Genomic DNA, 144,179 nt, shown 5'->3' with positions numbered 1-144,179 from the left:
TTTTGAATCTCCTGCAGCCCAGATGATCCCCCATGGTTCGGGTGCACTTGGCTTCCTTTTAGCTCTAGGAAGGCCCACCCAGCTTCTGAAGTTTTGGTTCCACCCATAAAGGAAGAGACACGACAGCGCTAAGGGGATGCATTTGCAGGCACATGGTTCTCAGGTCTCTCTGCTCCACCTCAGTGCACCCTTGGGACCGCAGGCTGCTCAGGCTGCGGGGATGTGACACCAGCGCATATCACCGAGGCCGGAGGTGAAAAGCGTGCCCATTTCTGGCCTTTTGTATTCATTTTTAGTTTAATTCTTATGCTATGTTGCATTAGGGGTAATTTACAGTGTGGTGATTGCTGTAGGTGTACTGCAGTCTGATTCATTTAAACATATAATACATCTAGTGTTTTTTGGATTCCTTTTCCATATAGGTTATTGCAGAACGTTGAGTAGAGGTCCTGGTGTTGTACAGTAGTCCTTGTCGAGTGCGTGTTTTATGCATATGTTTATAGGTATTTTACTGTGTGTGTGTTCATGGGAAACGCCTAACTTACATCTCCTCGCCACCTCTGTTTTTTGGTAACCCTAGGCTTATTTTGAAAGTCGGTGATTCTGTTTCTGTTTTGTGAACTAGTTCAGTTGTATGTATGTTTCCATTCCTCCTATAAGTGATATTATATGCTATGGGTCCTCCTCTGTCTGACTGTGTTCACTCAGTGTTTGGGCATCCCAGGTCCATCCATGTTCTTTCCAATGGCATTATTTCCTTCTTTTTCCTGGCTGAGTAACAGCCCCTTCTATACACGTAGGGCCTCCCCTGTCTCTATTCATCACTCGCTGGACTATTTGTTTTTGTGTCTTGGCGATTCTAAATAGTGCCACAAATGAAAGTTGGGGTGCTTGTGTCTTTTTGAATTATGGATTTTCCCGAGTAATGCCCAGGAGTGGGCCTGCAGTAGTATAGGGTCGCTCTCTCCTTAGTTTTCTAGGAACTGGGATACAGTGCTTTCTAGTGGTGGTTACCAATGTACATTTCGACTCACCGAGTGGGAAGGTGCCTTTTACTCCACACTCGTTCCCCATCGAATGTTTGCACACGTTTTGATGCTGGCCATACTGTCTGCTGCGGGGTGATGCCTCTTTATACTTCTGATTTGTATTTCTAGAATAATCAACGATTTTCCACTTCCAGTCGTTGTCGGGGTTTTTTTTTTTTAAACAGTGTGAGTAAACTTTCCCTTTTGAAATTTGGCTTTTTGAATGTCTGAGTGTTCCGAATTTTTTTTCAGTTACCTAACCCAGGTCATTTCTGAGGACACGTGTTTTTAGAAGCCCCACAGGCTTTGTGAACATGAGGTGGCCTGCAGCACCGGTTGTAAGGTTGTTGTTACGGGACAAGTCCACAAGGCGGCAGCATTTCTAAGTGCCCACAACTGGTTCCTCGGCAACCAAAAGCTTTAGGAAGAGTCATCTTACTGGGCTGTGAATTAGAGGGGAAGGTGCCAGAGGGAACACCCAAGGGCGTGTGTGTCACTACCTCTTCCCTGTTAAGCTTCACGCCCCGGAAAATTCCGAACCCTGGCTAAACCACCCTGCTGGGGGTGCTGCGGTGCGTCGGTGGGGTGACTCCTGGCAAGGAGGATGGATATGGGAATCCCATCACCAGCAGCCGTGGAGTCTCGGTCGCTTTTTGAACCTCCTGCGGCCCAGACAGGCCACCAGGGTTTGGGAGCACGTGGCTTCCTTTTAGCTTTAGGAAGGCCCACCTAGATTCTGAAATTTTCGTTGCACCTAGAAAGGAAGGGACACGACAGCGCTAAGGGGATGCATTTGCAGGCACACCCTCCTCAGGTGTCTCCGCTCCACCTCAGTGCACCCTTGGGACCCCAGGCTGCTGAGGCTGCGGGGATGTGACACCAGCGCACATCACCGAGGCCGGAGGTGAAAAGTGTACCCATTTCTGGCCTTTTGTATTCATTTTTAGTTTAATTCTTGTGCTATGTTGCATTAGGGGTAATTTACAGTGTGGTGATTGCTGTAGGTGTACTGCAATCTGATTCATTTAAACATATAATACATCTAGTGTTTTTTGGATTCCTTTTCCATATAGGTTATTGCAGAACGTTGAGTAGAGGTCCTGGTGTTGTACAGTAGTCCTTGTCGAGTGTGTGTTTTATATATATGTTTATAGGTATTTTACTGTGTATGTGTTCATGGGAAACGCCTAACTTATATCTCCTCGCCACCTATGTTTTTTAGTAACACTAGGTTTATTTTGAAAGTCGGTGAGTCTGTTTCTGTTTTGTAAACTAGTTCAGTTGTATGTATGTTTCCCTTCCTCCTATAAGTGTTATATATGCTACGGGTCCTCCTCTGTCTGACTGTGTTCACTCAGTGTTTTGGAATCCCAGGTCCATCCATGTTCTTTCCAGTGGCATTATTTCTTTCTTTTTCCTGGCTGAGTAACAGTCCCTTGTATACACGTAGGACCTCCCCTTTCTCTATTCATCACCCGCTGGACTATTTGTTTTTGTGTCTTGGCGATTGTAAATAGTGCCGCAATGAAAGTTGGGGTGCTTGTGTCTTTTTGAATTATGGATTTTCCCGAGTAACGCCCGGAATTGGGACTGCAGAAGGATAGGTTCACTCTCTCTTTAGTTTTCTAGGAACTCGGATACAGTGCTTTCTAGGGGCGGTTAACAATGTACATTTCCACTCAACGAGTGGGAAGGTTCCCTTTTCTCCAGACTCACTCCTCCATCGATTGTTTGGAGACTTTTTCGTGCTGGCCATTTTGCATGCCGTGAGGCGATGCCGCCCTATACGTTGGGTTTGCATTTCTCCAATACGGAGCGATGTTCTGCATCGTGTCGTGGTGTGAATTTTTTTTTTAAACAGTGTTAGTAAACTTTCCCTCTTGCAATTTGGCTTCTTGATAGTCTGTGTTTTTGGAATTATTTTTCGGTTACCTATCTCGGATCACTTTTGAGAACACGTGTCATTAAAAGCCCCACAGGCTTTGTGAATATGAGGTGCCCTGAAGCACCGGGTGTAAAGTTGTTGTTACGTTAAACGTCCACAAGGCGGCAGCATTTCTTCGTGCCCAACTCTTTCCTGGAAACCAAAATTGAGTGGGAAGGTGCCTTTTACTCCACACTCATTCCCCATCGATTGTTTGTACACGATTTGATGCTGGCCATACTGTCTGCTGCGGAGTGATGCCTCTTTATACTTGTGATTTGTATTTCTAGAATAATCAGCGATTTTCAACTTCCAGTCGTTGTCGGGGTTTTTTTTTAAACAGTGTGAGTAAACTTTCCCTTTTGAAATTTGGCTTTTTGAATGTCTGAGTGTTCCGAATTTTTTTTCAGTTACCTAACCCAGGTCATTTATGAGGACATGTGTTTTTAAAAGCCCCACAGGCTTTGTGAATATTAGGTGGCCTGCAGCACCAGTTGTAAGGTTGTTGTTACGGGACAAGTCCACAAGGAGGCAGCATTTCTTCGTGCCCAACTCTTTTTCCTGGGCAACGAAAAGCTTTAGGTAGAGTCATCTTACTGGGTGTGAATTAGAGGGAAAGGTGCCAGGGGGAACACCCAAGGGCTTGTGTGTCACTACTTCTTCCCCGTTAAGATTCTCGCCCCGGAAAATTCCGAACCCTGGCTAAGCAACCCTGCTGGGGGTGCTGCGGTGTGTAGGTGGGGTGACTCCTGGCAAGGAGGCTGGATGCGGGAACCTCACCACCAGCAGCCGTGGAGGCTCGGTACCTTTTTGAATCTCCTGCAACCCAGATGATCCCCCATGGTTTGGGTGCACTCTGCTTCTTTTTATCTGTATGAAGGTGCACCTAGATTCTGAAATTTTGGTTCCACCCAGAAAGGAAGGGACACGACAGCTTTAAGGGGCTGCATTTGCAGGCACACCCTCCTCAGGTGTCTCCGCTCCACCTCAGTGCACCCTTGGGACCCCAGGCTGCTGAGGCTGCGGGGATGTGACACCAGGGCATATCACCGAGGCAGGAGGCGAAAAGTGTACTCACTTCTGCCCTTCGGCGTTCATTTTTAGTTTAATTCTTATGGTATGTTGCGTTAGGGGTAAATTACAGTGTGGTGTTTGGTGTAGGTGTACAGCAAGCTGATTCAGTTACACATGTAATATAGCTGCTCTTTTCCAGATTCCTTTTCCGTATAGGTTATTGCAGAACGTTGAGTAGAGGTCCTGGTGTTGTACAGTAGTCCTTGTCGAGTGCGTGTTTTATGTATATGTTTATAGGAATTTTACTGTGTATGTGTTCATGTGAACCGCCTAACTTATATCTCCTACCCCACTTTCTTTTTGGTAACCCTAGGTTTATTTTGAAAGTCGGTGAGTCTGTTTCTCTTTTGTAAACTAGTTCAGTTGTATGTACATTTCCATTCCTCCTATAAGTGATATTATATACTATGGGTCCTCCTCTATCTGGCTGGCTTCACTCAGTGTTTGGGCATCCCAGGTCAACCCATGTCCCTTCTAATGGCATTATTTCATTCTTTTTCCTGGCCGAGTAACAGTCCCTTGTATACACGTAGGACCTCCTGTTTACGTATTCATCACTCGCTGGACTATTTTGTAGTTTTTGTGCCTTTGCGGTTGCAAATACTGCGGCAATGAACGTTGGGGTGCATGTATCTTGTTGAATTCAGGATTTTCCCGGGTAACGCACAGGAGTGGGACAGCAGAAATATATGGTTGTATTCTCCTTTGTTTTCTAGCAACTGGTATACAGTGCTTTCTAGTGGCGGTTATCAATGTACATTTCCACTCAACGAGTGGGAAGGTTCCCTTTTCTCCACACTCACTCCCCCATCGCTTGTTTGGAGACTTTTTCGTGCTGGCCATTTTGCATGCCGCGAGGCGATGCCTCGCTATACGGTGGGTTTGCATTTCTTCAATATTGAGCGATGTTCTGCATCGTGTCGTGGTGTGAATTTTTTTTTAAACAGTGTGAGTAAACTTTCCCTCTTGAAATTTGGCTTCCTGAAAGTCTGTGTTTTTGGAATTATTTTTCGGTTACCTAAATCAGCTCACTTTTGAGAACACGTGTCATTAAAAGCCCCACAGGCTTTGTGAATATGAGGTGCCCTGAAGCACCGGGTGTAAAGTTGTTGTTACGGAAAACGTCCACAAGGCGGCAGCATTTCCTCGTGCCCAACTCTTTCCTGGGCAACCAAGAGCTTCAGGTAGAGTAAACTTCCTGCGTGTGAATTAGAGGGGAAGGTGCCAGAGGGAACACCCAAGGACGTGTGTGTCACTACCTCTTCCCCCGTTGAGCTTCACGCCCCGGAAAATTCCGAAGCCTGGCTATAGCACCCTGCTGGGGCTGCTGCGCTGTGTAGGTGGGGTGACTCCTGGCAAGGAGGCTGGATGTGGGAACCCCACCACCAGCAGCCTTGGAGGCTCGGTCACTTTTTGAATCTCCTGCAGCCCAGATGATCCCCCATGGTTCGGGTGCACTTGGCTTCCTTTTAGCTCTAGGAAGGCCCACCCAGCTTCTGAAGTTTTGGTTCCACCCATAAAGGAAGAGACACGACAGCGCTAAGGGGATGCATTTGCAGGCACATGGTTCTCAGGTCTCTCTGCTCCACCTCAGTGCACCCTTGGGACCGCAGGCTGCTCAGGCTGCGGGGATGTGACACCAGCGCATATCACCGAGGCCGGAGGTGAAAAGCGTGCCCATTTCTGGCCTTTTGTATTCATTTTTAGTTTAATTCTTATGCTATGTTGCATTAGGGGTAATTTACAGTGTGGTGATTGCTGTAGGTGTACTGCAATCTGATTCATTTAAACATATAATACATCTAGTGTTTTTTGGATTCCTTTTCCATATAGGTTATTGCAGAACGTTGAGTAGAGGTCCTGGTGTTGTACAGTAGTCCTTGTCGAGTGCGTGTTTTATGCATATGTTTATAGGTATTTTACTGTGTGTGTGTTCATGTGAACCGCCTAACTTACATCTCCTCGCCACCTCTGTTTTTTGGTAACCCTAGGCTTATTTTGAAAGTCGGTGATTCTGTTTCTGTTTTGTGAACTAGTTCAGTTGTATGTATGTTTCCCTTCCTCCTATAAGTGATATTATATGCTATGGGTCCTCCTCTGTCTGACTGTGTTCACTCAGTGTTTGGGCATCCCAGGTCCATCCATGTTCTTTCCAATGGCATTATTTCCTTCTTTTTCCTGGCTGAGTAACAGTCCCTTGTATACACGTAGGGCCTCCCCTGTCTCTATTCATCACTCGCTGGACTATTTGTTTTTGTGTCTTGGCGATTCTAAATAGTGCCACAAATGAAAGTTGGGGTGCTTGTGTCTTTTTGAATTATGGATTTTCCCGAGTAATGCCCAGGAGTGGGCCTGCAGTAGTATAGGGTCGCTCTCTCCTTAGTTTTCTAGGAACTGGGATACAGTGCTTTCTAGTGGTGGTTACCAATGTACATTTCGACTCACCGAGTGGGAAGGTGCCTTTTACTCCACACTCGTTCCCCATCGAATGTTTGCACACGTTTTGATGCTGGCCATACTGTCTGCTGCGGGGTGATGCCTCTTTATACTTCTGATTTGTATTTCTAGAATAATCAACGATTTTCCACTTCCAGTCGTTGTCGGGGTTTTTTTTTTTTAAACAGTGTGAGTAAACTTTCCCTTTTGAAATTTGGCTTTTTGAATGTCTGAGTGTTCCGAATTTTTTTTCAGTTACCTAACCCAGGTCATTTCTGAGGACACGTGTTTTTAGAAGCCCCACAGGCTTTGTGAACATGAGGTGGCCTGCAGCACCGGTTGTAAGGTTGTTGTTACGGGACAAGTCCACAAGGCGGCAGCATTTCTAAGTGCCCACAACTGGTTCCTCGGCAACCAAAAGCTTTAGGAAGAGTCATCTTACTGGGCTGTGAATTAGAGGGGAAGGTGCCAGAGGGAACACCCAAGGGCGTGTGTGTCACTACCTCTTCCCTGTTAAGCTTCACGCCCCGGAAAATTCCGAACCCTGGCTAAACCACCCTGCTGGGGGTGCTGCGGTGCGTCGGTGGGGTGACTCCTGGCAAGGAGGATGGATATGGGAATCCCATCACCAGCAGCCGTGGAGTCTCGGTCGCTTTTTGAACCTCCTGCGGCCCAGACAGGCCACCAGGGTTTGGGAGCACGTGGCTTCCTTTTAGCTTTAGGAAGGCCCACCTAGATTCTGAAATTTTCGTTGCACCTAGAAAGGAAGGGACACGACAGCGCTAAGGGGCTGCATTTGCAGGCACATCCTCCTCAGGTGTCTCCGCTCCACCTCAGTGCACCCTTGGGACCCCAGGCTGCTGAGGCTGCGGGGATGTGACACCAGCGCACATCACCGAGGCCGGAGGTGAAAAGTGTACCCATTTCTGGCCTTTTGTATTCATTTTTAGTTTAATTCTTGTGCTATGTTGCATTAGGGGTAATTTACAGTGTGGTGATTGCTGTAGGTGTACTGCAATCTGATTCATTTAAACATATAATATATCTAGGGTTTTTTGGATTCCTTTTCCATATAGGTTATTGCAGAACGTTGAGTAGAGGTCCTGGTGTTGTACAGTAGTCCTTGTCGAGTGTGTGTTTTATATATATGTTTATAGGTGTTTTACTGTGTGTGTGTTCATGGGAAACGCCTAACTTATATCTCCTCGCCACCTATGTTTTTTAGTAACCCTAGGTTTATTTTGAAAGTCGGTGAGTCTGTTTCTGTTTTGTAAACTAGTTCAGTTGTATGTATGTTTCCATTCCTCCTATAAGTGATATATATGCTACGGGTCCTCCTCTGTCTGACTGTGTTCACTCAGTGTTTTGGAATCCCAGGTCCATCCATGTTCTTTCCAGTGGCATTATTTCTTTCTTTTTCCTGGCTGAGTAACAGTCCCTTGTATACACGTAGGACCTCCCCTTTCTCTATTCATCACCCGCTGGACTATTTGTTTTTGTGTCTTGGCGATTGTAAATAGTGCCGCAATGAAAGTTGGGGTGCTTGTGTCTTTTTGAATTATGGATTTTCCCGAGTAACGCCCGGAATTGGGACTGCAGAAGGATAGGTTCACTCTCTCTTTAGTTTTCTAGGAACTCGGATCCGGTGCTTTCTAGTGGCGGTTATCAATGTACATTTCCACTCAACGAGTGGGAAGGTTCCCTTTTCTCCAGACTCACTCCCCCATCGATTGTTTGTAGAGTTTTTGATGCTGGCCATACTGCCTGCTGCGAGATGATACCACTTTATACTCTTGATATGCATTTCTAGAATAATCAGCGATTTTCCACTTCCTGTCGTGGTCGGGTTTTTTTTTTTTTTTTTAAAACAGTGTGAGTAAGCTTTCCCTTTTGAAATTTGGCTTCCTGAAAGTCTGTGTGTTTCGAATTTTTTTTCAGTTACCTATCCCAGGTCATTTCTGAGGACACGTGTCATTAAAATCCCCACAGGCTTTGTGAATATGAGGTGCCCTGAAGCAGCGGTTGTAAAGTTGTTGTTACGGAAAACGTCCACAAGGCGGCAGCATTTCCTCGTGCCCAACTCTTTCCTGGGCAACCAAGAGCTTCAGGTAGAGTAAACTTCCTGCGTGTGAATTAGAGGGGAAGGTGCCAGAGGGAACACCCAAGGACGTGTGTGTCACTACCTCTTCCCCCGTTGAGCTTCACGCCCCGGAAAATTCCGAAGCCTGGCTATAGCACCCTGCTGGGGCTGCTGCGCTGTGTAGGTGGGGTGACTCCTGGCAAGGAGGCTGGATGTGGGAACCCCACCACCAGCAGCCTTGGAGGCTCGGTCACTTTTTGAATCTCCTGCAGCCCAGATGATCCCCCATGGTTCGGGTGCACTTGGCTTCCTTTTAGCTCTAGGAAGGCCCACCCAGCTTCTGAAGTTTTGGTTCCACCCATAAAGGAAGAGACACGACAGCGCTAAGGGGATGCATTTGCAGGCACATGGTTCTCAGGTCTCTCTGCTCCACCTCAGTGCACCCTTGGGACCGCAGGCTGCTCAGGCTGCGGGGATGTGACACCAGCGCATATCACCGAGGCCGGAGGTGAAAAGCGTGCCCATTTCTGGCCTTTTGTATCCATTTTTAGTTTAATTCTTATGCTATGTTGCATTAGGGGTAATTTACAGTGTGGTGATTGCTGTAGGTGTACTGCAATCTGATTCATTTAAACATATAATACATCTAGTGTTTTTTGGATTCCTTTTCCATATAGGTTATTGCAGAACGTTGAGTAGAGGTCCTGGTGTTGTACAGTAGTCCTTGTCGAGTGTGTGTTTTATATATATGTTTATAGGTATTTTACTGTGTATGTGTTCATGGGAAACGCCTAACTTATATCTCCTCGCCACCTATGTTTTTTAGTAACACTAGGTTTATTTTGAAAGTCGGTGAGTCTGTTTCTGTTTTGTAAACTAGTTCAGTTGTATGTATGTTTCCCTTCCTCCTATAAGTGTTATATATGCTACGGGTCCTCCTCTGTCTGACTGTGTTCACTCAGTGTTTTGGAATCCCAGGTCCATCCATGTTCTTTCCAGTGGCATTATTTCTTTCTTTTTCCTGGCTGAGTAACAGTCCCTTGTATACACGTAGGACCTCCCCTTTCTCTATTCATCACCCGCTGGACTATTTGTTTTTGTGTCTTGGCGATTGTAAATAGTGCCGCAATGAAAGTTGGGGTGCTTGTGTCTTTTTGAATTATGGATTTTCCCGAGTAACGCCCGGAATTGGGACTGCAGAAGGATAGGTTCACTCTCTCTTTAGTTTTCTAGGAACTCGGATACAGTGCTTTCTAGGGGCGGTTAACAATGTACATTTCCACTCAACGAGTGGGAAGGTTCCCTTTTCTCCAGACTCACTCCTCCATCGATTGTTTGGAGACTTTTTCGTGCTGGCCATTTTGCATGCCGTGAGGCGATGCCGCCCTATACGTTGGGTTTGCATTTCTCCAATACGGAGCGATGTTCTGCATCGTGTCGTGGTGTGAATTTTTTTTTTAAACAGTGTTAGTAAACTTTCCCTCTTGCAATTTGGCTTCTTGATAGTCTGTGTTTTTGGAATTATTTTTCGGTTACCTATCTCGGATCACTTTTGAGAACACGTGTCATTAAAAGCCCCACAGGCTTTGTGAATATGAGGTGCCCTGAAGCACCGGGTGTAAAGTTGTTGTTACGTTAAACGTCCACAAGGCGGCAGCATTTCTTCGTGCCCAACTCTTTCCTGGAAACCAAAATTGAGTGGGAAGGTGCCTTTTACTCCACACTCATTCCCCATCGATTGTTTGTACACGATTTGATGCTGGCCATACTGTCTGCTGCGGAGTGATGCCTCTTTATACTTGTGATTTGTATTTCTAGAATAATCAGCGATTTTCAACTTCCAGTCGTTGTCGGGGTTTTTTTTTAAACAGTGTGAGTAAACTTTCCCTTTTGAAATTTGGCTTTTTGAATGTCTGAGTGTTCCGAATTTTTTTTCAGTTACCTAACCCAGGTCATTTATGAGGACATGTGTTTTTAAAAGCCCCACAGGCTTTGTGAATATTAGGTGGCCTGCAGCACCAGTTGTAAGGTTGTTGTTACGGGACAAGTCCACAAGGAGGCAGCATTTCTTCGTGCCCAACTCTTTTTCCTGGGCAACGAAAAGCTTTAGGTAGAGTCATCTTACTGGGTGTGAATTAGAGGGAAAGGTGCCAGGGGGAACACCCAAGGGCTTGTGTGTCACTACTTCTTCCCCGTTAAGATTCTCGCCCCGGAAAATTCCGAACCCTGGCTAAGCAACCCTGCTGGGGGTGCTGCGGTGTGTAGGTGGGGTGACTCCTGGCAAGGAGGCTGGATGCGGGAACCTCACCACCAGCAGCCGTGGAGGCTCGGTACCTTTTTGAATCTCCTGCAACCCAGATGATCCCCCATGGTTTGGGTGCACTCTGCTTCTTTTTATCTGTATGAAGGTGCACCTAGATTCTGAAATTTTGGTTCCACCCAGAAAGGAAGGGACACGACAGCTTTAAGGGGCTGCATTTGCAGGCACACCCTCCTCAGGTGTCTCCGCTCCACCTCAGTGCACCCTTGGGACCCCAGGCTGCTGAGGCTGCGGGGATGTGACACCAGGGCATATCACCGAGGCAGGAGGCGAAAAGTGTACTCACTTCTGCCCTTCGGCGTTCATTTTTAGTTTAATTCTTATGGTATGTTGCGTTAGGGGTAAATTACAGTGTGGTGTTTGGTGTAGGTGTACAGCAAGCTGATTCAGTTACACATGTAATATAGCTGCTCTTTTCCAGATTCCTTTTCCGTATAGGTTATTGCAGAACGTTGAGTAGAGGTCCTGGTGTTGTACAGTAGTCCTTGTCGAGTGCGTGTTTTATGTATATGTTTATAGGAATTTTACTGTGTATGTGTTCATGTGAACCGCCTAACTTATATCTCCTACCCCACTTTCTTTTTGGTAACCCTAGGTTTATTTTGAAAGTCGGTGAGTCTGTTTCTCTTTTGTAAACTAGTTCAGTTGTATGTACATTTCCATTCCTCCTATAAGTGATATTATATACTATGGGTCCTCCTCTATCTGGCTGGCTTCACTCAGTGTTTGGGCATCCCAGGTCAACCCATGTCCCTTCTAATGGCATTATTTCATTCTTTTTCCTGGCCGAGTAACAGTCCCTTGTATACACGTAGGACCTCCTGTTTACGTATTCATCACTCGCTGGACTATTTTGTAGTTTTTGTGCCTTTGCGGTTGCAAATACTGCGGCAATGAACGTTGGGGTGCATGTATCTTGTTGAATTCAGGATTTTCCCGGGTAACGCACAGGAGTGGGACAGCAGAAATATATGGTTGTATTCTCCTTTGTTTTCTAGCAACTGGTATACAGTGCTTTCTAGTGGCGGTTATCAATGTACATTTCCACTCAACGAGTGGGAAGGTTCCCTTTTCTCCACACTCACTCCCCCATCGCTTGTTTGGAGACTTTTTCGTGCTGGCCATTTTGCATGCCGCGAGGCGATGCCTCGCTATACGGTGGGTTTGCATTTCTTCAATATTGAGCGATGTTCTGCATCGTGTCGTGGTGTGAATTTTTTTTTAAACAGTGTGAGTAAACTTTCCCTCTTGAAATTTGGCTTCCTGAAAGTCTGTGTTTTTGGAATTATTTTTCGGTTACCTAAATCAGCTCACTTTTGAGAACACGTGTCATTAAAAGCCCCACAGGCTTTGTGAATATGAGGTGCCCTGAAGCACCGGGTGTAAAGTTGTTGTTACGGAAAACGTCCACAAGGCGGCAGCATTTCCTCGTGCCCAACTCTTTCCTGGGCAACCAAGAGCTTCAGGTAGAGTAAACTTCCTGCGTGTGAATTAGAGGGGAAGGTGCCAGAGGGAACACCCAAGGACGTGTGTGTCACTACCTCTTCCCCCGTTGAGCTTCACGCCCCGGAAAATTCCGAAGCCTGGCTATAGCACCCTGCTGGGGCTGCTGCGCTGTGTAGGTGGGGTGACTCCTGGCAAGGAGGCTGGATGTGGGAACCCCACCACCAGCAGCCTTGGAGGCTCGGTCACTTTTTGAATCTCCTGCAGCCCAGATGATCCCCCATGGTTCGGGTGCACTTGGCTTCCTTTTAGCTCTAGGAAGGCCCACCCAGCTTCTGAAGTTTTGGTTCCACCCATAAAGGAAGAGACACGACAGCGCTAAGGGGATGCATTTGCAGGCACATGGTTCTCAGGTCTCTCTGCTCCACCTCAGTGCACCCTTGGGACCGCAGGCTGCTCAGGCTGCGGGGATGTGACACCAGCGCATATCACCGAGGCCGGAGGTGAAAAGCGTGCCCATTTCTGGCCTTTTGTATCCATTTTTAGTTTAATTCTTATGCTATGTTGCATTAGGGGTAATTTACAGTGTGGTGATTGCTGTAGGTGTACTGCAATCTGATTCATTTAAACATATAATACATCTAGTGTTTTTTGGATTCCTTTTCCATATAGGTTATTGCAGAACGTTGAGTAGAGGTCCTGGTGTTGTACAGTAGTCCTTGTCGAGTGTGTGTTTTATATATATGTTTATAGGTATTTTACTGTGTATGTGTTCATGGGAAACGCCTAACTTATATCTCCTCGCCACCTATGTTTTTTAGTAACACTAGGTTTATTTTGAAAGTCGGTGAGTCTGTTTCTGTTTTGTAAACTAGTTCAGTTGTATGTATGTTTCCCTTCCTCCTATAAGTGTTATATATGCTACGGGTCCTCCTCTGTCTGACTGTGTTCACTCAGTGTTTTGGAATCCCAGGTCCATCCATGTTCTTTCCAGTGGCATTATTTCTTTCTTTTTCCTGGCTGAGTAACAGTCCCTTGTATACACGTAGGACCTCCCCTTTCTCTATTCATCACCCGCTGGACTATTTGTTTTTGTGTCTTGGCGATTGTAAATAGTGCCGCAATGAAAGTTGGGGTGCTTGTGTCTTTTTGAATTATGGATTTTCCCGAGTAACGCCCGGAATTGGGACTGCAGAAGGATAGGTTCACTCTCTCTTTAGTTTTCTAGGAACTCGGATACAGTGCTTTCTAGGGGCGGTTAACAATGTACATTTCCACTCAACGAGTGGGAAGGTTCCCTTTTCTCCAGACTCACTCCTCCATCGATTGTTTGGAGACTTTTTCGTGCTGGCCATTTTGCATGCCGTGAGGCGATGCCGCCCTATACGTTGGGTTTGCATTTCTCCAATACGGAGCGATGTTCTGCATCGTGTCGTGGTGTGAATTTTTTTTTTAAACAGTGTTAGTAAACTTTCCCTCTTGCAATTTGGCTTCTTGATAGTCTGTGTTTTTGGAATTATTTTTCGGTTACCTATCTCGGATCACTTTTGAGAACACGTGTCATTAAAAGCCCCACAGGCTTTGTGAATATGAGGTGCCCTGAAGCACCGGGTGTAAAGTTGTTGTTACGTTAAACGTCCACAAGGCGGCAGCATTTCTTCGTGCCCAACTCTTTCCTGGAAACCAAAATTGAGTGGGAAGGTGCCTTTTACTCCACACTCATTCCCCATCGATTGTTTGTACACGATTTGATGCTGGCCATACTGTCTGCTGCGGAGTGATGCCTCTTTATACTTGTGATTTGTATTTCTAGAATAATCAGCGATTTTCAACTTCCAGTCGTTGTCGGGGTTTTTTTTTAAACAGTGTGAGTAAACTTTCCCTTTTGAAATTTGGCTTTTTGAATGTCTGAGTGTTCCGAATTTTTTTTCAGTTACCTAACCCAGGTCATTTATGAGGACATGTGTTTTTAAAAGCCCCACAGGCTTTGTGAATATTAGGTGGCCTGCAGCACCAGTTGTAAGGTTGTTGTTACGGGACAAGTCCACAAGGAGGCAGCATTTCTTCGTGCCCAACTCTTTTTCCTGGGCAACGAAAAGCTTTAGGTAGAGTCATCTTACTGGGTGTGAATTAGAGGGAAAGGTGCCAGGGGGAACACCCAAGGGCTTGTGTGTCACTACTTCTTCCCCGTTAAGATTCTCGCCCCGGAAAATTCCGAACCCTGGCTAAGCAACCCTGCTGGGGGTGCTGCGGTGTGTAGGTGGGGTGACTCCTGGCAAGGAGGCTGGATGCGGGAACCTCACCACCAGCAGCCGTGGAGGCTCGGTACCTTTTTGAATCTCCTGCAACCCAGATGATCCCCCATGGTTTGGGTGCACTCTGCTTCTTTTTATCTGTATGAAGGTGCACCTAGATTCTGAAATTTTGGTTCCACCCAGAAAGGAAGGGACACGACAGCTTTAAGGGGCTGCATTTGCAGGCACACCCTCCTCAGGTGTCTCCGCTCCACCTCAGTGCACCCTTGGGACCCCAGGCTGCTGAGGCTGCGGGGATGTGACACCAGGGCATATCACCGAGGCAGGAGGCGAAAAGTGTACTCACTTCTGCCCTTCGGCGTTCATTTTTAGTTTAATTCTTATGGTATGTTGCGTTAGGGGTAAATTACAGTGTGGTGTTTGGTGTAGGTGTACAGCAAGCTGATTCAGTTACACATGTAATATAGCTGCTCTTTTCCAGATTCCTTTTCCGTATAGGTTATTGCAGAACGTTGAGTAGAGGTCCTGGTGTTGTACAGTAGTCCTTGTCGAGTGCGTGTTTTATGTATATGTTTATAGGAATTTTACTGTGTATGTGTTCATGTGAACCGCCTAACTTATATCTCCTACCCCACTTTCTTTTTGGTAACCCTAGGTTTATTTTGAAAGTCGGTGAGTCTGTTTCTCTTTTGTAAACTAGTTCAGTTGTATGTACATTTCCATTCCTCCTATAAGTGATATTATATACTATGGGTCCTCCTCTATCTGGCTGGCTTCACTCAGTGTTTGGGCATCCCAGGTCAACCCATGTCCCTTCTAATGGCATTATTTCATTCTTTTTCCTGGCCGAGTAACAGTCCCTTGTATACACGTAGGACCTCCTGTTTACGTATTCATCACTCGCTGGACTATTTTGTAGTTTTTGTGCCTTTGCGGTTGCAAATACTGCGGCAATGAACGTTGGGGTGCATGTATCTTGTTGAATTCAGGATTTTCCCGGGTAACGCACAGGAGTGGGACAGCAGAAATATATGGTTGTATTCTCCTTTGTTTTCTAGCAACTGGTATACAGTGCTTTCTAGTGGCGGTTATCAATGTACATTTCCACTCAACGAGTGGGAAGGTTCCCTTTTCTCCACACTCACTCCCCCATCGCTTGTTTGGAGACTTTTTCGTGCTGGCCATTTTGCATGCCGCGAGGCGATGCCTCGCTATACGGTGGGTTTGCATTTCTTCAATATTGAGCGATGTTCTGCATCGTGTCGTGGTGTGAATTTTTTTTTAAACAGTGTGAGTAAACTTTCCCTCTTGAAATTTGGCTTCCTGAAAGTCTGTGTTTTTGGAATTATTTTTCGGTTACCTAAATCAGCTCACTTTTGAGAACACGTGTCATTAAAAGCCCCACAGGCTTTGTGAATATGAGGTGCCCTGAAGCACCGGGTGTAAAGTTGTTGTTACGGAAAACGTCCACAAGGCGGCAGCATTTCCTCGTGCCCAACTCTTTCCTGGGCAACCAAGAGCTTCAGGTAGAGTAAACTTCCTGCGTGTGAATTAGAGGGGAAGGTGCCAGAGGGAACACCCAAGGACGTGTGTGTCACTACCTCTTCCCCCGTTGAGCTTCACGCCCCGGAAAATTCCGAAGCCTGGCTATAGCACCCTGCTGGGGCTGCTGCGCTGTGTAGGTGGGGTGACTCCTGGCAAGGAGGCTGGATGTGGGAACCCCACCACCAGCAGCCTTGGAGGCTCGGTCACTTTTTGAATCTCCTGCAGCCCAGATGATCCCCCATGGTTCGGGTGCACTTGGCTTCCTTTTAGCTCTAGGAAGGCCCACCCAGCTTCTGAAGTTTTGGTTCCACCCATAAAGGAAGAGACACGACAGCGCTAAGGGGATGCATTTGCAGGCACATGGTTCTCAGGTCTCTCTGCTCCACCTCAGTGCACCCTTGGGACCGCAGGCTGCTCAGGCTGCGGGGATGTGACACCAGCGCATATCACCGAGGCCGGAGGTGAAAAGCGTGCCCATTTCTGGCCTTTTGTATTCATTTTTAGTTTAATTCTTATGCTATGTTGCATTAGGGGTAATTTACAGTGTGGTGATTGCTGTAGGTGTACTGCAGTCTGATTCATTTAAACATATAATACATCTAGTGTTTTTTGGATTCCTTTTCCATATAGGTTATTGCAGAACGTTGAGTAGAGGTCCTGGTGTTGTACAGTAGTCCTTGTCGAGTGCGTGTTTTATGCATATGTTTATAGGTATTTTACTGTGTGTGTGTTCATGTGAACCGCCTAACTTACATCTCCTCGCCACCTCTGTTTTTTGGTAACCCTAGGCTTATTTTGAAAGTCGGTGATTCTGTTTCTGTTTTGTGAACTAGTTCAGTTGTATGTATGTTTCCCTTCCTCCTATAAGTGATATTATATGCTATGGGTCCTCCTCTGTCTGACTGTGTTCACTCAGTGTTTGGGCATCCCAGGTCCATCCATGTTCTTTCCAATGGCATTATTTCCTTCTTTTTCCTGGCTGAGTAACAGCCCCTTCTATACACGTAGGGCCTCCCCTGTCTCTATTCATCACTCGCTGGACTATTTGTTTTTGTGTCTTGGCGATTCTAAATAGTGCCACAAATGAAAGTTGGGGTGCTTGTGTCTTTTTGAATTATGGATTTTCCCGAGTAATGCCCAGGAGTGGGCCTGCAGTAGTATAGGGTCGCTCTCTCCTTAGTTTTCTAGGAACTGGGATACAGTGCTTTCTAGTGGTGGTTACCAATGTACATTTCGACTCACCGAGTGGGAAGGTGCCTTTTACTCCACACTCGTTCCCCATCGAATGTTTGCACACGTTTTGATGCTGGCCATACTGTCTGCTGCGGGGTGATGCCTCTTTATACTTCTGATTTGTATTTCTAGAATAATCAACGATTTTCCACTTCCAGTCGTTGTCGGGGTTTTTTTTTTTTAAACAGTGTGAGTAAACTTTCCCTTTTGAAATTTGGCTTTTTGAATGTCTGAGTGTTCCGAATTTTTTTTCAGTTACCTAACCCAGGTCATTTCTGAGGACACGTGTTTTTAGAAGCCCCACAGGCTTTGTGAACATGAGGTGGCCTGCAGCACCGGTTGTAAGGTTGTTGTTACGGGACAAGTCCACAAGGCGGCAGCATTTCTAAGTGCCCACAACTGGTTCCTCGGCAACCAAAAGCTTTAGGAAGAGTCATCTTACTGGGCTGTGAATTAGAGGGGAAGGTGCCAGAGGGAACACCCAAGGGCGTGTGTGTCACTACCTCTTCCCTGTTAAGCTTCACGCCCCGGAAAATTCCGAACCCTGGCTAAACCACCCTGCTGGGGGTGCTGCGGTGCGTCGGTGGGGTGACTCCTGGCAAGGAGGATGGATATGGGAATCCCATCACCAGCAGCCGTGGAGTCTCGGTCGCTTTTTGAACCTCCTGCGGCCCAGACAGGCCACCAGGGTTTGGGAGCACGTGGCTTCCTTTTAGCTTTAGGAAGGCCCACCTAGATTCTGAAATTTTCGTTGCACCTAGAAAGGAAGGGACACGACAGCGCTAAGGGGCTGCATTTGCAGGCACATCCTCCTCAGGTGTCTCCGCTCCACCTCAGTGCACCCTTGGGACCCCAGGCTGCTGAGGCTGCGGGGATGTGACACCAGCGCACATCACCGAGGCCGGAGGTGAAAAGTGTACCCATTTCTGGCCTTTTGTATTCATTTTTAGTTTAATTCTTGTGCTATGTTGCATTAGGGGTAATTTACAGTGTGGTGATTGCTGTAGGTGTACTGCAATCTGATTCATTTAAACATATAATATATCTAGGGTTTTTTGGATTCCTTTTCCATATAGGTTATTGCAGAACGTTGAGTAGAGGTCCTGGTGTTGTACAGTAGTCCTTGTCGAGTGTGTGTTTTATATATATGTTTATAGGTGTTTTACTGTGTGTGTGTTCATGGGAAACGCCTAACTTATATCTCCTCGCCACCTATGTTTTTTAGTAACCCTAGGTTTATTTTGAAAGTCGGTGAGTCTGTTTCTGTTTTGTAAACTAGTTCAGTTGTATGTATGTTTCCATTCCTCCTATAAGTGATATATATGCTACGGGTCCTCCTCTGTCTGACTGTGTTCACTCAGTGTTTTGGAATCCCAGGTCCATCCATGTTCTTTCCAGTGGCATTATTTCTTTCTTTTTCCTGGCTGAGTAACAGTCCCTTGTATACACGTAGGACCTCCCCTTTCTCTATTCATCACCCGCTGGACTATTTGTTTTTGTGTCTTGGCGATTGTAAATAGTGCCGCAATGAAAGTTGGGGTGCTTGTGTCTTTTTGAATTATGGATTTTCCCGAGTAACGCCCGGAATTGGGACTGCAGAAGGATAGGTTCACTCTCTCTTTAGTTTTCTAGGAACTCGGATCCGGTGCTTTCTAGTGGCGGTTATCAATGTACATTTCCACTCAACGAGTGGGAAGGTTCCCTTTTCTCCAGACTCACTCCCCCATCGATTGTTTGTAGAGTTTTTGATGCTGGCCATACTGCCTGCTGCGAGATGATACCACTTTATACTCTTGATATGCATTTCTAGAATAATCAGCGATTTTCCACTTCCTGTCGTGGTCGGGTTTTTTTTTTTTTTTTTAAAACAGTGTGAGTAAGCTTTCCCTTTTGAAATTTGGCTTCCTGAAAGTCTGTGTGTTTCGAATTTTTTTTCAGTTACCTATCCCAGGTCATTTCTGAGGACACGTGTCATTAAAATCCCCACAGGCTTTGTGAATATGAGGTGCCCTGAAGCAGCGGTTGTAAAGTTGTTGTTACGGAAAACGTCCACAAGGCGGCAGCATTTCCTCGTGCCCAACTCTTTCCTGGGCAACCAAGAGCTTCAGGTAGAGTAAACTTCCTGCGTGTGAATTAGAGGGGAAGGTGCCAGAGGGAACACCCAAGGACGTGTGTGTCACTACCTCTTCCCCCGTTGAGCTTCACGCCCCGGAAAATTCCGAAGCCTGGCTATAGCACCCTGCTGGGGCTGCTGCGCTGTGTAGGTGGGGTGACTCCTGGCAAGGAGGCTGGATGTGGGAACCCCACCACCAGCAGCCTTGGAGGCTCGGTCACTTTTTGAATCTCCTGCAGCCCAGATGATCCCCCATGGTTCGGGTGCACTTGGCTTCCTTTTAGCTCTAGGAAGGCCCACCCAGCTTCTGAAGTTTTGGTTCCACCCATAAAGGAAGAGACACGACAGCGCTAAGGGGATGCATTTGCAGGCACATGGTTCTCAGGTCTCTCTGCTCCACCTCAGTGCACCCTTGGGACCGCAGGCTGCTCAGGCTGCGGGGATGTGACACCAGCGCATATCACCGAGGCCGGAGGTGAAAAGCGTGCCCATTTCTGGCCTTTTGTATCCATTTTTAGTTTAATTCTTATGCTATGTTGCATTAGGGGTAATTTACAGTGTGGTGATTGCTGTAGGTGTACTGCAATCTGATTCATTTAAACATATAATACATCTAGTGTTTTTTGGATTCCTTTTCCATATAGGTTATTGCAGAACGTTGAGTAGAGGTCCTGGTGTTGTACAGTAGTCCTTGTCGAGTGTGTGTTTTATATATATGTTTATAGGTATTTTACTGTGTATGTGTTCATGGGAAACGCCTAACTTATATCTCCTCGCCACCTATGTTTTTTAGTAACACTAGGTTTATTTTGAAAGTCGGTGAGTCTGTTTCTGTTTTGTAAACTAGTTCAGTTGTATGTATGTTTCCCTTCCTCCTATAAGTGTTATATATGCTACGGGTCCTCCTCTGTCTGACTGTGTTCACTCAGTGTTTTGGAATCCCAGGTCCATCCATGTTCTTTCCAGTGGCATTATTTCTTTCTTTTTCCTGGCTGAGTAACAGTCCCTTGTATACACGTAGGACCTCCCCTTTCTCTATTCATCACCCGCTGGACTATTTGTTTTTGTGTCTTGGCGATTGTAAATAGTGCCGCAATGAAAGTTGGGGTGCTTGTGTCTTTTTGAATTATGGATTTTCCCGAGTAACGCCCGGAATTGGGACTGCAGAAGGATAGGTTCACTCTCTCTTTAGTTTTCTAGGAACTCGGATACAGTGCTTTCTAGGGGCGGTTAACAATGTACATTTCCACTCAACGAGTGGGAAGGTTCCCTTTTCTCCAGACTCACTCCTCCATCGATTGTTTGGAGACTTTTTCGTGCTGGCCATTTTGCATGCCGTGAGGCGATGCCGCCCTATACGTTGGGTTTGCATTTCTCCAATACGGAGCGATGTTCTGCATCGTGTCGTGGTGTGAATTTTTTTTTTAAACAGTGTTAGTAAACTTTCCCTCTTGCAATTTGGCTTCTTGATAGTCTGTGTTTTTGGAATTATTTTTCGGTTACCTATCTCGGATCACTTTTGAGAACACGTGTCATTAAAAGCCCCACAGGCTTTGTGAATATGAGGTGCCCTGAAGCACCGGGTGTAAAGTTGTTGTTACGTTAAACGTCCACAAGGCGGCAGCATTTCTTCGTGCCCAACTCTTTCCTGGAAACCAAAATTGAGTGGGAAGGTGCCTTTTACTCCACACTCATTCCCCATCGATTGTTTGTACACGATTTGATGCTGGCCATACTGTCTGCTGCGGAGTGATGCCTCTTTATACTTGTGATTTGTATTTCTAGAATAATCAGCGATTTTCAACTTCCAGTCGTTGTCGGGGTTTTTTTTTAAACAGTGTGAGTAAACTTTCCCTTTTGAAATTTGGCTTTTTGAATGTCTGAGTGTTCCGAATTTTTTTTCAGTTACCTAACCCAGGTCATTTATGAGGACATGTGTTTTTAAAAGCCCCACAGGCTTTGTGAATATTAGGTGGCCTGCAGCACCAGTTGTAAGGTTGTTGTTACGGGACAAGTCCACAAGGAGGCAGCATTTCTTCGTGCCCAACTCTTTTTCCTGGGCAACGAAAAGCTTTAGGTAGAGTCATCTTACTGGGTGTGAATTAGAGGGAAAGGTGCCAGGGGGAACACCCAAGGGCTTGTGTGTCACTACTTCTTCCCCGTTAAGATTCTCGCCCCGGAAAATTCCGAACCCTGGCTAAGCAACCCTGCTGGGGGTGCTGCGGTGTGTAGGTGGGGTGACTCCTGGCAAGGAGGCTGGATGCGGGAACCTCACCACCAGCAGCCGTGGAGGCTCGGTACCTTTTTGAATCTCCTGCAACCCAGATGATCCCCCATGGTTTGGGTGCACTCTGCTTCTTTTTATCTGTATGAAGGTGCACCTAGATTCTGAAATTTTGGTTCCACCCAGAAAGGAAGGGACACGACAGCTTTAAGGGGCTGCATTTGCAGGCACACCCTCCTCAGGTGTCTCCGCTCCACCTCAGTGCACCCTTGGGACCCCAGGCTGCTGAGGCTGCGGGGATGTGACACCAGGGCATATCACCGAGGCAGGAGGCGAAAAGTGTACTCACTTCTGCCCTTCGGCGTTCATTTTTAGTTTAATTCTTATGGTATGTTGCGTTAGGGGTAAATTACAGTGTGGTGTTTGGTGTAGGTGTACAGCAAGCTGATTCAGTTACACATGTAATATAGCTGCTCTTTTCCAGATTCCTTTTCCGTATAGGTTATTGCAGAACGTTGAGTAGAGGTCCTGGTGTTGTACAGTAGTCCTTGTCGAGTGCGTGTTTTATGTATATGTTTATAGGAATTTTACTGTGTATGTGTTCATGTGAACCGCCTAACTTATATCTCCTACCCCACTTTCTTTTTGGTAACCCTAGGTTTATTTTGAAAGTCGGTGAGTCTGTTTCTCTTTTGTAAACTAGTTCAGTTGTATGTACATTTCCATTCCTCCTATAAGTGATATTATATACTATGGGTCCTCCTCTATCTGGCTGGCTTCACTCAGTGTTTGGGCATCCCAGGTCAACCCATGTCCCTTCTAATGGCATTATTTCATTCTTTTTCCTGGCCGAGTAACAGTCCCTTGTATACACGTAGGACCTCCTGTTTACGTATTCATCACTCGCTGGACTATTTTGTAGTTTTTGTGCCTTTGCGGTTGCAAATACTGCGGCAATGAACGTTGGGGTGCATGTATCTTGTTGAATTCAGGATTTTCCCGGGTAACGCACAGGAGTGGGACAGCAGAAATATATGGTTGTATTCTCCTTTGTTTTCTAGCAACTGGTATACAGTGCTTTCTAGTGGCGGTTATCAATGTACATTTCCACTCAACGAGTGGGAAGGTTCCCTTTTCTCCACACTCACTCCCCCATCGCTTGTTTGGAGACTTTTTCGTGCTGGCCATTTTGCATGCCGCGAGGCGATGCCTCGCTATACGGTGGGTTTGCATTTCTTCAATATTGAGCGATGTTCTGCATCGTGTCGTGGTGTGAATTTTTTTTTAAACAGTGTGAGTAAACTTTCCCTCTTGAAATTTGGCTTCCTGAAAGTCTGTGTTTTTGGAATTATTTTTCGGTTACCTAAATCAGCTCACTTTTGAGAACACGTGTCATTAAAAGCCCCACAGGCTTTGTGAATATGAGGTGCCCTGAAGCACCGGGTGTAAAGTTGTTGTTACGGAAAACGTCCACAAGGCGGCAGCATTTCCTCGTGCCCAACTCTTTCCTGGGCAACCAAGAGCTTCAGGTAGAGTAAACTTCCTGCGTGTGAATTAGAGGGGAAGGTGCCAGAGGGAACACCCAAGGACGTGTGTGTCACTACCTCTTCCCCCGTTGAGCTTCACGCCCCGGAAAATTCCGAAGCCTGGCTATAGCACCCTGCTGGGGCTGCTGCGCTGTGTAGGTGGGGTGACTCCTGGCAAGGAGGCTGGATGTGGGAACCCCACCACCAGCAGCCTTGGAGGCTCGGTCACTTTTTGAATCTCCTGCAGCCCAGATGATCCCCCATGGTTCGGGTGCACTTGGCTTCCTTTTAGCTCTAGGAAGGCCCACCCAGCTTCTGAAGTTTTGGTTCCACCCATAAAGGAAGAGACACGACAGCGCTAAGGGGATGCATTTGCAGGCACATGGTTCTCAGGTCTCTCTGCTCCACCTCAGTGCACCCTTGGGACCGCAGGCTGCTCAGGCTGCGGGGATGTGACACCAGCGCATATCACCGAGGCCGGAGGTGAAAAGCGTGCCCATTTCTGGCCTTTTGTATTCATTTTTAGTTTAATTCTTATGCTATGTTGCATTAGGGGTAATTTACAGTGTGGTGATTGCTGTAGGTGTACTGCAATCTGATTCATTTAAACATATAATACATCTAGTGTTTTTTGGATTCCTTTTCCATATAGGTTATTGCAGAACGTTGAGTAGAGGTCCTGGTGTTGTACAGTAGTCCTTGTCGAGTGTGTGTTTTATATATATGTTTATAGGTGTTTTACTGTGTGTGTGTTCATGGGAAACGCCTAACTTATATCTCCTCGCCACCTATGTTTTTTAGTAACCCTAGGTTTATTTTGAAAGTCGGTGAGTCTGTTTCTGTTTTGTAAACTAGTTCAGTTGTATGTATGTTTCCATTCCTCCTATAAGTGATATATATGCTACGGGTCCTCCTCTGTCTGACTGTGTTCACTCAGTGTTTTGGAATCCCAGGTCCATCCATGTTCTTTCCAGTGGCATTATTTCTTTCTTTTTCCTGGCTGAGTAACAGTCCCTTGTATACACGTAGGACCTCCCCTTTCTCTATTCATCACCCGCTGGACTATTTGTTTTTGTGTCTTGGCGATTGTAAATAGTGCCGCAATGAAAGTTGGGGTGCTTGTGTCTTTTTGAATTATGGATTTTCCCGAGTAACGCCCGGAATTGGGACTGCAGAAGGATAGGTTCACTCTCTCTTTAGTTTTCTAGGAACTCGGATCCGGTGCTTTCTAGTGGCGGTTATCAATGTACATTTCCACTCAACGAGTGGGAAGGTTCCCTTTTCTCCAGACTCACTCCCCCATCGATTGTTTGTAGAGTTTTTGATGCTGGCCATACTGCCTGCTGCGAGATGATACCACTTTATACTCTTGATATGCATTTCTAGAATAATCAGCGATTTTCCACTTCCTGTCGTGGTCGGGTTTTTTTTTTTTTTTTAAAACAGTGTGAGTAAGCTTTCCCTTTTGAAATTTGGCTTCCTGAAAGTCTGTGTGTTTCGAATTTTTTTTCAGTTACCTATCCCAGGTCATTTCTGAGGACACGTGTCATTAAAATCCCCACAGGCTTTGTGAATATGAGGTGCCCTGAAGCAGCGGTTGTAAAGTTGTTGTTACGGAAAACGTCCACAAGGCGGCAGCATTTCCTCGTGCCCAACTCTTTCCTGGGCAACCAAGAGCTTCAGGTAGAGTAAACTTCCTGCGTGTGAATTAGAGGGGAAGGTGCCAGAGGGAACACCCAAGGACGTGTGTGTCACTACCTCTTCCCCCGTTGAGCTTCACGCCCCGGAAAATTCCGAAGCCTGGCTATAGCACCCTGCTGGGGCTGCTGCGCTGTGTAGGTGGGGTGACTCCTGGCAAGGAGGCTGGATGTGGGAACCCCACCACCAGCAGCCTTGGAGGCTCGGTCACTTTTTGAATCTCCTGCAGCCCAGATGATCCCCCATGGTTCGGGTGCACTTGGCTTCCTTTTAGCTCTAGGAAGGCCCACCCAGCTTCTGAAGTTTTGGTTCCACCCATAAAGGAAGAGACACGACAGCGCTAAGGGGATGCATTTGCAGGCACATGGTTCTCAGGTCTCTCTGCTCCACCTCAGTGCACCCTTGGGACCGCAGGCTGCTCAGGCTGCGGGGATGTGACACCAGCGCATATCACCGAGGCCGGAGGTGAAAAGCGTGCCCATTTCTGGCCTTTTGTATCCATTTTTAGTTTAATTCTTATGCTATGTTGCATTAGGGGTAATTTACAGTGTGGTGATTGCTGTAGGTGTACTGCAATCTGATTCATTTAAACATATAATACATCTAGTGTTTTTTGGATTCCTTTTCCATATAGGTTATTGCAGAACGTTGAGTAGAGGTCCTGGTGTTGTACAGTAGTCCTTGTCGAGTGTGTGTTTTATATATATGTTTATAGGTATTTTACTGTGTATGTGTTCATGGGAAACGCCTAACTTATATCTCCTCGCCACCTATGTTTTTTAGTAACACTAGGTTTATTTTGAAAGTCGGTGAGTCTGTTTCTGTTTTGTAAACTAGTTCAGTTGTATGTATGTTTCCCTTCCTCCTATAAGTGTTATATATGCTACGGGTCCTCCTCTGTCTGACTGTGTTCACTCAGTGTTTTGGAATCCCAGGTCCATCCATGTTCTTTCCAGTGGCATTATTTCTTTCTTTTTCCTGGCTGAGTAACAGTCCCTTGTATACACGTAGGACCTCCCCTTTCTCTATTCATCACCCGCTGGACTATTTGTTTTTGTGTCTTGGCGATTGTAAATAGTGCCGCAATGAAAGTTGGGGTGCTTGTGTCTTTTTGAATTATGGATTTTCCCGAGTAACGCCCGGAATTGGGACTGCAGAAGGATAGGTTCACTCTCTCTTTAGTTTTCTAGGAACTCGGATACAGTGCTTTCTAGGGGCGGTTAACAATGTACATTTCCACTCAACGAGTGGGAAGGTTCCCTTTTCTCCAGACTCACTCCTCCATCGATTGTTTGGAGACTTTTTCGTGCTGGCCATTTTGCATGCCGTGAGGCGATGCCGCCCTATACGTTGGGTTTGCATTTCTCCAATACGGAGCGATGTTCTGCATCGTGTCGTGGTGTGAATTTTTTTTTTAAACAGTGTTAGTAAACTTTCCCTCTTGCAATTTGGCTTCTTGATAGTCTGTGTTTTTGGAATTATTTTTCGGTTACCTATCTCGGATCACTTTTGAGAACACGTGTCATTAAAAGCCCCACAGGCTTTGTGAATATGAGGTGCCCTGAAGCACCGGGTGTAAAGTTGTTGTTACGTTAAACGTCCACAAGGCGGCAGCATTTCTTCGTGCCCAACTCTTTCCTGGAAACCAAAATTGAGTGGGAAGGTGCCTTTTACTCCACACTCATTCCCCATCGATTGTTTGTACACGATTTGATGCTGGCCATACTGTCTGCTGCGGAGTGATGCCTCTTTATACTTGTGATTTGTATTTCTAGAATAATCAGCGATTTTCAACTTCCAGTCGTTGTCGGGGTTTTTTTTTAAACAGTGTGAGTAAACTTTCCCTTTTGAAATTTGGCTTTTTGAATGTCTGAGTGTTCCGAATTTTTTTTCAGTTACCTAACCCAGGTCATTTATGAGGACATGTGTTTTTAAAAGCCCCACAGGCTTTGTGAATATTAGGTGGCCTGCAGCACCAGTTGTAAGGTTGTTGTTACGGGACAAGTCCACAAGGAGGCAGCATTTCTTCGTGCCCAACTCTTTTTCCTGGGCAACGAAAAGCTTTAGGTAGAGTCATCTTACTGGGTGTGAATTAGAGGGAAAGGTGCCAGGGGGAACACCCAAGGGCTTGTGTGTCACTACTTCTTCCCCGTTAAGATTCTCGCCCCGGAAAATTCCGAACCCTGGCTAAGCAACCCTGCTGGGGGTGCTGCGGTGTGTAGGTGGGGTGACTCCTGGCAAGGAGGCTGGATGCGGGAACCTCACCACCAGCAGCCGTGGAGGCTCGGTACCTTTTTGAATCTCCTGCAACCCAGATGATCCCCCATGGTTTGGGTGCACTCTGCTTCTTTTTATCTGTATGAAGGTGCACCTAGATTCTGAAATTTTGGTTCCACCCAGAAAGGAAGGGACACGACAGCTTTAAGGGGCTGCATTTGCAGGCACACCCTCCTCAGGTGTCTCCGCTCCACCTCAGTGCACCCTTGGGACCCCAGGCTGCTGAGGCTGCGGGGATGTGACACCAGGGCATATCACCGAGGCAGGAGGCGAAAAGTGTACTCACTTCTGCCCTTCGGCGTTCATTTTTAGTTTAATTCTTATGGTATGTTGCGTTAGGGGTAAATTACAGTGTGGTGTTTGGTGTAGGTGTACAGCAAGCTGATTCAGTTACACATGTAATATAGCTGCTCTTTTCCAGATTCCTTTTCCGTATAGGTTATTGCAGAACGTTGAGTAGAGGTCCTGGTGTTGTACAGTAGTCCTTGTCGAGTGCGTGTTTTATGTATATGTTTATAGGAATTTTACTGTGTATGTGTTCATGTGAACCGCCTAACTTATATCTCCTACCCCACTTTCTTTTTGGTAACCCTAGGTTTATTTTGAAAGTCGGTGAGTCTGTTTCTCTTTTGTAAACTAGTTCAGTTGTATGTACATTTCCATTCCTCCTATAAGTGATATTATATACTATGGGTCCTCCTCTATCTGGCTGGCTTCACTCAGTGTTTGGGCATCCCAGGTCAACCCATGTCCCTTCTAATGGCATTATTTCATTCTTTTTCCTGGCCGAGTAACAGTCCCTTGTATACACGTAGGACCTCCTGTTTACGTATTCATCACTCGCTGGACTATTTTGTAGTTTTTGTGCCTTTGCGGTTGCAAATACTGCGGCAATGAACGTTGGGGTGCATGTATCTTGTTGAATTCAGGATTTTCCCGGGTAACGCACAGGAGTGGGACAGCAGAAATATATGGTTGTATTCTCCTTTGTTTTCTAGCAACTGGTATACAGTGCTTTCTAGTGGCGGTTATCAATGTACATTTCCACTCAACGAGTGGGAAGGTTCCCTTTTCTCCACACTCACTCCCCCATCGCTTGTTTGGAGACTTTTTCGTGCTGGCCATTTTGCATGCCGCGAGGCGATGCCTCGCTATACGGTGGGTTTGCATTTCTTCAATATTGAGCGATGTTCTGCATCGTGTCGTGGTGTGAATTTTTTTTTAAACAGTGTGAGTAAACTTTCCCTCTTGAAATTTGGCTTCCTGAAAGTCTGTGTTTTTGGAATTATTTTTCGGTTACCTAAATCAGCTCACTTTTGAGAACACGTGTCATTAAAAGCCCCACAGGCTTTGTGAATATGAGGTGCCCTGAAGCACCGGGTGTAAAGTTGTTGTTACGGAAAACGTCCACAAGGCGGCAGCATTTCCTCGTGCCCAACTCTTTCCTGGGCAACCAAGAGCTTCAGGTAGAGTAAACTTCCTGCGTGTGAATTAGAGGGGAAGGTGCCAGAGGGAACACCCAAGGACGTGTGTGTCACTACCTCTTCCCCCGTTGAGCTTCACGCCCCGGAAAATTCCGAAGCCTGGCTATAGCACCCTGCTGGGGCTGCTGCGCTGTGTAGGTGGGGTGACTCCTGGCAAGGAGGCTGGATGTGGGAACCCCACCACCAGCAGCCTTGGAGGCTCGGTCACTTTTTGAATCTCCTGCAGCCCAGATGATCCCCCATGGTTCGGGTGCACTTGGCTTCCTTTTAGCTCTAGGAAGGCCCACCCAGCTTCTGAAGTTTTGGTTCCACCCATAAAGGAAGAGACACGACAGCGCTAAGGGGATGCATTTGCAGGCACATGGTTCTCAGGTCTCTCTGCTCCACCTCAGTGCACCCTTGGGACCGCAGGCTGCTCAGGCTGCGGGGATGTGACACCAGCGCATATCACCGAGGCCGGAGGTGAAAAGCGTGCCCATTTCTGGCCTTTTGTATTCATTTTTAGTTTAATTCTTATGCTATGTTGCATTAGGGGTAATTTACAGTGTGGTGATTGCTGTAGGTGTACTGCAATCTGATTCATTTAAACATATAATACATCTAGTGTTTTTTGGATTCCTTTTCCATATAGGTTATTGCAGAACGTTGAGTAGAGGTCCTGGTGTTGTACAGTAGTCCTTGTCGAGTGCGTGTTTTATGCATATGTTTATAGGTATTTTACTGTGTGTGTGTTCATGTGAACCGCCTAACTTACATCTCCTCGCCACGTATGTTTTTTGGTAACCCTAGGCTTATTTTGAAAGTCGGTGATTCTGTTTCTGTTTTGTGAACTAGTTCAGTTGTATGTATGTTTCCATTCCTCCTATAAGTGATATTATATGCTATGGGTCCTCCTCTGTCTGACTGTGTTCACTCAGTGTTTGGGCATCCCAGGTCCATCCATGTTCTTTCCAATGGCATTATTTCCTTCTTTTTCCTGGCTGAGTAACAGCCCCTTCTATACACGTAGGGCCTCCCCTGTCTCTATTCATCACTCGCTGGACTATTTGTTTTTGTGTCTTGGCGATTCTAAATAGTGCCACAAATGAAAGTTGGGGTGCTTGTGTCTTTTTGAATTATGGATTTTCCCGAGTAATGCCCAGGAGTGGGCCTGCAGTAGTATAGGGTCGCTCTCTCCTTAGTTTTCTAGGAACTGGGATACAGTGCTTTCTAGTGGTGGTTACCAATGTACATTTCGACTCACCGAGTGGGAAGGTGCCTTTTACTCCACACTCGTTCCCCATCGAATGTTTGCACACGTTTTGATGCTGGCCATACTGTCTGCTGCGGGGTGATGCCTCTTTATACTTCTGATTTGTATTTCTAGAATAATCAACGATTTTCCACTTCCAGTCGTTGTCGGGGTTTTTTTTTTTTAAACAGTGTGAGTAAACTTTCCCTTTTGAAATTTGGCTTTTTGAATGTCTGAGTGTTCCGAATTTTTTTTCAGTTACCTAACCCAGGTCATTTCTGAGGACACGTGTTTTTAGAAGCCCCACAGGCTTTGTGAACATGAGGTGGCCTGCAGCACCGGTTGTAAGGTTGTTGTTACGGGACAAGTCCACAAGGCGGCAGCATTTCTAAGTGCCCACAACTGGTTCCTCGGCAACCAAAAGCTTTAGGAAGAGTCATCTTACTGGGCTGTGAATTAGAGGGGAAGGTGCCAGAGGGAACACCCAAGGGCGTGTGTGTCACTACCTCTTCCCTGTTAAGCTTCACGCCCCGGAAAATTCCGAACCCTGGCTAAACCACCCTGCTGGGGGTGCTGCGGTGCGTCGGTGGGGTGACTCCTGGCAAGGAGGATGGATATGGGAATCCCATCACCAGCAGCCGTGGAGTCTCGGTCGCTTTTTGAACCTCCTGCGGCCCAGACAGGCCACCAGGGTTTGGGAGCACGTGGCTTCCTTTTAGCTTTAGGAAGGCCCACCTAGATTCTGAAATTTTCGTTGCACCTAGAAAGGAAGGGACACGACAGCGCTAAGGGGCTGCATTTGCAGGCACATCCTCCTCAGGTGTCTCCGCTCCACCTCAGTGCACCCTTGGGACCCCAGGCTGCTGAGGCTGCGGGGATGTGACACCAGCGCACATCACCGAGGCCGGAGGTGAAAAGTGTACCCATTTCTGGCCTTTTGTATTCATTTTTAGTTTAATTCTTGTGCTATGTTGCATTAGGGGTAATTTACAGTGTGGTGATTGCTGTAGGTGTACTGCAATCTGATTCATTTAAACATATAATATATCTAGGGTTTTTTGGATTCCTTTTCCATATAGGTTATTGCAGAACGTTGAGTAGAGGTCCTGGTGTTGTACAGTAGTCCTTGTCGAGTGTGTGTTTTATATATATGTTTATAGGTGTTTTACTGTGTGTGTGTTCATGGGAAACGCCTAACTTATATCTCCTCGCCACCTATGTTTTTTAGTAACCCTAGGTTTATTTTGAAAGTCGGTGAGTCTGTTTCTGTTTTGTAAACTAGTTCAGTTGTATGTATGTTTCCATTCCTCCTATAAGTGATATATATGCTACGGGTCCTCCTCTGTCTGACTGTGTTCACTCAGTGTTTTGGAATCCCAGGTCCATCCATGTTCTTTCCAGTGGCATTATTTCTTTCTTTTTCCTGGCTGAGTAACAGTCCCTTGTATACACGTAGGACCTCCCCTTTCTCTATTCATCACCCGCTGGACTATTTGTTTTTGTGTCTTGGCGATTGTAAATAGTGCCGCAATGAAAGTTGGGGTGCTTGTGTCTTTTTGAATTATGGATTTTCCCGAGTAACGCCCGGAATTGGGACTGCAGAAGGATAGGTTCACTCTCTCTTTAGTTTTCTAGGAACTCGGATCCGGTGCTTTCTAGTGGCGGTTATCAATGTACATTTCCACTCAACGAGTGGGAAGGTTCCCTTTTCTCCAGACTCACTCCCCCATCGATTGTTTGTAGAGTTTTTGATGCTGGCCATACTGCCTGCTGCGAGATGATACCACTTTATACTCTTGATATGCATTTCTAGAATAATCAGCGATTTTCCACTTCCTGTCGTGGTCGGGTTTTTTTTTTTTTTTTTAAAACAGTGTGAGTAAGCTTTCCCTTTTGAAATTTGGCTTCCTGAAAGTCTGTGTGTTTCGAATTTTTTTTCAGTTACCTATCCCAGGTCATTTCTGAGGACACGTGTCATTAAAATCCCCACAGGCTTTGTGAATATGAGGTGCCCTGAAGCAGCGGTTGTAAAGTTGTTGTTACGGAAAACGTCCACAAGGCGGCAGCATTTCCTCGTGCCCAACTCTTTCCTGGGCAACCAAGAGCTTCAGGTAGAGTAAACTTCCTGCGTGTGAATTAGAGGGGAAGGTGCCAGAGGGAACACCCAAGGACGTGTGTGTCACTACCTCTTCCCCCGTTGAGCTTCACGCCCCGGAAAATTCCGAAGCCTGGCTATAGCACCCTGCTGGGGCTGCTGCGCTGTGTAGGTGGGGTGACTCCTGGCAAGGAGGCTGGATGTGGGAACCCCACCACCAGCAGCCTTGGAGGCTCGGTCACTTTTTGAATCTCCTGCAGCCCAGATGATCCCCCATGGTTCGGGTGCACTTGGCTTCCTTTTAGCTCTAGGAAGGCCCACCCAGCTTCTGAAGTTTTGGTTCCACCCATAAAGGAAGAGACACGACAGCGCTAAGGGGATGCATTTGCAGGCACATGGTTCTCAGGTCTCTCTGCTCCACCTCAGTGCACCCTTGGGACCGCAGGCTGCTCAGGCTGCGGGGATGTGACACCAGCGCATATCACCGAGGCCGGAGGTGAAAAGCGTGCCCATTTCTGGCCTTTTGTATCCATTTTTAGTTTAATTCTTATGCTATGTTGCATTAGGGGTAATTTACAGTGTGGTGATTGCTGTAGGTGTACTGCAATCTGATTCATTTAAACATATAATACATCTAGTGTTTTTTGGATTCCTTTTCCATATAGGTTATTGCAGAACGTTGAGTAGAGGTCCTGGTGTTGTACAGTAGTCCTTGTCGAGTGTGTGTTTTATATATATGTTTATAGGTATTTTACTGTGTATGTGTTCATGGGAAACGCCTAACTTATATCTCCTCGCCACCTATGTTTTTTAGTAACACTAGGTTTATTTTGAAAGTCGGTGAGTCTGTTTCTGTTTTGTAAACTAGTTCAGTTGTATGTATGTTTCCCTTCCTCCTATAAGTGTTATATATGCTACGGGTCCTCCTCTGTCTGACTGTGTTCACTCAGTGTTTTGGAATCCCAGGTCCATCCATGTTCTTTCCAGTGGCATTATTTCTTTCTTTTTCCTGGCTGAGTAACAGTCCCTTGTATACACGTAGGACCTCCCCTTTCTCTATTCATCACCCGCTGGACTATTTGTTTTTGTGTCTTGGCGATTGTAAATAGTGCCGCAATGAAAGTTGGGGTGCTTGTGTCTTTTTGAATTATGGATTTTCCCGAGTAACGCCCGGAATTGGGACTGCAGAAGGATAGGTTCACTCTCTCTTTAGTTTTCTAGGAACTCGGATACAGTGCTTTCTAGGGGCGGTTAACAATGTACATTTCCACTCAACGAGTGGGAAGGTTCCCTTTTCTCCAGACTCACTCCTCCATCGATTGTTTGGAGACTTTTTCGTGCTGGCCATTTTGCATGCCGTGAGGCGATGCCGCCCTATACGTTGGGTTTGCATTTCTCCAATACGGAGCGATGTTCTGCATCGTGTCGTGGTGTGAATTTTTTTTTTAAACAGTGTTAGTAAACTTTCCCTCTTGCAATTTGGCTTCTTGATAGTCTGTGTTTTTGGAATTATTTTTCGGTTACCTATCTCGGATCACTTTTGAGAACACGTGTCATTAAAAGCCCCACAGGCTTTGTGAATATGAGGTGCCCTGAAGCACCGGGTGTAAAGTTGTTGTTACGTTAAACGTCCACAAGGCGGCAGCATTTCTTCGTGCCCAACTCTTTCCTGGAAACCAAAATTGAGTGGGAAGGTGCCTTTTACTCCACACTCATTCCCCATCGATTGTTTGTACACGATTTGATGCTGGCCATACTGTCTGCTGCGGAGTGATGCCTCTTTATACTTGTGATTTGTATTTCTAGAATAATCAGCGATTTTCAACTTCCAGTCGTTGTCGGGGTTTTTTTTTAAACAGTGTGAGTAAACTTTCCCTTTTGAAATTTGGCTTTTTGAATGTCTGAGTGTTCCGAATTTTTTTTCAGTTACCTAACCCAGGTCATTTATGAGGACATGTGTTTTTAAAAGCCCCACAGGCTTTGTGAATATTAGGTGGCCTGCAGCACCAGTTGTAAGGTTGTTGTTACGGGACAAGTCCACAAGGAGGCAGCATTTCTTCGTGCCCAACTCTTTTTCCTGGGCAACGAAAAGCTTTAGGTAGAGTCATCTTACTGGGTGTGAATTAGAGGGAAAGGTGCCAGGGGGAACACCCAAGGGCTTGTGTGTCACTACTTCTTCCCCGTTAAGATTCTCGCCCCGGAAAATTCCGAACCCTGGCTAAGCAACCCTGCTGGGGGTGCTGCGGTGTGTAGGTGGGGTGACTCCTGGCAAGGAGGCTGGATGCGGGAACCTCACCACCAGCAGCCGTGGAGGCTCGGTACCTTTTTGAATCTCCTGCAACCCAGATGATCCCCCATGGTTTGGGTGCACTCTGCTTCTTTTTATCTGTATGAAGGTGCACCTAGATTCTGAAATTTTGGTTCCACCCAGAAAGGAAGGGACACGACAGCTTTAAGGGGCTGCATTTGCAGGCACACCCTCCTCAGGTGTCTCCGCTCCACCTCAGTGCACCCTTGGGACCCCAGGCTGCTGAGGCTGCGGGGATGTGACACCAGGGCATATCACCGAGGCAGGAGGCGAAAAGTGTACTCACTTCTGCCCTTCGGCGTTCATTTTTAGTTTAATTCTTATGGTATGTTGCGTTAGGGGTAAATTACAGTGTGGTGTTTGGTGTAGGTGTACAGCAAGCTGATTCAGTTACACATGTAATATAGCTGCTCTTTTCCAGATTCCTTTTCCGTATAGGTTATTGCAGAACGTTGAGTAGAGGTCCTGGTGTTGTACAGTAGTCCTTGTCGAGTGCGTGTTTTATGTATATGTTTATAGGAATTTTACTGTGTATGTGTTCATGTGAACCGCCTAACTTATATCTCCTACCCCACTTTCTTTTTGGTAACCCTAGGTTTATTTTGAAAGTCGGTGAGTCTGTTTCTCTTTTGTAAACTAGTTCAGTTGTATGTACATTTCCATTCCTCCTATAAGTGATATTATATACTATGGGTCCTCCTCTATCTGGCTGGCTTCACTCAGTGTTTGGGCATCCCAGGTCAACCCATGTCCCTTCTAATGGCATTATTTCATTCTTTTTCCTGGCCGAGTAACAGTCCCTTGTATACACGTAGGACCTCCTGTTTACGTATTCATCACTCGCTGGACTATTTTGTAGTTTTTGTGCCTTTGCGGTTGCAAATACTGCGGCAATGAACGTTGGGGTGCATGTATCTTGTTGAATTCAGGATTTTCCCGGGTAACGCACAGGAGTGGGACAGCAGAAATATATGGTTGTATTCTCCTTTGTTTTCTAGCAACTGGTATACAGTGCTTTCTAGTGGCGGTTATCAATGTACATTTCCACTCAACGAGTGGGAAGGTTCCCTTTTCTCCACACTCACTCCCCCATCGCTTGTTTGGAGACTTTTTCGTGCTGGCCATTTTGCATGCCGCGAGGCGATGCCTCGCTATACGGTGGGTTTGCATTTCTTCAATATTGAGCGATGTTCTGCATCGTGTCGTGGTGTGAATTTTTTTTTAAACAGTGTGAGTAAACTTTCCCTCTTGAAATTTGGCTTCCTGAAAGTCTGTGTTTTTGGAATTATTTTTCGGTTACCTAAATCAGCTCACTTTTGAGAACACGTGTCATTAAAAGCCCCACAGGCTTTGTGAATATGAGGTGCCCTGAAGCACCGGGTGTAAAGTTGTTGTTACGGAAAACGTCCACAAGGCGGCAGCATTTCCTCGTGCCCAACTCTTTCCTGGGCAACCAAGAGCTTCAGGTAGAGTAAACTTCCTGCGTGTGAATTAGAGGGGAAGGTGCCAGAGGGAACACCCAAGGACGTGTGTGTCACTACCTCTTCCCCCGTTGAGCTTCACGCCCCGGAAAATTCCGAAGCCTGGCTATAGCACCCTGCTGGGGCTGCTGCGCTGTGTAGGTGGGGTGACTCCTGGCAAGGAGGCTGGATGTGGGAACCCCACCACCAGCAGCCTTGGAGGCTCGGTCACTTTTTGAATCTCCTGCAGCCCAGATGATCCCCCATGGTTCGGGTGCACTTGGCTTCCTTTTAGCTCTAGGAAGGCCCACCCAGCTTCTGAAGTTTTGGTTCCACCCATAAAGGAAGAGACACGACAGCGCTAAGGGGATGCATTTGCAGGCACATGGTTCTCAGGTCTCTCTGCTCCACCTCAGTGCACCCTTGGGACCGCAGGCTGCTCAGGCTGCGGGGATGTGACACCAGCGCATATCACCGAGGCCGGAGGTGAAAAGCGTGCCCATTTCTGGCCTTTTGTATTCATTTTTAGTTTAATTCTTATGCTATGTTGCATTAGGGGTAATTTACAGTGTGGTGATTGCTGTAGGTGTACTGCAATCTGATTCATTTAAACATATAATACATCTAGTGTTTTTTGGATTCCTTTTCCATATAGGTTATTGCAGAACGTTGAGTAGAGGTCCTGGTGTTGTACAGTAGTCCTTGTCGAGTGTGTGTTTTATATATATGTTTATAGGTATTTTACTGTGTATGTGTTCATGGGAAACGCCTAACTTATATCTCCTCGCCACCTATGTTTTTTAGTAACACTAGGTTTATTTTGAAAGTCGGTGAGTCTGTTTCTGTTTTGTAAACTAGTTCAGTTGTATGTATGTTTCCCTTCCTCCTATAAGTGTTATATATGCTACGGGTCCTCCTCTGTCTGACTGTGTTCACTCAGTGTTTTGGAATCCCAGGTCCATCCATGTTCTTTCCAGTGGCATTATTTCTTTCTTTTTCCTGGCTGAGTAACAGTCCCTTGTATACACGTAGGACCTCCCCTTTCTCTATTCATCACCCGCTGGACTATTTGTTTTTGTGTCTTGGCGATTGTAAATAGTGCCGCAATGAAAGTTGGGGTGCTTGTGTCTTTTTGAATTATGGATTTTCCCGAGTAACGCCCGGAATTGGGACTGCAGAAGGATAGGTTCACTCTCTCTTTAGTTTTCTAGGAACTCGGATACAGTGCTTTCTAGGGGCGGTTAACAATGTACATTTCCACTCAACGAGTGGGAAGGTTCCCTTTTCTCCAGACTCACTCCTCCATCGATTGTTTGGAGACTTTTTCGTGCTGGCCATTTTGCATGCCGTGAGGCGATGCCGCCCTATACGTTGGGTTTGCATTTCTCCAATACGGAGCGATGTTCTGCATCGTGTCGTGGTGTGAATTTTTTTTTTAAACAGTGTTAGTAAACTTTCCCTCTTGCAATTTGGCTTCTTGATAGTCTGTGTTTTTGGAATTATTTTTCGGTTACCTATCTCGGATCACTTTTGAGAACACGTGTCATTAAAAGCCCCACAGGCTTTGTGAATATGAGGTGCCCTGAAGCACCGGGTGTAAAGTTGTTGTTACGTTAAACGTCCACAAGGCGGCAGCATTTCTTCGTGCCCAACTCTTTCCTGGAAACCAAAATTGAGTGGGAAGGTGCCTTTTACTCCACACTCATTCCCCATCGATTGTTTGTACACGATTTGATGCTGGCCATACTGTCTGCTGCGGAGTGATGCCTCTTTATACTTGTGATTTGTATTTCTAGAATAATCAGCGATTTTCAACTTCCAGTCGTTGTCGGGGTTTTTTTTTAAACAGTGTGAGTAAACTTTCCCTTTTGAAATTTGGCTTTTTGAATGTCTGAGTGTTCCGAATTTTTTTTCAGTTACCTAACCCAGGTCATTTATGAGGACATGTGTTTTTAAAAGCCCCACAGGCTTTGTGAATATTAGGTGGCCTGCAGCACCAGTTGTAAGGTTGTTGTTACGGGACAAGTCCACAAGGAGGCAGCATTTCTTCGTGCCCAACTCTTTTTCCTGGGCAACGAAAAGCTTTAGGTAGAGTCATCTTACTGGGTGTGAATTAGAGGGAAAGGTGCCAGGGGGAACACCCAAGGGCTTGTGTGTCACTACTTCTTCCCCGTTAAGATTCTCGCCCCGGAAAATTCCGAACCCTGGCTAAGCAACCCTGCTGGGGGTGCTGCGGTGTGTAGGTGGGGTGACTCCTGGCAAGGAGGCTGGATGCGGGAACCTCACCACCAGCAGCCGTGGAGGCTCGGTACCTTTTTGAATCTCCTGCAACCCAGATGATCCCCCATGGTTTGGGTGCACTCTGCTTCTTTTTATCTGTATGAAGGTGCACCTAGATTCTGAAATTTTGGTTCCACCCAGAAAGGAAGGGACACGACAGCTTTAAGGGGCTGCATTTGCAGGCACACCCTCCTCAGGTGTCTCCGCTCCACCTCAGTGCACCCTTGGGACCCCAGGCTGCTGAGGCTGCGGGGATGTGACACCAGGGCATATCACCGAGGCAGGAGGCGAAAAGTGTACTCACTTCTGCCCTTCGGCGTTCATTTTTAGTTTAATTCTTATGGTATGTTGCGTTAGGGGTAAATTACAGTGTGGTGTTTGGTGTAGGTGTACAGCAAGCTGATTCAGTTACACATGTAATATAGCTGCTCTTTTCCAGATTCCTTTTCCGTATAGGTTATTGCAGAACGTTGAGTAGAGGTCCTGGTGTTGTACAGTAGTCCTTGTCGAGTGTGTGTTTTATATATATGTTTATAGGAATTTTACTGTGTATGTGTTCATGTGAACCGCCTAACTTATATCTCCTACCCCACTTTCTTTTTGGTAACCCTAGGTTTATTTTGAAAGTCGGTGAGTCTGTTTCTCTTTTGTAAACTAGTTCAGTTGTATGTACATTTCCATTCCTCCTATAAGTGATATTATATACTATGGGTCCTCCTCTATCTGGCTGGCTTCACTCAGTGTTTGGGCATCCCAGGTCAACCCATGTCCCTTCTAATGGCATTATTTCATTCTTTTTCCTGGCCGAGTAACAGTCCCTTGTATACACGTAGGACCTCCTGTTTACGTATTCATCACTCGCTGGACTATTTTGTAGTTTTTGTGCCTTTGCGATTGCAAATACTGCGGCAATGAACGTTGGGGTGCATGTATCTTGTTGAATTCAGGATTTTCCCGGGTAACGCACAGGAGTGGGACAGCAGAAATATATGGTTGTATTCTCCTTTGTTTTCTAGCAACTGGTATACAGTGCTTTCTAGTGGCGGTTATCAATGTACATTTCCACTCAACGAGTGGGAAGGTTCCCTTTTCTCCACACTCACTCCCCCATCGCTTGTTTGGAGACTTTTTCGTGCTGGCCATTTTGCATGCCGCGAGGCGATGCCTCGCTATACGGTGGGTTTGCATTTCTTCAATATTGAGCGATGTTCTGCATCGTGTCGTGGTGTGAATTTTTTTTTAAACAGTGTGAGTAAACTTTCCCTCTTGAAATTTGGCTTCCTGAAAGTCTGTGTTTTTGGAATTATTTTTCGGTTACCTAAATCAGCTCACTTTTGAGAACACGTGTCATTAAAAGCCCCACAGGCTTTGTGAATATGAGGTGCCCTGAAGCACCGGGTGTAAAGTTGTTGTTACGGAAAACGTCCACAAGGCGGCAGCATTTCCTCGTGCCCAACTCTTTCCTGGGCAACCAAGAGCTTCAGGTAGAGTAAACTTCCTGCGTGTGAATTAGAGGGGAAGGTGCCAGAGGGAACACCCAAGGACGTGTGTGTCACTACCTCTTCCCCCGTTGAGCTTCACGCCCCGGAAAATTCCGAAGCCTGGCTATAGCACCCTGCTGGGGCTGCTGCGCTGTGTAGGTGGGGTGACTCCTGGCAAGGAGGCTGGATGTGGGAACCCCACCACCAGCAGCCTTGGAGGCTCGGTCACTTTTTGAATCTCCTGCAGCCCAGATGATCCCCCATGGTTCGGGTGCACTTGGCTTCCTTTTAGCTCTAGGAAGGCCCACCCAGCTTCTGAAGTTTTGGTTCCACCCATAAAGGAAGAGACACGACAGCGCTAAGGGGATGCATTTGCAGGCACATGGTTCTCAGGTCTCTCTGCTCCACCTCAGTGCACCCTTGGGACCGCAGGCTGCTCAGGCTGCGGGGATGTGACACCAGCGCATATCACCGAGGCCGGAGGTGAAAAGCGTGCCCATTTCTGGCCTTTTGTATCCATTTTTAGTTTAATTCTTATGCTATGTTGCATTAGGGGTAATTTACAGTGTGGTGATTGCTGTAGGTGTACTGCAATCTGATTCATTTAAACATATAATACATCTAGTGTTTTTTGGATTCCTTTTCCATATAGGTTATTGCAGAACGTTGAGTAGAGGTCCTGGTGTTGTACAGTAGTCCTTGTCGAGTGCGTGTTTTATGCATATGTTTATAGGTATTTTACTGTGTGTGTGTTCATGTGAACCGCCTAACTTACATCTCCTCGCCACCTCTGTTTTTTGGTAACCCTAGGCTTATTTTGAAAGTCGGTGATTCTGTTTCTGTTTTGTAAACTAGTTCAGTTGTATGTATGTTTCCATTCCTCCTATAAGTGATATTATATGCTATGGGTCCTCCTCTGTCTGACTGTGTTCACTCAGTGTTTGGGCATCCCAGGTCCATCCATGTTCTTTCCAATGGCATTATTTCCTTCTTTTTCCTGGCTGAGTAACAGCCCCTTCTATACACGTAGGGCCTCCCCTGTCTCTATTCATCACTCGCTGGACTATTTGTTTTTGTGTCTTGGCGATTCTAAATAGTGCCACAAATGAAAGTTGGGGTGCTTGTGTCTTTTTGAATTATGGATTTTCCCGAGTAATGCCCAGGAGTGGGCCTGCAGTAGTATAGGGTCGCTCTCTCCTTAGTTTTCTAGGAACTGGGATACGGTGCTTTCTAGTGGTGGTTACCAATGTACATTTCGACTCACCGAGTGGGAAGGTGCCTTTTACTCCACACTCGTTCCCCATCGAATGTTTGCACACGTTTTGATGCTGGCCATACTGTCTGCTGCGGGGTGATGCCTCTTTATACTTCTGATTTGTATTTCTAGAATAATCAGCGATTTTCCACTTCCTGTCGTGGTCGGGTTTTTTTTTTTTTTTTTTTAAAACAGTGTGAGTAAGCTTTCCCTTTTGAAATTTGGCTTCCTGAAAGTCTGTGTGTTTCGAATTTTTTTTCGGTTACCTATCCCAGGTCATTTCTGAGGACACGTGTCATTAAAATCCCCACAGGCTTTGTGAATATGAGGTGCCCTGAAGCACCGGTTGTAAAGTTGTTGTTACGTTAAACGTCCACAAGGCGGCAGCATTTCTTCGTGCCCAACTCTGCTTCCTGGGCAACTAAAAGCTTTAGGAAGAGTCATCTTACTGGGCTGTGAATTAGAGGGCAAGGTGCCAGGGGCAACACCCAAGGGCTTGTGTGTCACTACTTCTTCCCCCGTTCAGATTCAGGCCCCTGAATATTCCGAACCCTTGCCAAACCAACCTGCTGGTGGTGCTGGGGTGTGTAGGTGGGGTGACTGCTGGCAAGGAGGCTGGATGTGGGGACCCCACCAACCAGCAGCCGTGGAGGCTCGGTCACTTTTTGAAGCTCCTGCAGCCCAGACGGTCCACCAGGGTTTGGGTGCACTTGGCTTCCTTTTAGCTGTATGAAGGCCCACCTAGATTCTGAAGTTTTGGTTCCACCCAGAAAGGAAGGGACACGACAGCGCTAAGGGGCTGCATTTGCAGGCACACCCTCCTCAGGTGTCTCCGCTCCACCTCAGTGCACCCTTGGGACCCCAGGCTGCTGAGGCTGCGGGGATGTGACACCAGGGCATATCACCGAGGCAGGAGGCGAAAAGTGTACTCACTTCTGCCCTTCGGCGTTCATTTTTAGTTTAATTCTTACGGTATGTTGCGTTAGGGGTAAATTACAGTGTGGTGTTTGGTGTAGGTGTACAGCAAGCTGATTCAGTTACACATGTAACATAGCTACTGTTTTTCGGATTCCTTTTTCTTTATAGGTTATTGCAGAACATTGAGTAGAGGTCCTGGTGTTGTACAGTAGTCCTTGTCGAGTGCGTGTTTTATATTTATGTTTATAGGTATTTTACTGTGTATGCGTTCATGTGAACTGCCTAACTTCTATCTCCTACTCCACTTACTTTTTGGTAACCCTAGGTTTATTTTGATAGTCAGTGAGTCTGTTTCTGTTTTGTAAACTAGTTCAGTTGTATGTATGTTTCCATTCCTCCTATAAGTGATATTATATACTATGGGTCCTCCTCTATCTGGCTGGCTTCACTCAGTGTTTGGGCATCCCAGGTCAACCCATGTCCCTTCTAATGGCATTATTTCATTCTTTTTCCTGACTGAGTAGCAGTCCCTTGTATACACGTAGCACCTCTTTATGTATTCATTACTCGCTGGACTATTTGTTTGTTTTTATGTCTTGGCGATTGTAAATAGTGGCGCAATGAACGTTGGGATGCATGTGTCTTGTTGAATTATGGATTTTCTCGGGTAACACAGGAGTGGGACAGGAGAAATATAGGGTTTCATTCTCCGTAGTTTTCTAGCCACTGGGATACAGTGCTTTCTAGTGGCGGTTACCAATGTACATTTCCACTCACCGAGTGGGAAGGTTCCCTCTTCTCCACACTCACAGCCCCATCGATTGTAGACTTTTTGATACTGGCAATTTTGCCTGCTGGGAGGCGATGCGTCGTTACACTTTGGATTTTTATTTCTCCAATAATGAGCGATGTTCTGCATCTTGTTGTTGTGTGTATTTTTTTAAGTGTGTGTAAAGTTTCCCTCTTGAAATTTGGGTTCGTGAAAGTCTGTGTGTTTCGAATCCTTTTTCGGTTACCTACCCCAGGTCATTTTTGAGGACACGCGTCATTAAAAGCCTCATAGGCTTCGTGAATATGAGGTGCCCTGAAGCACAGGTTGTAAAGTTGTTGTTCCGGGAATTGTCCACAAGGTGGCAGCATTTCTTCGTGGCCAACTCTAGTTCGTTGGCAACCAAAAGCTTTAGGAAGAGTCATCTTACTGGGCTATGAATTAGAGGGGAAGGTGCCAGAGGCAACACCCAAGGACTTGTGTGTCTCTACCTCTTCTCCGTTAAGCTTCACGCCCCCGAAAATTCCGAACCCTGGCTAAACCACCCTGCTGCGGGTGCTGCGGTGTGTAGGTGGGGTGACTCCTGGCAAGGAGGCTGGATGTGGGAACCCCACCACCAGCAGCCGTGGAGGCTCGGTCACTTTTTGAAGCTCCTGCATCCCCGACGGTCCCCCATGGTTTGGCTTCACTCAGCTTCGTTTACCTGTCGGAGGGCCCACCTGCAGCTGGTGATTGTGGTTCCATGGAGAAGTGACAGAAAGTACAGCTCTTTGGGATTCTCCTTTGTGGGCACATCCTCTCCTGCTCTCCCACCTCCACTTCAGTCCAGCTTTGGGTCCGAAGGCTCCTCATGCTTAGGGTATATGATACCAGCCTAGATCACCCTGGCCGGAGGGGAATGTAGTAGGCATTTCTTTTCTTTTCTTTTTTAATTTAATACTTATGGTATATTGGTATACAGTTGATTTACAATGTGGTGTTTGTTGTAGGTGTACAGTAACCTGATTCATTTATATGTATAGTTATATCCTTTTTTGTTTTGTTTTCCATATAGGTTTTTGCAGAACGTTGAGTAGACTTCCTTTTGCTGTACAGTAAGTCCTTGTTCATTATTTTTTGTATATTATTGTGTATATATTAATCTAAATGTCCTTATTTATTTCTGCCCCTGAGCTTTCCTGTTTGGGAATCCTAAGTTTGTTTTCTAAATCTGTGAGTCTGTTGTGTAAATAATTTCATTTGTATCATTTTTTTAGGTTCCAGCTATAAGTGATATCATATGCTATTTGTCTTTCTCTGACTGACTTCACTTAGTCTATGATCATCCTTGTTCCATCCATGTTTCTTCCTTTGGCATTATTTAGTTCTTGTTTATGGCTAAGAGTCCATTGTACACAGGTACCATATCTTCTTTATCCATTCATCTATATGTGGGTATTTTGGTTGTTTTTGTGTCTGGGCTATTGTAAATAGTGCTGCAATCAACAGTGGGGTACATGTGTCTTCTTCAATCATGGATTTCTCCAGAAATACACCCCCATGTGGGACTGCTGGAACGTAGGGTAGCTCTCTTTTTAGTTTTATAGTAATTTCGATACTGCCCTTTATAGTGGCTGTTACCAATGTACATCCCCACGAACAGTTTAGGAGGATTCTTATTTCTCCACACCGTCTGCAGCATTTAGTATTTGTGGACTCTTTGATGATGGCCATTGTGACTGCAGTGAAGTGGTAGTTCCTTGTAGTTTTGACTTGCATTTCTCTAATAACTAGTGATGTTGAGCATCTTTCCCGTGTCTGTGGACCATCTGTACGTGTTCTTTATGAAATGTTTATTCTTCCTATTTTTTATTGGTTTTTTTGGTTGTTGTTTTTTATAAGCTGTTTGTGTATTTTGGAAATTAAGCCTTTGTCATGAGATCACTTCCAAATATTTTCTCCCCATCTCAGGTTGTCTTTTCGTTTTGTGTATGTTTTCCTTTGCTGCACAAATGCTTTCAAGTTTTGTTTAGGTCCTATTTCTTTGCTCCTCCTTTTATTTCTATTGCTTTGGGAGACTGGCCTATGAAAACATTGTTATGTTGTATGTCAGACAATATTTTGCCTATGTTCTCTTCTAGGAGTTCCGTAGTGTCGTGTCTCATATTTAAGCCAATCTGAGTTTATTTTTGTGCATGGCATAAGGGAGTGTTCTAATGTCATTGATCGATCGATTTACATGCAGCTGTCCGACTTTCCCAGTACCACTTGCTGAATAGACTAGACTGTCTTTCTCCATCGTATATTCTTACCTCCTCTGTCGAAAATTAATTGACCATAAGTGAGTGGGTTTTTTTCTGGGTTTTCTATTTCTGTTCCATTGATCCATGTGTCCATTTTGTGCCAATACCATGCTGCTTTGATTACTGTAACTTTGTAGTATTGTGTAAAGTTTGGGAGGATTACTCCTCCAGCTTTGTTCTTTTTCCTCAGAATTACTTTGGCAATTCTGGGTCTTTTGTGGTTCGATAGAAATTTTAGGATTATTTGTCCTAGTTTTGTGAAAACTGTCATGGTTAATTAGACAGGTATCACCAGCCTATGTTTTTTTGTTTTAAAAAGAAGACACACTAATCCAAGTGCTTTTAAATAATTTTATTTAAAAAGATCATCCCAACAGCACCCCCCGCCCCCCACTCCCACGTCACTGCAAGTCGGTAGGGCAAATGTACACGTGGGCCCCAAGGAGACCCCAAGTGGCCTTTACAGTGCCACCCCTTGGCATGTTGTGCTTCCCGAGAGCCCTAAGAAAACCCCATATAGAAAAATACAAGGAATATGCTCCAATCTCAGCCAGAGAAAAATACAGCTTTTAGGGGGTGGAAGGGGCATGTCCCAGGGGCTGTACCCAAAATGCATAGGCAGGCAGGACGCTCACTGGGGGACAGGTGTCAGGAGGTGTCAATTCTGGGGGGTGAACAATCCCCATGAGAAGACAGAGGAATATTGCATATAAGAAGGCCGGCGTGGCCAGGAGATCCACCCGCCGGGCCTGGTTGCATACGTCTGGGGGAACCGCAGAGGCCTCAGCCCGAGGAGGGCAGAAAACTGTTCAGGGTCGCTGCATCGTCCTCGGCTGCTGTCGAGCGTAGCTTTCCCAAGCCCAGCGGGCAGACATGGTTCTGCCCTGACAGGCAGGCCAGTACCTACTCAGAGACTGTCAACCCCTTAATTGTCCAGAGGGGGTCAGACCAGAGGGGTTCAGACAGCAACGAGAAGAGACCCAGGGTGAAAGGAAGAGATGTCTTGACTCCCTATCGAGTCCCTTGAGTGGAAGAGCCTTTTTCAGGCCTCCAGGGGATTCAGGGGTAGAGGAGGATGAAGGTGGGAGTGGGCACCCCGTTTTCCTGAGACACTGTTAAGAGCTGGGCAGGCGCAGAACAGGTCCCAAGACCTGGCTGAATCCTTTCTGCCCACCTCCATCTCAGGGGCCACAGCCCAGACCACCAGGTGGAGACCCCGGGCCCTTCTCAAAACCAGAAGGGTTTCTGGACTGCAGAAAATGAGGAAAGCGATGTTAAGGGATACTGGTGCTTCCAGATTTCAAGTGAGAATCAACTTCCTTGAATGACCACTTTGGACACTGTCACTGCTGGGTGTGAGAAAGGATGGACTGTCTCCCCTGCCTGTCTGTCTGTCTGGCTCTGCTTCTCTCTCCTCCTTCACTGATTTATTAGGCTAGGAGCTCTATCATCTTACATATCCTACTTATTTCCATGGTTTTCCCATCTTCACTGTAATAGCAGCTGAATGGAACCCCCTGGGTCTTTTGTCCTGAAATGACTCCCACCCACCCTGAGGGGCCTGGGCTAAGACGGGTGTACTCATATGGTCCAGTGGCCACACGTCCTACTAAAGCAGCAGGAGGGGCTGACAGCCCAAAGCCTGACACCAAGCTTGCCCAATGGGCCCAGAACTGAGGTCTCAAACTACAGAGGCTTCGACCAGAGTCTCAGAAATGAAAGAACCCCTCAAAGGGCCAGTGCTTCCTGGGAATCCAGACACCCCAGTTCAGAGTCTCCTAAGTGGGGATGCTGGTAAGCCCTGAACACCAGACTCTGGAGAAGGGAAGTGGCTGGACTCTTCCGCTGAGCAGCCTCCTTCCTGGTGGGAGGCTGCCCAGATGAAGTAGCCCCCACCCTCCCGCGACCGCACAGGTGGGATCAGGTCCCGCCTTGCTCACCTCCTGAGACAGGGCGCTCACTCCTCCCTCACAGCACTCAGGCTCCATGGCTCTTCTGGGAGAACACTCCTTACGTGGAGCTGAGCTGTCCCCGCACTAGACGCTCTTCCCAGGGGTTCTGGAGGTACCTGGGGCAGCCCCTGTACGCCCAGCTGAGCAGCCTGCCTTGACCCCTACTGGGCAGGCCCCACACTGGGCATCTTGGAGGTCCAACTGGAGAAAGACCTCGATATCACCGCAACTGGGCCCGGCCCCCTGTTGCCGCAGACATGGAGAAGAGTCTGGTCAGAGCCTGCCAAATGACAGATGGATGAGTGGGTGGCCACTTCTTCAGCCTGGCTGCATGTGTGGGCGCCAGGATCTTCCAACGTGTCCAGACCATGTGCTGACTTCAAAGCATCCGTGGGCCTCTGGGGCCTGGTGCTCGTGGAGCCCGGCTGCTCTGGGCCAGCGGGTTGCGGCTGATGACCAGCTCCACGACATCGCCCGCCTCGGCCAGGAGCGGCACCGTCAGGCAGCAGTCAAGGTCCCGCGTGTGAACGTGGTTGACCTGCACATGCACAGCCATGGGGCAGATGGCGTCAGCTCAGCATGCACTGAAGTAGGTGAGAATTTCCTCAAATACAGACCCTGCCCAGCCCAGACACAGGGTGAATCTTAACACTCACACAGAGGAAGGCACTCTCATTTCAAGTCTTTCAACCCTTCCATGCATCCTTCACCCTCCAGCACCTGCATGTCTCCATTTTTTTTTCTCATCTGAAAAATCTTATTTATTTTTTGTGGTACACGGGCCTCTCACTGTTGTGGCCTCTCCCGTTGCGGAGCACAGGCTCCGGATGCGCAGGCTCAGCAGCCATGGCTCACGGGCCCAGCCGCTCCGCAGCATGTGGGATCTTCCGGGACCGAGGCACGAACCCATGTCCCCTGCATTGGCAGGCGGACTCTCAACCACTGCGCCGCCAGGGAAGCCCCTTATTTATTTATTTTTTAAATGTTTCTTTATTGTGGTAAAAGTCACATAAAACACTATTTTAACCATATTTAACTGTACAGTTCAGTGGCACTAAGTGCATTCACATTGTTATGCAACTCTCACCATCATCCATCTCCTGAATTTTTCACCTTCCTAAACTGAAACTCTGTCCCCATTAAATACTAACTCTGAAATCCGCCCCCAACCACTGGCCCCTGGCATCTACCAGTGTACTTTCTGACTATATGAATTTGGCTATTCTAGGTACCTCATATAAGTGGAGTCAAACAGTTATTTGTCGGGGACTTCCGGGAAGATGGCAGAAGAGTAAGACGCGGAGATCACCTTCCTCCCCACAGATACACCAGAAATACATCTACGCGTGGAACAACTCCTACGGTGCACCTACTGAACGCTGGCAGAAGACCTCAGACCTCCCAAAAGGCAAGGAACCCCCCACGTACCTGGTTAGGGCAAAAGAAAAAAATAAACAGAGACAAAAGGATAGGGACGGGTCCTGCACCAGCGGGAGAGAGCTGTGACGGAGGAAAAGTGTCCACACACTAGGCAGCCCCTTCGCGGGCGGAGACTTCGGGTGGCGGAGTGGGGGAGCTTGGGAGCCGCGGAAGAGAGCACAGCAACAGGGGTGCGGAGGGCAAAGCGGAGAGATTCCAGCGCAGAGGATCGGGCTGACCGGCACTCACCAGCCGAGAGGCTTGTCTGCTCACCCCGCTGGGGCGGGCGGGGCTGGGAGCTGAGGCTCTGGCTTCTGTCGGAGCGCCGGGAGAGGACTGAGGTTGGCGGCGTGAACACAGCCTGCAGGGCGTTAGTGCACCGCGGCTAGCCGGGAGGGAGTCTGGGGAAAAATCTGGACCTGCCGAAGAGGCAAGAGACTTTTTCTTCCCTCTTTGTTTCCTGGTGCACGAGGAGAGGGGATTAAGAACGCTGCTTAAGAGAGCTCCAGAGACGGGCGCGAGCCACGGTTAAAAGTGCGGAGCCCAGAGACAGACATGAGACGCTAAGGCCGCTGCTGCCGCCACCAAGAAGCCTGTGTGCGAACACAGGTCACTATCCACACCCCCTTCCGGGGAGCCTGTGCAGCCCGCCACTGCCAGGGTCCCGGGATCCAGGGACAACTCCCCCGGGAGAACGCAGGGCGCGCCTCAGGCTAGCAATGTCATGCTGGCCTCTGCCACCGCAGGCCCGCCCCACACTCCGTGACCCTCCCTACCCCCCCCACCCCCGGCCTGAGTGAGCCAGAGCCTCCGAATCAGCGGCTCCTTTAACCCCGTCCTGTCTGAGCAAAGAACAGACGCCCTCCGGTGACCTACACGCACAGGCGGGGCCAAATCCAAAGCTGAGCCCCTGGGAGCTGTGAGAACAAAGAAGAGAAAGGGAAATCTCTCCCAGCAGCCTCAGAAGCAGCGGATTAAAGCTCCACAATCAACTTGATGTACCCTGCGTCTGTGGAATACATGAATAGACAACGAATCATCCCAAATTAAGGAGCCCTGTGGATGAAAGGCTCTTGGTGCTGCAGCCAGGAGTCAGTGCTGTGCCTCTGAGGTGGGAGAGCCAACTTCAGGACACTGGTCCACAAGAGGCCTCCCAGCTGCACATAATATCAAACAACGAAAATCTCCCAGAGATCTCCAGCTCAACGCCAGCACCCAGCTTCACTCAACGACCAGCAAGCTACAGTGCTGGACATCCTATGCCAAACAACTAGCAAGACAGGAACACAACCCCACCCATTAGCAGAGAGGCTGCCCAAAATCATAATAAGTCTACAGACACCCCAAAACACACCACCAGACGTGGACCTGCCCACCAGAAAGACAAGATCCAGCCTCATCCACCAGAACACAGGCACTAGTCCCCTCCACCAGGAAGCCTACACAACCCACTGAACCAACCTTAGCCACTGGGGACAGACACTAAAAACAACAGGAACTACGAACCTTCAGCCTGCAAAAAGGAGACCCCAAACACAGTAAGATAAGCAAAATGAAAAGACAGAAAAACACACAGCAGATGAAGGAGCAAGATAAAAACCCACCAGACCTAACAAATGAAGAGGAAATAGGCAGTCTACCTAAAAAAGAATTCAGAATAATGATAGTAAAGATGATCCAAAATCTTGGAAATAGAATAGACAAAATACAAGAATCAGTTAACAAGGACCTAGAAGAACTAAAGATGAAACAAACAATGATGAACAACACAATAAATGAAATGAAAAATACTCTAGATGGGATCAATAGCAGAATAACTGAGGCAGAAGAACGGATAAGTGACCTGGAAGATAAAATAGTAGAAATAACTACTGCAGAGCAGGATAAAGAAAAAAGAATGAAAAGAACTGAGGACAGTCTCAGAGACCTCTGGGACAACATTAAACGCACCAACATTCGAATTATAGGGGTTCCAGAAGAAGAAGAGAAAAAGAAAGGGACTGAGAAAATATTTGAAGAGATTATAGTTGAAAACTTCCCTAATATGGGAAAGGAAATAGTTAATCAAGTCCAGGAAGCACAGAGAGTCCCATACAGGATAAATCCAAGGAGAAATACACCAAGACACATATTAATCAAACTGTCAAAAATTAAATACAAAGAAAATATATTAAAAGTGCAAGGGAAAAACAACAAATAACACACAAGGGAATCCCCATAAGGTTAACAGCTGATCTTTCAGCAGAAACTCTGCAAGCCAGAAGGGAGTGGCAGGACATATTGAAAGTGTTGAAGGAGAAAAACATGCAACCAAGATTACTCTACCCAGCAAGGATCTCTTTCAGATATGATGGAGAAATTAAAACCTTTACAGACAAGCGAAAGCTGAGAGAGTTCAGCACCACCAAACCAGCTCTACAACAACTGCTAACGGAACTTCTCTAGGCAAGAAACACGAAAGAAGGAAAAGACCTACAATAACGAACCCAAAACAATTAAGAAAATGGGAATGGGAACACACATATCGATAATTACCTTAAATGTAAATGGACTAAATGCTCCCACCAAAAGACACAGATTGGCTGAATGGATACAAAAACAAGACGCATATATTTGCTGTCTACAAGAGACCCACTTCAGACCTAGAGACACATACAGACTGAAAGTAAGGGGATGGAGAAAGGTATTTCATGCAAATGGAAACCAAAAGAAAGCTGGAGTAGCAATTCTCATATCAGACAAAATAGACTTTAAAACAAAGACTATTAGAAGAGACAAAGAAGGACACTACATAATGATCAAGGAATCGATCCAAGAAGAAGATATAACAATTGTAAATATTTATGCACCCAACATAGGAGCACCTCAATACATAAGGCAAATACTGACAGCCATAAAAGGGGAAATCGACAGTAACACATTCATAGTAGGGGACTTTAACACCCCACTTTCACCAATGGACAGATCATCCAAAATGAAAATAAATAAGGAAACACAAGCTTTAAATGATACATTAAACAAGATGGACTTAATTGATATTTACAGGACATTCCATCCCAAAACAACAGAATACACATTTTTCTCAAGTGCTCATGGAACATTCTCCAGGATAGATCATATCTTGGGTCACAAATCAAGCCTTGGTAAATTTAAGAAAATGGAAATTGTATCAAGTATCTTTTCCGACCACAACGCTATGAGACTAGATATCAATTACAGGAAAAGATCTGTAAAAAATGCAAACACATGGAGGCTAAACAATACACTACTTAATAATGAAGTGATCACTGAAGAAATCAAAGAGGAAATCAAAAAATACCTAGAAATAAATGACAATGGAGACACGACGACTCAAAATCTATGGGATGCAGCAAAAGCAGTTCTAAGAGGGAAGTTTATAGCAATACAATCCTACCTTAAGAAACAGGAAACATCTCAAATAAACAACCTAACCTTGCACCTAAAGCAATTAGAGAAAGAAGAACAAAAAACCCCCAAAGTTAGCAGAAGGAAAGAAATCATAAAAATCAGATCAGAAATAAATGAAAAAGAAAGGAAGGAAACGATAGCAAAGATCAATAAAACTAAAAGCTGGTTCTTTGAAAGGATAAACAAAATTGATAAACCATTAGCCAGACTCATCAAGAAAAAAAGGGAGAAGACTCAAATTAATAGAATTAGAAATGAAAAAGGAGAAGTAACAACTGACACTGCAGAAATACAAAAGATCATGAGAGATTACTAAAAGCAGCTCTATTCCAATAAAATGGACAACCTGGAAGAAATGGACAAATTCTTAGAAAGGCACAACCTGACAAGACTGAATCAGGAAGAAACAGAAAATATGAACAGACCAATCACAAGCACTGAAATTGAAACTGTGATTAAAAATCTTCCAACAAGCAAAAGCCCAGGACCAGATGGCTTCACAGGCGAATTCTATCAAACATTTAGAGAAGAGCTATCACCTATCCTTCTCAAACTCTTCCAAAATATAGCAGAGGGAGGAACACTCCCCAACTCATTCTACGAGGCCACCATCACCCTGATACCAAAACCAGACAAGGATGTCACAAAGAAAGAAAACTACAGGCCAATATCACTGATGAACATAGATGCAAAAATCCTCAACAAAATACTAGCAAACAGAATCCAACAGCACATTAAACGGATCATACACCATGATCAAGTGGGGTTTATTCCAGGAATGCAAGGATTCTTCAATATACGCAAATCAATCAACGTGATACACCATATTAACAAATTGAAGGAGAAAAACCATATGATCATCTCAATAGATGCAGAGAAAGCTTTTGACAAAATTCAACACCCATTTATGATAAAAACCCTGCAGAAAGTAGGCATAGAGGGAACTTTCCTCAACATAATAAAGGCCATATATGACAAACCAACAGCCAACATCGTCCTCAATGGTGAAAAACTGAAAGCATTTCCACTAAGATCAGGAACAAGACAAGGTTGCCCACTCTCACCACTCTTATTCAACATAGTTTTGGAAGTTTTAGCCACGGCAATCAGAGAAGAAAAGGAAATAAAAGGAATCCAAATCGGAAAAGAAGTAGTAAAGCTGTCACTCTTTGCAGATGACATGATACTCTACATAGAGAATCCTAAAGATGCTACCAGAAAACTACTAGAGCTAATCAATGAATTTGGTAAAGTAGCAGGATACAAAATTAATGCACAGAAATCTCTGGCATTCCTATACACTAAGGACGAAAAATCTGAAAGTGAAATCAAGAAAACACTCCCATTTACCATTGCAACAAAAAGAATAAAATATCTAGGAATAAACCTACCTAAGGAGACAAAAGACATGTATGCAGAAAATTATAAGACACTGATGAAAGAAATTAAAGATGATACAAATAGATGGAGAGATATACCATGTTCTTGGATTGGAAGAATCAACATTGTGAAAATGACTCTACTACCCAAAGCAATCTACAGATTCAATGCAATCCCTATCAAACTACCACTGGCATTTTTCACAGAACTAGAACAAAAAATTTCACAATTTGTATGGAAACACAAAAGACCCCGAATAGCCAAAGCAATCTTGAGAACGAAAAACGGAGTTGGAGGAATCAGGCTTCCTGACTTCAGACTGTACTACAAAGCTACAGTAATCAAGACAGTATGGTACTGGCACAAAAACAGAAATATAGATCAATGGAACAGGATAGAAAGCCCAGAGATAAATCCACGCACCTATGGTCACCTTACCTTTGATAAAGGAGGCAGGAATGTACAGTGGAGAAAGGACAGCCTCTTCAATAAGTGGTGCTGGGAAAACTGGACAGGTACATGTAAAAGTATGAGATTAGATCACTCCCTAACACCATACACAAAAATAAGCTCAAAATGGATTAAAGACCTAAATATAAGGCCAGAAACTATCAAACTCTTAGAGGAAAACATAGGCAGGACACTCTATGACATAAATCACAGCAAGGTCCTTTTTGACCCACCTCCTAGAGAAATGGAAATAAAAACAAAAGTAAACAAATGGGACCTAATGAAACTTAAAAGCTTTTGCACAGCAAAGAAAACCATAAAGAAGACCAAAAGACAACCCTCAGTATGGGAGAAAATATTTGCAAATGAAGCAACTGACAAAGGATTAATCTCCAAAATTTATAAGCAGCTCATGCAGCTTAATAACAAAAAAACAAACAACCCAATCCAAAAATGGACAGAAGACCTAAATAGACATTTCTCCAAAGAAGATATACAGAGTGCCAACAAACACATGAAAGAATGCTCAACATCACTAATCATTAGAGAAATGCAAATCAAAACTACAATGAGATATCATCTCACACCAGTCAGAATGGCCATCATCAAAAAATCTAGAAACAATAAATGCTGGAGAGGGTGTGGAGAAAAGGGAACCCTCTTACACTGTTGGTGGGAATGTAAATTGATACAGCCACTGTGGAGAACAGTATGGAGGTTCCTTAAAAAACTACAAACAGAACTACCATATGACCCAGCAATCCCACTACTGGGCATATACCCTGAGAAAACCATAATTCAAAAAGAGTCATGTACCAAAATGTTCATTGCAGCTCTATTTACAATAGCCAGGAGATGGAAACAACCTAAGTGTCCATCATCGGATGAATGGATAAAGAAGATGTGGCACATATATACAATGGAATATTACTCAGCCATAAAAAGAAACGAAATTGAGCTATTTGTAATGAGGTGGATAGACCTAGAGTCTGTCATACAGAGCGAAGTAAGTCAGAAAGAGAGAGACAAATACCGTATGCTAACACATATATATGGAATTTAAGAAAAAAAAAGTCATGAAAAACCTAGGGGTGAAACAGGAATAAAGACACAGACTTACTAGAGAATGGACTTGAGGCTATGGGGAGGGGGAAGGGTAAACGGTGATAAAGTGAGAGAGAGGCATGGACATATATACACTACCAAACGTAAGGTAGATAGCTAGTGGGAAGCAGCCGCATAGCACAGGGAGATCAGCTCGGTGCTTTGTGACCGCCTGGAGGGGTGGGATAGGGAGGGTGGGAGGGAGGGAGACGCAAGCGGGAAGAGATATGGGAACATATGTATATATATAACTGATTCATTTTGTTGTGAAGCTGAAACTAACATACTATTGTAAAGTAATTATACTCCAATAAAGATGTTAAAATGAAAAAAAAATAACCCATCTTCCACATCCTTCAAGGACTAGAAGTGAATACAGACCAAAAAAACAAAACAAAAAAAAAAAAAACGGTATTTGTCTGCACATCATGTATATTGGAATGCATTTTTAAGGTTAACTTAATATATGTCCTGCAAACAGACTGGACCTTTTTTTCCCCCCGTGCTATACAGTAGGCCCTCACCAGCCATCTACTTCATATATAGTAGTGTACACACATCAATCCCAATCTCCCAATCCATCCCACCACCACCCCCACTTGGTGTCCATATGTTTGTTTTTACATCTGTGTCTCTATTTCTGTTTTGCAAACAGGTTCATCTCTACCTTTTTTTCTAAATTCCACATATATGTGTTAATATATGATATTTGTTTTTTCCTTTCTGACTTACTTCACTCTATATGACAGTCTCTAGGAATAAACCTACTAAGGAGGCAAAAGACCTGTACTCACAAAACTATAAGACACTGATGAAAGAAAACAAAGACAACACAAACAGATGGAGAGATATACCATGTTTTGGATTGAAAGAATATTGTGAAAATGACTATACTACCCAAAGCAATCTACAGATTCAATGCAATTCCTGTCAAATTACCAATAGCATTTTTCACAGAATTAGAACAAAAAATTTTACAACTTGTATGGAAACACAAAAGACCACAAATAGCCAAAGCAATCTTGAGAAAGAAAATGGAGCTGAAGGAATCAGGCTCCCTGACTATACTACAAAGCTACAATAATCAAGACAGTCTGGTACTGGCACCAAAACAGAAATATAGACCAATGGAACAGGATAGAAAGCCCAGAGATAAACCCATGCACCTGTGGTCAACTAATCTATGACAAAGGGGGCAAGAATATACAATGGAGAAAAGACAGCCTCTCCAGTAAGTGGTGCTGGGAAAACTGGACAGCTCCATGTAAAAGAATGAAATTAGAACACTCCCTAACACCATACACAAAAATAAACTCCAAATGGATTAAGGACCCAAATGTAAGGCTGGACACTATAAAACTCTTAGACGAAAGCATAGGCAGCACACTCTTTGACATAAATCACAGGAAGATCTTTTTTGATTCACCTCCTAGAGTAATGAAAATAAAAACAAAAATAAACAAATGGGACCTAATGAAACTTAAAAGCTTTTGCACAGCAAAGGAAACCATAAACAAGACGAAAAGACAACCCTCAGATTGGAAGAAAATATTTTCAAACGAATCAACAAAGGATTAATCTCCAAAATATATAAACAGCTCATGCAGCTCAGTATTAGAAAAACAAACAACCCAATCCAAAAACGGGCAGAAGACCTAAATTGACATTTCTCCAAAGACAACATACAGATGGCCAAGAAGCACATGAAAAGCTGCTCAACATCACTAATTATTAGAGAAATGCAAATCAAAACTACAATGAGGTATCACCTCACCAGTTAGAATGGGCATCATCAGAAAATCTACAAACAACAAATGCTGGAGAGGGTGTGGAGAAAAGGGAACCCTCTTGCACTGTTGGTGGGAATGTAAATTGATACAGCTACTATGGAGAACAGTATGGAGGTTCCTTAAAAAACTACAAATAGAACTACCATATGACCCAGCAATTCCACTACTGAGCATATACCCAGAGAAAACCGTAATTCAAAAAGACACATGCACCCCAATGTTTATTGCAGCACTATTTACAATAGCCAGGTCATGGAAGCAACCTAAATGCCCATTGACAGACGAATGGATAAAGAAGATGTGGTACATATATACAATGGAATATTACTCAGCCAAAAAAGGAACGAAATTGGGTCATTTGTTGAGATGTGGATGAACCTAGAGACTGTCATACAGAGTGAAGTAAGTCAGAAAGAGAAAAATAAATATCTTATATTAACACATATATGGTGGAACCTAGAAAAATGGTACAGATGAACTGGTTTGCAGGACAGAAATTGAGACAGGGACGTAGAGAACAAACGTATGGACACCAAGGGGGGGAAAGCAGCAGGAGGGTGGTGATGGTGGTGGGATGAATTGTGTGATTGGGATTGACACATATTCAGTGATGTGTGTAAAATTCATGACTAATAAGAACCTGCTGTATATATATAAAAAAAAAAACTACAATGAGGTACCACCTCACACCAGTCGGAATGGGCATCATCAGAAAATCTACAAACAACAAATGCTGGAGAGGGTGTGGAGAAAAGGGAACCCTCTTACACTGTTGGTTGGAATGTAAATTGATACAGCCAATATGGAGAACAGTATGGAGGTTCCTTAAAGAACTAAAAATAGAGTTACCATATGACCCAGCAATCCCACTCTTGCGCATATACCCAGAGAAGACCATGATTCCGAAAGACACATGCACCCCAATGTTCACTGCAGCACTATTTACAATAGGCAGGTCATGGAAGCAACCTAAATGTCCACCAACAGAGGAATGGATAAAGAAGATGTAGTACATATATACAATGGAATATTACTCAGCCATAAAAAGGAAAGAAATTGTGCCATTTGCAGAGACGTGGATGGACCTAGAGACTGTCTCCATTTTTTAACATCACAAGCAGACCACACGCTGAGCCTCCTGCCTAGAATGTGGGGCATGGGAAAGGGTGTGCCAGGGATGCCCCACAGCTTCTATCTGCCCACTCACATTTCCCAGGCTCCCTTGCTGTTAGTGAGATCACATGACTTAGTTGCCATGAAGTCCGAGGCATTTACTAGAGGGTGGAGCCTCCACCAATCCAGGTGGAGCAAGGCCCACACTGGCCCACAGTGGACATATCATATAAGTGATAAATAAATGTTCATGTGTATTAAACCACTGAGATTTGGGATTGTTTGTTCCTGCAGCATAATTTAGCCTAACCTCACCAATACAACTGTGTTGTCATTCCCTTTTTTCAGATAAGAAACCTGGGGCTCAGAGCTTCCCTGGTGGTGCAGTGGTTAAGAATCTGCCTGCCAATGCAGGGGACACGGGTTTGAGCCCTGGTCCAGGAAGATCCCACATGCCATGGAGCAGCTAAGCCCGTGCGCCACAACTACTGAGCCTGCACTCTAGAGCCCGTGAGCCACAACTACTGAAGCCCACGCACCACAACGAAGAGTAGCCCCAGCTCACCACAACGGGAGAAGGCCCGTGCACAGCAACGAAGACTCAACACAGCCAAAAACAAACAAACTAATTAATTAATTAATTAAATCTATAAAAAATACAGGATTATTTTTTAAAAAAAAAAAGAAACCTGGGGCTCAGAGAGAGGAGGCAACCTGCTCAAGGCCACTCAGCCAACGTAGAAGTCAGGCTTTCTCCCCACTATGGGGCTAGGAACGGCCACTCCATCGATAGTGCCACCACCCAGCATTACCTGGAGGACCCTGTCAAAGGGCCGGAGACCCCCACGTTGAGCTGGCCCATCAGGGCGCACAGTGTGGACATAGACGCCCTTCTCCAGGAGGCCATCTGAGACACTAAAACCGAAGTCACTCCGTACAGGGTCCTTGTGCAGTGTCACCTGGGAACAGGAGGAGGAGACCTCTGGAGCCCCGATCTTTCCCCCTAGCCTCCCACAGCTGCCTAAGCCCCTTGGTCTGGCATCTGATGCCTCCAGGACCCAGCCCTAGCCCACCTGGCTGCTCTTCCACGTGTGTTACTGCCTCGGCATCGTGCCCAAGCCTTGGCTTCTGGAGCACCCCCTCCCCTCCACCTCCACTGACCCTCCATCTACAGCACTCAGTCACAGTGGAAGCTGTAGGAAAAGGAGTTCCTTTCAGTTCTTTTTCAATCTTCCTGCTTCCATTCCAGGAGAAAGTCTCAGTGGGGTGGACGTGTGTTTTCACCACCCTTTGACACGTCCCATCTCCCCGTCCACCAAAGAGCTGGCTTCAGGCTCAGAGGCTTCTGAAGGTTATTATGGGCTGAGAGGGCTTTTTTCTCTTCTGTGTTTTGTTTTCCTAGACAGTAGCCTATAGATGGCAAAAACACTGGCCTCTCATTTAAGGTACTGATCTGCACGCACACACACACATATAGAAGCCTTTATATTATACACGCACACGATAACTTAAGTGGGGAAAAAGTGAGTCTACTTAAAGTATCACAAGTGAGTGTGTGAGTGTGTGAGTGTGAGTGTGTGTGTGTGTGTGTGTGTGTGTGTGTGTGTATCGCCCAAATGGCAGGAGTTTTGGAAAACTCTACCTTCTATAAAATCTGTGTTTTATTGGTGGAGGAGAATGAAGCCCAGAGAGGGGCGGGGCCCATCTGGAGCTATGCGAATACCCACGGCATCAGGACATGCATCCAGGCCTCCTGTGCTCCCCCAGCACCCACCTTGTGCATCTCCAAGGGTGTCGGCAGCAGCACCTCCTGCATTTCTTCTGGGGAAGCTCGTATCTCCTGGTTCCTCCTCCAGGGCCGGTGGCCAGGCCTGCCCTCGAGGGCCACGTTCTGCACGGTGCCTGTCATGATGGATGCCTGTAGGGACACAGCTCTTCACTCAGATGCTTCCTGCTCTGTGTGCAGTCAACATCTATGGACACCTACTGTGTGCCAGCCTTCAAGGTCACAATGGTGAACAGGATAGATGAGGTCCCTGCCCTCCTAGGGCTCTCAGCCCAGTGATGAGCAATCAGAATAATAATCATTGGCATTGAATTATTAGCACTTATACTGCGTTGGACTCAGTTCCAAGCACTTGACACACAGAACTCATTTTATGCTCTACAATATTATGAGCCAGGCAAATAACATCCCCCCCCCGCCCATTTTACAGAAGAGGAAACTGAGGCTTAGAAAGATTAACATTTGAACTCAGAGTCTGGCTCCAGGGTCGAGGGTCTTGACCACTCTGCTAACTTGCTAGTCACAAAAATAAAGAAGATGAAATTACACATGGCAGTAAATGTCACAGAGGCCAAGGTACACAGAATGTGAGAGGCTGGAAACTGGTGAAACTGGTGAAACTAGTGAAACTGGTCAGTATGAGGGATCGGGAAAGCTTCTAGAGCCGAGATCTGAACGATGAGCAAGAAATTGGGAGGAAGGAGAGTCCCCGGCAGGAAGAGGAAACAGCATGTGCAAAACCCCAGCAATGGACAGATGTGGACGGAGGCCCTGCATTTGAGAGAGTGCACAGGATGGGGCTGGGAGGGCAGAAACTTAACCCTGCAGCACGTCCTCAGTGGCAGTGCTGGGGCCCCAGGGCAGTGGCTGGTGCCACGGAATGGGGGGAAGACGCAGTTAGGGGCAAGCGGGACTGTCAGTGGCCAGCTAGAACAGGGGCAGATGACATGGGGTGGAGAGTGGTGACACAGGACGCCTGGGAAGAGAGACAGATGGAGAGACAGGCGGGGGGGGGGGGGGGGGGGCGGGAGGGAGATCCATGGTGCAGCCCCAGAGGACAGTGTTAAGAATTGCATAGACCATAAAAGTACAACTTAATCCCTGTGGGAGGCAGGTAAGTGCTTACAGGTAAATTCCTATCTTTAAATGCACGATGTTAGGGAGCAAGAAAGACTGAAGACTAAGGAGTTAAGAAACCAGGAAAAGTATCAAGATTTAAAGACAAAGTCGAAGGAAGGGACTATCGAAGCTAGACATACAAAAGAGTAAGATAGGAAACAATGAAATATGAGACATAGTTAACAAAAACAAAACTTGGTTCCTTGATGACCCTAGTAATTGGCAAGGCTGATAGAGAAAAAAAAAGGCTCAATCAATAATTTTAGGAACAAAAATAGGGCAAAAGCACAGATAAACAGAGTGTAGATTACTGCTCTCAGAATATGAAGGAGCTTCAGAATTGACCCAATGAGATCCTCCCTAGGTCTCCCCAGGCAGCCTTTTCCATCGTGGGCAAGGCTGACCTCACAGAAAGCCGCACGCACCTCTCGGCCTCTCAGGTCCCATGCTGTTACTGATGTTGACATCCACAAGCTTCCACTGGGCATGCTAACGACATGCACACACAGACCCCAAAACTGCCCTTATGCATCCAAATGTGCACACTGACACACGTGTTCTGACAATACTCAGCATTGTGCATGCATGAGCGTGCTCACCTGCATGCACACACACATGCTCCCAGTGCGCACACACACGTTTTATGCCAAACGTGCTCACATGTGCACACACCCCAATTAATGTGCCACACCACGGTGCTCAGTCACACTTGCACACGGGTCCATCCACAGTCTGTATGCACGTGAAGGCACCTTTACACAGAGGGTGCCAGGAGAGTACCCTTGTACGTGTTACACAAGAGCACAATGCCATCAACGTGCCACCTCCCACGGGGGCCTGGGGGGGGGGCAGGGCGTACCTCCAGCTCCCTCAGCAGCTCCGACTGACCGCATGACTCCAGGTCTTCAAGGGCTTCCCCGAACATGCGCCAGAAGCCCTCCTCGCAGGTGGGGCCAGGGGCGGGGCTGTAACGTAGGAACCAGAGAGCGTCAGCTCCTGGCGGGTGGGCTGGGGCCTGAGGAGTCTTCCGGGCCCTGGGGCCCTGCGTTGGGCTCAAGGGGCCATTGGGTGGGCGGGCAGGAAGGCAGGCGTCCTCGGTGGCAGTGCCGGGGGCCCGGGGTGGTGGTTGGTGACACGGAATGGGGGGAAGACGCAGTTAGGGGCAACCAGGACTGTCGATGGCCAGCTAGAACAGGGGCAGATGAGACGGGGTGGAGAGCGGTGACACAGGACGCCTGGGAAGAGAGACAGACGGACGGACAGACAGACAGACAGACAGGAGATCCATGGTGCAGCCCCAGAGGACAACCCCAGGCCCCACCCAGACACAAGGCATTGCAGGACAGTGACAGGGACAGAGCTGGAGCTGGCAAGGACACAGATGGATGGAGACGATGGAGTATTAGGGCTGGGGAAAGGGCTGTGCCACCCTATAACTTCCATCACGGGAGGTATGGCCCGTTACCAGCTCTAAAATCGGGTCTCATCAGAATGGTAACAAGCCACGTTTTCACGTTCACCGTTTACAAAGCCCTTTGCCGTCTACAAAGCCCTGGACGTTATCAAGTGTGCTTTGGTGTGCAAAGCACTCTCTCTCACGAAGGCATGCAGGCTTTCCTCTCAAAGGGAGCGGCCAGGACAGTGACGCAAATTAGGTGCCTCCTTCCCTTCCCGTTTCAGAGATGAGAAGACAGACTGAAGGCCATCTGCTCCATTCAAGTCAGTTCTACAAACGTTTTGAGCCAGGCCCTCTCCTGGGCACAGGGCTATGGAGGGGAATAAGGTGAAGGCCCTGTTCTTAAGGATCTGAGGGTCCCTCATGGAGCGTGTGTGAGCAGCTACTGGATGCCTGGCTGAGCTCGGGATGCCAAGTAGAAGACACGACAGCCAGGTGATTAACAGGTAGACCACCAGTGCCACCAGGAGGCTCACGTGAGCAGCTGTGGGTACCAGCAGAGGGAGGGAGGATCAGAGAAGCCTCCCAGAGGCAGGTCTAAAGGATGAGTAGGCATTGGCCAGGAGAGGGGAGGGGACAGCATTCTAGGCAGAAGGAACTGCCCGACCAGAGCAGAGCCGTGGGAAGCTGGTGGCTGGGGCCGCACGAGGACCAGCATTTCTCCACCGGGTGTGCTCCCCGCAGGAGCATCTGAATTCACCACAGAAACCACCACGTCCCCAGCCCAGGGCTGGCGCTCATAACCATGACTCGAGGGCCACTGCAGGAGGCCATGACCATCTGGGCCGAGTCGGGAGGGTGTGGGTCCGAGCCCTCAGTGTCTCTGGGAACAGCTGAACACCAGGTGTGGGGAGGGCCGGCCAGGCTGCCTCTCCAGCCTCACACCTTTGCCCCTGCTGTGCCCTCCGGCCAGCGTGCCCTTCCCCCGCCTCAGCCTTCTGAGATGGCTCTGCTCCACACTTCCTCTCCTCTCCCAGGAGGTGCCCTCCTAAGGCCAGACAAGACTTGCTCATCGCCCCCATCGCCTTGGCACAGGGACTGGCCCCCCGCGCCCGTCCTGGCCAAGAGGGCGAGCCGGTGTCCCCCGTGGAGTCCCCACCACAGACCTAGCTGGTGGCCCCCAGTCGTCTTCCTCTTCCTCCTCGGGGAAGCTCTCGTTGGCAGGGGCTGGGGTGTAGCTCGTCCTCCGGGGCTCGGTGGGTGGGGGACTGCTTCTCAGCCGGCTGCACCGCCACTCATGGGGGGTCACGCCCCGGGCTGCCGCCTGTGGAGTGTAGGAACCTGGCAGGTGGACAGAGCGGGCGCCTATATCCTCTCTGTGCCCTTAGCTTGCCCTCCTTCCTGCCCCATCTCTAGCTGTGCTGGGTGGCCCAGGAGAGGTCTTTGCCCTCTCTGGGCCTGCCTGACTACCCAGAGTCCCCTGAGGACCCCTGCCACCCGGACTCCTACCCCAGAACCCCCTTGATCTCCTGATCAACAGCAGACTTAATGCTGGGGCTCCAGGATCCTGTATCAGCTCCACGGGGCTCGGCCTGGCCGATCCCTGCCTGAGAGGGAGGTTCACTGTGTTAACCATCCCCTTCTCCCTGCCAGCTCTGAAGGTCTTGCCCCAGGGGGTGATGCTGAGAGATGCTCACCCACTTCTGGAGATGGAGAAGCTGAGACTGAGATCGGGCAGATATCCAGTGAGTGAGGACCAGGGCCGAGGGCCACCTGAGGCTACCTAGAGGCCTCACTCCACTACTCCCTGAGCTGGGCCTTGGGGAGTCCCTGTGGTTCTGGGTCCCAGAGGCCAGAAGGCCAGCCACCAGATTCAGATGCCCCCCAAGGGCACCCATGGGTCTCAACACGCATGGGCAGGGGAGCTCCCCCAGGGGGAGCCCTGGGGGTGTCCACCCAAGAGGGTCTCATAGGATGGGGTGCAAGGGGCTTTCTGCCTTCCCGCCTTCAACGGGATGCAATCAACACTGAGCACTTGCTGTGTGCTGGCCATCGGGCTGGGAACGAAGGAGGCAGAAGTAAGACCACTTGGTCCCAGGCCTCGTGGGGGGATCTGAATGGGCAGCTGCAGTGCTGTGGCTGCCGATCAAAGCCCAGGAAGGCCTGCAGTCCACACTCTCAGGAGTGAGCGGCCCTCAGAATGGCTAATGGGGCCCAATCAGGTCTGCCTTCAGGAAGTGTCCCTAAAGGATGAGGCCAGCAGAAGGGGAGCAAGAAGGGTTAGGCGGAGGGAACAGCCCCTACAAGGGCCCACGGAGAACACGGTGCTTGTCCAGGGGCCCGAGGTGTTACCTGGGCCCCCAAAGCCACCCTCAGTGGCCAAGCTGCCCCAGGACTCCACTGCGCTGTCCACACTGGGCACAGTGGACGAGGATCGGGCTGCCAGCAGGCCGCCTTTCAGCGCCTCTGGCGGGTCCTCATCCGCATCGCTGGCTTCGCTGAGGCTGCCCGATTTGCGGGGTAGGAGGGGGCCTGGGAGGAAAAGCGGGTGTAACTGCCACTGGCTTCTGACCTTGGAGACAAAGGTGCTCAACCAGCCTCAGTTTCCCCACTTCGCCCTGGTTTGGGAACTCACAGGCCCTGGGCTCCCTGAGCCTCCTGCTGGGCAAGCTGACAGGTGAGATGGAAGGCACGCCAATAGGCAAACCCGTTTCAGAGATGTGAAAACTGAGGCTCAGAAAGGCTGCACAGCATGCCCAAGGTCACACGGTGAGCAACAGTGGAGCCCAGATTAGAAGGAAGGCTTTAAAGCTCAGGCTCCATCCACTCCCTACCAAAGCATGGGAGACAGATTCAGGGGAACCTGAGGAATGTATGAGTGATGGCCACAGGCAAAACAAGCAGGCACCTCAAGAGGCAGGAGGTGATGAAGAGCATGGTTCAGGCCCAGAGGGCCCCACACTGGCTGGATGACCCCAGGCCCATTGCTCCCATCACTCTGAGCCTTGTCTCCTCTGTCTCCACTGCCCCAGGTACCCTCCCACCTCCACGGGGTGAGCAACAATTCAGTGAGGTTGGGCCTCACAAAGCTTGGCACAGAGGCTGAGGGATCTCTCTTCCTAAATGGGCTGGACGGCGCCCAGGTGTGGGGTGAGGCTCACGGTCTAGCTGCTTCTTGATCTTCAGGGTGACGGTCTCACCGGCCACCTGCAAGAGGTGGATGGCCTCACTCAGTGGCCGGCCCTTGAGGCTAACACTGTTGATGGCCAGGATACGGTCCCCAACGTGGATAGCGCCAGTCCTGGAGAGGGGGCACCGGGTAGAGGATGGGAGTTAGACAGGGCCTTGAAGTGGGGGTCTGCCCTGGGGGAACTCAGGAACCCCAAAGCACAAGCCTGGCTGACCCCAGTTAAACCCACCCTGGGTGGGGGGGAAAGCAAGTGTGATTGTATTAACAGAAGTATGAAGTCTAGCATCTGGGAGGGGATTTTCCTGCTCAAGTGTAAAAGTTAGGTTCTGGAACCAGTGTCCAGCATGAGTTTTGAGGATGGTTTGAATGCCACATACTAGCTGACAACTACTATGTGGTCTTAGGCCAGTTCTTTAACTTCCCTGAGTCTCAGTTCTTTCATCTGTAAAGTAAGGGTGATAATACGTATTTTATCAAATTATAATTGAAGGATGGATGGGTGGAATGAATTCACGTTTCCCTCCAGCTGAAATCCATGTGTAGCCTTTCCCTCTCCTTGGGTCTGTTTCCCCACCTAGAGAATAAGCCTAAGCCCCAGGGTCCAGCTGACTTCAGAGAGGGCTATGGGCTGGGGGATGAAAAGGCCAAGCAGTAGCAGTGTACTAGCCCAATGGTTTTCTACCTGGATACTATTAGAATTACCTAAGGAGCTTTTTAAAAAGTGCAGATGCCTGGCCCCTCCCCCTGACCAATGAAATCGTAACTCTGGGAGCAGGGCCAGGGAAGATAATTCTGAGAAGCAGCCAGGGCTGAGGGTGGGGAGGGGTGGTTGCAGCAGGTGCTGAGAATGCACCTGACCTGGGTGGGGGAGAAGGAAGCAGTGGACTGGAGTGGGGGGTCTTAAACTCTAAATGTAGATTTTGCCCCCAGGTGGGAGCTCACGGAGGGTCAAGCCCCTCCACGCCCAGCATTGCCCAGCAAGCTCCCTGAGGGCCTAGGGGAGTGACTGAGTCAGAATATGGTGGATTTGGGGGGAAGGCCAGAGCTGTGCCATCCAGTACGATGGCCACCAGACACATGTGGCTATTGGGCTTCTGAATTGTGGCTGGCCTGAACGGAGACATGCTGGACGTGTAAAATACACACCAGACTCTGAAGACATAATATGAAAGAAGAATGTAAAATACTTTGTTAATTATTTTTATATTGATTACATGTTGAAATAAGTACATATTTAAGATCTAAAAAATTTCTTTTTACTTTTCTAATGTGGCTGCTAAAAAGTTTATAAATAAATTTGTGGCTCACATTATACTTCAGTTAGACAGCGCTGACCTGGATCGGCCAGGCAAAGGCAGACAGGTTGTCTACTGTGCCCTGAAGGGCTGGCGCACAGTAGGTACTCAGAAAATGCCAGAGTGGATGAAGACATTTGAGGTCAGAACCGGTCCCACTGGCCTCTGCAGTCTGCTGGACACCCAGCAGGGGGCGATCCAGGAGCACAGACGCCAACAGGTTGACGCCTCAGCCCCAGAATCCCTCCCATCCTCCTGCACCACCCCACCATGGTTTCGCCCCTTGTGCTGTGTCCTCCTCCAAGGGGCCATTCTGCCTGCCAGGCTGGGCGAGGCTTCCCTTTTACAGAAAGCTCTTCTCAGTGCCTGGAGCTCACTGCAAAGCTGTCCAGAGAAAGGCTGTCTCACCCACACTGGGGTTGCCTCCCTGTGACCCTCGTGGGGACCAGTTCCACTTCTGGGCCCAGATCCACCTGCTTCCCCCTCCAAACTGGACAGCCTGGACACCCCTCTTCTCACATCTCTCCCTTCTGCCACAATTTCAGGGAAACTTTGTAGGGGAGAGGATAGCAGGGACCCCTGCCCCAATGCCTCAAGAGAGGTGCCAGGCTGCGCTGGGACCCAGGTACCAGGGACATGGCCCCTGTACTATGAAGGCACATAGCAGGTGCTCCAGAAAGACTCACATGCTGACTTTCCAGAAATGGGGTGATCTCCAGGTTTGGGGGAGCAGAGGGATGAGCATACATTTATCCAGCAGTTACCTGAAGTCAGGAGGTCTGCCAGGGGCTGGCCCGCATCTGAGGAACTGAGGCGCAGAGAGGGATGGGACAGGCCCCAGGTCACCCAGGCCATCGATGTTGGAACAAAGGTAAGATCCAGTTTGGCTGATCCCAAAGCCCAGCTCCTGCCCCATGGGGTCCCTAGGCTCACCTGTGTGTCCCCACAGAGCCCCGGCTCACCTCTCAGCCAAGCCACGCTTGGTGAGTCCTGAGATGACAATGGGATCGAAAGGCTCCTCTGTGCCTGAGATGGTGATGCCCAGGGGGCCCCCGTAGCGTTTCAACTCCACCGTGTAGCTGATGGCACCTGTGGTCTCCTGTTCATCTGCAGGGGGGGTAAGCATCAGGGCTGGGGGACACCCATCAGGGGTAGGCCGTAGGAATGGGCACTCCCAGAGCCCCGCCAAGCTTTAATGCACTTACACTCATCATACTCATCCATTAATTCACCCACTCCCTCAGACATTAATTCACTGATTTACGCAGCCACTAATACACCGATTCCCTAGGCCACTAATACACCCATTCCCTCAGCCGTTAGTTCAACCATTCTCTCAGATTTAATTCAGCCATTCCCTCAGCCATTAATTCACCTATATCCCTCTGCCAGTAACACACCCATTGCCTGAGCTATTAGTTCACCCATTCCATTATGCCAATAATACACCCATTCCGTCACCCATTAATTCATTCATTTCCTAAGCCACTAACAAATCCATTCCCTCAGCCAATAAATAGTTCACTCTTTCCTTCATGCCATTAATACACCCATTCCCTTAGCCTTAATACACACATTTTCTCAGCCATTACTTCACCTATTTCTTCACCATTAAGCCTCCATTTCCTCTTACATTAAATCACTGATTCCCTCATCCAACAATATGTGTTGGATACCCACATTCCCTCAGCCATTAATATACCCATTCCGTCATGCCATGAATACACCCATTCCCTTAGCCATTAGTTCACCCATTCCCTCAGCCAATAATTCACCCATTTTATTAGCCATTAATACACCCATTCCCTCATCCAGTAATTGACCCATTCCCGCATGCCATTAATACATGCACTCCCTCAGCCATTAAATCACCTAATCCCTCAGCTATTAACACACTCATTCCCTCATGCCATTGATTCACTCATTCACTCACCTATTAATACACACATTTCCACATCCATTACTTCACACACTCTCTCCCATTAATTCACCTATTTCCTCAGCCATTAATACACCCAATTCCTCATACTGTTAATTCACCCATTTCCCTCAGCTCTAATACACATACTGCATAGCCATTAATTCACCCCTTCCCTCAGCCATTAATTCATCCATTCCTACAGGCATCAATACACCCATTCCATCAGGCCATTAATACAACCATTCCCTCGGCAACTAATACACCTGTTCCCTAAGCCATTAATTCACCCATTCCCTCAATCATTAGTTCACCCATTCACTCATGGTAGTAACGCATCCAATCCCAAAGGCACTATCATACCCATTACCACAGCCATTAATTCACCCATTCCTTCATGGATTTAATACACCAATTCCCTCAGCCATTAATTCATCCATTCCCTCAGTTATTGATTCTCCATTCTCTCAGCCGTCAATTCACCCATTCCATCACCCATTAATTCCCCCATTCCCCCAGCCATTAATTTACTCATTTCGTCAGCCATTAATTCACCCATCAACCAGGCATAATACACTAATTCCCTCATGGCATTAATACACCCATTCCCTCAGCGGATTAGTTCACACATTCATTCATGCCATTAATAGTCCCATTCCCTCAGTCATAGTTCATCCATTCCCTCAGCCATTCATTCAGTCATTCACTCTGCAATTAATTCACCTCTTCCCTCAGCCACTAATTCCCTCAGCCATTAATACAACTCCCTCACGACATTAACACCCATTCCCTCACCAATTAGTTGACCCATTCATTCATTCATGCCATTAACAGACCATTCCCTCTGCCATTAACATACCCATTCCCTCAGCCGTAATTAATCCACTCCATTATTTCACCAGTTACTTCAGCCATTAATTCACCCATTTAATCAGGCATTAATTCACCTACTCCTGCAGCCATTAACACACCCATTCCCTTTTCCTATAATATATCCATTCCCTCATGCCATTAATTCACACCTCTCCTAGCCATAAATTCACCTCTTCCCTCAGCCATTAATTCACCCATTCCCCAGCCATTAATTCACCCATTCCCCAGCCATTAATTCACCCATTCCCTCAGTCATTAATACACACATTGCCTCATGCCATCATTTCACCCATTCCCTCGGCCTTTATTCAGCCATTCCCCCAGCCAACAATTCACCTATTTCCTCAGCCATTAATTCACCATTCCCTCAGCCTTTAGTTCACCCTTTCCTTCATGCCATTAATACACCCATTCACTCAGCATTTTTAATTCATCGATTCCCTCAGCTATTAATTCACCCTTTCCCCCAGCCATTAATTCACTCATTCCCTCAGCCAGTATTTCAAACATTCTGTCAGCCATTATTTCAGGCTTTCCCTCAGCCATTAAGTCACATTCCCTCAGCCACTAAAACACCCATTCTCTCAATGATTTTTTTCCAAAGCACTTTACTTTTATTAAACTCACATAACTCTCATAACAACTTTAGATACAGGTGTTATTTTAACCTTCATTTTGCAGATGAAGAAACTGAAACACTGAGGTAAGTTGTTCACAGTGACAACTTAGTAAATGGTGCAGTTACAAGCAATCTGGCTCTAGATTCTGTGCTCTGAAATAGAAGACTCTTGCCTTTCTAGAATATATGTAATCTGGGAGCTCTTACATTAGGTGAAAATGTCAAGTTATGTCATTATTGGGGTAAGATTGAGTTTTTTTGTTTTTAAAGTTTCTAAGGATCAGATTTATCAAAGCTGCATTGAATATCTACTGATATCCATTGTTCCTGCTCTTACAGAGACAAAAAAAGCAACTGTCCCCTGGGATACAGAGCCAGGAACAGCAGTGAGAAGACACCTAACCAAACAAACACAAATCAGCAGAGTAACACAAGAAAACTGCTGGGTCCAGCCCTGCCTAACAGTCTCATTAGTGCCCCTACCTAAATATGTCTTATTTTCACTAATAACTTAGAAAATATCTGGTCAGACAGAATGGCTTGCCTTTCAGAGCAGTAAATAGGTATATCTACCAATTACATATACTGGGAGAAACAAGAACATTTCCAAACACATCACTTTTGAAAATCTCAACAGTAATATTCCCTTGTCAAATAGAAATAATCTAATATTCACTTCTATTTTTTTTCATGGAAAGGCACTTTTAAAAAATTTATTTAATTTATTTTTGGCTGCATTGGGTCTTCACTGCTGCGTGTGGGCTTTTTCTAGTTGTGGTGAGCGGGGGCTACTCTTTGTTGCAGTGCACGGGCTTCTCACTGCAGCGGCTTCTCTTGTTGCAGAGCACAGACTCTAGGCGCGTGGGCTACAGTAGTTGTGGCATGCAGACTCAGTAGTTGTGGCTCGTGGGCTCTAGAGCTCAGGCTCAGTAGTTGTGGCACACAGGCTTAGTTGCTCTGCAGCATGTGGGATCTTCCCGGACCAGGGCTCGAACCCGTGTCCCCTGAATTGGCAGGCGGATTCTTAGCCACTGTGCCACCAGGGAAGCCGGGAAAGGCACTTTATTTTAAATATAGCAGTGTGTACATGTCAATCCCAAACTCCCAATCTATCCCTTCCTGCCCACCATCCCCCTTGGTAACCATAATTTCGTTCTCTTAAGTCTGTCAGTCCATTTCTGTTTTGTAAATAAGTTTATTTGTATCTTTTTTTGTATTCTGCATATAAGCAATATCATATGATATTTGTTTTTCTCTGCCTGACTTACTTCACTTAGTATAATACTCTCCAGGTCCATCCATGTTGCTGCAAGTGGCTTTATGTCATTCTTTTTAATAGCTGAGAAATATTCCATTGTATATATGTACATCTTCTTTAACCATTCTTCTGCTGATGGACATTTAGGTTGCTTCCATGTCTTGGCTATTGTAAACAGTGCTACAATGAACACTGGGGTGTATGTATCCTTTCGAACCATGTTTTTCACTGGATGTATGCCAAAGAGTGGAATTGCTGGATCATATGGTAGCTCTATTTTTAGGGTTTTTTTTTTTTTTTTTTTTTTTTTTTGCGGTACGCGGGCCTCTCACTGTTGTGGCCTCTCCCGTTGCGGAGCACAGGCTCCGGACGCGCAGGCTCAGCGGCCATGGCTCACAGGCCTAGCCGCTCCGCGGCATGTGGGATCTTCCCTGACCGGGGCGCGAACCCATATCCCCTACATTGTCAGGCGTACTCTCAACCACTGCGCCACCGGGGAAGCCCTATTTTTAGTTTTTTTAAGGAACCTCCATACTGTTCTCCATAGTGGCTGCACCAATTTACATTCCCACCAACAGTGTAGCAGTGTTCCCTTTTCTCCACACCCTCTCCACCATTTACTGTTTGCAGATATTTTGGTGATGGCCATTCTGACTGGTCTGAGGTGATACCTCACTGTAGTTTTGATTTGCATTTCTCTAATAATTAGCGACCTCGAGCATCTTTTCATGTGCCTGTTGGCCATCTGTATGTCTTCTTTGGAGAAATGTCTCTTTAGGTCTTCCGCCCATTTTTTGATTGGGTTGCTTGTTTTTTTGATATTGAGCTACATGAGCTGTTTGTAAATTTTAGAGATTAATCCTTTGTCAGTCGCATCGTTAGCAAATATTTTCTCCCATTCTCTGGGTTGTCTTTTTGTTCTGTTTATGGTTTCCTTTGCTGTGCAAAAGCTTTTCAGTTTAAGTAGTCCCATTTGTTTTTGTTTTTACTTCCATTACTCTGGGAGATGGATCGAAAAAGATATTGCTGCAATTTATGTCAGAGTGTTCCACCTATGTTTTCCTCGAAGAGTTTTATGGTATCTGGTCTTACATTTAGGTCTTTAATCCATTTTGAGTTATTCTTGTGTGTGGTGTTAAAGAATGTTCTAATTCCATTTTTGCACATGTAGCAGTCCAGTGTTTCCAGCACCATTTATTGAAGAGATTGTCTTTCCTCCATTTTATAGTCTTGCCTCTTTTGTTGTAGATAATTGACCATAGGTGCGTGGGTTTATTTCTGAGCTTTTTAACCTGTTCCCTAAACGATTAATTCACCTATTCCCTCAGCCATTAATACACCAAGTTCCTCATCCCAATACATCCATTGCCTCAGCCATTAGTTCACCCATTCTCTCGTGCCATTAATGAACCATTCCCTAATGGGTCACCAATTCCCCCATGCTATTAATGATTCCCTAAGCCATCAATTCATCTATTCCCTCAGCCATTAATACACCCATTAATTCACCCCTTCCCTCAGCCATTAATTCACTCATTCCCACAGCCACCAATATACCCATTTCCCCAGCCATTAATGATTCCATTTACTCCACCACTAAAACACCATTACCTCAGCCATTAATTCAGCCATTCCGCCAGCCATTAATTCAGCCATTCCCTCAGCCATTAACTCACCTATTCCCTCAGCCATTAACTCACCTATTCCCTCATGAAATTGTTATATCCAACTGTCAGCCATTAGTTCACCCATTCATTCATGCCATTAATAGACCCATTCCCTCTGCCATTAATGCACCCATTCCCTTAGGCATTAATTCACCCATTCCCTCAGCCATATTTAAAACATTGGCTCAGGCATTAATATAGCCATTCCCTCTTCCTTTAATATATCCATTAGCTCATGCCATTAATACATCCATTTCCTCATGCCATTAATTCACCCATTATTACACACATTCCCTCAGCCATTAATTCACCCATGTCACCAACATTGAGTCACTATATCCCTAAGCCATTAATTCACCCATTCCCTTAGTCATTAATTCACCTATTCCGTCAGCCATTGGTTAACCTTTCCTTTGTTATTAAAACACCCGTTCCCTCAGCCATTAATTCAGCCATTCCAACAGCCATTGATTCACCTTTTCCCTAAGCTACTGATTGAGCCATTCCCTCAGTCATTATTTCAAACATTCCCTCAGGCATTAATTCAGCCATTCCCTCAAGTATTAACACACCTATTCCCTCAGTCATTAGTTCACCCATTCATTCAGGAAATTAAACCCATTCCCTCAGCCATAGTTCACCCATTCCCTTTGCCATTAGTTCACCCATTCCCTTAGCCATGAAAAACCCATCCCCTCAGCCATGAAAAACCCATTCCCTCAGCCATAGTTCATCCATTCCCTTTGCCATTAGTTCACCCATTCCCTTAGCCAGGAAAAACCCATCCCCTCAGCCATTAATACACCCATTCCTTCATCCATTAGTTCACCCTTTCCTTCATGGCATTAATACACCCACATCGTCAACCTTTAATTCATCCAGTCAGGCATTAATTCACCCATTCCTTCAGCCATTATGCCATTAATTCACCCATTCCGTCAGCCATTAATTCACCCATTCCCTCATGACATTGCTACACCTATTGCTCGGCCATCGTTCATTTATTCCCTCAAAAACTAATACATGCATTTCCTCAGCCATTAATTCACCCATTGCCTCAGCCGTTAAACCGCACATTCCCTCAGCCCTTAATACACCCATTCTTCAGCCATTAATTCATCCTTTCCTTCAGCTAATACACCCATTCCCTCAGTGACTAATGTACCCATTTCTTCATGCCACTAATTTACCCATTCCCTCAGCCCTAATACACACATTCCCTCAGCCTTTAAATCATCCATTCCCTGTCCATTAATTCACCACACCTCTAAGCCATTAATTCATCCATTCCTTCACCCATTAATATATCCATTGCCTCATGCCATTGAAATACCCATTGCCTCAGCCATTAATTCATCTATTCCCTCACCCATTAATACACCCATTCCGCCATCCATTAATTCACCCATCCCAAAGCCATTAATTCAGGCAATCCCTCAGCCATGAATTCACCCACTCCTCTGTCATTAACTCACGCATTCCCACGGCCATTAAAACACCCATTCCCTCATGCCATTATAGTTCACCCGTTCATTCAGCGATTTTTTCACACATTCCCTCAGCTATTACTTCAACCATTCCCTCAGCCATTAATTCAGCCATTCCCTCGTCCATTAATACACCCATTCCTTACGCATTTAAATCACCAATTCCCTCAGCCACTGATTGTCCCATTCTTTTAGCCATTACTCAACCATTCCCTCAGCCATTAATTCTGCCATTCCCTGAGGCTTTTTTTTTTTTTTTTTTTTTTTTTTTGCGGTTCGCGGGCCTCTCACTGTTGTGGCCTCTCCCGCTGCACAGGCTCCGGACGCGCAGGCTCAGCGGCCATGGCTCACGGGCCCAGCCGCTCCGCGGCATGTGGGATCTTCCTGGACCGGGGCACGAACCCGTGTCCCCTGCATTGGCAGGCGGACTCTCAACCACTGCGCCACCAGGGAAGCCCTCCCTGAGCCTTTGAAACACCAGTTGCTGCAACCATTAATACATACATTCCCCCTTGCATTAATTTACCCATTCCCTCAGCCATAATTCACTTATACCCTCAAACATTGATACACCTATACCTTCAGCCATTTTTACACTAATTTCCTCTATGCCTAATACACCCACCTCCTCAGCGATTTGTTCACCCACTCCCTCAACCACTAATTCACCACTCCTCTCAGCCATTAATTCACCCATTCCCTCATCATCAGTTTACACATTCTCTCAGCCATTACAAACCCATTCTCTCTCTCATTAGTACACCTATTCCCTCCTCCATTAATTAACCCATTCTTTCCACCATTAGTTCACTCATTCTCTAATCTACTAATTCACCTAGTCCTTCAGGTATTAATTCATCCATTCCCTCAGCCATTAGTCACCCACTCCCTCAACCACCATAGAACCATTTACTAGGCCTCTAATGCACCCATCTCTCAGCCATTAATTCAACCATATTCTCAGCCATTAACTCAGTCATTCCTTCAGCCTGCCATACACCAATTCCCTCAGCCATTAATACACACATTTCTCCATCTGGTTTAATTCGCGCACTCCCGTATCTATTAATTCACCCATTCCCTCAGCTGTTAATTCAGGCATTCCCTCACACAGGAATTCATCCAGTCCCTCCGCCATTAATTCACCCATTTCTTGAGTCATTAATTCACCTAAACCCACAGCCATTAATATACTAATTTGCCCGTGCCTAATACACCCATCCTATTAGTGATTAGTTCACCCATTCCCTCAGCCATTAATTCAAGCACTTTCTCAGCCACTAAAACCTCCATTCCCATAGCCATTAAATCACCCATTCCCTCAACATTAATTGATCCCTTCCCACAGCCATTAATTCAGCCATTCCCCCAGCCATTAATACACCCATTCCCTCATGACATTGATACACCCATGCCATTGATCAGTGATGATCAATGGTATGGGTGTATCATTGATCAATCAGCCATTGATCACTTAATCCCTCAACCACTGATACATGCATTCCCTCAGTAATTAATTCAACTATTCAGTCGACCACTAATTCACCCATTCCCTCATCCACTAACTCACCCATGCCTTCAGCCATTACTTCAACTATTCCCTCAGCCCCTAATTCAGCTTTCCCTCAGCCTTTGATACACCAATTCCCTCAGCTATTAATACACACATTCCCACATCCATTAATTCACCCATGCCTGGATTCACTAATTCACCCTTTCACTCAGCCATTAATTCAGCCAACCCCTCAGCCATTAATTCACCATTCCCTCACCTATTTCCTCAGCCATTATATACTCATTCCCTCCGCCATTAGTTAATACATTACTTCATCCATTACTTCACATATTCCCTCAGCCAATAATTCACCCATTTCCTAAGCCATTAACTCACCTATACCTTCAGCCATTAATAAACCAATTCCCACAGGTCTAATACATCCATTCCCTCAGCCATTAATTCACCCCTTCCCACAGCCATTAATACACCCATTCCCTCATGCCATTACTTCACCTGTTAATTCAGTGATTATTTCACCCATTTCTTCAGCTATTTATTCAACCATTCCCTCAGCCATTAATACACCCATTCCATCCGAATTTAAATCACCAATTCCTTTAGCTATCATTATACTCATTCCCTCAGCCACTGATTCTCCCTTCCCTTTAACCATTACTCAACCATTCCCTCAGCCTTTGAAACACCAGTTCCCACAACTGTTAATACACATATCCCCCCCAACCATTAATTTACCCATTCCCTCAGATATTAATTCAGACACTCCCAGAAGCCAATAATTCAGCCAGTCCTGAATCCATTAATTCAGCCATTCCCACAGCCACTAATCCACTTATACCCTCAATCATTAATTCACCTATACCCTCAGCTATTTTTACACCGATTTCTCATGCCTAATACACACATCCCCTCATGATTATTTCACACATTCTCTCAGCCATTAATACACCCTTTCCTTCATCCATTAATATACCCATTCCCTCATGCCATTAATACACTCATTCCCTCAGTCATTAATTCATCTATTCCTCAGCCATTACACATTTCCTCATGCCATTAATTCGCCAGTCCTCTCAGCCATTAATTCACCCATTCCCTCAGCCACTAATACACCTATTCCCTCAGCAATTCCCCCATTCCATCAGCCATTGATACACCCATTCCTTCATCAATTAATACACCTATCCCTCATGCCATTAATACACCCATACCCTCAGGCATTAAATCGTCTATTCCCTCAGTCATTAATACACACATTTCCTCATGCCATTAATTTACCTATTCCCTCAGCCCTATACACACATTCCCTCACCCTTTAATTCACTCATTCCCTCTCCATTAATTCATCCATTCCATCACACATTAATATACCCATTGCCTCATGCCATTAATACACCCATCCTCTCAGCCATTAATTCACCCTTTCCCTTAGCCATTAATTCAGCCAGTCCCTCAGCCATTGATTCACTCTTTCCCTGCATCATTAACTCACCTATTACCTCAGCCATTAATACACTCATTCCCTTAGCCATTAATTCACCTATTCCATCAGCCATTAATACACCAATTCCCTCAGGCCTAATAAACCCATTCCTTTAGTGATTAGTTCACCCATTCCCTCATGACATTAATACTCCCATTCCCTCATGTCATTAATAAACCCAATCCTTAAGCCATTGGTTCACCATTCCCTCAATCATTAATTCACAGATTCCCTGAGCCATTAGTTTATCCATTGCCTCAGCCCTTACTACACACATTCCTTCACCATTAATTCATCCATTCCCTCACCTACAAATACACCCATTTCTTCAGGCCATTAATTTACCCATTTCTTCAGCCATAATACCCACATTCCCTTAGCCTTTAATTCATCCATTCAGTCCTTATTTCACTCATTCCCTCAGCCATTAATTCACCCATTCCCTAAGCCACTAATTCACCCATTCCATAAGCCATTAATTTACCCATTTTCGGCTGTTATTCAACTATTTCCTCAGCCACTTATTCAACCATTCCTTCAGACTTTGATACACCAGTACCTTCAGGCATTAATACACACAATGCCCACATCCATTAATTCACTCTTACCCTCAGCCATTAATTGTGGTATTCTCTCAGCCATTTATTCAGCCAACGCTTAAGCCATTAATTCACCCATTCCCTCAGTCATTAACTCACCTATTCCCTCAGTCATTAATACACTCATTCCCTCAGCCATTACTTCACACATTCCCTCAGCCATGAATTCACCCATTCTCTCAGCCATTAATATACCCATTTCCTCATGTCATTAATTCACACAAGCTGTCAATCCTAATACAAACTTTTCGTCAGCTATTAATACATCCATTCTCCCAGCCATTAGTTCTCCCATTCTCTCAGCCATCAATACACCATTTCCTGAAGTCATTAATTCACCCATTACTTCTGCCATTAATTCACCCATTCTTTCTGCCATTAGTTTACTTATTGTCCAAACCACTAATGCACCCAGTTCCTCAGGCATTAATTCATCTATTCCCTCAGCCATTAGTTCACCCATTCTGACAACCATATTCACCCATTTCCTAAGGCATTAGTTCACCCATCCCTTAACCACTAATACACCAATTTTTCAGCCACTATGCAGCCATTCTCTCAGCCATTTATTCACCCATTCCCTCAGCCATCAATTCATCCATTCCCTAAGCGATTAATACATTCATTTCCTCAGCCATTACTTCACACATCCCCTCAGTCATGAAATCACTCATTTCTCAGCCATTAATATACCCATTTCCTCATGCCATTAATTCATGCAATCCATCAGTCCTAATGCCTTTTCGTCAGCTATTAATACATACAATCTCTCAGCCATTAGTTTACCCGGTTCTCTCAGCCACCAATATACCATTTGAGGAAGTCATTAATTCACCCATTACCCCTGCCATTAATTCACACATTCTTTCTGCCATTAGTTCACTCACTGTCTAAGCCACTAATGCACCTGGTTCCTCAGGGATTGATTCACCCATTCTCTCAGCCATTAGTGCACCCATTCTGACAGCCATATTCACCCATTTCCTGACATTAGTTCACCCATTCCCTCAACCACTAATATACCAATTTTTCAGCCACTATTGCAACCGTTCTCTCAGTCACTTATTCACCCATTCCCTCAGTCATTAATTCAGCCAATCCCTCTGCCATTATTACACCCATTCCCTCAGTCATTAATACACCAATACTTTTATGCCTCATATACCTACCCATTCGGTCACTGATTAGTTCACCCATATCCTCAGCTATTAATTCAGCTAATCCCTCAGCCATTAATACACCCATTCCGTCTGCATTTACATCACCAATTCCTTCAGCTGTTAATTCACTCATTCCATCAGCCACTGATTCTCCCTTCCCTTTAACCATTACTCAACCACTCCCTCAGCCTTTGAAACACCAGTTCCCACGACCACTAATACACACATCCTCCATCCCTTAATTTACCCATTCCCTCAGACATTAATTCAGACATTCCCTCAGCCAATAATTTATCCAATCCCGAATTCATTAATTCAGCCATTCTCTCAGCCATTAATTCACTTAGAACCTCAGCCATTTTTACACCAATTTCCTTATGCCTAATACACCCATCCCCTCAGGAATTGATTCACACATTCTCTCAACCATTGATACACCCATTTCTTCATCCATTAATATACCCATCCCCTCATACCATTAATACAGCAATTCCCTCTGTCATTAATGCATCTATTGCCTCGGCCATTAATACACACATTTCCTCATGCCCTAATTCACCACTCCTCTCAGCCATTAATTCACCCATTCCTTAGTCATTAATACACCTATTCCCTCAGTGATTTGTTCACCCATTCCCTCATTAATAGTCATTAGCTCGGCCATTAATTCACCCATTTCCTCAGCCATTAATACACCCATTTCTGCATGCTATTAATTTACCCATTCCCTCAGCCCTATACACACATTCCCTCTGCCTTTAATTCACCCTTTCCCGTAGACATTAATTCAGCCCACCCCTCAGCCATTAATTCACCCATTACCTGAGTCATTAAATCACCTATTCCTTTAGCCATTAATACATATATCCCATCCATTATTTTACTCATTCTCTCAGACATTAATTTACTCGTTCCTTCAGACATTAATTCAGACATTCCCTCAGCCAATAATTCAGCCATACTCATCACCATAAAGTAAGCCATTTTCTCTTCCATTATTTCACCCATTCTTTCAGCCACTAATACACTTATTCTGCAGCTATTCATTTATCCATTCCTTCAGCCATTAATTCACTAATTCTGTTAGGAGTAGTTCACCCACTCCCTCAGCCAAAATTCACCCATTCCCTCAGCCTTTAGTTCATCCATTTCCTCAGCCATTAATTCTCCCATACCCTCAGGCAATAATTCACCCATTAACTCAACTATTAATTCACTTTATCCCTCAGCCATTAATACACCTATTGCCTTACCTATAATACACCCATTCCTTCAGTCATTATTCATCAATTCCCTCAGCCGTTAATACACCCATTTCCTCATGGAATTAATTAACAAATACCCTCAGCCCTAATACCAACTTTCTATCAGGCTATTTTTAAAAACTAATTAATTAATTAGTTTTATTTTTGGCTGCTTTGTGTCTTTGTTGCTGCACACAGGCTTTCTGTAGTTGCGGCGAGTGGGGGCCACTCTTCGCTGTGGTGAGTGGGCTTCTCATCGCCGTGGTTCCTCTTGTTGGGGAGCTCGGGCTCCAGGCGCACGGGCCTCAGTAGGTGTGGCGCTTAGGCCTCAGTAGTTGTGGCGTTTGGGCTCTAGAGTGCAGGCTCAGCAGCTGTGGTGCACGGGCATCGTAGCTCCGCGGCATGTGGGATCTTCCCGGACCAGGGCTCGAACCCACGTGTCCCACACTGGCAGGCGGATTCTTAACCACTGCGCCACCAGCGAAGTCCTAATTCACCCATTCTTTCTGCCGTTAGTTCAGTCATTCTCTAAGCCACTAATGCACCCAGTCCTTCTGGCATTAATTCACCTATTACCTCAGCCATTAGTTCACCCAGTCCATCAGCCACATTCACCCACTTCCTAAAAAATTAGTTCACCCATCCCCTCAAATTGTAATACACCCATTTTCTAGGCGACTAGTGCACCCATTCTCTCAATTGTTAATTCACCCATTCTGTCACCCACTAATTCAGCCAATGTCTGAGACATTCTCTCGGCCATTAATTATACTATTTCTTCAGCCTTTCCCCCATTCTCTCAGCCATTAATACACCCATCCCTTCAGCGATTAGTTCACTCATTAGCTCAGCCATTATTTTACCCCAACCTAATGCCGTGAGTTCACCCATTCCTTCAGTTATTATTTCAACCATTCCTTCAGCCATTCTTTCAGCCATTAATTCAGCCAATCCCTCGGCATTATTTCGGTCATTCACAAAGCATTTGATATACCAATTCCCTCAACCATTAATACCACACTCCCCCATCCATTACTTATCCATTTCCTTAGCCATTAATTCAGGCAATCCCTCAGCCATTAATTCACCCATTCCATCAGCCAATAATACACCAATTCTTTCTTTCCTAATACACCCATTCCCTCAGCAATTACTTCACCCAACCTCAGCCATTACTTCAGCCATTCCCCCCAGCCGTCAATACACCAATTCCCTCAACCATTAAAACACACATTATTTCATCTGTTAATTCACCCATCCCTCAGCCATGAATTCAGGCAATCCCTTAGCTTTTCATTCACCCTTCCCTTCAGCCATGAATTCACCAAGTCTCTTTCCGCCATTAATTCACCTATACCTTCAGCCATTTATACACCAATTCCCACAGGTCTAATACATCCATCCCCTCAGCGATTAGTTCACCCATTCCTTCAGCCATTAACACATCCATTCCCTCATGCCATTACTTCATCTGTTAATTCAGCGATTATTTCACCCTTTGCCTCAGCTATTATTCAATCATTCCCTCAGCCATTAATACACCCATTCCATCCACATTTAAATCACCAATTCCTTCAGCTGTCATTACACTCATTGCCTCAGCCAGATTGCCCCTTTCCTTTAGCCATTACTCAACCATTCCCTCAGCCTTTGAAACACCAGTTACCGCAACCATTAATACACACATCCTCCCATCCATTAATTTACCCATTTCCTCAGTCATTAACTCACCTATTCCCTCAGGCATTATTTCACCCATTCCCTCAGTCATTTATACACCAATACTTTTAAGCCTAATATACCCATTCAGTCACTGATTAGTTCACCCATATCCTCAGCCAGTAATTCAGCTAATCCCTCAGTCATTAATACACCCATTCCATCTGCATTTAAATCACCAATCCCTTCAGTTGTCAAGTCACTCATTCCCTTAGCCACTGATTCTCCCTTCCCTTTAGCCAGTATTCAACCATTCCCTCAGCCTTTGAAACACCTGTTCCTGCAATCATTAATACACACATCCCCAACATCCATTAATTTACCCATTCCCTCAGCCATTATTTCACCCATTCCCTCAGCCATTAATACACCCATTTCCTCATGCCATTAATTCATGCAATCCTTCAGTCCTAATACAACCTTTCTGTCAGCTATCAATACTTCCATTCTCTCAGCCATTAGTTCACCATTCTCTCCATTATTACTTCACAGATTCCCTCAGACATTAGTTTATGGATACCCTCAGTGTTTAAAACATGCATTCCCCCAGCCATTAATTCATCCATATCCTCAGCTATTAATACACCCATTACCCCAGGGACTAATATACCCACTTCCTCAGTCATTATTTCTCCCTTTCCCTCAGCCATAGTTCACCTATTCCCTCAGCCATTAAGTCACCCAACCTCTTCACCATAAATTCACCTACTATCTCAGCTATTCCCTGAGCCATTAAAACACCCTTTCCCTCAGCCATGATTCCCCCATTTCTCAGCCATTAATATACCCATTTCATGCCATTAATTCACACAATCTGTCAGCCCTAATACAAATTTTCTGTCAGCTATTAATACATCCATCCACTCAGCCATTAGTTCACCCGTTCTCTCAGCCACCAATACACCATTTCTGGAAGTCATTAATTCACCCATTCTTTCCGTCATTAGTTTACTCATTGTCCAAGGCATTAATGCAACCAGATCCTTAGGCATTAATTCAGACATTCCCTCAGCCCATAATTCAGCCAATCCTGAAATCATTAATCCAGTCATTCCCTCAGCCATTAATTCACTTATACCCTCAACCATTAATTCATCTATACCCTCAGCCATTTTTACACCAATTTCTCATGCCTAATACACCCCTCCCCTCACCGATGAGTTCACACATTCTATCAGCCATTGATACACCCTTTCCTTCATCCATTAATATACCCATTCCCACATGCCATTAATACACCCATTCCCTCAGTCGTTAATTCATCTATTGTCTCAGCCATTAATATACACATTTCCTCATGCCCTAATTCATCCCTCCTCTCAGCCATTAATTCACCCATTCCCACAGCCATTATATATCCATTCCCTCACGACAATAATACACCCATTCCTTCAACCATTAGTTTACCCCTTCCCTCATCCATTAGTACACCCATTCTCTCAGGCATTAATTCACCCACTCCCTCAGTCATTAATACACACATTGCCTCCTGCCATCCTTTCACCCATTCCCTCAACCATTAATACACCCTTGCACTCAGACGTTAATTCACCCATTCCTTAGCCACTAATACACCTATTCCCTCAGCAATTTGTTCTTCCATTCCCTCATGCCATTAATAGAGTCATTAGCTTGGCCATTAGTTTACCCATTTCCTATGTCATTATTTCACTCATTCCCTCAGCCACTAATTCACCCATTCCCTCTGCCAATAATTCATCCATTCCTTTAGTTGTTACTCAGTTATTCCCTCAGTCATTCCTTCAGCCTTGGATACACCAATTCCATCAGCCATTAACACACAACCCCCACATCCATTTATTCGCCCATTTCTGCATCCATTAATTCACTCTTTCCATCAGCCATTAATTCTGGTATTCTCTCAGACATTAATCAGCCAATCTCTCAGCCATTAATTTGCCCATTCCCTCAGTCATTAACTCACCTATTCCCTCAGCCATTAATACACTCATTCCCTCAGCCATTACTTCACACATTCCCTCAGCCATTAATATACCCATTTCCTCATGTCATTAATTCACACAAGCCATCAGTCCTAATACAAACTTTTTGTCAGCTATTAATACATCCATTCTCTCAGCCATTAGTTCTCCCATTCTCTCAGCCATCAATACACCATTTCCTGAAGTCATTAATTCACCCATTACTTCTGCCATTAATTCACCCATTCTTTCTGCCATTAGTTTACTTATTGTCCAAACCAATAATGCACCCAGTTCCTCAGGCATTAATTCATCTATTCCCTCAGCCATTAGTTCACCCATTCTGAACGGCCACATTCACCCATTTCCTAAGACATTAGTTCACCCATCCCTCAACCACTAATACACCAATTTTTCAGCCACTAATGCAACCATTCTCTCGGCCATTTATTCACCCATTCCCTAAGCCATCAATTCATCCATTCCCTCAGCCATTAATACACCATTCCCTCGTGATAATGATACACCCAACACTCAGCCATTGTTTATTTATTTCCTAAAAAAATAATACATGCCTTCACACAGCCATAAATTCACACGTTGCCTCAGCCATTAATTTATCTATTCCCACAGGCATTAAAACAGCCATTTCCTATTGCCGTTAATTCACCCATTCTCGAGTCCCTCCCATCAGGAAGGTTGCACGAGCTTCTTAGATAGCCTCATCCACCAGAGGGCAGACAGGAGAAGCAAGAAGAACTACAATTCTGCAGCCTGTGGAACGAAAACCACATTCACAGAAAGATAGACATAAGGAAAAGGCAGAGGACTTTGTACCAGATGAAGGAACAAGATAAAACCCGCAGAAAAACAACTAAATGAAGTGGAGATAGGCAACCTTCCAGGAAAAGAATTCAGAATGATGATAGTGAAGATGATCCAGGACCTCAGAAAAGGAATGGAGCAAAGATTCAGAAGATGCAAGAAATGTTTAACAAAGACCTAGAAGAATTAAAGAACAAACACCTAGAAGAATTAAAGAACAAACAAACAGAGATGAACAATACAATAACTGAAATGAAAAATACACTAGAAGGAATCAATAGCAGAATAACTGAGGCAGAAGAACAGATAAGTGACCTGGAAGACAGAATGGTGAAATTCACTGCTGTGGAACAGAATAAAGAAAAAAGAATGAAAAGAAATGAAGACAGCCTAAGAGACTTCCGGGACAACATTAAACGCAACAACGTTCGCATTATAAGTGTCCCAGAAGAAGAGAGAGAGAAAGGACCCGAGAAAACATTTGAAGAGATTATAGTTGAAAACTTCCCTAACATGGGAAAGGAAATAGCCACCCAAGTCCAGGAAATGCAGAGAATCCCAGGCAGGATAAACCCAAGGAGAAACATGCTGAGACACATAGTAATCAAATTGACAAAAATTAAAGACAAAGAAAAATTATTGAAAGAAACAAGGGAAAAATGACAAATAACATACAAGGGAACTCCCATAAGGTTAACAGCTGATTTCTCAGCAGAAACTCTAGAAGCCAGAAGGGAGTGGCATGATATATTTAAAGTGATGAAAGGGAAGAACCTACAACCAAGATTACTCTACCTGGCAAGGATTTCATTCAGATTCGATGGAGAAATCAAAAGTTTTACAGACAAGAAAAGCTAAGAGAATTCAGCACCATCAAACCACCTCTACAACAAATGCTAAAGGAACTTCTCTAAGTGGGAAACACAAGATAAGAAAAGGACCTACAAAAACAAACCCATAACAATTAAGAAAATGGTAATAGGAACATACATATCAATAATTACCTTAAACGTGAATGGATTAAATGCTCCAACCAAAAGACAAAGACTCGCTGAATGGATACAAAAACAAGACCCATACATATGCTGTCTACAAGAGACCCACTTCAGACCTAGGGACACATACAGACTGAAAGTGAGGGGATGGAAAAAGATACTCCATGCAAATGGAAGGCAAAAGAAAGCTGGAGTAGCAATACTCATTATCAGATAAAATAGACTTTAAAATAAAGAATGTTACAAGAGACAAGGAAAGACACTACATAATGATCAAGGGATCAATCCAAGAAGAAGATATAACAATTATAAATATATATGCACCCAACACAGGAGCACCTCAATACATAAGGCAACTGTTAACAGTTATAAAAGAGGAACGACAGTAACACAATAATAGTGGGAGACATTAACACCTCTCTTACACCAACGGACAGATCATCCAGACAAAAAATTAATAGGAAACACAAGCTTTAAATGACACAATAGACCAGATACATTTAACTGATATTTATAGAACATTCCATTCAAAAACAGCAGATTACACTTTCTTCTCAAGTGCACACAGAACATTCTCCAGGATAGATCACATCCTGGATCACAAATCAAACCTCAGTAAATTTAAGAAAATTGAAATCATATCAAGCATCTTTTCTGACCACAATGCTATGAGATTAGAAATCAATTACAGGGGAAAAAACGTAAAAAACACAGACACAAGGAGGCTAAACAATACATTACTAAATAACCAAGAGATCACTGAAGAAATCAAAAAGGAAATCAAAAAATACCTAGAGACAAATTACAACGAAAACATGACAATCCAAAACCTATGGGATGCAGCAAAAGCAGTTCTAAGAGGGACGTTTAGAGCAATACAAGCCTACCTCAAGAAACAAGAAAAATCTCAAATAAACAATCTAACCTTACACCTAAAGGAACTAGAGAAAGAACAACAAACAAAACCCAAAGTTAGCAGAAGGAAAGAAATCATAAAGATCAGAGCAGAAATAAATGAAATAAAAACAAAGAAAACAATAGCAAAAATCAATAAAACTAAAAGCTGGTTCTTTGAGAAGATAAACAAGATTGATAAACCATTAGCCAGACTCATCAAGAAAAAGAGGGAGAGGACTCATATCAATAAAAATAGAAAAGAAAAAGGAGAAGTTACAACAGACACTGCAGAAATACAAAGCATCCTAAGAGACTACTACAAGCAACTCTATGCCAATAAAATGGACAACCTGGAAGAAACGGACAAATTCTTAGAAAGGTATAACCTTCCAAGACTGAATCAGGAAGAAATAGAAAATATGAACAGACCAATCACAAGTTATGAAATTGAAACTGTGATTAAAAATCTTCCAACAAACAGAAGTCTAGGACCAGATGGCTTCACAGGTGAATTCTATCAAACATTTAGAGAAGAGCTAACACCCATCCTTCTCAAACTGTTCCAAAAAAGTGCAGAGGAAGGAACATTCCCAAACTCATTCTATGAGGCCACCATCACTCTGATACCAAAATCAGACAAAGGTACTGCAAAAAAGGAAAATTACAAACCAATATCACTAATGGATATAGATGCAAAAATCCTCAACAAAATACTAGCAAACAGAATCCAACAACACATTAAAAGGATCATACACCATGATCAAGTGGGATTTATCCCAGGGATGCAAGGATTCTTCAATATACACAAATCAATCAATGTGATACACCTTATTAACAAATTGAAGAATAAAATCCATATGATCATCTCAATACATGCAGAAAAAGTTTTGACAAAATTCAACACCCGTTTATGATAAAAACTCTCCAGAAACTGGGCATAGAAAGGCCATATACGACATAATAAAGGCCATATATGACAAACCCATAGCAAACATCATTCTCAATGGTGAAGAACTGAAAGCATTTCCTCTAAGATCAGGAATAAGACAAGGATGTCCATTCTCACCACTATTATTCAACATAGTTTTGGAAGTCCTAGCCACGGCAATCAGAGAAGAAAAAGAAATAAAAGGAATACAAAGTGGAAAAGAAGAAGTAAAACTGTCACTGTTTTCAGATGACATGACATGATACTATACACAGAGAATCCTAAAGATGCCACCAGAAAACTACTAGAGCTAATCAATGAATTTGGTAAAGTTGCAGGATACAAAGTTAATGCACAGAAATCTCTTGCATTGCTATACACTAACAATGAAAGATCAGAAAGAGAAATTAAGGAAACAATCCCATTCACCACTGCAACAAAAAGAATAAAATACCTAGGCATAAACCTACCTAAGGAGGTAAAAGACCTGTTCTCAGAAAACTATAAGATACTGATGAAAGAAATCAAAGATGACACAAACAGATGGAGAGATATACCATGTTCTTGGATTGGAAGAATCAATATTATGGAAATGACTATACTACCCAAAGCAATCTACAGATTCAATGCAACCCCTATCAAATTACCAACCTCATTTTTCACAGAAGAAGAACAAAAAATTTTACAACTTGTATGGAAACAAAAAAGACCCTGAATACCCAAAGCAATCTTGCGAAAGAAAAATGGAGCTGGAGGAATCAGGCTCCCTGACTTCAGACTATACTATAAAGCTACAGTAATCAAGACAATATGGTACTGGCACAAAAACAGAAATATAGATCAATGGAACAGGACAGAAAGCCCAGAGATAAACCCACACACCTAGGGTCAGCTAATCTATGACAAAGGAGGCAAGGATATACAATGGAGAAAAGACAGTCTCTTCAATAAGTGGTGCTGGGAAAACTGGACAGCTCCATATAAAAGAATGAAATTAGAACACTCCCTAACACCATACACAAAAATTAACTCAAAATGGATTCGAGAACTAAATGTAAGACCGGACACTATAAAACTCTTAGAGGAAGAACACTCTTTGACATAGATCACAGCAAGATCTTTTTTTTCCCCCAGTTTTAGCTGCTTTAATTGTTTAAACTCATTGTTTGGCATTCTTCTATGCTTTTTTTTTTAACATCTTTACTGGAGTATAATTGCTTTACAATAGTGTGTTAGTTTCTGCTTTATAACAAAGTGAATCAGTTATACATATACATATGTTCCCATATCTCTTCCCTCTTGTGTCTCCCTCCCTCCCACCCTCCCTACCCCACCCCTCTAGGTGGTCACAAAGCACCGAGCTGATCTCCCTGTGCTATGCGGCTGCTTCCCACTAGCTATCTATTTTACGTTTGGTAGTGTATATATGTCCATGCCTCTCTCTCACTTTATCACAGCTTACCCTTCCCCCTCCCCATATCCTCAAGTCCATTCTCTAGTAGGTCTGTGTCTTTATTCCTGTCTTACCTCTAGGTTCTTCATGACATTTTTTCCCCCTTAGATTCCATATATATGTGTTAGCATACGGTATTTGTCTTTCTCTTTCTGACTTACTTCACTCTGTATGACAGATTCTAGGTCCATCCACCTCACTACAAATAACTCAATTTCGTTTCTTTTTATGGCTGAGTAATATTCCATTGTATATATGTGCCACATCTTCTTTATCCATTCATCCGATGATGGACACTTAGGTTGTTTCCATCTCCTGGCTATTGTAAATAGAGCTGCAATGAACATTGGGATGCATATGTCTTTTTGAATTATGGTTTTCTCAGGGTATATGCCCAGTAGTGGGATTGCTGGGTCATATGGTAGCTCTATTTGTAGTTTTTTAAGGAACCTCCATACTGTTCTCCATAGTGGCTGTACCAATTCACATTCCCACCAGCAGTGCAAGAGGGTTCCCTTTTCTCCAACCCTCTCCAGCATTTATTGTTTCTAGATTTTTTGATGATGGCCATTCTGACTGGTGTGAGATGATACCTCATTATAGTTTTGATTTGCATTTCTCTAATGATTAATGATGTTGAGCATTCTTTCATGTGTTTGTTGGCAATCTGTATATCTTCTTTGGAGAAATGTCTATTTAGTTCTTCTGCCCATTTTTGGATTGGGTTGTTTGTTTTTTTGATACTGAGCTGCAGGAGCTCCTTGTAAATTTTGGAGATTAGTCCTTTGTCAGTTTCTTCATTTGCAAATATTTTCTCTCATTCTGAGGGTTGTCTTTTGGTCTTGTTTATGGTTTCCTTTGCTGTGCAAAAGCTTTGAAGTTTCATTAGGTCCCATTTGTTTATTTTTGTTTTTATTTCCATTTCTCTAGAAGGTGAGTCAAAAAGGATCTTGCTGTAATTTATGTCATAGAGTGTTCTGCCTATGTTTTCCTCTAAGAGTTTGATAGTTTCTGGCCTTACATTTAGGTCTTTAATCCATTTTGAGCTTATTTTTGTGTATGGTATTAGGGAGTGCTCTAATCTCATACTTTTACATGTACCTGTCCAGTTTTCCCAGCACCACTTATTGAAGAGGCTGTCCTTTCTCCACTGTACATTCCTGCCTCCTTTATCAAAGATACGGTAACCATATGTGCATGGTTTATCTCTGGGCTCTCTATCCTGTTCCATTGATCTATATTTCTGTTTTTGTGCCAGTACCATACCGTCTTGATTACTGTAGCTTTGTAGTATAGTCTGAAGTCAGGAAGCCTGATTCCTCCAGCTCCGTTTTTCGTTCTCAAGATCAGCAAGAACTTTTTTGATCCACCTCCTAGAGTAATGGAAATAGAAACAAAAATAAACAAATGGGACCTAATGAAACTTCAAAGCTTTTGCACAGCAAAGGAAACCATAAACAAGACCAAAAGACAACCCTCAGAATGGGAGAAAATATTTGCAAACGCATCAGCAAAGCATTAATCTCCAAAATATATAAACAGCTCATGCAGCTCAATATTAGAAAAACAAACAACCCAATCCAAAAATGGGCCAGAAATCCTAACCAGACATTTCTCCAAAGAAGACATACAGATGGCCAAGAAGCACATGAAAAGCTGCTCAGCCTCACTAATTATTAGAGAAATGCAAATCAAAACTACAATGAGGTATCACCTCACACCAGTTAGAATAGGCATCATCAGAAAATCTACAAACAACAAATGCTGGAGAGGCTGTGGAGAAAAGGGAACCCTCTTGCACTGTTGGTGGGAATGTAAATTGATACAGCCACTATGGAGAACAGTATGGAGGTTCCTTAAAAAACTAAAAATAGAATTACCTTATGACCCAGCAAACCCACTACTGGGCATATACCCAGAGAAAACCATAATTCAAAAAGACACATGCATCCCAATGTTCACTGCAGCTCTATTTACAATAGCCAGCTCATGGAAGCAACATAAATGCCCATCGATATTTAGGATATTTAGACGAATGGATAAGGAAGATGTGGCACATATACACAATGGGATATTACTCAGCCATAAAACGGAACGAAACTGGGTCATTTGTAGAGATGTGGGTGGATCTAGAGACTGTCATACAGAGTGAAGTAAGTCAGAAAGAGAAAAACAAATATCGTATATTAACTCATATATGTGGAACCTAGAAAAATGGTACAGATGAACCGGTTTGCAGGGCAGAAATACAGACACAGATGTAGGGAACAAACGTATGGACACCAAGCAGGGGAAAGTGGCGGGTGGTGGTGGTATGAATTGGGAGATTAGGATTGACATATATACACTAATATGTATAAAATAGATAACTAATAAGAACCTGCTGTATAAAAAATTAAATTCAGAAATTCCAAGAAAAAAATTCACCCATTCCCTCAACATTAATTGACCTCTTCCCACAGCCATTAATTCATCCATTCCCTCAGCCATTAATACACCTTTCCCTCATGATACTGATACACCCATCCCTCGGCCATTGTTCATTTATTTCCTCAAGAACAAATACATGCATTCACGTAGCCATAAATTCAACCATTACCTCAGCTATTAATTTATCTATTCCCACAGGCATTAATATAGCCATTTCCTTATGCCATCATCCACCCATTCCCTTGCCATTAACTCACCGATTACTTCAGCCATTAATTTACCTATACCCTCAGCCAAAGTTCACCCAATCCCTAAGCCATTAATTCACCTATTCCTTCCACCATTAATACACCGATTCCCTCAGTCTAATACACCCATTCCCTTAGTCATTAGGTCACTCATTCCCTCATGACATTTACCCCTTCCTTCAGCTCTTATACACACATTCCCTCAGCCCTTAATTCATCCATTGCCTCTCCATTAATTCACCACTCCTCTCAGCCATTAATTCATCCATTCCATCACCCATTAATATACCCGTGCTTCATGCCATTAATACACTCATTCTCCCAGCCATTAATTCATCTATTTCCTCAGCATTAATACAACCATTGTTTCCTGCCATTCATTTACCCGTTCCCTCAACCATTAATACACCCTTTCCTTCAGTCGTTATTACTCATTCCCTTAGCCACTAATACACCCATTCCATAGCCACTAATTCACTCATTCCCTTGGCCATTAATTCACCCATTTCCTCATGCCACTGATACATCCATTCCCTCATGACATTGATACACCCATCGCTCAGCCATTGTTCATTTATTCCCTCAAAAACTAATACATGCATTTCCTCAGCCTTTAATTCACCCACCACCTCAGCCCTTAATTCACTTATTCCTTCAAGCCATTACTTGAACTATTCCCTCAGCCATTAATTCAGCCATCCTCTCAGCCTTTGATACACCAATTCCATCAGCCTTTAATACACACATCCCCACACCCATTAATTCACCCATTCTCTCAGCTATTAATTCAGCCAATTCCTCAGCCATTACTTCACACATTCCCTCAGCAATAATTCACCCATTCCTTCTGCTATTAATTCACCCATTCCCTCTGCTGTTGATAAACCTCAGCCACTGACATACCTATTCCTTCATGCCATTATTCACCATTCCCTTGTCCCTAATAATGATTCCCTCAGCCAGTAATTCACCCATTCCCTCAGCCCTAATATTGACTCCCTCAGCTATTCAGCCATTTCCTCAGCCATTAATATATCCACTCCCTCAGCCATTAATATACCCATTCTCTCAGCCATTAACTCACCCATTCCCTCGGCCCTCAAGCAAGCTTTCCGCTACCTATTAATTCATCCGTTCTCTCAGCCGTTACTTCACTCACGCTCTCAGCCACAAATACACGATTTCCGTAAATCATTAATTCACCTATTCCCTCTGCCATATTTCACTCATTCTAGCCACCGTTTGTCTTTCCACTCATTCTCTAAGGCACTAATGCACCCAGTCCCTCAGGCATTAATTCACCTATTCCCCAGCCGTTAGTTCACCCATTCCATCAGCTACATTCACCCATTTCCTAAGACATTAATTCACCCATTCCCTCAGCCACTAATATACCCATTTCCTAGCCCACTAATACATCCATTCTCTCAGTCGTTAATTCAGTACTCCCTCAGCCTTTAATTAACCTATACCCTCAGGTGTTAATTCAACCATTCCCTCGGGCATTAATTCACCTATTCCCTCAGCTATTAGTTCAGCCATTTCATCAACCACATTCACCCGTTTCCTAAGACATTGGTTCACCCATTCCATTAGACTCAAATACATCCATTCACTCAGCTATTAACTCACCCTTTCCCTCCGCTATTCCCTCATCCATTAATACACCTATTCTTCAATCCATTAATATACCCATTCCCTCATGCCACTAGTTCACCCATTCCCTCATCCACTAATACAGCCATTCCCTCCACATTAATTCACCCATTCCCTCAGCTGTTATGACTCATTCCGTCAGCCACTAATTCATCCATTCTGTCCACCATTAAGTCAGCCATTTTATCACCCATTATTTCACCCATTCTTTCAGCCACTAATACATCTCTTCCGGCAGCTATTCATTCATCCATCCCCTCATCCATTAGTTTACTGATTACCGTAGGAATTAGTTCACCCATTCCCTCAGGCAATAATTCACCCATTAACTCAACTATTAATTCACCTTATCCCTCAGCCCTTAATACACCCATTCCCTGAGCCATTGATACACCTATTCCTTCATCTATAATATAGCCATTGTCTCATGCCATTAATACAACCATTCCCTCAACCACTAATACACCCATTTTCTAGGCCACTAATGCACCCATTCTTTCAACCATTAATTCACCCATTCCATCAGCCATTAATACACCAATTGTTTTATTCCTATACACCCATTCACTCAGCAGTTAGTTCACCCATATCCCCGCCATTAATTCAGCCAGTCCCTCAGCCATTATTTCATCCATTCTCAAAGCCTTTGATACACCAATTCCCTCAACCATTAATACACACATTCCCCCATCCACTAATTCACTCATTCACACCTCCATTAATTCACCCATTCCCTCAGCCATTTATTCAGTTTTCTCTCAGCCATTAAGTCAGCCAATCCTTCACCCACTAAATCTCCCATTCCTCACCATTAATTCACCCATTCTCTCCAACATTAAGCCGGCCATATTCTCATCCAGTTTCACCCATTCTTGCAGCCACTAATACACCTCCTGCAGCCATCCATTCATTCATTCCCTCAGCCATTAATTCACTAGTTAACTTAGGAATTAGTTCACTTACTACCTCAGCCATTAGTTTATCCATTCTCTCAGCTATTAGTTTACCCATCCCCTCAACCATTAATTCACCTATTCCCTGAGCCTTTAATACACCTATCCCCTTATCTACAATATACCCATTCCTTCAAGCCATTAACACACCCATTCCTTCAGCCATTAATTCATCTATTCCCTCAGCCATTAATACACTCACTTCCTCTTGGCATTAATTAATGCATACCCTCAGGCCTAACACAAACTTTCCTTCAGCTATTAATTCATCCATCCGCTCAGCCACTAACCCACCATTTCCGTAAGTCATTAATTCACCCATTTTTTTCTGCCACAAGTTCAGTCATTCTCTAAGCCACTAGTGAACCTAGTTCCTCCAAGCATTAATTCACCTATTACATCAGCCATTAGTTCACCCATTCCATAAGCTACATTCGCCCATTTCTTAAGAAATTAGTTCATCCATTCCCTCAAACAGTAATACACCCATTATTTAGGCGAATAATGCACCCATTCTCTCACCCATTAATTCAGCCAATCCCTGAGACATTCTCTCGGCCATTAATTAAACTATTTCTTCAGCCATTCCCCCATTCTCTCAGCCACAAATACACCCACATCTTCGGCCATCAATGCACCCATTTTCTCAGGTATTAATTTACCCGCTGTGTCAGTCATTAATACAGCCAATCCCTCAGCCATTATTTCAGCCATTCCCATAGCCTCGATACAGCAGTTCCCTTAACCATTAATACACACTCCTCCATCCATTAATTCACCCATACCCGTCTGTTAATTCACCCATCCCTAGCCATTAATTCACACATTTCCTCAGCCATTAATTTACCCATTCCCTCTACCATTAATTCACCCATTCTTTCCACCTTAGTTCACCCATACTGTAATCCACTAATCCACCCAGTCCTTCAGGCATTAATTCACACATTCCCTCTGCCATTAGTTCACTCATTCCCTCAACCACTAATACACCCATTTACTAGGCCTTCAATGCACCCATTCTCTCAGCACTAATTCAACCATTCTCTCGGCCATTAATTCAGCCATTCCCTTAGCCATTAATACACACATTTCTCCATTTCATTTTTTTATTTTCTTGTTTAAAAATTTTTTTTTGATGATGACCATTTTTAAGGTCTTTTTAAACTGCTCCAATATTGCTTCTGTTTTATGTTTTGGTTTTTGGCCACGAGGCATGTGGGATCTTAGCTCCCCGACCAGGTTTCAAACCCGCACCCCCTGCGTTGGAAGGTGAACTCTTAAACACTGGACTGTCAGGCAAGTCCCTCTCCATTTCACTTAAATCATACACTCCGGCACCCATTCCCTCAGCCACTCACACACCCATAACCTAGGTCACTAATGCACCCATTCCTCCAGCCATTACTTCAGCTAGTCCCTCAGCCATTAATACAGCCATTCTCTCAGCCTTTGATACACCAATTCCCTCAGCTATTAATACTGTACACACATTCCCACGTCCATTAATTCACCCATTCCCGTATCCATTAATTCACCTTTTCTCTCAGCCATTAATTCAGGCATTCTCTCAGCCATTAATTCACCCATCTCTAAGTCATTAACTCACCTATTCCCTCAGCCACTAATATACTCATTCCTTTAGTCATTACTTCACACATTCCCTCAGCCATAATTCACCTATTCCGGCAACCATTAATACACCGATTCCCTAATGCCTAATACACCCATTCTTTTGGCAATTAGTCCACCCATGGCCTCATGCCATTAATACACCCGTTCCCTGTCTCATTTATAAACCCATTTGCTCAACCATTAGTTCACTGTTACCTCAATCATTAGTTCACAGGTCCCTGAGCCATTAGTTTATCCATTGCCTCATCCCTTAATATACCCATTCCTTCAGGCACTCAATCACACTTTCCTTTAGCCACTAATCCTCAGCCATTATTTAAGCCATTCCCTCAGCCTTTGATACACCAGTTCCCTCAGGCACTAATACATACATTCCCACATCCATTAATTCACCCATTTCCTCAGCCATTAATTGAGGCAATCCCTGAGACATTAATTCAGGCATTCTCTCCACCATTAATTCAGCCAATCCCTCAGCCATTAATTCACCCATACCCTGAGTCATTAACTCACTTATTCCTTCAGCCATGAATACACTCATTCCCTCAGTCATTACTTTACACATTCACTCAGCCATTAATTCACCTCTTCCCTCTGCCATTAATACACCAATTCCCTCATGCCTAAAAAACCCATTCTCTTAGCCATTAGTTCATCCATTCCCTCATGCCATTATGGAGCCACTGCCTTGACCATTATGTAACCCATTCCCTAAGCCATTAATTCATCTATTTCCTCATGCCATTCATTTACCCATTCCCTGAGCCATAATACACAGATTCCTGCAGCCTTTAATTCACCCATTCCGTCTCCATTAATTCACCACTCCCCTCAGCCATTAGCTCATCCATTCCTGAACTCATTAATATACCCAATGCCTCAACCAATAATATACCCATTCCGGGCTTCCCTGGTGGCGCAGTGGTTAAGAATCCACCTGCCAATGCAGGGGACACAGGTTCGAGCCCTGGTCCGGGAAGATCCCACATGCCGCGGAGCAACTTAGCCCGTGCGCCACAACTACTGAGCCTGTGCTCTAGAGCCTGTATGCCACAACTACTGAAGCCCATGTGCCTAGAGCCCATGCTCCACAACAAGAGAAGCCACCGCAATGAGAAGCCCGCGCACCGCAACAAAGAGTATCTCCCGCTCACCTCAACTAGAGAAAGCCTGCGTGCAGCAACGAAGACCCAACGCAGCCAACAATAAATAAATTAAATAAATTAAAAAAAATATATATATATATATACCCATTCCATCATGCCATTAAAACACCTATTCCCTCAGCCTGTAGTTTACTCACTCCCTTAGCCCGGTAATCAACCATTCCCTCATGCCATTAATTCACCCTTTCCCTCAGCTCTAATCCAAAGATTCCCTCAGCCATTAATTCACCCATTCCCTCAGCCATTAATACACCCATTCCATCCTGCCATTTAAACACCTATTCTCTCCACCTTTAGTTCACCCCTTCCCTCAGCCTTCAATTCACCCATTCCCTCAGCCCTAATATAGATTCCGTCAGCCATTAATTCAGCCTTTCCCTAAGCCATTAACTCACCCATGCCTTCATGCCATTTATTCACCCATTCCCTAAGCCATTAATTCACCCATTCCCTCTCCATTAATTCACCACTCTTCTCAGCCATTATTTCATCCATTCCCTCAGCCATTAATACACCTTTCCCTCATGATACTGATACACCCATCCCTCGGCCATTGTTCATTTATTTCCTCAAAAACGAATACATGCATTCACGTAGCCATAAATTCAACCATTGCCTCAGCTATTAATTTATCTATTCCCACAGGCATTAATATAGCCATTTCCTTATGCCATCATCCACCCATTCCCTTGCCATTAACTCACCGATTACTTCAGCCATTAATTTACCTATACCCTCAGCCAAAGTTCACCCAATCCCTAAGCCATTAATTCACCTATTCCTTCCACCATTAATACACCGATTCCCTCAGTCTAATACACCCATTCCCTTAGTCATTAGGTCACTCATTCCCTCATGACATTTACCCCTTCCTTCAGCTCTTATACACACATTCCCTCAGCCCTTAATTCATCCATTGCCTCTCCATTAATTCACCACTCCTCTCAGCCATTAATTCATCCATTCCATCACCCATTAATATACCCGTGCTTCATGCCATTAATACACTCATTCTCCCAGCCATTAATTCATCTATTTCCTCAGCATTAATACAACCATTGTTTCCTGCCATTCATTTACCCATTCCCTCAACCATTAATACACCCTTTCCTTCAGTCGTTATTACTCATTCCCTTAGCCACTAATACACCCATTCCATAGCCACTAATTCACTCATTCCCTTGGCCATTAATTCACCCATTTCCTCATGCCACTGATACATCCATTCCCTCATGACATTGATACACCCATCGCTCAGCCATTGTTCATTTATTCCCTCAAAAACTAATACATGCATTTCCTCAGCCTTTAATTCACCCGCCACCTCAGCCCTTAATTCACTTATTCCTTCAAGCCATTACTTGAACTATTCCCTCAGCCATTAATTCAGCCATCCTCTCAGCCTTTGATACACCAATTCCATCAGCCTTTAATACACACATCCCCACACCCATTAATTCACCCATTCTCTCAGCTATTAATTCAGCCAATCCCTCAGCCATTACTTCACACATTCCCTCAGCAATAATTCACCCATTCCTTCAGCTATTAATTCACCCATTCCCTCTGCTGTTGATAAACCTCAGCCACTGACATACCTATTCCTTCATGCCATTATTCACCATTCCCTTGTCCCTAATAATGATTCCCTCAGCCAGTAATTCACCCATTCCCTCAGCCCTAATATTGACTCCCTCAGCTATTCAGCCATTTCCTCAGCCATTAATATATCCACTCCCTCAGCCATTAATATACCCATTCTCTCAGCCATTAACTCACCCATTCCCTCGGCCCTCAAGCAAGCTTTCCGCTACCTATTAATTCATCCGTTCTCTCAGCCGTTACTTCACTCACGCTCTCAGCCACAAATACACGATTTCCGTAAATCATTAATTCACCTATTCCCTCTGCCATATTTCACTCATTCTAGCCACCGTTTGTCTTTCCACTCATTCTCTAAGGCACTAATGCACCCAGTCCCTCAGGCATTAATTCACCTATTCCCCAGCCGTTAGTTCACCCATTCCATCAGCTACATTCACCCATTTCCTAAGACATTAATTCACCCATTCCCTCAGCCACTAATATACCCATTTCCTAGCCCACTAATACATCCATTCTCTCAGTCGTTAATTCAGTACTCCCTCAGCCTTTAATTAACCTATACCCTCAGGTGTTAATTCAACCATTCCCTCGGGCATTAATTCACCTATTCCCTCAGCTATTAGTTCAGCCATTTCATCAACCACATTCACCCGTTTCCTAAGACATTGGTTCACCCATTCCATTAGACTCAAATACATCCATTCACTCAGCTATTAACTCACCCTTTCCCTCCGCTATTCCCTCATCCATTAATACACCTATTCTTCAATCCATTAATATACCCATTCCCTCATGCCACTAGTTCACCCATTCCCTCATCCACTAATACAGCCATTCCCTCCACATTAATTCACCCATTCCCTCAGCTGTTATGACTCATTCCGTCAGCCACTAATTCATCCATTCTGTCCACCATTAAGTCAGCCATTTTATCACCCATTATTTCACCCATTCTTTCAGCCACTAATACATCTCTTCCGGCAGCTATTCATTCATCCATCCCCTCATCCATTAGTTTACTGATTACCGTAGGAATTAGTTCACCCATTCCCTCAGGCAATAATTCACCCATTAACTCAACTATTAATTCACCTTATCCCTCAGCCCTTAATACACCCATTCCCTGAGCCATTGATACACCTATTCCTTCATCTATAATATAGCCATTGTCTCATGCCATTAATACAACCATTCCCTCAACCACTAATACACCCATTTTCTAGGCCACTAATGCACCCATTCTTTCAACCATTAATTCACCCATTCCATCAGCCATTAATACACCAATTGTTTTATTCCTATACACCCATTCACTCAGCAGTTAGTTCACCCATATCCCCGCCATTAATTCAGCCAGTCCCTCAGCCATTATTTCATCCATTCTCAAAGCCTTTGATACACCAATTCCCTCAACCATTAATACACACATTCCCCCATCCACTAATTCACTCATTCACACCTCCGTTAATTCACCCATTCCCTCAGCCATTTATTCAGTTTTCTCTCAGCCATTAAGTCAGCCAATCCTTCACCCACTAAATCTCCCATTCCTCACCATTAATTCACCCATTCTCTCCAACATTAAGCCGGCCATATTCTCATCCAGTTTCACCCATTCTTGCAGCCACTAATACACCTCCTGCAGCCATCCATTCATTCATTCCCTCAGCCATTAATTCACTAGTTAACTTAGGAATTAGTTCACTTACTACCTCAGCCATTAGTTTATCCATTCTCTCAGCTATTAGTTTACCCATCCCCTCAACCATTAATTCACCTATTCCCTGAGCCTTTAATACACCCATTCCCTGAGCCATTAATACACCTATCCCCTTATCTACAATATACCCATTCCTTCAAGCCATTAACACACCCATTCCTTCAGCCATTAATTCATCTATTCCCTCAGCCATTAATACACTCACTTCCTCTTGGCATTAATTAATGCATACCCTCAGGCCTAACACAAACTTTCCTTCAGCTATTAATTCATCCATCCGCTCAGCCACTAACCCACCATTTCCGTAAGTCATTAATTCACCCATTTTTTTCTGCCACAAGTTCAGTCATTCTCTAAGCCACTAATGAACCTAGTTCCTCCAAGCATTAATTCACCTATTACATCAGCCATTAGTTCACCCATTCCATAAGCTACATTCGCCCATTTCTTAAGAAATTAGTTCATCCATTCCCTCAAACAGTAATACACCCATTATTTAGGCGAATAATGCACCCATTCTCTCACCCATTAATTCAGCCAATCCCTGAGACATTCTCTCGGCCATTAATTAAACTATTTCTTCAGCCATTCCCCCATTCTCTCAGCCACAAATACACCCACATCTTCGGCCATCAATGCACCCATTTTCTCAGGTATTAATTTACCCGCTGTGTCAGTCATTAATACAGCCAATCCCTCAGCCATTATTTCAGCCATTCCCATAGCCTCGATACAGCAATTCCCTTAACCATTAATACACACTCCTCCATCCATTAATTCACCCATACCCGTCTGTTAATTCACCCATCCCTAGCCATTAATTCACCCATTTCCTCAGCCATTAATTTACCCATTCCCTCTACCATTAATTCACCCATTCTTTCCACCTTAGTTCACCCATACTGTAATCCACTAATCCACCCAGTCCTTCAGGCATTAATTCACACATTCCCTCTGCCATTAGTTCACTCATTCCCTCAACCACTAATACACCCATTTACTAGGCCTTCAATGCACCCATTCTCTCAGCACTAATTCAACCATTCTCTCGGCCATTAATTCAGCCATTCCCTTAGCCATTAATACACACATTTCTCCATTTCATTTTTTTATTTTCTTGTTTAAAAATTTTTTTTTGATGATGACCATTTTTAAGGTCTTTTTAAACTGCTCCAATATTGCTTCTGTTTTATGTTTTGGTTTTTGGCCACGAGGCATGTGGGATCTTAGCTCCCCGACCAGGTTTCAAACCCGCACCCCCTGCGTTGGAAGGCGAACTCTTAAACACTGGACTGTCAGGCAAGTCCCTCTCCATTTCACTTAAATCATACACTCCGGCACCCATTCCCTCAGCCACTCACACACCCATAACCTAGGTCACTAATGCACCCATTCCTCCAGCCATTACTTCAGCTAGTCCCTCAGCCATTAATACAGCCATTCTCTCAGCCTTTGATACACCAATTCCCTCAGCTATTAATACTGTACACACATTCCCACGTCCATTAATTCACCCATTCCCGTATCCATTAATTCACCTTTTCTCTCAGCCATTAATTCAGGCATTCTCTCAGCCATTAATTCACCCATCTCTAAGTCATTAACTCACCTATTCCCTCAGCCACTAATATACTCATTCCTTTAGTCATTACTTCACACATTCCCTCAGCCATAATTCACCTATTCCGGCAACCATTAATACACCGATTCCCTAATGCCTAATACACCCATTCTTTTGGCAATTAGTCCACCCATGGCCTCATGCCATTAATACACCCGTTCCCTGTCTCATTTATAAACCCATTTGCTCAACCATTAGTTCACTGTTACCTCAATCATTAGTTCACAGGTCCCTGAGCCATTAGTTTATCCATTGCCTCATCCCTTAATATACCCATTCCTTCAGGCACTCAATCACACTTTCCTTTAGCCACTAATCCTCAGCCATTATTTAAGCCATTCCCTCAGCCTTTGATACACCAGTTCCCTCAGGCACTAATACATACATTCCCACATCCATTAATTCACCCATTTCCTCAGCCATTAATTGAGGCAATCCCTGAGACATTAATTCAGGCATTCTCTCCACCATTAATTCAGCCAATCCCTCAGCCATTAATTCACCCATACCCTGAGTCATTAACTCACTTATTCCTTCAGCCATGAATACACTCATTCCCTCAGTCATTACTTTACACATTCACTCAGCCATTAATTCACCTCTTCCCTCTGCCATTAATACACCAATTCCCTCATGCCTAAAAAACCCATTCTCTTAGCCATTAGTTCATCCATTCCCTCATGCCATTATGGAGCCACTGCCTTGACCATTATGTAACCCATTCCCTAAGCCATTAATTCATCTATTTCCTCATGCCATTCATTCACCCATTCCCTGAGCCATAATACACAGATTCCTGCAGCCTTTAATTCACCCATTCCGTCTCCATTAATTCACCACTCCCCTCAGCCATTAGCTCATCCATTCCTGAACTCATTAATATACCCAATGCCTCAACCAATAATATACCCATTCCGGGCTTCCCTGGTGGCGCAGTGGTTAAGAATCCACCTGCCAATGCAGGGGACACAGGTTCGAGCCCTGGTCCGGGAAGATCCCACATGCCGCGGAGCAACTTAGCCCGTGCGCCACAACTACTGAGCCTGTGCTCTAGAGCCTGTATGCCACAACTACTGAAGCCCATGTGCCTAGAGCCCATGCTCCACAACAAGAGAAGCCACCGCAATGAGAAGCCCGCGCATCGCAACAAAGAGTATCTCCCGCTCACCTCAACTAGAGAAAGCCTGCGTGCAGCAACGAAGACCCAACGCAGCCAACAATAAATAAATTAAAAAAATATATATATATATATACCCATTCCATCATGCCATTAAAACACCTATTCCCTCAGCCTGTAGTTTACTCATTCCCTTAGCCCGGTAATCAACCATTCCCTCATGCCATTAATTCACCCTTTCCCTCAGCTCTAATCCAAAGATTCCCTCAGCCATTAATTCACCCATTCCCTCAGCCATTAATACACCCATTCCATCCTGCCATTTAAACACCTATTCTCTCCACCTTTAGTTCACCCCTTCCCTCAGCCTTCAATTCACCCATTCCCTCAGCCCTAATATAGATTCCCTCAGCCATTAATTCAGCCTTTCCCTAAGCCATTAACTCACCCATGCCTTCATGCCATTAATTCACCCATTCCTTCATGCCATTAATACACCCATTCCCTAAGCCATTAATTCACCCATTCCCTCTCCATTAATACACCACTCTTCTCAGCCATTATTTCATCCATTCCTTCAGCCATTAATACACCCATTGTCTCAGCCATTAATACACCCGTTGCCTCCTGCCATTAATTTACCCATTCCCTCAACCATTAATGCACCCATTTTATCTACCATTAGTTCAACCATTCCCTGATGCCATTAATACACCCTTTCCATCAGCCTAATTCATGTACTCTCTCAGCCACTAATACACACATTCCCTCAGCCACTCATACACCTATTCCTCCATCCATTAATACAGCTATTCCCTGTGCCATTAATTCACCCGTTACCTCAGCCATTAATTCACCCATTCTCTCAGCCATTAATTCAGCCATTCCCTCATGCCCTTACTCCACCCTTTCCCTCAGCCATTATATCATCCATTCCTTTTGCCACTAATACACCCATTCTTTCATGCCATTAATACACCTATTTCCTCAGCCATTAGTTCAAACATTCCATCAGCCATTAATTCACCCATTCCTCCCGCATTAACACATCCATTCCCCCATGCCAGGACTTCAGATGGCACCAACTGAGGCCATCTTCTGCTTCCAGAAATGTCTCCTTCCACTCAAACAGCTATTCTAAAAAGGACAGAAATGTGGAAGCAGCATTTAATAATAAAGATTTCACACACCACACAAAATAACAAGGATATGGTGGTGATGATAATATCGACGGTAAGAAAACCCCAGATTTCCAGTTTTTCTTAAAAAAAATTTGAAAGCTGCCCACAAGTGATCCTCTTTCCCAGGGTAGGAGCTGGCAGCAGCTGCCCGTCTCAACAAGAGATTCTCTCCCCTTCCTTCTGTGTACCCAAACTGTATTGTTTTTCTTACCTTCAGCCCAATTCACTCACTCCTGTCAGCTGTCCAGCCTCAGATGTGTCTGAGTTTGCAGCCTCGGCTTACTCACAGCCACCCATGGAGCAGTACATCTCCCACCCCCACCCATTCTCCATCCCATCCAATCATTTGCCCACAGTGGCTTTGCGCAGGGCTTGTTGGATCCAAGCTGCCATCAAACTCCAGCCAACCTCGCAAGGGCCCTTGGAGAAGCCCAGACCCGGGGGTAGGGAGGAATCTGCCATCCACCCCACTGCATCCTCATTCAAGGGGTCTCCACCAGCAGCCCCTGGGTGGCACCCACCACGCTCCCTCCTTGGCCGCAGGGAGCCCCGGACTGCCAGCTGGGCACTGTCTGGTCTGCGCGGGCAGGGTCGGGGGCTGGCGGTGGAGCGGTCAGGGCCCTCACCGGAGTTGTCCTCATCCTTGCGGATCTTCAGCTTCACCAGGTCCTCACACTGGCGCAGGATTTGTACAGCGTCCTCCATGGGGCAGTTGTCCAGGCGGATGTTGTCGATGGCCAGCAGCTTGTCACCCGGCTCAAGGGTGCCCGTCCTGCAGAAGCAGGGTGAGGACAGGAAGGAACCTGGCACACGCAGGCCCCGAGCCCATCCTCGTGGGCCAGCCCCCCGCCCTGCCAGGGGCTCCCCTACCTGTGCGCCACGCTGCCTTTCTTGATGTCGGAGATGACCAGGGGCTCCCCTCGCTTCCTGCTGGCCGCTGGAGGGAAGGAGCCATGAAGCCCACCTTTGGTCACTTCAGCCTTGGGGGGCCCAGGAGCTGGGCGTAGACTTGGAGCCACGCGCCCTGCTCCCACAGCTCCCTGGCTGGCTGACTGTGGGCAAATCAGCTCCTCTCTCTGTGCCTCAATTTCCCCTCTGTAAAATGGGGATGAGGCCACAGAGTTCACGGGGACATCAGAGATTAACTAGACAAAGTGCGACAACACCTCCCACGCTCAGCCCATCTCCCAGCAAACGGAGCTCCCTGAGGGGCTGTGTCTAGCTGGTGTCTGTGTCCCCAGCACCTGGCACAGGGCCAGGTCCCAGAACTAGGTGACTTCAACAATTGAGTTCTTCCTTCCCCTGCTGCAGGGAATGCTGGCTGCCACAGCTCACAGCAGGATCCTGCTGGGGAATGGCTTTTGGCTGAGGGAGCAGCCTCACCCAATAAAATGCCTGCACCCAATGACTGGTTCACGTAGTGGTGCCAAGGCAAGGCTCCCAGCCTCGGCTCAGGACAACTCCCGTGGCCTCCCCAGCAAAGAGCTCCCCGTGGGATTGGCCGAGCCCTCTACTGGGACTACATCGCAGCACAGCTCCTCCCTTTGCCTGGTCCTGAGGCCTCCTCCGCCCACAGGTGTTGACCCTGAGAGCCCTCCTCAATAAGGTCCCTGCAGGTAATTCCTAGCGTGAAAAGCTGTTTCCCAGGGAGCACGATCTAAGACAATGGGTGGCTGAGTTTTCCTGCAGAAAGAATCCATTTGGGCTAATGGGTTTTTCCATGAGTGACCAGGTGTAAGGCGGTCCTTCTAGCCCATGCAGCACCTTTGCAAATGAGACAAAGGTGCCCTTTCTAATTAGTCTGTTGAGAAAATGTTAGAAAACTGTAAGTGTACCTTGAATGGGCACCTTGTGTCCTGTACAACCTGGGCAACTGCACCTGGTTGCCCTGCCCAGTGGTTCCTGGGCTGGAAGAAGCTTCTCCCCCTCGATTGCTTAAACTCCCACCACCACTGACTGCAGGGTCCAGGGCAGGAAGGAGCTGCGGCAGCAGCCCTTCTGGACAGTTACCCCTCCGGGGCATGACGAGGAGATGGCAGGAGATGAAATCAGAGGACTTCGGCTTTTCCTGAGTGAGATGCAGGCTGGGGAGGGCTCTGACTGTTCCCATGCTTATGTATTCTACCTTTCTCTTTCCATTCTGCAGTCCCTCACTTTCATTCCTTTGACAAACATGAATTAAGCACCTACTGTGTTCTAGGCCTTTTCTGGGCCCTGGGAACACAGAGGCAAACAGAAAACTAAACCTGGCCTGTATGTCTGGCGCCTTACAAACCACTTCACTACCCCCGGAGACTAAAAAGGCCAGGAGATTCCCATTGTGCAGAATGGGAAACCGAGGCCTTGAGAAGCCTTGCCTAAGGACACACAACCGGGCACTGCGGTGGAGGGAAGCCACGTCAGACAGCCCTCCCTCCCACCCAGAGCCTTCCCGCCCGGCCAGGTGCTGGGCGTTTTCTCGGGGCAGGCGGAGAGCGTGCGGGGAGCGGACTCACAGCTGATGGTGATGCCCAGCTCCACGCCACGCCTCTTGGGCAGCTTCACGTGGAAGGTGCCGCTGCTCGGGATGACGGACTCTGGGTGCAAACAGACACACACCCACGTGAGACTCAAGGGAAGGGCCTCAGGGAGTCCCTGCCCCACATCCATTCTGGTCCAGTGGGGAGGGACCCCAAACAACCCCATCCTGCTTCTTGCACCCACAGATGAGGAAACTGAAACATGGTGCACTGACTTGTCGGAGACAAGCACCCATCAGGTCAGAGCAGAGTCAGGACTAGAACCCAAACCTTACGGCTGCCGCCTCTCCGGGGGCCCCATGGCCCAGCCCAGTCCGTTCGGATCCAGCAATGACTTACTGGACGCCTCTCATGGGCCGGGCCTCAGCTGGTGCTTTCACACGCTTTATCTCGTCTAGTCTGAACAACACCCCTTGTGATAGAGGATTCCATTCCCTATTTTACACTGGGGGGAACTAAGGGTGGGGGAGGAAGGGTCCTGTCCAAAGTCACACAGTGTTCAAATCACAGAACCAGAATTCTAACCGAGTTGTTTGGGGTTCTCTGCGTAAACCCTCATCCCACCCCACCCCCCAGCTCCTGTTCCACTGCAAAAACCCTCATCAACCCTCACACTGGCATGTGCAATTCCTTCCACCCCGGCGAGTGCCTTTCTCCCACCATTAGTGCTGGGGACACACTGCAAATGCGGGGAGAAGGATCAGGGCAGGGCGGGAGGTTGGGGGGAGCAGGGTAGTGAGAGGAGGGAGCACAGGGTCCCGAAGGAGAGCAGGAAGCTCGGGGCACCCACTCACCGGCAACGTCAAACTCCACCTCCAGCACGACCTTGTGGGCCAGCGCCGCGTCCCGCAGCAGCTGGTTGGCTTCCTCCATCGTCCCGTCCTCGGTGGCAACGCCATTGATGGCCAGGATGCGGTCCCCTACCTGCAGCAGCCCACACCTGAACCGGACAGCCCGGCAGAGAGAAGAGGCCCCGTTGGGAGACAGGAACATTGCGCAGGAGCAGGGCCAGGCCCCAACCTGGGCCCCGCCTCCCGGGCGGGGGTGGAAAGCTCAGCTCCACCCTGTGCCAGCTGTAGATCCTCAGGCAATTTACCACAGGACTCTGGCTAAAGTGTGACCTTGCTGGGCCTCAGTTTCTCTGTCTGTCCAATGCGGATGATGCCATGCCTTAGGAGATGTATATAGAGGACTCTGACTTCAGTCACACAGGGGTTCACGTCCTGGGTCACTCGAGTTGTGTGACCCTAGGCAGGTGAAATCAGCTTCTCTGAGCCTCAGATTCCTCATCTACAAAATGGGGCTGGTAACGGGGTTGACGTGATAGTTGATGAGATACAACTGTGCAGCCAGGCTTGGTGTATGACTTGGTTTCCCTGGCTGCCCGTAAGCCCCCCACCCCCGAATTGGAGAGTGGTAGGCCCAGTGGGTTGGGGGCAGTAGGCTCACCTCTCCGCCGGGCTGTCAGGCTCAATAAAACGCACGAGGGGTGGGGAGGACAGGGTCTCGGTGGCGAAGATGCCTCCCTGCAGCTGGAGACCGAAGCCGCTGAGGGGGTCTCCGCAGAGCACGACCTCGGTGGTCTCTGTGTGCACAATCTGGCCGCCTGGCCCCACGGTGCTGGAGGCCAGCGACACTGCGGGGCAGGCAGGCACGGCGCTCAAGGCACAGCCCCAGGGACGCCTTCCTGCCAAAGCCCATCCTCCCTCGGCCCAGACACCTGAAGTCAGAGAGGTGAGTGAGCGGGAGGCCTGACTGGCCCGGGGTGGGGCGGGGCAAAGTCGAGGCCCATTCTAAGCCTTGGTTTCCTCACCTGAGCAATGAGATCACGAGTCCCACCTGGCAGAGCTGTGGCAAGGATTAAGGAAGACAGCTCTCGGGACTGCCGTGTTGTAAAACAGAGGCTCTGAGGGTCGGTGATACTATGTCATGTCATGTTGTGTGCTGTTATATTTCAATTTGTTTTATTATTATATCATATACCAAATATCACATTATATTACTGTTAGATACGATAGTATATATTATGCCATTTTTGGTAACAGCTTTATTGAGATACAATTTGGCTACCACAGTATACACCCACAGAGTGTACAATTCAACACTCTGTTTTTAGTATATTGAATACTTAGTACGTTCAAGTTGTACAGCCATCCTCTCACTCAATTTTGGGACATTTTCAATCCCTTAAAGAAACCCTGTTGCCTTTAGTTAATCACCCAAATCCTCCCATCTCTTCCAGCCCTAAGCAACCACTAATCTACTTTCAATGTCTTTAGAGTTGCCTATTCAGGACATTTCATATCAATGGAATCATACTATACACGGTCTTTTGTGTCTGGTTTCTTTCAATTAGCATAATGTTTTCAGGATTCATCCATGCAGCACATATCAAAACTCCCTTCCTTCTTGAAGCTGGCTAATATCTAACTGTATGATGATAGCACATTTTTAAAATCCGTCCATTGATGGACATCTGGGTTGTCTCCACCTTTTGGGTATTATGAATAACACTGTATAAACATGTGTAAATATGTTTTTGGGTGAACATGACATATGTTTTCATTTTTCTTGGGCATTTACTTAAGAGTGGAATTTCTGGGTCATATGATAACTCTGTTTAACTATTTGATATGTTATTTAATATATTTTATTTTATATTCCATATATAAAATACATTTGTATTATTAATATAGATAAGGATATCGATAAGGATATCAATTATTAAATAAAACTTATTATATTTCTTTCTATTAATTATACTGTTGTGTCTTTATATATTATTTTCTTATATATTATATATACATTACAATACATGTAACACTTTATTGTTGGGTATATTGTGTTATTATATTTATATTCACTATTTTTTTCACTATTGATTTTTTCATTATTTCATTATTTTTTCACCTCAATGATAAGATTGTACCTGGAACATTGGAGGTGTTCAAAAAATTTTATTTAACTAATTAATTGTTATCATCAAGGAAGGAGACAGGTAAGGGGTCCCAAGAGTTCCCAGGCTCCATAAGCTCCTGCCTGTGAACGACACTTCTGAATCTTTTCACCTACACACCCCCTGCTTCAGTGGGTGACAAAGGTGCTGGTAAAGGGGTGTTGTATCTCTCATCTGACTCTGAATTCTGTTTCCCTTTCCACCTTGGCTGCCAGGAAGCTCATATCCATATTTCGCTCCTTTCAGGTGCCAGATGACTTATATTTCTCTTTTCCCTCACCTGGTTCAATCCTAAATGGCCCAGTCTGACCTTCCGTTCTTTCTGGAGGCCTCCCCAACTCACATGGAAGGAGGCTGGGAACACTTTCAACATCAACAAAGGAAAGATTCTTCTCAGGACAGATTTCAAAATTCTGGGCATTCTTGTGACTTTTGCTACTTCCACATGTTTCCTGCATTATCATTCATCACTATTTGTCTTTACATTTATTCATCTTTAAAAATACTTAAATACAGGCTTCGCTGGTGGCGCAGTGGTTGAGAGTCTGCCTGCCGATGCAGGGGACACGGGTTTGTGCCCCGGTCCGGGAAGATCCCACATGCCGCGGAGCGGCTGGGCCTGTGAGCCATGGCTGCTGAGCCTGCGCGTCCGGAGCCTGTGCTCCGCAACGGGAGAGGCCGCAACAGTGAGAGGCCCGCGTACCACAAAAAAAAAAAAAAAAAAAAAAAAAAAAAAAAACCTTAAATACCTTCATTTCAAAAGGAACTATATATAGTGATCATAAATAAAGAGAAATGTTTATAAGCAAAAGTTAAGTAGAAATATATATCTAATAAAACTAAAAATTACTATATTCTGGATGGCTAGTTTCAGGCCTGTGTGTCTCTGTCTTAGGGAAAATTAACAAATGTCAGAGAGGTGGTAAAGACAAAGTAACACCACACCCTGGAATGGATCAGAGGGCTGAAGGAGAGAAAAATGAAATGGAGTTACTGTGAGACCTTCGTGCAAATCTGAAAAGGCATCCTTTCCTCAAGACACTTTGCCACCACCTGCTGGGAATTTTTCATAATAAAAATACAAGACAAAGTGTACAAAGTAACTGTCACCCCTCAGGTGTGCCCTTGTGCAGTGCACAACCTGCCCAACCATCCGCAGCAGCCTGGTGTACCACGCATGCTATTTGATGCCCCCCACCCACCCCCAGCCCTGCCCCAAATACCCCATACCCTTTGGCAAATCTCTCTCTCAGGCACAGAGGCAGCCCAGAGGGGAGGGAAGAGACCATGGCTTACATGAGCTCTTGTGTTCTCTTCTTCGCTGCCTCCTCCGTCCCATTGTGGTCCGGGGGCTCATGGGCTGGGATCCGCGAGGAAGGGTGCTGGGATTGGTGCAGGGAAAGGCGTGGTTCATGGTCGGTGAGGAAAAGGGAGATGAGGACAAGGCTGGGGGAGATGAGAGCACAGAACAATGAGCCCCAGCAGAGCCCTTCACCCTGCCTCAGGGAGACACAGGGATGCCTTCCCCCCTCCACCGTGCTCGCTGTGTGACCTCTGCGAGCCAGTCTCTCCCACTCTGGGCCTCAAAGCTTGCAGGGTTTTCACAGACCTGTTGAAACCCAGCTTCCAGACAGGGGCCCATCTCGTCACTAATGTGTGAGGTGATGCTGTGAGGACCCCTGACTTCTCTGAGTCTTGGCTTCCTTCCCTATAAAGCAGGCTCCAGCCCCTCCCTAGGAATAGGGGAGAGTGACAGCGGGGAGGGCACTTTACATCGGCTCTGGTCCTGGCTGGCAGGGGTGGCCCAGGTGGGTGTCCTGCAGTGGCCAGGCCGGGGGCTGTGGCAGGAGGGCATGCAGGGGTCCCAGCGATGTGGCTGCTCGCTCCTCTGCACCTTCACTGTGGCGGAGAAAGAGGAGAGACAGACGTTGGGGGCTGAGCAGGTCTGGATCACCACACCCATGAAGGATGAGCTCCTGCCCGCACAATGAGGGGAGGAGAGCAGGAAGAGAAGATGCAGAGTTTCCCAAGCCAAGCCAGGCATTCGAGATTTTGCCGGCACGTCCTGGATGCCCACCGTGTGCCGGGCACTGTGCTCAGGGCTCAGCCCGAGAGGCAGGGACAGGAGAGGGAAAGCTGGCTCAGATCAAGGCCCACAGCTGGGAGGTGCTGGAGGAGCAGGATGTGAACCAGGCTGACTGGCTTTGGAGCTCAAGAACTGACCGGTCAGCTCCAAGGAGTGCAGTTTGCCGACGATGACCAGCTGCAGCACCTTCGGAGTCTGCCGCAGTGCTGCAGCCTGGGCCGGGGCCTGGGCACGCAGGGCACCAGGGCCTGGCATTTCTGCCCCGCGCTGGGCTCTCGGGGGCCACCTGGGTCCCTGTTGGGTTGGCCCAGGCCTGCCCGGACCTGCATCGCAGTCTGAGGCTGTTCCCGCTTCCTCCCCTCCACCTTCCACAGGCATCAACCCCAGCGAACTCTTTACTCCAGCTAAGCATCTGCTTCCCAGGGGACCCCGCAGACCCTCTACCAGATCCTGCCCCCCTCACATCCCCAGCATCCCCCTCCTACCCACTGCCCCAGGCCCTGTACTGGTTCTTCCTTCTGCTGCAGGACTTGTGGGGGGATGTCCAGCCTGGTGCAACATGTTCTTGGAGGGATGGGTGAGGTCTCCCGGTGATCTCAGCCCACTGACTCTGCCTCCCTGTTTGGTGACTCCAACCCCACCCGGGGGCTGGGCCACCTCTGGGGCTAGCAGCGGGTCCAATCCTGGCTCCATCACTGACCAGCTGTGGGACTGGGATAAGTCACTTAGCCCCCCTGTGCCTCATTGTCACATCTGTAAAATGGGACAAATCCCTAGGGAAGCTGGGAGGATCAGAATGAGTTAGCACGTATGATGTGCTTACAGCAGTGCTGGGTGCTTAGCAGAGGCTTATTCAGTGAGAGCCAGGGGCACTGTCAGCAGCTGTGTGCTCTTGGAAGGACCTGCCCTACTGGGCGCCTCAGCACCTCTGTACCAAACTTGTAGACTTGTCATGTGGGTGAACCCACATGACCCGTGGGAAGCCCAGGCACCACAGCAGGGGGTAGGGGAACAGAGGACGGGACTTCAAGCCCCAAAGCCTCCTCCATCAGCCCCTGCTGTGGCTTGTCGGGGTCCTTACCGACCCTGGCAGAGACCAGAGATGCCGGTCCTCACACATCTGATCTGCAGAATTTTTCTCTTCTGGAAGATTGGGGTTGCAAAGGGTGGGGCAGGCAGACTCCATCCTCGCCCCCCTCCCCCACTGTGCCCCAAGGGCTGGAATTCACAGCCTGACCCCCTTGACCAAGCCTGTGCACTCGGGGTCTTGACTCCTACTTACAGATGAGGCAGCTGAGGCTCAGAGAGGCAAAGCACCTGTCCAGCTGTTAGGGATGAAGCTGGGATGTGAACTCGAAACCCAAGGGTTAGGCTGCTGGAAGCACTTGCCTGCCCTGAGCAGGAGGCTGCCCTCCTCTGACCACCCTCCAGCCTGCCCCAGGCCCCCGCTCTGCCCTCTGGGACCCCAGACCATCTGCTCCCTCTGCTCTTAGAACTGCCCAGCGCCTAGGTCCCTGGTCCAAGCTGGGAGCCCCGACCCCTCACAGGAGTGGCTCTAGGCCCTCCGTGACTGCTTGGCTGCCTCCTCTGGACCTGCCGAGGGCCCTGAGCTGAGTCCAGGGTCCAAACTCTGAGTAGCACAGGGCACAGAAGACTGTCCCCTCCCTTGTTCTAGCCCTTATACTTCTATTAATATAACCAGTGATGGAACTAGCTTTTGGGCCAACCATGCCAGCAAGCTGTCAAATCAAACACCCAAGTTGTTTATCCGCCCCACCTCCCCACCCTTAGCTGCTGCACTTGACAGTTCGAGCTTCCCTGTGGGAATGGACATTTGTTCCAGTAAATTTTAGCCTGCCCAAGGCTTTGGTCCATTAGCCTTCAGGTTTGAGCTCTGAGGTCTGCCAAGGGGACCCACCTGCCTCTGAGGGCTTCAGGGGCCGCCGACTCTGGGGCGCAGGTAGGATCTCCAGCCGCACTTTCTCCGACACGCTAGCCAGGAGCTTGGTGGCTTCAAGCAGTGAGCAGTGTTCAGTGCTGGTGCCATCGATGGACAGGATGCGGTCTCCGGCATGCAGGGCCCCACTCCTGGCCAGGTCAGGGAGCAAAGGGGGAGGCTGGTCCAGCCGGACAGAGCTCTGGGCAGCTCTCCCCCTGCAGCCCCCACGCCGTGGCAGCTCTCAGTGGGTGCCCACCTGTCCACCACACTGGCCGGCTTGATGCGGTCGATGGTGATGACTGGATTGTTCCGGTGGGAGCCGGTGGTGAGTGAGATCCCCAAGGTGGACCCTGGTGTCTTGGTTATTTCCACTATCAAGGGCCCTGAAGCGTTGGCCACTGTGTCTGGTAAGTGGAAGGAAAGAAGAGTTTGAGATGCAAATATTGAGCACCTTTCTCCATCTCGACTTAACCCTCACTGCCAGGGAGGGATCACTGCACCCACTTTACAGACAAGAAAACTGAGGTGCGTGGAGGCAAAGACCTCGTCCAAGGTCACACAGCCACTCAGAAGCAGATGAGGGGTAGGAATTCAGGTCTCAGGGGCTCTGAGCCCAGGCCTTTGCTGGACAATACTAATTTGCTCGCATATATTCGAGAGCCGACTGAATACACGGAACTGTGGGTTTCACTACGAGCATTCCCCCTTTCAGAAAACGGCATCCCATTCACCCACCCAGTGGCTGGAAAACAAAACCCTGCTCCTCCTACTCTCACCCCCACCCCCATGTCCAAACATCAGCAAACCAGGCCAGTGGACCTTCATTGTACTTCCCGAATCTGACCCCGTCTATCCCCCAGCTCAGCCCCTGGCCCAGCCACCATCACCTTTCTCTCACCTGGACAGCTGCAGATTAGAGGGCATCACGCAGCCTTCCCATCTCTCTCCCTGATTTTTTTACACACTTATCATCATCTGACACACTCTATATGTGATTTATTCCATCTATTGTCCGTCTCTCTCCACCAGAATATCCCATGCGAATGGAGACCTCATCTGTGTTGTTCTCAGGTGGATCCCCAGTGCAACAAACAACACCTGGCAGAGTATTACTACCCAGAGAGGCTCAGAGAGGCTGTGACTGGGCCAAGGTCACACAGCCTTTGCAGTGGTGAGGATCTATACCTGCTACCCCCTTCCCTCTATCCCCGGGCCTCTTCCTGCTCCAACCCTAGCCCTTAGGCCCCCAACTCACCTGGAATGGCCACATCATACTCCACCTGGAAGAGTGCCTCGTGGCTGCACTGCCGCAGGGTGGCCAGAGCAGTGGCGTGGCTGGCCCCATGCAGCAGTATCCCGTCAACGCTGAGTAGCCTGTCCCCCACCTTCAAGGAGCCCTCCCTGTGGGGAAGGGCCCGGTCAGTCAGCCTCACCCAGTGCGAGCCAGAGAACAGAGGGAGGGCAGGGTGCGGGAGAAGGAGAAAGGGACAGAGCGGATGAGGGAAGGAATGCACATGTGGGTGAAAGAACCAGGGAGGTTATGTGGAAGCAGCTGAATAACTGAAGCGGGCACTGAAGACGGGGGTCGGGTCAGCTCCAACCCCTCCCAGAGGCGCTTAATAAATTCAGTCCCAGCTCAGCCCTCCAGCGTCTGAGCTGGAGATGCCCTTCGAGGTCACCACCAGGGCCCCGACAGGGTCCCAGCCCTGCCGGGCCACTCAGCATCAGGGGCGGGCAGTCTGGAGGCTTCGAGCTGCCAGCACAGCGGTCCCTGCCCAGGTCCCCACCCTGGTTCTCAGCAGTGATTCTGGGCTGGTGAGAAACATGCCTGGGAAGGAATTCCACTGGGCCCCAGGGGAGGGGCATGAGGTGTTCACCTTGGTTTGGGTCACATCCCAGCTCTGGAATGCCTGCCCAAACAGGTGGCCAAAGCTATTCTGGGAGGTTCTATGAATAACTCATCACAGACCCGTCCCAAGGTCAGGTTTAGATTTCTGACAAGGCCTTTCCAGGCATTTCTTAAAATGGCCAGGAATCTCCCGCTGGGAGGTAATGGGGTCAGGAGTTGGAAGCTGGGTGTGTTCCTACTCCACACTCTCTCCTCCTGGTGCTTCTGAGCTTCTGAGCGGGGCTCAGGCAGGGCCAGGCTGGCAGCGCAGCCAGGACTGGGGAAGCTGCACCACAGAGAACCACAGTGACGCTGGTCACCATGCCCCACACTTCCTTCACAGCAGCTCTTAGGGGCTGCACTATTGGACCCACTCCACAGACAGGAAAATGAAGGCCAGGGAAGGGGTAATATGACACTAAAGCTCACTCTCCATCCCCATCCCGCCCCCGCCCCGCCCCCCCCCCCCCCCACCGCCTCGAGATAGCAGGACCTTGGGGAAGAAAGGTTGGGGGAAGCTCTCATTTGGGGTTTAGTGCTGGCTCCACCAATCATCTGCTGAGCGACTCTGGGCAGGGGTGTCCCCTGTCTGGACCTCAGTTTGCTCATCTGGAGAATGTGTATGATGTCCCTTCTGCCTTCTTCCTAGGGGAGCTGGGGGAGGGCAGTGCAGGGTGAGGCTGTAAGCTGCATCCCGGCTAAGGCTCACCTGTCGGCAGGGCCGCCGGGCCGCACGTAGGTCAGGACGAGCGGCCGGGACTTGTGCCCGTCTTCATGAGCACCTCCTGGACAGAATTCGACAGTCATCTATCCACTCCCTCCCTGGCGCCCGGAGGCCCCAACCCAGACCTTAAGCAGGCTTCCTTAATTAAATCTGCTTGAGGACTCTGTGCTTGCTTTTCATAGTCCCTCCTATGAGATATCAACTGCAAATCCCACCCAGAGTTCGGACAAAAAGTAGGGAATAGGACCAAAGTCCTCTCTCTATTAAACAGCTTGCTTCCTTTCCTGTGACCTCATCCTATTTCCCTTTTTCCCCTCGTTGCTAGGCAGCTCCAAACTTCATTTTCTGTTACAACTTTTCCCTCTCACTCCCCCCAATCATTTGTTGCTTGGCCAATTTTTCCATTTAATACTTGATTTTAATGGTTGCTTGGCCACTCTGTTGCTTGGCCAATTTTTCCGTTTAATACTTGATTTTAATGGTTCTTAAAAGTCAGAAGGAAGATTATACATGTATGTAATTCATTAGAGCAAAATAGAACATACATAGAATTGGCATTAGCCTTCCCATCCCTTGACCCCAGATGTGACTCTTACACTGACCTCTGAGGACAAAGCCAAAGCTATTGCCCTCCTTGTAGAGGGAGACATCCACTGTCTTTGAAACGATCCCTGGGTTGTTCTCAGGGGCTGGGGAGAAATGGAGGACTCCTTGAGTCCTTCAGTTGCATCACCAAGCTGGCAGATGTCCCCAAAGCTCATTCCAGGAGAGTTGGGTGACCAGTCAAAGACATTACAGGAAGGGTAAATTCCCCTTGCTCCATTTTACAGGTAGGACAAGTGAAGCTTAGAGGCACACTCTTCCCTAAAACCCACTCAGTCCACCACTTAGAGAGGGGGAAGGGCCAGCCCATGCTCCCACAGAGATAACAGTAGAACTCAGGCTTGAGTCCATGGCTCACAGTCTTAGGCCAGAGCTGAATTCCAGACAGTTACTCAAATTTCAAGACTTCAGACCAATTTTGAAAATTCAGAGCTAAGCTAAACCCTAGGCCACTGTACTCAGTGCAGCATGGGAGGGCGGGGAACAATTTATTCAGTGACATTCCTAAAACCTTCCCTCCTAAAGGAGAAGCATCTGGAAACTAAATATGCAGGATGACAAGGGGTTATAAGCAGGTCCCTACCACCTCCTGGTGACAGCGTACTGCAGCTGTAGGCAAGGCCCCAGGTGCAGCATGGGTGTTTATGGCCAGTCCCCAGGACCAGTCCACCCCAGCTGGCATGATGCCCACCCACCACCCAGGTGCTGGCAAGGAGGCAGCTTTGTCCACCCATGACCAAGGCAGTGGAGAAAGTTCCCGGTCCAAGGGCACCCACCAGGCGGGGGCAGCTCATACTCCACCTCCAGCACCACACGCTCTCCCACATTCTTGAGCAGAGTGATGATCTCATCGTGGCGGAGCCTGGTCAAGTGGATCCCGTTTACTGACCGAATGTAGTCGCCCACATTCAGCAGGTCACTCCTGGGAGAAAGGAGGCCAGAGCACACGTGTGGTGACAGGTGCTGGCATTTCATGTCCCCCCTCCCACTGAATCCTTATGGTCTCTGGATCCCCATTTTACAGATGGGCAAGCTGAGGCTCAGAGAGGTCAGACATATCCAGGGTCAGACAGCGAGTGAGTTAGGAGAGTGGGGATTCTAACCTAGACCTGCCCGACACCCAGGCCAGCTTTTCCCCTGATGCTGGTCTGCCCGCTTTCCCTCCTGCTGAGGTGTCACCCTCATAGTCATAGCTCTAATCGGCCCCAGACAGCCCACAGAGTGGCCAGATCATCACCCCCTTTGCTATTCCTTAATGCTCTTCCTGGGCCCAGAGGGGCAGTGATAGAGAGGCTAACTCCTAGGTTTCATGGAACTCATGGTCCAAGGGACCCCAGAGGTAAAATAATAGGTGCAGGCAGTGTGTGCAGAAGTGGCACACAGGGCTGTGCCAGCAGAGCTGATCGCCTGCCTCAGCCTGGGGTGCTGCGGGCTTCCCAGAGGCGGTGTGGGGGGATGAACAGGATGCAAAGGCCTGGAGGGCCCGAGAGCGGCGAGCATGGGATGCTGTGGCCGAGCTGAGTCAGCTCTGGTGCAAAGGGAAAGAAGCAGCCGGGGCCTAGAATCCCAGCCTCCACTGGGGGCGTTCCCTCCACAGACACCAAGCTCTTAGGTGCTCCAGGAAACAGCTGTCTGATTGCTCTGCGGAAAGCCCTAGTACCCTCCTCCACTGCCGCCTGGCCCCCTTCCTGCTGCCCCCACTGAGCCCACTTCTCACCTGGCTGCGAGCCCCCCAGGCCTCAGGTTGGAGACCCTGGGCTTCCCATCCTTGTCGGTGCCACCCGAGATGGTCAGGCCCAGCGTGCTGCCTTCCTTCTTCGTCAGCTCCACCATGGTGACCCCTCGGAACTCCTCTGCTGACAGATAGGGGGTGAGTGGGCAGCGTGGAGCAATTCTAGGCCCCCAGCTCCAGGACAAGTGAGGCCAATACTTGGTAAGTCCCCTCAGTACCCTTGGCTGCATGACACTGGGTGAAATCCTCCTTACAAAGGAGGATCAGAGAGGTTAAGTGACTAGTCTAAGGTCACAAAGTGATTTAGCTGCAGAGACAATGCTGTCTGACCCCCACCTGGAGCTCTCTGTGCTCCAGGACAGAGAAGGGGAAGGAGAGGAGGCTGGTTACCTGGAATGCTCTGCCTGCGGCACGCCAGAGCCACATCAGCCCCTCCTGCGTCCTTGCCTCCTTTGGAGTAAGGCCCATCGTCTGCAGGAGAGAAAGAAAGGCCCTGAGTTCCGCTGTCATTTCCATCAGGCAAAGCGCTCCTGCCTTGGGAATCTTCTGCTTCGTGGACGTGGCCTGTTAGAGGGGTTCCTTCCTGCCACCAGCTCCACCTGAGTCTCCGCTGGGGGAGCCTCATGGCTTCTCCCCGCAAGGGCAACTCTGTCTGTGCTCTTGAGTAACGCTCTTTGGAGCACCCACCAGACTGGGCTCTGCACGACGGTCCAGTGATTAACCATCTCCACAACTATCATTCCACATATACAGAAAGAAGCTGAGGCTCAGAGAGGGACAACTTGTGCCTACGGTCACACAACCCTTGGCCACGAGAGCCTCTGCTAATAGCCAGGACCAGACCCCAGGCACATCTGCCCACCCTGCCCCATGCTCCAGGCTCCCTTGACCAGGTTCTTTTTGTCACATTCCTTCTACAAGTCTCTTCTCAGCCCTGGACTGAGATGGGTAAGGTCAACAGGCAAACCGTCAAGCGGGCCACCCCTGCCCCTCCAGGCACTGTACACCCCCCCAGGCTTCTGCTGCTGTCTCAGGCCTCACCCAAGCCTACACCCCGCCCCCCTCCCTGCTCTGCCCCCACGCCCATTCACCAGCTGTGGGCAGGCCACTCCCTCCCCAGCCCCCTGGCCACAGCAAGGCCTCTCACAGGACTGTCCCCCTCCTCACTCTTCAGAGGAGGGGGAGAGAGGGGGCTAGGGAGGAAATCAGCCCCAGTTGGGGGCAGAAGCCTCTTATCCCATCCCAGCCACATCCTTTTCACGAGGTGGGGAGGGGCTCAGATTAGCGTTCAGCCAGAGGTGGTGTCAACCTGGGTCAAGATCAGGCCACAGCCTGGCCAAGGTCCGGGCTCAGTCAGAACCAGAAATCTACAATCTACAGCACGTTTCTCAACCTCGGCACTATTGACATTTTTTTTTTTGCTGGATTGCTGTACGATGTTTAGCAGCATCCCTGCCCTCTAACCACTAGATGACAGTAGCATCCCACCCCAGTCACCACACCAAAAATGACTCTAGACAACCCACACGTGCCCTAGGGGGGGAAATACTGTCGCCCCCAACCCCGCCCTGCCCCTCACTGAGAATCACTGCTTTAGAGTCAGGGGTGGGGCTCAGGCTGGGTCGGGGTCAGGTTCAGCTTGGGGTCAAGGCTGTAGCTCAACCTGGGTCCAAGGAAGCCTGAGAACCTTCACCACCTGCAGCTCTAACCATTGAGAAATGGCTTCTCCGGACCAGGGATAGGTTCCCTTAGCTTTGCCAGAAGGTGGGAAATAACGAATCATTTCCAGGGCCCCGGGAATTGGCCCCCAGCAGCTTTGCTCACCTCCCCCACCCCTAGGCCCTGTGTTCACATCCACAGCCACGGATTCAGGCAACACCCCATTAAGTATAAAGCCTCCTATTACGGTTCCCTAATTTGCACTTAATTTAGATTCAACAAGACGTTTCTGAGCTAATAAAATTAAAAAGACTGGGTTCTATCAACTGTGTGACAGTGAACATCTCTGGTATTTCATGTGGGCAATTCTGGAATTAAAATCTGTCTTATCCCATGCAAATTAGACTCTGCCACTGGAAAATCCTTCTCTCCCCGGGCTGTCCTGGGAAGACCAGAGATAAGCTTGCTGGCTCCAAGTTTAGGAGTCTGGAGGTGGGGGAGGGGGAAGATTATCTCCTACGGACAAGAAAGCAGAGAATCAAGTTTGCCAAATTCAGAGCCGTAGAATCCCAAAGAATGGAGCGGAACAGCGGTGGGTTAACGCTGACTCTGAAGCAGAGGGTGCGGGATGTTGGCTGCTGAAGCAGAACGCCCATTTCCTGCGGTGTCTCTGTGGTGTGTCTTCAACACTACCTCTCTGCCCTTTCCTCATCCCAATATTCACATTTTGATCCAGTGAATGACACGGTGCCAAACTGGGCTGCGATGGCACACTTGGCACAGCTGAGATGTGGGGGTCTGCTGCCTTTGGGCTCAGCTGTCAGACAGGCCTGACCGTGTGATGATGCAAACCAAGACTCATACAACTGTGCGCAGAGTCAGCGGGCAATAAGTGAGGACTTGAGAGACGCTTCTGTAGAGAACGCACGTGCATTTTAGGGTGTGGCCTTGATGACCTCTCTCGGCGGTGGAGGCCACTCAGGATAGCTGATGGCCAGATACGGGGCTTCTGGATATCTAAGACCCCTGCCACATTCAGAAAGGCACCCATAAGGAATGCTACAATGTCTGCTGATGCTTGTTCGGAGGGGACAGTGCCCCACTCTCACAAACATCCTCAGGTCGGGGGAAACAGGCAGCATTCAAACCAAGAACCAAGGCAAGGACAGAATTGCTAGTTAACCGTGTGACTTGAGTCTCTATTTCTTTATCTGTAAAACGGGGGTGTCTCCAACTATCGCTGGCTCCAACCAGCCCAGGCATGAGAATTTGAGGGAATTATTTTATTTATAGAAAACCCCAGGAGGGTTCGGACCCCAGTCCTCCTCCCTCGGAGAACATGCCTGCTCTCTCCCGCTCTCTCTCTATTTTTTGTTCTGGGACCTGGTAATTATATGCTTATAGATGAAGGCTTTTCAAAAACATCTTTCCCACCAATTTTCAGCTGGAAAAGTGCACAAAAAACAGAGATATTTTTATCCGAGTGTTTTTCCTGTCTCCTCCTTCCAGCAATGGGCAATTATGAGCTTTTTCCTTCAGTCAATCTGTCCTGTAAGAACTCGCTTCAGAGGGAAATTCATTTCGCAGCAATGCCAGACCATCCGGCCGACTCAGGCTGGGCAAGTCGGGGGAGCAGGAGGGAGAGACACCGTGCTGAGCACAGACCGCACACCTGGTCCCCGGCCCCCAAGCTGCAGCCCGGGTGGATGGGTTTCTTTTTTATTTTATTTCTCCTGAAAGCATTGCTAATTTGCCTTCATTACCTCCGTTTCTCTGGAGCCCCAGGGAGCCACTGAGCTCTGAGAAAGGGAACAAGGAAGTCAGCCCTTGGCCAGGCTGCCTTTGTCAGGGTCCCGCCTAAGCAGGACAGGGCCTTGGGAAGCGGGGGCTGGGGAGGGCTGTCGATGGGGGCGTGACTGATGCCTGGCTCTGCGGGACTCCAGGAGGGAGCGTTCACCATCAGAGAGGGGCCACTGGGAAAACCAATGCCCGGAGGCTCAACTTGGGCTGAAGAGAAAATAACCGCTTGACAGAAAGCCAGCATCAGGGCCAGCCGGCCCAAGTGCCACTGAGGAGAAGGGGGCCCCCAGTCGCCCCTGGGTCCAACCACAACTGCACACAGCGGCCCATTGCTGATTGCACTCCGACAAGTGATCGGCCAATCCTGGATGGGTCGGCCCCACCTCCGAAGGCATCGCTGGCTCGATGGAAAGGGTAGGATGGGCTTTGGATCCTAAATCTGCTGCCGACTGGCTAAGGGATCTGGGACAAGTCGCTTCTCCTCTCTGAGTCTCGGCACAGTGGAGGAGCCAGTGCCCACCTCGTGGGTTGGTGGGAGGCATCAGCGAGGTTATGTGGTACACAGAGCCAGGACACATGGAAGTTCTCTCCCCGGCCCTTTTACTCACTTCGTTAGAAAGATTTTCCCATTGGTAATGGTATCAACTCCTCCTGATCAAGTGCCAGGTGCTGTGCTAGGTGCTTCGCAAGCTTTGCCTCACGTATCCCCATCACCTTCTGAGGTGGGATGATCGTTATTTCCATTTCACAGATGGTGGAGCTGAGGCACGGGCAGGTTAGGCGACTTCCCATTGTAAGGGGCAGGGTCAGGATTTGAACCCAGGCCATATTCTAAGAAATTTTAAATTATTACCACTTTATCCTCATGATAATCTTATGTGGTGGGTGTCACGATCATCCCCACATTATAGATGAGGAAACTGAGGCACAGAGAGGTGGTTAAGGGAACTGCCTGGGGTCACACAGCTCCTAAGCGGCAGAGCCATGGGCCCCCTCCTGCCTTCTCCCCTCACCCCATGACAGTCCTGGGGTGACTGAGGACTGACATGTTGACCGGCACTGACATGTTTAACTCTTCTGCGAGCTCACTAACAATCCCATTTTACAGACAAGGAGACTGAAGCCCAGACAGGCCACTCAGCTGGGGAGCTGCAGAAGACAGACTGGAATTGGTCTGTCTGGCCCCCAGCAGACCACATCCTTAATCCTCAGCTCTGCTCTCTCCCTCCAAACACAAGGGCAAAAGACCCCAAAAGAGGGGCGCCCAGGGAGGCAGCACCGGCACCCAGGAGGCCCACGTTAGCGCTCGGGCACCCACAGGCTGGACACGACCAGAGAGGTTGCCAGCCCTGCAATCCCTCTTCCACAAGGTGTGCGGGGCCCGTGGCACTGGGCCCTGAGCCCACGCTTGGGCTGACACCCCCCTCCATGGGACCACGATGGCCCCAACGTCATGTGGGGCAGGGATGCAGGCTCCAGAGGGGCCGTGGCCTTCTGGGTCTGTGCTCTCCCACGTCCCTCTCAAACCCACAAAACTGGGTCACCAGCGGAGCAGTGAGGACTCAGTCCACCCGGCGGAGAATAAAAGCAAACGTTCTCCCCACAACTGACAGTCCCCGGGCCTCCCTGACCTCACCTCCTAATGCTCTCTCCTGGGCTGCCTCCACTCCGGTGCGCTGGTCTCCTCGCCATTCCACACACCAGACTCAGGCTCACCTCAGGGCCTTTGAACTGGCTGTTCCCTCTGCCAAGAATGCTCCTTTCCAGACACCCACAAAACCCCCTTCCTCACCTCCTTCAGGAACCTGTGGAATCTTCACCTTCTCATCTTTCCCAAGCGGCCTGTTTGAACTTACACCTACACTCCCAACACCTCCAGCACTTCCCATCGCCTTCCTTACCTAGCAGACCTCACTTTTTTTTTCTTTTAACTTAGTGATCTCATTTCCTATCTGCCCCTTCCCACTATGATGTCAGCCCTGGGGGGCTGGTTTTTTGCCTGTCTGTTCACTGCTGTTTTTGGCATAGAGAGTCTGGCACACAGTAAATTCTCGGTAAATCATGTGAAATTCAATTCCCACTTACAGATTAGGAGAATGGGGATCAAAGAGGTGGAATGAGTTGTTTAAGGTCGTAGAATCAGGAAGAGGCAGAGATAGGATGCAAACCCAGGCCTCCCTGGGTCTGGAGGCCTTGGCCTCCGTGGTCTGGGAACTGGGGTTTTTCCCACAGCCATGGCCCTGAGGAGGTCAGGCCTGACAGAAGATCCAGGTGGTTCTGGTGAGGGCCCCCCAGAGGAGTGGGCAGCTCAGGCCATGGCAGAAGTACCCTCCCACCCACCCCGACACACACACACCCTGTCTGAGCCTTCCCAGGAGCTGGGAACAAAGACCACTTGGTGGCCAGGAGTCAGAGGAGGGTGGACACTGTGGGGCATGGGAGTTTCCTGCCCGAATCTGCTTTCAAGCCTACTGTGTGCCCCAGGCCCAGTCACATCCCTTCCTGCAGGGGCTCAGGGTTAGTGGGGTGAACAAGCCTCCCAGGACCAAGACAGCATGGCCAGGGCATGGGCCTGAGAAAGGACTCGTGCTGGCAGAGTCCATCGGGGAGGAGAAAGGGCCCTGGGCACTGTGTCCCACTGGCCCCAAACCCCAGCCTGGCTCTCCCTGAGGAGCACTGCATGTGGCCTGACTGCTCAGGGTCTCAGCCTGCTCTGTGAAATGTGGAGGGTGCAGGGAGTGGCCACCTGTTGGGGACGTTTGCTGAAACTATTGGAAACAGGTTCTCTTTCCTTGAGGAGGATCAAGCTGTCTGACCATAAGCTCTAAGGTACTAGGGGCCCTCTGGGAGCCTCAAGGAGAGGAGTCTGTGTGGAAATAAAGCTCACCTAAAAAGAAGCAGAGACCTGGAGTCCTAATCATGTTAACTGAGCACCTGGATCCCACTGTGCCTGAAGCTCCCTCTTTAGACTTTTCTTTAAAAAAGCCTCAGTGTTGACACCAAGTGAGACACGTGTGATCATGAAGCTCTGTGACCTGGGGAGGAGACTAGGGTGGGGGCTGCAGGGGTGAGGGTGGGGGTCAAGGAAGTCATCAGAGAGAGAAAAAGCCAGGGAGATCATGAGGGGCCTTGAATGCCAGGATAAGAAGCTGTGATCAAACCTGAGTTTTAGCAAACTCCCTCCTACAGCAGCATGGAGGGGGTGGGGTGCGGTGGGGGATGAGGGCCAGGAAGCCAGGGAGGAGACTGGGGCTAAGGTCTAGGCAGGCGATGCTGAGGCCTGAGCCTGGGTAGAGGGGGCAGCTCCATGAGGAAGAGGAAGACACCTCCTTGGCAGTGCCCCAGATGAGGTCTCCAGGGCACTGCTGCCCTTGTGGCTCTGACCACTGCAGGACCAGGTGACCCCACTTCCTGGGCCTGATGTTGAGAGGACAGATGTGCCCAAGCCAGGAGGGCAGTGGAGTCGCCAGGAGGGGGCAGGGGCAGACCGCATGGGGTCGAATCCCAGCTGTGCTACTTCTAGCTTTAGCCTTGGACAAGTCACTTAACACCTCTGTGCCTCAGTTTCCCCAACTGTAAAATGGGGAGAATAACAGTGCTGAATACACAGTGGTGTGAGGATTAAATGAGAAAATGCACAGAGAGAGCTCCGAACAGAGCCTGGCACGGAGTAAGGTCTCAACAGCTGTAAGCTACTATTATTAACCACATTATTATGATCTGGGGACCTAGGGGTAACCCTGTCTCTGCCCTCTGCGACAGGCAGGGAGGTGGGAGCCTAAGTTCACGGGCCCTCGGAAGCATGGTTGGGGGAGCTCTGCTATGAAAGTCATCAGGGGGCCAATCCCGGCTCAGCCACTATGGGCCTTGGTCAGCCACTGGCCCCTCCGAGCCTCAGCTTCCCCATCTGTCTGTCCACTGGGACCACAGTCCCTACCCTTGGAGCTGCTGCAAGGACGTAACACCAGGAGTACATCGACTATGGGAAGGCATTGACAGGACGGCCAGGACATGGAGTGAAGGGTGACCTAGCCAGCCCCAGAGCCCCTCCCAGGGTCCCAGCCCCGGGCCCACCCAGGAATGTGGCAGCTGAGCAACACCTGTCCCCTCTGCATTCCCAGAGCCTGAGGCTCACCGACCAGACAGCACCACGCCGGGGCCTCTGCCTCTTGCCATGAGCCCATGTAGAAGCTCCCCCCAAAGCACCCTGACCAGGGAGCCGGCGCCCACAGCTCACGCAGGGGCAGGATGCGTCTCCCTGGGGCACGCCTGAGGCAGGAGCGCTGCCCTCCGGCCGTGCCATGCAGGACAGCCCAGCGGACTCAGTCCCGCAGCCACGGTCAGACAGACAGCCCTTTCCCCTGCCCACCGGCCAGGTGTCCCATGCCTGCCCTCCCTCCAAGCTCTGGGTCTGGGAGTGGCTGTCCCAGACTTTGCCATCCCAGGCCCCTCTCTGGGTGGCAGTTCCAGAGGGATCAGAGGGTTCGGCCCCGCCACTCTGCCTACTGGTCCCCGTTACTCACCCGCCTCTCCAGGGGTCTCCCGGCTGAGCCCACACAGCATGTCTGCTCGTCTCCCCGGTGCCACTGACTCCCTTGGGAGCCAGGGAGGGGCTATGGGAGGGGAGCTCAGAGCTCCCACTGGCTGGGCAAGAGTCCACCCACTGCAGCGGGCGGCTCTCTGCTTAAAGGGGACACGGCCCTTGTCACGGCTGATCCTTGGATGGGGTTCAACACCCCCCCCTCCAGCCTGAGTCTGGGCAGGGGTCTTTGAAGATGGCAGGCCTCCCCCAGGGTCCCCAGGCAGACAGACCCCTGAGGCCAGCTCTGCCCCTGACTCGCCCTGGGTCTTTGGTAAACGATTGCCTCCCAGCCCAGACTCAGTTTTTCTACCTGGAAAAGAGGAACAGGGCCTTCCAAACTTTTTTTTTTTCTTTTTTTTAAGTAGCAGATTCCAACAGAGTCTTGCACAGAATTCCCAGGACACAAGCCGGATAAAACGCAGCCGTGGAACGACGCCAGGGTGTGTCTCAGTTTAGAAATCCTTGCACTCGCAGTCCCCTGGGCCCTTCCACTGAAGTTCCAGCTACCTCTCCCAGGCCTCGGTTTCCTTTCCTGTAAGGTGGGACTTGGGGAAGACCAGCCCAGCAGCCTGTTATCCAGAGCATCCCCCAGCTCTGTGGGAAGACAGAGCGAGCTGTGCATCCCGGGTTGATGGGCAGGGGCAGCTGGTCACAACTCCAGCCCCGGCTGGGCCTCAGCCCGGCACACTCCGAGCTTCCTCCGCACCAGCTCAGGATGACCCTGACGGACACCCAGGGCCCCTCCTCCAGCTCTCTAGCTGCTCCTGCTCTCCACCCACCAGTGCGTGTTGCTACCACCTGAGAGCCAGACACCGCAGAGGTGCTGGGGAGAAGGATGGGCGATAGTGACTCGGGGTGTCAACAGCCTGTACAACTAACGACTTATTGCATCCAGCTGAACGCAGCAGAGAACGAGACAGATAAGGTCCCGGCTCCCATGGAAGCTCTCAGATGCATGGGAACAAGGGGGCTCAAAATCACCTCTGTCCTGCAGCAAATGGGAGGGTGCAGCCCCGTGGTTAAGGACCAGGGACTGCATCTGAGTTTCTTCCTCAGCGAGGATGCCCACCGCAGAGTCCAGCCCACAGTTCCTGGGCTGCCCATGCTGGCTCCTGCCAGCCCCACTAACGGCACATTCAGAACAATCCAGGCTCTGAGTATGGGGTGGGGTCACTTGTATGCCTGTATCCACAGGTCATATTCCTTGCCCCCCTCCCAAGGGTGCTGTCCTCTTTGGATGACTTTAGGTATGTCTCAGGGGCAGGGACCCTTGGGCCAGTAGTGAGGCCAAAGGTCAAAGAGAGATGCAAAGGTCCCAGCCATGGGAGGGATGGTGAGCACTGGGTCAGACTGGGGGGACCTGAACTGGGAGGCGTTTGCTGGGAGAATCGGACCAGGCAGGAAGGGAATGTAGACTCTCAGTGTGGTCCACGGTGCCCTGCAGCGGTCACAACAAGGCTGTTGATGAAGACCCTGACAATCCCCAGGGCACTGAGAGCCACCCTGGAGCAGTCCCAGCTCCATACCAGGCAGAAAGGGACACGGCTCTTAACAGACCCTCGCCCTCTTTCCCCCCATTTACAGCCCCTTCAGGGAGGAGGGCTGTGTGGTGCACAGACCTTTGGAGTTCCGTCCACCCCCTCTCGTAGAAAATATTTGCTCTCTGTACAGACGCATTTAAATGAGCGATTAAGACGGAAGATCCAAAACCTTGCCGTGGTTCTGTCTCTCTCGCTGCTCCTTTGGAATTTACTTTTGTGGACGAGAAGCTCCTGGAAAGGTCATGCCATGGATTATGGGAGAGCTTCCACGCAGCATTTCTCTGCGCACCTGCTGTGCCAGGCAGTGGGGACTCAGACACCAGGAGACAGGCAAGGATCAGCATCTTCCCTCTGTCCTCTGTTCCTGTCAGCCCGCCAAGCACATTTTCACTTCATTCATTTTATCCAAAGGTGGGTTTGGAAGCAACTGTTGCTCCATTCTGGAACAAGGTAGGGTTTAAATAAATATTTGGCACAGAAAGGTTAACTGACTTGCCCAAGGTCACCCAGCTGTAAGTGTGGAGCCAGGTTCACACCTAAGAGGTCTGTTCTTAAAGGCGCTGCTATGTGCCTCTCAAGATAAAGGGGTCTGGGAGTGCAGATGAGGGGCAATCAGCTCTGTCAGGGGTCCACCGAGGAGGTGTTTTTGAGCCTGACTTTGAAGGATGGGAAGGAAGGTGCCATGAACACAGTCCCAAGTGACAAGTGAGGAAGAGACCAGGCAGGAGGTGCAGCTGGAGCCAGGCCACAGGCGGCCTGGCCACACTCGCTCCTCCAGGTGTGGTCTGACAACCAGCAGCAGCAGCAGCATCACCGGCACTGCCAGGGGCTCCTCAGCAATTCCGGCTCCCAGGCCCCACCCGGACCTGCTGAACCAGAAGCTGCATTTTCACCAGCTCCCCAGAGGATGCATACGAAGTTTAAGAAATGCTGTGTTATGGGTTTGGCTTCTATCCTGCAGGCAACGGGAACCACAGATGGTTGCAGAGCAAGGGTGTGAGAGGCTCTGCAAGGACCTCAGACACAGAGCGTCTCTGAGAGAGAAGGGAGGAGGGCCTGGGATGAGCAGCAAGAGTCCCTTCTGGGAGCCGAGAGTGGGTGAAGCTGCTGCTGGGCCCTGCTCCAAACACGACCCCTCTCTCCCAATGCGGCCAAACCCTGGGGAAGCAGAGGGAAAGGGAGACAGACTGCTGGGCCTGCACTGTGGCTAGAAGCCAGGTTTGCTAGGGGCCCGGCCTACCAGCAGCTCCTGGTCACAGAGTGTGAGTGTTCTACATTTCCAACACTGTGGATGACAGTGATGGGGGCTGGGCCGCCTGGGGAAGGTGGCAGGGCCACTGAGCTGATAGGCAGCCCCTCCATGGTCAGGAGAGGCCCTGACACCACGTCCTCAGGTTTTATGAGACAACTGAAAGATGGATTGCTGTATGACCTGGGGCATGTGTCCAAACCTCTCTGGGCCTCAGCTTCCTTAGCTGCACAATGGGAATAACAAAAGCACCACCTTCTAGGGTTAGGGAGTCTACATATTGGGTCAGGAAGCATTTATCCATCCACTTTCCTGCCAAGAGTCTCACACCAATGCCTTGCATGGATCCAGGCCAGAAAGGCAGAACTTCAAGGTAGACGAGCGCACTGGCCAGATGCACCCAGGTTCAAACCCCAGCCCTGCCACCCAAGAACCTTGTCATTCCGGGCAACTCACTTCTTTCTGCCTGAGCCTCTGCTTCCCAACCCGTGAGGAGTGAGGGCGAACAGACCTCGGAAGGTCTGCCCAGCACACACTCTTGCCCTCTTCCCCACGTGCGGCCAGGCCTGCAGGGCCTTCTCAGAGTCTCCTAATGGGGAGCCACTGGCACCACTGCTGAGCGGGTTGTCCTCACACTGCAGGACACCGGCATCCCTGGCCCCCGGCCACCCAGGGGTAGTGACCCCCACAAGCGGGAACCACCCCCATGCTGCACAGATGGGAAAACCGAGACTCAGAGAGGACAGTGTCTGAGGCACCCCAGAGCAGAGAGGGGCCTGGACCCTGGCCTCTTTCCTTCCTCTCAGGCCCCAGGGCTGGTTAGTCATAAGCACAGCAGACTGCCAGGGACCCTGAGTGACAGCCGGAAATGAAGTCTGGGTGGGAAGGACGCAGAGATGGCGATTCAATAACAAGATATAAACCCTTTGTTTTTGTTCTGCTGCTTCTCCCTTCGTCCCTTTCTCCCTCCCTCCCGCCTCACACCACCCCGAGGGCCAGGCCAGGACAATCCCTCCCCTCTCCTGGTTGTAAGACGTTCCCATAAGGTGGGCATTGTTGCCCCCATTTTACAGACGGGGACACTGAAACCCAGTCTGTGATGCCACCAGCCACAGGTGAGGGCCACGAGGTGACCCCGCCTTAGGGGGTGCTGTCTGGCTGTGGCGCCCCACTCCGCCAAGCTGCCCCATAGCCCCAGCCCCATGGGCCGTCACCTGACTTCAGGGGTAATGCCACACCAGTGGGCTGCACCCAGGCTAGGCCCCCAGGCCCACACCTGCCAGTTCCCAGCACCCTTCACCGCGGCTTTCCTCTGGCCCTGGAGGGCACAGGGGCAGGCAGGGCCACGGGGTAGCAGGGGGCCGCAAGAGCAAAGAACAACAGGCTGTATGCAGAGACCAGGGAAGGGCAAGGCTCGGGGGGGAGGTGAGAGGACCCACAGCTGGTTCTTTGCACAGAACCTCTGTATCAGGCCGTGTTCTCAGCATTTTACACGTATCTTCTCATTGCATCCCCACCTCAGAGACAAGGAAACAGGGGCCCAGAGAGGTGAAGCCACTTGCTCTTAGTCACACAGAGTGTGAGGCATGAGCAGGGATTTAAGCCCAGGCCCTGCTGACGCCACCTACACAAGCACCCCATCCACAGCCCCCTGAGAAATGCACACTCACAGATACAGGAAGAAAGAGAGGGACTGTTGGGCGGCGGGGTCCCCAAGCTGCTGCTCTTGGGGAGTCTCTCTAAATCCTCTGACTAGGGAGGGCCAAGGGGCCACAGGCCCAGGCCTGGCCACAGATGGGGCAGCTCCTTGGGGCTCCCTCTTGGCCTCCACGCTTGACACTTGCAATGGCTTCCCTCCTGGAGGAGAAACATGGGGCCATAACCGTGCAGGGGGCCTCTCTGAGCCTCAGCTCCCTCCTCTTAATGATGAAGATGTCTGTGTTCACAGGGTTTTGTTGAGAAACTCTGTGAATAAACAAAACGCCTGAAAAACTGTAGAGTGCAGGGCCCGTGGAGGTGGTCAGTGTGAACACGGCCTGGCCCTACCTCTCTGGTCACTCAGTCACACAAAAGCACCCACTACCTGCCAGAAACTCAGCTGGGCGCGAGGTTTCCAAGCGGGCAAAGCAGATGTAGAGCCTGCCTCTCAGGCTGCTGGTCTAGCAGAGGGACAGAGATCAAAGGAGAAAACCCTGCAAATACAGGTAAGTCATCGAGATGGTGAGGAGGGCGAGGGGGGCCAAGACAACATGAGGTGGGGGGTCGGGGAGCCTCTCAGAGGAGGTGCCTCTAGGCTGAGACAGGATGGGAAGGAGCCTAGGGCGGCTGCAGGGAGAAGTCTCCAGGCGAGCGTGGGCTGTCTGGGGAGCAGGTAGGAGGAGGAGAGAAGTCGGGATTCTGCTCCAGATGCAGCACCAGGGGAGACACTGCAGGGTTTTAAACTGGGTCCTGTGTGATCTGACTTGTTTCCAAATGGCAGCAGAAGGGATGGGCTGCAAGGGTCCAGACGGCATGGGGGGGACCAGGGGCAGGGGGAAGTGCAAGGCACTTCAGGGGCAGGAGACCCGGAAGCCAATTTTCTCTGTGCCTCAGGCCTGGCCCTTCCTGCTCTGAGCCTGTTTCCCTTCTGATGACGAGGGCCAGCAGTGCGAGTCTGGGGACCTGCCAGGGTTAAAGGTCAAAAGCATGGAGTCAGGATGCATCGCGATGCAAAACAAGAAGAAAAAGGAAAACGGGGACGATGATGAACAGGCAGGGCACCAGGCGTGAAGGAAACGGCCCCAAATTCATGCAGAGCCGCTCCACTCACTGGTAAGCAGAGAAGTGAAGGGGAAATGATGCTTCTCCCACTTGACTCTTCAGGGTGGCAAACATGAGAAATGCAGGCAAGACCAGGCGCTGGTGAGCATCGCGGAGATGGAGAGGCAGAGGCACTGCTGGGAGGCAGAAAACTGAGGCAGGCATGAGAGAGCCAGCGCCCTCCCTCCTGGTAGTTATCCTTGGGTGACCCCTACCCCCCGACGGATCCCTAAGCGGGAATAGGAATGTCATTGGTGAAGATGACCTGCATCTCCATCCTGGGGGAGGGGACAGGTAATGCGATGGCCACACCCCATGGAGGACAACCCGGCTGAGAAGCACAGCCGTGTGAATAGGTTTAGAGACACAGTGTGAGTTAAAGGGAGAAAGGAAGGGGGGAGGAGGAAGGTGAAGGGGTGGGGAGAAGGGAGGGAGGACAGAGCAGGGAAGAGAGGAGGCAGGGAGAGGGCAGGAAAGAGAATATTTCCCTGTACTATCACTTATGTAAACTAAAAACATACATAAAGCACTACATGTGCTATAAGGGCACATACATGTGTAAAGATCTGTTTCACAGAGTGAAGGTTTCGAGGGAGGTAACTGGGAGTGGGGGTAGGGCATGAAGGAGACAAAGTAAGATAAAACAGCCAGAGCAGGTGCCAGCTGGCTCAGGACCAGGTGTGCCACACACTGAGGAATTCAGCTCACCCCCCAGAGCCTGGGATTCAAAATAAAAAATAAATAATTGCCTTGAATGGCATGTTAAGAAGTCGAAGCTCTCTCCTGAGGATACTGGAGAGCCATGGAAGGGTTTAGAGGGAGGGAGGAATGAGGACAAGCTAGGTTTAGAGGGAGGGAGGAATGAGGACAAGCTACGTTCCTTAGAAAAATAACTGAACTGGGTGCTGAGAGAGCCCCTGGGTGGGGGTGGGGGCCTTGGCTGACCCTCCTCCCCACGGGGACCACTCAGACTCTGCCCACCTGCCCTCTTGGTGCCTGAGCAAAACGGGAAAATAAGTGGGCAGGCTGTCAGGGCTCAGCCCCGTCACGCGTCCTCATCTCAGGGTGCCAAGGACACCATGGCAGTGCCCTCCCCAACCCCCCCACACGTCCAGCCCTAGAGAGAACCCTGGGCTGGGGGTCAAGAGACCCAGGTTCAAGGCCCAGCTACTGCCCACACAGGACCAACTCTGTGCCAAGAACATTACACCTGATGCAGAACATCAGTGTCTCTTGTGGAAAGGACTACACTCAACAAGGATTCACTACGAACCCAAACAAAACAAAGGGGGCCAAACAGTCAGGCCACTCAGGGGCATCAGGGAAAGCTGCCCGGAGGAGGCGGTATCTAAGCTAAGTCTTGATGGACATAGGAACCAAACCGTCCAAGATGATGCAGGGAGGGAATTCCAGGCAGAGGGGCAGCCTGGACAAAGGGTGAGAGGGAGAAGGTGCGAAGTATAGTAGGGAGAGGCACCAGCCCGCATGGCTGGGGTCGGAGGTCCTGCAGGAGCAGGTGGGCTGGGCAGGCAAGGGGGTGGGTCCTGACAGATGGAGACCTGCTTCGGGGGAGAGAATGCACTGAATGGGGCGTCCCGGCACTGTGGCCGCCTCATGGATGACATTTAAGGAGGGGCGGGCTCTCCTGAGCCCCCTCGATAAGATGCTGGCAGGGTGACACATGGAGGGCCTGGGCAGCCACACGACTGAGCTGTCGGGAACGGGGCAGGAGTGGAGCACACGGGAGCCTGAGGACAGCAACGCCCCCTCGCGGCTGGTGATCGATGAGGCTTTGGGAGCAGCAGGCGCAGCCCCTCATCCTGTGCCCTCAGCATCCAAGTGGTGCAGGAGGTTGGACTCAGGTTCAGCCTGTGGCTAATACTGTCCCTGGACTCCCATCACCCACCCTCTTGATCAAGCATTACCCTTTGGGGCTTCCCTAGTGGCGCAGTGGTTAAGAATCCACCTACCGATGCAGGGGAAAAGGGTTCTATCCCTGATCTGGGAAGATCCCACATGCTGCGCAGCAACTAAGCCCATGCTCCACAGCTACTGAGCCTGGAGCCTGCAGGCCACAACCACTGAGCCCACACGCCTAGAGCCCGTGCTCCGCAACGAGAGAAGCCACCACAATGAGAAGCCCGCACACAGCAACGAAGACCCAATGCAGCCAAAACAATAATAATAATAAATAATTTTTTTTTTTTTTTTTTTTTTTGCGGTACACGGGCCTCTCACTGTTGTGGCCTCTCCCGTTGCAGAGCGCAGGCTCAGCGGCCATGGCTCACGGGCCCAGCCGCTCCATGGCACGTGGGATGTGGGATCTTCCCGGACCAGGGCACGAACCCGTGACCCCTGCATCGGCAGGCGGACTCTCAACCACTGCGCCACCAGGGAAGCCCAATAAATAAATTTTTTATAAAAAGCATTACCCTCTATGTGTAAATGCCCTAGAAAAAGGGTATTTACACAAGGTTTTACCACTTTATTGAGTACAGTGTCTCATGGAATCTTTCAAGAGCCCTTTGAGGTAGGCATTGCTGCTCCTGTCTTACAGAGGGAAAACTGAGGCCCAGAGAAGGGAAGGGACTTGGCCAAGGCCCCCAGCTAAGATGGGCTGAGGGTCAGATCGTCAGACTCAGATGCTCCCTCCTTGGGTCCTTTACACGGGCTCCTCCTTCTTCCTGGAACCCCCTTCCCCCTCCATCCTTAGAGCCTGACCGAAATGCCACCTCCACCAAGAAGCCTGCCCTGACCACACCAGGTGGGTCCCCTTTACCCTCTCCCAGCCTTTCCTCCAATGCATTTGCTCACTGTTCTTTTCCACCAAAGAGGGGACCCTCAACTGTCTTGCTCATTGATTTTGACCCTATGCCCAGGGCTGGGCCTCACACCCAGTAAGCGCTAAATAAGTGTTTGCCAAATGAATGAATGAGAAATAAATGATGACTATACATCACCTCTGGATTGCTATACTGGAAAGAAACCAATAATTCATCCCTCTACAATCTGATGCAGGAATCCTTTCTGCTGTCTGGTAGAGCTTGCATACATCCACAAACAGGGAGCTCACCACCTCCTGAGCAGCCCACCCTATTCCTGAACAGTCATGAGGATGGGAGTCACTCCATTATCCTAAGCTAGAGCCTGTCTCCCTGTGGCTCCTCCAGGCCGCTGCCCCAGGACCAGCCTGCAGAGACCCAGCGGCCATGCCTGGACCCAGGTCATGGCATCTGAGCCCTGTAGGGAGAGGCCACAGTTTAGAGTCTGGATGTGGCTCCAGTGGGGTCCCATCAGCTCCCCTCCTACCTTGAGGCCCTCTCCTGGGTGTGTGGCTGGAAAGAGCAGGTGGCCATCCAAACCATCCCCCACCCCAAGTCTGGGGCCAGGCTCTTTAATCCACACTGGACATCAGTGTGTTTTTAACTTCCAGTGGCATTTGCTTCAGGCCCATGAGGTTGGCACAATCACCTCTTTTTACAGACGAGGAAATTGGAGTCCAGAGGGGCAGGAGACGAGAACCGGGGTGTCTGGCTCCAAAGCCTTAATCCCAGCCCAACAGACACACATTCTCAAAAGGGCTTTGTGTGATAGTCTTACTTTTTGTCCTCCTGGTGGACTACTTGAACGAGAACCCTGCAGTTGTGGACTCATTAGCAGTAGAAGCTCAAGCAGGGAGAGAATTTGCGAAGGCCCATCCAAGGAGCCCGTGCAGCCCAGCTGAGACTATACCAATGAGATCCAGGCAGAAGGGCCCCACTGGTGGAGATGGGGGCAGGGGCTGCAGGGCTGGGGTGGGCCCTGGCAGAGGCCACTTATTTGAGGACAAGGCTTGACACTGAGATTTCTGGGCCAGCGCCTGCTACCTGAGGTACCCCACATTCCACGGCCCCCTCAGCACCATTTAGGAAGAATCCTTGGGAGGTCGCCAACCGGTGTCCAAAACTGGCCATCCTCCTGTGCAGCCTCGTCTCCCACCATTCCCAGCACCCTGAGCCCATTCCCACCTCCAAGCCTTCACACTCTCAGTAACCCAAGAATGCGCTGGCCCTAATCCCTCCTCTGCCTGGCCAAATCCTGCAAGTCCCCCAGGGTTGCCCACTGTCACCTCCTGGGGGATACTCCAGCTGGTTGGTGTCCCATCTGCGTTTCCAAAGCCCTCGGGCATCCCTCAGTCCCACTTTCAACTCCCCGGACATCCCCCTCTGCCTTGCCTTTCCATCCCCGGATAAGCCTGACTCCTAAGAGGTGATGAACATTCCACGTTGCCAGCACCGCCCCCTCCAGCAATGGCAGCATGGGGGCCTGAGAGGGGACCCTGGGTTCAGGTCCTATCTCACCCCTGACCGGCTGGGTGACCTTGAACAAAACTGGCCTCAACCTTCTCATGTATAAAATGGGGGTACATGCGTGGGCTGGGGCAGGAGCAGGACCTGTAGTCTCTGGGGGCTGCTTCAGCTCCAACCTTGCCAGCCTGGGACACCCTCACCTCCGTCCCCAGCTTGGGCTCCAAACGACCCAAACCTCAAACAAACTTTCCTCAACAGACTATTTTGCAAATGGGGTACCAAGACTTAGTGAGGGGCAGGGACTGTCCTTAAGGTTAGCTGCAGGGACCCCAGCTGCCCCAGTTGTGTGGCTGTAAGAGGTTGCTGGGTAGATGTCTGCTCCCCTTGTCCGCTCACCTGCCCACACATCTGCTTATGAGTCGCTGTCACCTCGGCCAAGATGGCGAAATGCAGGGGCTGGAGAGACAAGGTTAGCCTAAGGAGAGCAATGGGCGGATGGCGGGGAGGGTGAGCAGGGTTCCAGCTACGGGACAGCAGGGTGGGGGCACACAAGGGAGACTGAGGGGCAATTCCCAGGAGGAGCAGGGAACTGCTCCAGGACCACGGAGAGGGCGGTTATCCAGCCAGCCCTGCCTGACAGATGTTCTTTCTGCTCCATCAGCCCATCTCCCCAGGGAGGAGACAGGACCGGCAGCCTTCACAATTATCTGGGCAATTAAGACAGGCAGATGGTCCTGCTGGACTGAACATTCAAGCCAACGAACGGACACAATGCTGGGACATTGGCTAACAAGATCAGCACTGGTGCTGGTGGATGACACGGCTGCTCAGCTTGGAGGGGGAACCCTGGGGGACCCCATCACTGTTTCTGCAGGGCTGTCCTGGGGCGGGGGGAGCAGAGGGAGGGCGGATAACCTTGGGGGAGTCTGGGGAAGACAGACCAGTAGCTACACGCTGGGAACGCAACAGAGGGGTCCCCTGCTCCTGGTGGGGAGGCCAGATAACTGACCACTGAGAAATATGCCCATAGTGAGATGTTTGGACTTGGAAGTCAGACGGCCTGGGTGGGTGGGTGGGTGGGGTGGGGCCGGTGCACAGACTCCACCATTTCCTTCCTGGCTGTGTGACCTTGGAAAGTTGGAAAGTCACTTCCTCTTTAAGCCTCAGTTTCCTCACCTGTAAAATGGGGCGATTTAGTTCATAGCTCACAGGACTGTTGTGAGGATGAGAAAGTACACATGAAGTACTTAGCACAGCACCTGGCAAACAACAAGTGCTTAATAAATGCTTGGGAAACAAAGAACAGGTCCAGAGGTTCACTCCAGGCTGCTGGGATTCCAGGAATTATTCCAGGGATGAGAGTTTACCCTTGGCTTCTTGATAAAGGGAGAAGCCCCGGGGTCTCTAGACACCATAGGTGATCTGAAATTCTGGTGCTCCCAGCATCAAGGAGGGCAGAGGCCGGGGAAGTGGTTGCTGTCTAGGCACTGGTGGGAGGAGGCTCGTTTCCACATCGAGAGTCAGATTTGAGACCCCAGCGCAGCTGCCGCAGTGTGAGAAATGCCGGGAGCCGGATGTGGAGGAGAGAGGCAGACAGAGGAGAGTCTCATTATGGAGGGGAAGGAAGGAGTGAATAATTCATCACAGAGGTGCGCCACAGAGTGGGGGCAGAAGGAGAAAGCTTGGGAGGGCCCGCGCAGGAGGCCGCACTCAGCCGGCGGGGGGATTACTATCCTGAATAACCTCATCACTGGGCTTCCCTGGTGGTGCAGTGGTTAAGAATCCGTCTGCCAATGCAGGGGACACGGGTTTGATCCCTGGTCCGGGAAGATCTCACATGCCGCGGAGCAACTAAGCCCGTGCGCCACAGCTACTGAGCCCGTGTGCCACAACTACTGAAGCCTGCACGCCTAGAGCCCGTGCTCCACAGCAAAAGAAGCCACCACAATGAGAAGCCCGCACACCGCAACAAAGAGCAGCCCCCGCTCGCCGCAACTAGAGAAAGCCTGCGCGCAGCAACGAGGACACAACGCAGCCAAAAATAAATTAATTAATTAAAAAAGAAAAAAAAAAAGCTCGTCATCCCTAGACTGCCCGTGGCTCCTCCAGAAGCACAGGGGCCAGACCAGAGGCCCCTCACCCATCCTGCTCCAGCCTTGCCGGCCTGGGGACACCCAACACGTCCACCGTCCCAGGGCCTTTGCACTGGCTGTAGCCTCTGCCAGCCGCATTCTTCCCCTGGATAGCCACCTGCCTCCCTCTCCCACCTCCGTCAGGGCTTTGCACTAATGTCACCTTCTCAGTGTGGCTTTCCCTCAACACCCCATTTGAAACTGTACCCCACTACTCACACACCCCATGCCCTCTCCCTGCCTCATCTTTCTTCACAGCATGTGTCACTACCAAATAAGGGAAATATATTACCCTTATTCGTCTTGTCCCTTGGCTGTCACTCCTCCTAGAAGATCAGCTCCATGAGGGCAGGGATTTTTGTCCATCTTGTTCCCTGTTGTACCCTCACGGTCTAGAACAGTACCTGACACGTAACAGGTGCTCAGTAGGAATCCTTTAAATGAGTGGATGGCACAGGGTATTCTCCTGCCTCAACAAACATCGACTGAGCCCCAGCTCCTCACCTCTCACCTGGACTCCAGCCCAGTCTCTCCCCGTATCCCTGCCTGTGGTCAGCACAGCAGCCAGAGCCCATTCTAACACTCAGAACTGTCCTCCACTCCCTGCTGCTCACAGGCCTTCCATGGCTCCCACTGCCCCCAGGACAAAGTGCAAGCTCCACAGTCTCCCACCTCCTCTGCCCTGGCTCCCTTCTGTGCCAAACCCTTCATGTGGCCAAAGTCAGCTGACCGCTTCTCTAAGGCAGCTCTTTTAAATCTCCAGGCATTGGTACAAGCTGTTCCCTTTGCCTAAAAGCTCTCTTCCTCCCTTAGCTGCCTGGAAAACTCCTACTCATCCTTAAAGACCCTGCTCTGGGAGCTTCCCCTGACCTCTTGCAAGCAAAATCATTGCTTCCTTCTCCAGGCGCCAATGGGACTCTGTCCGCCCACCTCCCTGATGCCCTGACATCATCTACAAGTCGTTTCTCCCCGGGTCTGAGCCCTTTGGGTCAGGAACTGCAGGTGGTCCCCTTCTGGTGCTCTGACACCTAGCACTTTGAAAGTATCATCTCAGTGGTCCTCGCAGCCACTCAGTATTAATCCCATTTCACAGATGGGAAACCAGAGATCCAGAGAGGTGAAGGCACTTGCCCTGGTGGCACAGCTGGGACTTACACTTGGCCACTGGCTCCAGGACCTGTGTATCCTGCCTTGGCACATCAGCACGCATCAAATTAAATCTCTCACTCTTTGAATTGAATGTAACCATTTCATGCCTCCAGAGGCCCAAGCCTGGCTCAGGGGTGCAGCACTTGGGTGTTAGAGTCGGTCCAGCTCTGCAGGCCCCTCCCCTCCTCAAGCCTCTGCTTCCCTACTGTCCAGATGTGGAAAAAAAGGCCACTGTCAGGACTGAAGTGGGCAAGGGGTAGACACTGAGTGTCCAGCACGGTAGAAGTGCTCCCACTGCCGTGTGCACACAGCAGGGGCTCCCTCGGCCTCTTGGGCTGTGGCAGAAATTGGCAGGCCAGCCGGTCTGCACCCCTTTCTCCAGTTCCAGCCCCGGGCAGGAAGCACTGCTCCTCAATTTAAGCAAAGCCTCAAATCCCAGTCTGGGGGACACGGGAGAGGTTGCAGATAGCTATGGGGCCCAGGGACCCCCCACTTAAGCAGTCACAGGGTGAGGAACTTGGGGTCTTACCCAGAAAAGATGGAAAACAGGAAGGTTTGTCTATTAAAAAATATGGGCTGGAAGTGGGAAGATGTGTCCTCACGCATTAAAAAAAATACTTTGGCAAAGAAGAAGAAACACCTCCCCTTCCCCCAGCCTCTTGAATCCCTCTCCCCTGAGAATTCCCATTTTATTTATTTATTTTTTCATTTTTTTGGCCGCTGTGCAGCATGCAGGATCTTAGTTCCCCGACCAGGAACTGAACCTGTGCCCCCTGCAATGGACGCACAGAGTCTTAACCACTGGACCAGCAGGGAAGTCCCGATAAATCCCATTTTAAATGGATGTGCAGGCTCACTATACGGGCGAACAAGGTCCCTGTGCTTCCCTTCGAGCCCCCCTGAAGGAGTGGAGATGCCATGGTACCTGGCAGCCACCAGCACACAGTGTGCCCTCACAGTCAGGCCGTGCTCCCTTCTGCTTTCTTTGTTTCTTTCCTGTTAGAGGCTTGCTGGTCCCAGACACAAGCAGCCTGGGGTCCGTGTGTTTGTGGGGTGGGGGCGGAGGGTTGAGGGGGAAGAGGAAGCTCAGCTGCCGATGGGAAGATGAAAATCAAGATTACCAGGAGTCCACTGTGTGCCAGTCCCTCCCCCAATCTTTCCTAACCGTCACTGCAATCTTGGGAGGGTGGCTTGTCTTGGGTACATTTTACCAATGAGGAAACTGAGGTTCTGAGTGAGCCACACAGGAAGAAAGAGCCAGGGGCACGATTTGAATCCAGGTCTGTCGGGGAAAATACAGGCACTTCCTGAATCTCCAAGACCCAGAACCTGATTCATGGCATGTAGTTGGCTGTTCTCCATATCCTGGGGAACACTCAAATCAGAAGCAGGTCAGACTATCCCTGCATGTATCTGTCTACCCCTCCAGCATGGGAGGATGCCACTGGGTTCTCTGGGGCTGTGGACCTGAACAGGAGGATAACAGTCTTGATGGCTGAGGGGAATTCTCCCTTGGGGACAGTCCCAGCACAGGGGTCCCTGGGAAGCCCCAAGGGAAATACTGTTCTTAATGCTACTCTGTCCCCAGGGAAGGGGCTTCCAGGGACCTCTGGGATGTCAGACCACCAGTTGTCCGTGGCCAGTGCAGGGTCTAGAGCCCTTTGTCATCCCACAGACCCTGCTACCTCTTGACCGCTCCTGAAGCAGCACTTCCCCCCATGTAGGTCCCTCAGTGTCTAGAAAATGCTCATGGCAGTTATAAGAATTGGCTTGAGAAAACCCCTGGATGTCAGCTGTGTGGCCATGGGCAAGTTACTTAACCTCTCTGTGCCTCAGTTTCCCCCATGTACATTCAGGATAAGGACAGGGCCAACCTTGCAGGGCTGTTGTGAGGAATCAGTGAGTTAGCAGAACGTCTGGCACACAGTAGCACTGAATTAATGTCAGTTACTCTTGTTCTTATGAACAGTACAATTATTCTTAGTTCTGAGGCCTGAAGCATAGAGGCTGCGAATCCACCATCACCTGCCACCCCATGCTGCAGATGAGACCACAACACAGGGAGGCCACAGCTGAGACCTGGGGTCACAGGGCCTGGACTCCCTGCTCTAGACACTCCTCCCTCCCCCGACTCCCACCACAGCCTCGCCTCCTTCAGGAGCCCCCTTCTGGGGCTCAGGCACCCAGGTCCAAGTCCTGCATTTGCCCACGGCCCCCTGCCCCAGCTCCCCACCTCGCCCTACACACACACACACACACACACACACACGCACTACACACACACACACACACACACACACACACACACACACACACACACACACACACACACACACACACACACACACACACACACACACTAGCTCCACCCGGACAGCCCCATGCCCTGAATCAGGAGAAAAGGAAAGGCCGCCAGGGACATGCCATGTGAGGGGGCGATGAAGGAGACGGTGGCAAAGAAAAGTAGAGAGCAAGGGAGACAGTCACAGAGAGAGCAGGAGAGGACACAGACAGGGACAAAAAGAGCAAGAGAGAGCAGGAGAGAAGACAAGGAGCAGAGAGGTCGGCTCAGAGGCAGAGAGGTGGAGGGAGGAGAGAGGGAACCAGACAAAGAGAGACAGAAAGAGACAGAGGTGGAGGGAAAGATGAAGAGATGGAGTTAGAGAGACTCAGACAGACAAAGAGATGGAGACATGGGCAAACGGCCAGGGCAGAGAAAGGAGTCACACGCACAGATTCAGGGACAGAGACCCAGAACCCAGCGGCACACAGGCAGATAGGGTCGAGGCGGAGCAAGGGGTAACAGGGTGGGGAGGGGAAGCCGGGACTCTCCAAGGCCCCTCGGCCACCGCCCTCCATCCAGACCCGGGTCCAGCCCCAGTCCCCGGGGCCCGTACCTTTGGGCCGCCGCCTCACCACGCCCAGCCGCCACTTGAGTGACACAGCCAGCATCACGCTGCCTGCCCTTGGGGCCCAGGGCCCGGCTGCCTGAGCCGCCCGGTGCTGCGCCGCGTTCCTCGGAGCTGCCTGCGCTACTGGCAGAGGCTGGGCACTCCCTGCTCCGCCCTCCCCAGTTGCTAAAATAGATAATCCTCCCCGGAGCCAGCAGCGGTGGCATCAGTAGGGCCCTTCCTCCCCCACAGCCCCGGCCTGGGGAGTGCGGTTCCCGGCTCCCGGCTGTACCAGACCCGGTGGTAAGCCTCCACCGCCGGACCTGGTCCTCTTCCTCCCAGAGTGCTCGCCTCGCCCACCCCTTCTTTTGCCAAAAATCTGCCAATCCCCCTCCCTCCTCCCTAGGCTGGGCTGTTCGATGCCCCCAGGCCTTTGCACTGCAGGCCCTCCCCCAGGAATGCTCCTCCTCTCCGGCTTGACGCCTCGAATTTCTCTGCACAAGGAGGCTTGCTCAGCCTTCAGACATCCCTGCCTGCTGGAGTCCTCGCCTGCTGGGTCTCAGTAATGCTTTTCATACTAGGTTGAGATTGACCCCCTCCAAGCCTGGAAGTCACTGCAGACAAGGACAGGGTCCCCTGAGGTCAGCACAGGCATCTCAGGGGCCATCAGTGTAGAATGCTGAGTCCGAGGCCCTCCCGCTTCAACACCAATTGCCACACTTACCCCGGTTTGTAAAACAGGATAATGAGAGAATCCCCACCCAAGTGGCTGGGTGGGTGGAGTCGATGGATACCTATGAGTGCTCCAGGCATCCAGCAAGTGCTCAATAAATGTATCTGGCGTCCCTTCCTGTCTCACACACAGCTAGCCTCCTTTCTGATCCCCCCCTACCCCCCACCCCCCCGCCTAGCCCCTGAGGTGGGCAGGACAAGCAGCATTACACTCAGAGACACGCAGGGGCGGCAGGGGGCTCAGGGTCACGGAGCAGGTGCGTGGCAGAGGTGGACTGGTTGCTAGGCTCTGGTCCCTCCCCACCAGGGCAGCTCATGCTTCCTCGTCCTTTCTCCAAACCACTGAGGCCCCAACAATGGATCAGGCCACAGAACACCTTCACGGGGAGGGCCAGATACCCTCTCGGGAATCACAGCACCACACAAATCAGAGTTCGTGCTTGAACCAGCAGCTGGGCCTCCATTCAGAAAGTCGGAGGTTTCTCCCGCACGCAGACTTCCTGCCAATCCCTGTCACTCTGCAATAATCCCACCTCCAGGCCTTGGCCCCGTGTTCACCAAGGTGCAGGCTCCCCACTATGGATGGAGTGCAGGGCAATTTCAAGTAAACAGATCCAGCAGTTACTAGAAATGAATTACACAGTGAGACACTGATTCCCTCCTCACTGATCTCCCAGTCCTTCTGAGTCCACCCAGGAGTCTCCATTTGGTTCTGTCACATCATAATGCCGCCCTGAAGTTTGCAGATCAACCTGTTTTAACAAAGAGAGCAGGCCCTAGGCTCAGAGGGCCTCCCCGGCGTGGATTCCAGCCATATGCATCGGGAGACTCTTG

At 48.1% G+C, this 144,179-nt stretch overlaps 1 protein-coding gene across 1 annotated transcript; it reads right to left on the bottom strand.

The window, feature by feature from the left end:
* Positions 1-46,722: 46,722 nt before the first annotated feature.
* Positions 46,723-126,544, bottom strand: GRIP2 (glutamate receptor interacting protein 2). Its single transcript, XM_060021516.1, has 24 exons — positions 126,505-126,544; positions 118,913-118,993; positions 118,508-118,643; positions 117,567-117,712; positions 116,790-116,876; positions 116,173-116,248; positions 114,831-114,976; positions 113,832-113,979; positions 113,555-113,724; positions 111,324-111,449; positions 110,847-110,996; positions 108,044-108,230; positions 107,389-107,534; positions 106,571-106,651; positions 104,946-105,012; positions 104,702-104,847; positions 67,125-67,269; positions 64,839-64,978; positions 64,030-64,209; positions 62,844-63,018; positions 61,141-61,246; positions 59,151-59,294; positions 58,189-58,335; positions 46,723-47,229 (listed from the first exon to the last, which is right to left on the bottom strand). Exons 1-24 carry the CDS (start codon positions 126,542-126,544, stop codon positions 47,071-47,073), a joined length of 3,129 nt encoding a protein of 1,042 aa, XP_059877499.1. The 3' UTR covers positions 46,723-47,070.
* Positions 126,545-144,179: the final 17,635 nt, after the last annotated feature.

The sequence above is a fragment of the Delphinus delphis genome, chromosome 10 (assembly GCF_949987515.2).
Source record: "Delphinus delphis chromosome 10, mDelDel1.2, whole genome shotgun sequence".
Taxonomy (NCBI): domain Eukaryota; kingdom Metazoa; phylum Chordata; class Mammalia; order Artiodactyla; family Delphinidae; genus Delphinus; species Delphinus delphis.
The sequence above is the reverse complement of the archived record's forward strand: the minus strand, read 5'-3'. Positions and strand labels throughout refer to the sequence as shown.

What these genes read in the sequence shown, in the direction of transcription:
- GRIP2 (XM_060021516.1), bottom strand. Translation starts at nt 126,544, where the DNA reads ATGCTGTGTGGGCTCAGCCGGGAGACCCCTGGAGAGGCGG. An exon ending in GTATGATGTGGCCATTCCAG is followed by an intron (nt 113,980 to 114,830) that starts GTGAGTTGGGGG and finishes TCCACTTACCAG; the next exon opens with ACACAGTGGCCAACGCTTCA. An exon ending in GGTGGAGTTTGACGTTGCCG is followed by an intron (nt 106,652 to 107,388) that starts GTGAGTGGGTGC and finishes GTTTGCACCCAG; the next exon opens with AGTCCGTCATCCCGAGCAGC.